Source organism: Petromyzon marinus, unplaced genomic scaffold (assembly GCF_048934315.1).
Source record: "Petromyzon marinus isolate PM22_M1 ecotype Great Lakes invasive population unplaced genomic scaffold, UKy_Petmar_22M1.pri1.0 PM_G_Scaffold_17, whole genome shotgun sequence".
In the NCBI taxonomy this organism is placed as follows: Eukaryota; Metazoa; Chordata; class Hyperoartia; order Petromyzontiformes; family Petromyzontidae; genus Petromyzon; species Petromyzon marinus.
Window position 1 is genome coordinate 3,248,765 of NW_027422728.1, and position 122,231 is coordinate 3,370,995.

General features: G+C 48.4%; 5 protein-coding genes, 1 long non-coding RNA gene and 1 pseudogene across 8 annotated transcripts; 1 reads left to right on the forward strand and 6 right to left on the reverse strand.

The window, feature by feature from the left end:
• Positions 1 to 19,104: 19,104 nt before the first annotated feature.
• On the reverse strand, positions 19,105 to 38,387 carry LOC142911145 (uncharacterized). The gene is made up of 13 exons (XM_076060234.1): positions 38,342 to 38,387; positions 37,973 to 38,038; positions 35,961 to 36,098; positions 35,154 to 35,352; positions 34,546 to 34,724; positions 30,473 to 30,849; positions 30,108 to 30,273; positions 28,929 to 29,288; positions 21,630 to 21,713; positions 20,625 to 20,967; positions 20,432 to 20,492; positions 19,593 to 19,694; positions 19,105 to 19,374 (listed from the first exon to the last, which is right to left on the reverse strand). The coding sequence occupies exons 3-13, from the start codon at positions 36,052 to 36,054 to the stop codon at positions 19,327 to 19,329; spliced, it is 2,013 nt and encodes a 670-aa protein (XP_075916349.1). The 5' UTR covers positions 36,055 to 36,098; positions 37,973 to 38,038; positions 38,342 to 38,387; the 3' UTR covers positions 19,105 to 19,326.
• Positions 38,388 to 39,183: 796 nt separating this feature from the next.
• On the reverse strand, positions 39,184 to 57,429 carry LOC142911146 (uncharacterized; annotated as a pseudogene).
• A 2-nt stretch (positions 57,430 to 57,431) lies between these two features.
• Positions 57,432 to 68,275, reverse strand: LOC142911181 (uncharacterized). Its single transcript, XM_076060283.1, has 3 exons — positions 68,225 to 68,275; positions 66,057 to 66,803; positions 57,432 to 57,467 (listed from the first exon to the last, which is right to left on the reverse strand). The coding sequence occupies exons 1-3, from the start codon at positions 68,273 to 68,275 to the stop codon at positions 57,432 to 57,434; spliced, it is 834 nt and encodes a 277-aa protein (XP_075916398.1).
• Positions 68,276 to 76,323: 8,048 nt separating this feature from the next.
• On the forward strand, positions 76,324 to 77,727 carry LOC142911147 (uncharacterized). Its single transcript, XM_076060235.1, has one exon. It carries the CDS (start codon positions 76,348 to 76,350, stop codon positions 77,389 to 77,391), a length of 1,044 nt encoding a protein of 347 aa, XP_075916350.1. The 5' UTR covers positions 76,324 to 76,347; the 3' UTR covers positions 77,392 to 77,727.
• Positions 77,728 to 82,655: 4,928 nt separating this feature from the next.
• LOC142911148 (uncharacterized) lies at positions 82,656 to 84,958 on the reverse strand. Its single transcript, XR_012933327.1, has 2 exons — positions 84,891 to 84,958; positions 82,656 to 83,787 (listed from the first exon to the last, which is right to left on the reverse strand). It is a non-coding gene; the product is annotated as an uncharacterized LOC142911148 (long non-coding RNA).
• An 8,875-nt stretch (positions 84,959 to 93,833) lies between these two features.
• On the reverse strand, positions 93,834 to 97,385 carry LOC142911149 (beta-1,4-galactosyltransferase galt-1-like). Its single transcript, XM_076060236.1, has 2 exons — positions 96,942 to 97,385; positions 93,834 to 95,682 (listed from the first exon to the last, which is right to left on the reverse strand). Exon 2 carries the CDS (start codon positions 95,596 to 95,598, stop codon positions 94,711 to 94,713), a length of 888 nt encoding a protein of 295 aa, XP_075916351.1. The 5' UTR covers positions 95,599 to 95,682; positions 96,942 to 97,385; the 3' UTR covers positions 93,834 to 94,710.
• A 5,466-nt stretch (positions 97,386 to 102,851) lies between these two features.
• Positions 102,852 to 120,640, reverse strand: LOC142911150 (protein LSM14 homolog B-like). 3 transcript variants are annotated; one of them, XM_076060239.1, is made up of 9 exons: positions 120,564 to 120,640; positions 119,585 to 119,767; positions 115,634 to 115,791; positions 113,882 to 114,089; positions 110,874 to 111,026; positions 110,007 to 110,159; positions 108,453 to 108,555; positions 107,006 to 107,255; positions 102,852 to 103,506 (listed from the first exon to the last, which is right to left on the reverse strand). In XM_076060239.1, exons 2-8 carry the CDS (start codon positions 119,718 to 119,720, stop codon positions 107,048 to 107,050), a joined length of 1,119 nt encoding a protein of 372 aa, XP_075916354.1. In that variant the 5' UTR covers positions 119,721 to 119,767; positions 120,564 to 120,640; the 3' UTR covers positions 102,852 to 103,506; positions 107,006 to 107,047. The 3 variants fall into 3 exon arrangements, with proteins under 3 accessions (XP_075916354.1, XP_075916353.1, XP_075916355.1); XM_076060238.1 differs by lacking the exon at positions 120,564 to 120,640 and having other exon boundaries at positions 119,585 to 120,555; XM_076060240.1 differs by lacking the exon at positions 120,564 to 120,640 and having other exon boundaries at positions 119,600 to 120,552.
• Between the last annotated feature and the right edge of the window lie 1,591 nt (positions 120,641 to 122,231).

Genomic DNA, 122,231 nt, shown 5'->3' on the forward strand with positions numbered 1-122,231 from the left:
GAGAGGCTAGGAGAGTGAGAGAGAACAGGCTAGCAGTTGAGAGGCTAGGAGCGTGAGAGAACAGGCTAGCATTAGAGAGGCTAGGAGCGTGAGAGAGAACAGGCTAGCAGTGGAGAGGCTAGGAGGGTGAGAGAACAGGCTAGCAGTGGAGAGGCTAGGAGGGTGAGAGAACAGGCTAGCAGTGGAGAGGCTAGGAGAGTGAGAGAACAGGCTAGCAGTGGAGAGGCTAGGAGGGTGAGAGAACAGGCTAGCAGTGGAGAGGCTAGGAGCGTGAGAGAACAGGCTAGCAGTGGAGAGGCCAGGAGGGTGAGAGAACAGGCTAGCAGTGGAGAGGCTAGGAGCGTGAGAGAGAACAGGCTAGCAGTGGAGAGGCTAGGAGAGAGAGAGAACAGGCGAGCAGTGGAGAGGCTAGGAGAGGGAGAGAGAACAGGCTAGCAGTGGAGAGGCTAGGAGCGTGAGAGAACAGGCTAGCAGTGGAGAGGCTAGGAGCATGAGAGAACAGGCTAGCAGTGGAGAGGCTAAGGAGAGTGAGAGAACAGGCTAGCAGTGGAGAGGCTTGGAGAGAGAGAACAGGGCAGCAGTGGAGAGGCTAGGAGCGTGAGAGAGAACAGGCTAGCAGTGGAGAGGCTAGGAGCATGAGAGAACAGGCTAGCAGTGGAGAGGCTAAGGAGAGTGAGAGAACAGGCTAGCAGTAGAGAGGCTAGGAGCGTGAGAGAGAACAGGCTAGCAGTGGAGAGGCTAGGAGAGTGAGAGAGAGAACAGGCTAGCAGTGGAGAGGCTAAGGAGTGTGAGAGAACAGGCTAGCAGTGGAGAGGCTAGGAGAGTGAGAGAGAACAGGCTAGCAGTGGAGAGGCTAAGGAGGGTGAGAGAACAGGCTAGCAGTGGAGTGGCTAGGAGCGTGAGAGAACAGGCTAGCAGTAGAGAGGCTAGGAGAGAGAGAATAGGCTAGCAGTGGAGAGGCTAGGAGCGTGAGAGAACAGGCTAGCAGTGGAGAGGACAGGAGGGTGAGAGAACAGGCTAGCAGTGGAGAGGCTAGGAGCGTGAGAGAGAACAGGCTAGCAGTGGAGAGGCTAGGAGAGAGAGAGAGAACAGGCGAGCAGTGGAGAGGCTAGAAGAGTGAGAGAGAACAGGCTAGCAGTGGAGAGGCTAGGAGAGGGTGAGAGAACAGGCTAGCAGTGGAGAGGCTAGGAGAGGGTGAGAGAACAGGCTAGCAGTGGAGAGGCTTGTAGAGAGAGAACAGGGCAGCAGTGGAGAGGCTAGGAGCGTGAGAGAGAACAGGGCAGCAGTGGAGAGGCTAGGAGCGTGAGAGAGAACAGGCTAGCAGTGGAGAGGCTAGGAGAGGGTGAGAGAACAGGCCAGCAGTGGAGAGGCTTGGAGAGAGAGAACAGGGCAGCAGCGGAGAGGCTAGGAGCGTGAGAGAGAACAGGCTAGCAGTGGAGAGGCTAGGAGAGAGAGAACAGGCTAGCAGTGGAGAGGCTAGGAGAGTGAGAGAGAACAGGCTAGCAGTGGAGAGGCTAGGAGAGAGAGAACAGGCTAGCAGTGGAGAGGCTAGGAGAGTGAGAGAACAGGCTAGCAGTGGAGAGGCTAGGAGAGTGAGAGAACAGGCTAGCAGTGGAGAGGCTAGGAGCGTGAGAGAACAGGCTAGCAGTAGAGAGGCTAGGAGCGTGATAGAGAACAGGCTAGCAGTGGAGAGGCTAGGAGAGTGAGAGAGAACAGGCTAGCAGTGGAGAGGCTAGGAGAGTGAGAGAACAGGCTAGCAGTGGAGAGGCTAGGAGAGAGAGAACAGGCTAGCAGTGGAGAGGCTAGGAGAGTGAGAGAACAGGCTAGCAGTGGAGAGGCTAGGAGAGTGAGAGAACAGGCTAGCAGTGGAGAGGCTAGGAGCGTGAGAGAATAGGCTAGCAGTAGAGAGGCTAGGAGCGTGAGAGAGAACAGGCTAGCAGTGGAGAGGCTAGGAGGGTGAGAGAACAGGCTAGCAGTGGAGAGGCTAGGAGCGTGAGAGAACAGGCTAGCAGTGGAGAGGCTAGGAGAGTGAGAGAGAACAGGCAGGCAGTGGAGAGGCTAGGAGAGTGAGAGAGAACAGGCTAGCAGTGGAGAGGCTAGGAGGGTGAGAGAACAGGCTAGCAGTGGAGAGGCTAGGAGAGTGAGAGAGAACAGGCTAGCAGTGGAGAGGCTAAGGAGGGTGAGAGAACAGGCTAGCAGTGGAGTGGCTAGGAGCGTGAGAGAACAGGCTAGCAGTAGAGAGGCTAGGAGAGAGAGAATAGGCTAGCAGTGGAGAGGCTAGGAGCGTGAGAGAACAGGCTAGCAGTGGAGAGGCCAGGAGGGTGAGAGAACAGGCTAGCAGTGGAGAGGCTAGGAGCGTGAGAGAGAACAGGCTAGCAGTGGAGAGGCTAGGAGAGAGAGAGAGAACAGGCGAGCAGTGGAGAGGCTAGGAGAGTGAGAGAGAACAGGCTAGCAGTGGAGAGGCTAGGAGAGGGTGAGAGAACAGGCTAGCAGTGGAGAGGCTTGGAGAGAGAGAACAGGGCAGCAGTGGAGAGGCTAGGAGCGTGAGAGAGAACAGGCTAGCAGTGGAGAGGCTAGGAGAGAGAGAACAGGCTAGCAGTGGAGAGGCTAGGAGAGTGAGAGAGAACAGGCTAGCAGTGGAGAGGCTAGGAGAGAGAGAACAGGCTAGCAGTGGAGAGGCTAGGAGAGTGAGAGAACAGGCTAGCAGTGGAGAGGCTAGGAGAGTGAGAGAACAGGCTAGCAGTGGAGAGGCTAGGAGCGTGAGAGAACAGGCTAGCAGTAGAGAGGCTAGGAGCGTGAGAGAGAACAGGCTAGCAGTGGAGAGGCTAGGAGAGTGAGAGAGAACAGGCTAGCAGTGGAGAGGCTAGGAGAGTGAGAGAACAGGCTAGCAGTGGAGAGGCTAGGAGAGAGAGAACAGGCTAGCAGTGGAGAGGCTAGGAGAGTGAGAGAACAGGCTAGCAGTGGAGAGGCTAGGAGAGTGAGAGAACAGGCTAGCAGTGGAGAGGCTAGGAGCGTGAGAGAATAGGCTAGCAGTAGAGAGGCTAGGAGCGTGAGAGAGAACAGGCTAGCAGTGGAGAGGCTAGGAGGGTGAGAGAACAGGCTAGCAGTGGAGAGGCTAGGAGGGTGAGAGAACAGGCTAGCAGTGGAGAGGCTAGGAGAGTGAGAGAGAACAGGCTAGCAGTTGAGAGGCTAGGAGCGTGAGAGAACAGGCTAGCATTAGAGAGGCTAGGAGCGTGAGAGAGAACAGGCTAGCAGTGGAGAGGCTAGGAGGGTGAGAGAACAGGCTAGCAGTGGAGAGGCTAGGAGGGTGAGAGAACAGGCTAGCAGTGGAGAGGCTAGGAGAGTGAGAGAACAGGCTAGCAGTGGAGAGGCTAGGAGGGTGAGAGAACAGGCTAGCAGTGGAGAGGCTAGGAGCGTGAGAGAACAGGCTAGCAGTGGAGAGGCCAGGAGGGTGAGAGAACAGGCTAGCAGTGGAGAGGCTAGGAGCGTGAGAGAGAACAGGCTAGCAGTGGAGAGGCTAGGAGAGAGAGAGAACAGGCGAGCAGTGGAGAGGCTAGGAGAGGGAGAGAGAACAGGCTAGCAGTGGAGAGGCTAGGAGCGTGAGAGAACAGGCTAGCAGTGGAGAGGCCAGGAGGGTGAGAGAACAGGCTAGCAGTGGAGAGGCTTGGAGAGAGAGAACAGGGCAGCAGTGGAGAGGCTAGGAGCGTGAGAGAACAGGCTAGCAGTGGAGAGGCTAGGAGCGTGAGAGAACAGGCTAGCAGTGGAGAGGCTAAGGAGAGTGAGAGAACAGGCTAGCAGTAGAGAGGCTAGGAGCATGAGAGAGAACAGGCTAGCAGTGGAGAGGCTAGGAGAGTGAGAGAGAGAACAGCCTAGCAGTGGAGAGGCTAAGGAGCGTGAGAGAACAGGCTAGCAGTGGAGAGGCTAGGAGCGTGAGAGAACAGGCTAGCAGTAGAGAGGCTAGGAGGGTGAGAGAGAACAGGCGAGCCGTGGAGAGGCTATGAGAGTGAGAGAACAGGCTAGCAGTAGAGAGGCTAGGAGCGTGAGAGAGAACAGGCTAGCAGTGGAGAGGCTAGGAGAGTGAGAGAGAACAGGCTAGCAGTGGAGAGGCTAGGAGAGTGAGAGAACAGGCTAGCAGTGGAGAGGCTAGGAGAGAGAGAACAGGCTAGCAGTGGAGAGGCTAGGAGAGTGAGAGAACAGGCTAGCAGTGGAGAGGCTAGGAGAGTGAGAGAACAGGCTAGCAGTGGAGAGGCTAGGAGCGTGAGAGAATAGGCTAGCAGTAGAGAGGCTAGGAGCGTGAGAGAGAACAGGCTAGCAGTGGAGAGGCTAGGAGGGTGAGAGAACAGGCTAGCAGTGGAGAGGCTAGGAGCGTGAGAGAACAGGCTAGCAGTGGAGAGGCTAGGAGAGTGAGAGAGAACAGGCAGGCAGTGGAGAGGCTAGGAGAGTGAGAGAGAACAGGCTAGCAGTGGAGAGGCTAGGAGGGTGAGAGAACAGGCTAGCAGTGGAGAGGCTAGGAGAGTGAGAGAGAACAGGCTAGCAGTTGAGAGGCTAGGAGCGTGAGAGAACAGGCTAGCATTAGAGAGGCTAGGAGCGTGAGAGAGAACAGGCTAGCAGTGGAGAGGCTAGGAGGGTGAGAAAACAGGCTAGCAGTGGAGAGGCTAGGAGGGTGAGAGAACAGGCTAGCAGTGGAGAGGCTAGGAGAGTGAGAGAACAGGCTAGCAGTGGAGAGGCTAGGAGGGTGAGAGAACAGGCTAGCAGTGGAGAGGCTAGGAGCGTGAGAGAACAGGCTAGCAGTGGAGAGGCCAGGAGGGTGAGAGAACAGGCTAGCAGTGGAGAGGCTAGGAGCGTGAGAGAGAACAGGCTAGCAGTGGAGAGGCTAGGAGGGAGAGAGAACAGGCGAGCAGTGGAGAGGCTAGGAGAGGGAGAGAGAACAGGCTAGCAGTGGAGAGGCTAGGAGAGGGTGAGAGAACAGGCTAGCAGTGGAGAGGCTAGGAGAGGGTGAGAGAACAGGCTAGCAGTGGAGAGGCTAGGAGAGTGAGAGAACAGGCTAGCAGTGGAGAGGCTTGGAGAGAGAGAACAGGGCAGCAGTGGAGAGGCTAGGAGCGTGAGAGAGAACAGGCTAGCAGTGGAGAGGCTACGAGCATGAGAGAACAGGCTAGCAGTGGAGAGGCCAGGAGGGTGAGAGAACAGGCTAGCAGTGGAGAGGCTAGGAGCGTGAGAGAGAACAGGCTAGCAGTGGAGAGGCTAGGAGAGAGAGAGAGAACAGGCGAGCAGTGGAGAGGCTAGGAGAGTGAGAGAGAACAGGCTAGCAGTGGAGAGGCTAGGAGAGGGTGAGAGAACAGGCTAGCAGTGGAGAGGCTTGGAGAGAGAGAACAGGCAGCAGTGGAGAGGCTAGGAGCGTGAGAGAGAACAGGCTAGCAGTGGAGAGGCTAGGAGAGAGAGAACAGGCTAGCAGTGGAGAGGCTAGGAGAGTGAGAGAGAACAGGCTAGCAGTGGAGAGGCTAGGAGAGAGAGAACAGGCTAGCAGTGGAGAGGCTAGGAGAGTGAGAGAACAGGCTAGCAGTGGAGAGGCTAGGAGAGTGAGAGAACAGGCTAGCAGTGGAGAGGCTAGGAGCGTGAGAGAACAGGCTAGCAGTAGAGAGGCTAGGAGCGTGAGAAAGAACAGGCTAGCAGTGGAGAGGCTAGGAGAGTGAGAGAGAACAGGCTAGCAGTGGAGAGGCTAGGAGAGTGAGAGAACAGGCTAGCAGTGGAGAGGCTAGGAGAGAGAAAACAGGCTAGCAGTGGAGAGGCTAGGAGAGTGAGAGAACAGGCTAGCAGTGGAGAGGCTAGGAGAGTGAGAGAACAGGCTAGCAGTGGAGAGGCTAGGAGCGTGAGAGAATAGGCTAGCAGTAGAGAGGCTAGGAGCGTGAGAGAGAACAGGCTAGCAGTGGAGAGGCTAGGAGGGTGAGAGAACAGGCTAGCAGTGGAGAGGCTAGGAGGGTGAGAGAACAGGCTAGCAGTGGAGAGGCTAGGAGAGTGAGAGAGAACAGGCTAGCAGTTGAGAGGCTAGGAGCGTGAGAGAACAGGCTAGCATTAGAGAGGCTAGGAGCGTGAGAGAGAACAGGCTAGCAGTGGAGAGGCTAGGAGGGTGAGAGAACAGGCTAGCAGTGGAGAGGCTAGGAGGGTGAGAGAACAGGCTAGCAGTGGAGAGGCTAGGAGAGTGAGAGAACAGGCTAGCAGTGGAGAGGCTAGGAGGGTGAGAGAACAGGCTAGCAGTGGAGAGGCTAGGAGCGTGAGAGAACAGGCTAGCAGTGGAGAGGCCAGGAGGGTGAGAGAACAGGCTAGCAGTGGAGAGGCTAGGAGCGTGAGAGAGAACAGGCTAGCAGTGGAGAGGCTAGGAGAGAGAGAGAACAGGCGAGCAGTGGAGAGGCTAGGAGAGGGAGAGAGAACAGGCTAGCAGTGGAGAGGCTAGGAGCGTGAGAGAACAGGCTAGCAGTGGAGAGGCCAGGAGGGTGAGAGAACAGGCTAGCAGTGGAGAGGCTTGGAGAGAGAGAACAGGGCAGCAGTGGAGAGGCTAGGAGCGTGAGAGAACAGGCTAGCAGTGGAGAGGCTAGGAGCGTGAGAGAACAGGCTAGCAGTGGAGAGGCTAAGGAGAGTGAGAGAACAGGCTAGCAGTAGAGAGGCTAGGAGCATGAGAGAGAACAGGCTAGCAGTGGAGAGGCTAGGAGAGTGAGAGAGAGAACAGCCTAGCAGTGGAGAGGCTAAGGAGCGTGAGAGAACAGGCTAGCAGTGGAGAGGCTAGGAGCGTGAGAGAACAGGCTAGCAGTAGAGAGGCTAGGAGGGTGAGAGAGAACAGGCGAGCCGTGGAGAGGCTATGAGAGTGAGAGGACAGGCTAGCAGTAGAGAGGCTAGGAGCGTGAGAGAGAACAGGCTAGCAGTGGAGAGGCTAGGAGAGTGAGAGAGAACAGGCTAGCAGTGGAGAGGCTAGGAGAGTGAGAGAACAGGCTAGCAGTGGAGAGGCTAGGAGAGAGAGAACAGGCTAGCAGTGGAGAGGCTAGGAGAGTGAGAGAACAGGCTAGCAGTGGAGATGCTAGGAGAGTGAGAGAACAGGCTAGCAGTGGAGAGGCTAGGAGCGTGAGAGAATAGGCTAGCAGTAGAGAGGCTAGGAGCGTGAGAGAGAACAGGCTAGCAGTGGAGAGGCTAGGAGGGTGAGAGAACAGGCTAGCAGTGGAGAGGCTAGGAGCGTGAGAGAACAGGCTAGCAGTGGAGAGGCTAGGAGAGTGAGAGAGAACAGGCAGGCAGTGGAGAGGCTAGGAGAGTGAGAGAGAACAGGCTAGCAGTGGAGAGGCTAGGAGGGTGAGAGAACAGGCTAGCAGTGGAGAGGCTAGGAGAGTGAGAGAGAACAGGCTAGCAGTTGAGAGGCTAGGAGCGTGAGAGAACAGGCTAGCATTAGAGAGGCTAGGAGCGTGAGAGAGAACAGGCTAGCAGTGGAGAGGCTAGGAGGGTGAGAGAACAGGCTAGCAGTGGAGAGGCTAGGAGCGTGAGAGAGAACAGGCTAGCAGTGGAGAGGCTAGGAGGGTGAGAGAACAGGCTAGCAGTGGAGAGGCTAGGAGAGTGAGAGAACAGGCTAGCAGTGGAGAGGCTAGGAGGGTGAGAGAACAGGCTAGCAGTGGAGAGGCTAGGAGCGTGAGAGAACAGGCTAGCAGTGGAGAGGCCAGGAGGGTGAGAGAACAGGCTAGCAGTGGAGAGGCTAGGAGCGTGAGAGAGAACAGGCTAGCAGTGGAGAGGCTAGGAGGGAGAGAGAACAGGCGAGCAGTGGAGAGGCTAGGAGGGAGAGAGAACAGGCGAGCAGTGGAGAGGCTAGGAGAGGGAGAGAGAACAGGCTAGCAGTGGAGAGGCTAGGAGAGGGTGAGAGAACAGGCTAGCAGTGGAGAGGCTAGGAGAGGGTGAGAGAACAGGCTAGCAGTGGAGAGGCTAGGAGAGTGAGAGAACAGGCTAGCAGTGGAGAGGCTTGGAGAGAGAGAACAGGGCAGCAGTGGAGAGGCTAGGAGCGTAAGAGAGAACAGGCTAGCAGTGGAGAGGCTAGGAGCATGAGAGAACAGGCTAGCAGTGGAGAGGCTAAGGAGAGTGAGAGAACAGGCTAGCAGTAGAGAGGCTAGGAGCGTGAGAGAGAACAGGCTAGCAGTGGAGAGGCTAGGAGAGTGAGAGAGAGAACAGGCTAGCAGTGGAGAGGCTAAGGAGTGTGAGAGAACAGGCTAGCAGTGGAGAGGCTAGGAGAGTGAGAGAGAACAGGCTAGCAGTGGAGAGGCTAAGGAGGGTGAGAGAACAGGCTAGCAGTGGAGTGGCTAGGAGCGTGAGAGAACAGGCTAGCAGTAGAGAGGCTAGGAGAGAGAGAATAGGCTAGCAGTGGAGAGGCTAGGAGCGTGAGAGAACAGGTTAGCAGTGGAGAGGACAGGAGGGTGAGAGAACAGGCTAGCAGTGGAGAGGCTAGGAGCGTGAGAGAGAACAGGCTAGCAGTGGAGAGGCTAGGAGAGAGAGAGAGAACAGGCGAGCAGTGGAGAGGCTAGGAGAGTGAGAGAGAACAGGCTAGCAGTGGAGAGGCTAGGAGAGGGTGAGAGAACAGGCTAGCAGTGGAGAGGCTAGGAGAGGGTGAGAGAACAGGCTAGCAGTGGAGAGGCTTGGAGAGAGAGAACAGGGCAGCAGTGGAGAGGCTAGGAGCGTGAGAGAGAACAGGGCAGCAGTGGAGAGGCTAGGAGCGTGAGAGAGAACAGGCTAGCAGTGGAGAGGCTAGGAGAGTGAGAGAGAGAACAGGCTAGCAGTGGAGAGGCTAAGGAGCGTGAGAGAACAGGCTAGCAGTGGAGAGGCTAGGAGAATGAGAGAGAACAGGCTAGCAGTGGAGAGGCTAGGAGAGTGAGAGAGAACAGGCTAGCAGTGGAGAGGCTAGGAGAGAGAGAACAGGCTAGCAGTGGAGAGGCTAGGAGAGTGAGAGAACAGGCTAGCAGTGGAGAGGCTAGGAGAGTGAGAGAACAGGCTAGCAGTGGAGAGGCTAGGAGCGTGAGAGAACAGGCTAGCAGTAGAGAGGCTAGGAGCGTGAGAGAGAACAGGCTAGCAGTGGAGAGGCTAGGAGGGTGAGAGAACAGGCTAGCAGTGGAGAGGCTAGGAGCGTGAGAGAGAACAGGCTAGCAGTGGAGAGGCTAGGAGAGTGAGAGAGAACAGGCAGGCAGTGGAGAGGCTAGGAGAGTGAGAGAGAACAGGCTAGCAGTGGAGAGGCTAGGAGGGTGAGAGAACAGGCTAGCAGTGGAGAGGCTAGGAGAGTGAGAGAGAACAGGCTAGCAGTGGAGAGGCTAGGAGGGTGAGAGAACAGGCTAGCAGTGGAGAGGCTAGGAGCGTGAGAGAACAGGCTAGCAGTGGAGAGGCTAGGAGAGAGAGAACAGGCTAGCAGTGGAGAGGCTAGGAGCGTGAGAGAACAGGCTAGCAGTGGAGAGGCTAGGAGCGTGAGAGAACAGGCTAGCAGTAGAGAGGCTAGGAGGGTGAGAGAGAACAGGCTAGCCGTGGAGAGGCTATGAGAGTGAGAGAACAGGCTAGCAGTAGAGAGGCTAGGAGCGTGAGAGAGAACAGGCTAGCAGTGGAGAGGCTAGGAGAGTGAGAGATAACAGGCTAGCAGTGGAGAGGCTAGGAGAGTGAGAGAGAACAGGCTAGCAGTGGAGAGTCTAGGAGAGAGAGAACAGGCTAGCAGTGGAGAGGCTAGGAGAGTGAGAGAATAGGCTAGCAGTGGAGAGGCTAGGAGAGTGAGAGAACAGGCTAGCAGTGGAGAGGCTAGGAGGGTGAGAGAACAGGCTAGCAGTGGAGAGGCTAGGAGCATGAGAGAGAACAGGCTAGCAGTGGAGAGGCTAGTAGAGTGAGAGAACAGGCTAGCAGTGGAGAGACTAGGAGAGTGAGAGATCAGGCTAGCAGTGGAGAGGCTAGGAGCGTGAGAGAACAGGCTAGCAGTAGAGAGGCTAGGAGCGTGAGAGAGAACAGGCAGGCAGTGGAGAGGCTAGGAGAGTGAGAGAACAGGCTAGCAGTGGAGAGGCTAGGAGGGTGAGAGAACAGGCTAGCAGTGGAGAGGCTAGGAGCGTGAGAGAACAGGCTAGCAGTGGAGAGGCTAGGAGAGTGAGAGAGAGAACAGGCTAGCAGTGGAGAGGCTAAGGAGTGTGAGAGAACAGGCTAGCAGTGGAGAGGCTAGGAGAGTGAGAGAGAACAGGCTAGCAGTGGAGAGGCTAAGGAGGGTGAGAGAACAGGCTAGCAGTGGAGTGGCTAGGAGCGTGAGAGAACAGGCTAGCAGTAGAGAGGCTAGGAGAGAGAGAATAGGCTAGCAGTGGAGAGGCTAGGAGCGTGAGAGAACAGGTTAGCAGTGGAGAGGACAGGAGGGTGAGAGAACAGGCTAGCAGTGGAGAGGCTAGGAGCGTGAGAGAGAACAGGCTAGCAGTGGAGAGGCTAGGAGAGAGAGAGAGAACAGGCGAGCAGTGGAGAGGCTAGGAGAGTGAGAGAGAACAGGCTAGCAGTGGAGAGGCTAGGAGAGGGTGAGAGAACAGGCTAGCAGTGGAGAGGCTAGGAGAGGGTGAGAGAACAGGCTAGCAGTGGAGAGGCTTGGAGAGAGAGAACAGGGCAGCAGTGGAGAGGCTAGGAGCGTGAGAGAGAACAGGGCAGCAGTGGAGAGGCTAGGAGCGTGAGAGAGAACAGGCTAGCAGTGGAGAGGCTAGGAGAGTGAGAGAGAGAACAGGCTAGCAGTGGAGAGGCTAAGGAGCGTGAGAGAACAGGCTAGCAGTGGAGAGGCTAGGAGAATGAGAGAGAACAGGCTAGCAGTGGAGAGGCTAGGAGAGTGAGAGAGAACAGGCTAGCAGTGGAGAGGCTAGGAGAGAGAGAACAGGCTAGCAGTGGAGAGGCTAGGAGAGTGAGAGAACAGGCTAGCAGTGGAGAGGCTAGGAGAGTGAGAGAACAGGCTAGCAGTGGAGAGGCTAGGAGCGTGAGAGAACAGGCTAGCAGTAGAGAGGCTAGGAGCGTGAGAGAGACCAGGCTAGCAGTGGAGAGGCTAGGAGGGTGAGAGAACAGGCTAGCAGTGGAGAGGCTAGGAGCGTGAGAGAGAACAGGCTAGCAGTGGAGAGGCTAGGAGAGTGAGAGAGAACAGGCAGGCAGTGGAGAGGCTAGGAGAGTGAGAGAGAACAGGCTAGCAGTGGAGAGGCTAGGAGGGTGAGAGAACAGGCTAGCAGTGGAGAGGCTAGGAGAGTGAGAGAGAACAGGCTAGCAGTGGAGAGGCTAGGAGGGTGAGAGAACAGGCTAGCAGTGGAGAGGCTAGGAGCGTGAGAGAACAGGCTAGCAGTGGAGAGGCTAGGAGAGAGAGAACAGGCTAGCAGTGGAGAGGCTAGGAGCGTGAGAGAACAGGCTAGCAGTGGAGAGGCTAGGAGCGTGAGAGAACAGGCTAGCAGTAGAGAGGCTAGGAGGGTGAGAGAGAACAGGCTAGCCGTGGAGAGGCTATGAGAGTGAGAGAACAGGCTAGCAGTAGAGAGGCTAGGAGCGTGAGAGAGAACAGGCTAGCAGTGGAGAGGCTAGGAGAGTGAGAGATAACAGGCTAGCAGTGGAGAGGCTAGGAGAGTGAGAGAGAACAGGCTAGCAGTGGAGAGTCTAGGAGAGAGAGAACAGGCTAGCAGTGGAGAGGCTAGGAGAGTGAGAGAATAGGCTAGCAGTGGAGAGGCTAGGAGAGTGAGAGAACAGGCTAGCAGTGGAGAGGCTAGGAGGGTGAGAGAACAGGCTAGCAGTGGAGAGGCTAGTAGAGTGAGAGAACAGGCTAGCAGTGGAGAGACTAGGAGAGTGAGAGATCAGGCTAGCAGTGGAGAGGCTAGGAGCGTGAGAGAACAGGCTAGCAGTAGAGAGGCTAGGAGCGTGAGAGAGAACAGGCAGGCAGTGGAGAGGCTAGGAGAGTGAGAGAACAGGCTAGCAGTGGAGAGGCTAGGAGGGTGAGAGAACAGGCTAGCAGTGGAGAGGCTAGGAGCGTGAGAGAACAGGCTAGCAGTGGAGAGGCTAGGAGAGAGAGAACAGGCTAGCAGTGGAGAGGCTAGGAGCGTGAGAGAACAGGCTAGCAGTGGAGAGGCCAGGAGGGTGAGAGAACAGGCTAGCAGTGGAGAGGCTTGGAGAGAGAGAACAGGGCAGCAGTGGAGAGGCTAGGAGCGTGAGAGAACAGGCTAGCAGTGGAGAGGCCAGGAGGGTGAGAGAACAGGCTAGCAGTGGAGAGGCTAGGAGCGTGAGAGAGAACAGGATAGCAGTGGAGAGGCTAGGAGAGAGAGAGAGAACAGGCGAGCAGTGGAGAGGCTAGGAGAGTGAGAGAGAACAGGCTAGCAGTGGAGAGGCTAGGAGAGGGTGAGAGATCAGGCTAGCAGTGGAGAGGCTAGGAGAGGGTGAGAGAACAGGCTAGCAGTGGAGAGGCTTGGAGAGAGAGAACAGGGCAGCAGTGGAGAGGCTAGGAGCGTGAGAGAGAACAGGGCAGCAGTGGAGAGGCTAGGAGCGTTAGAGAGAACAGGCTAGCAGTGGAGAGGCTAGAAGAGTGAGAGAGAGAACAGGCTAGCAGTGGAGAGGCTAAGGAGCGTGAGAGAACAGGCTAGCAGTGGAGAGGCTAGGAGAATGAGAGAGAACAGGCTAGCAGTGGAGAGGCTAGGAGAGTGAGAGAGAACAGGCTAGCAGTGGAGAGGCTAGGAGAGAGAGAACAGGCTAGCAGTGGAGAGGCTAGGAGAGTGAGAGTACAGGCTAGCAGTGGAGAGGCTAGGAGAGTGAGAGAACAGGCTAGCAGTGGAGAGGCTAGGAGCGTGAGAGAACAGGCTAGCAGTAGAGAGGCTAGGAGGGTGAGAGAACAGGCTAGCAGTGGAGAGGCTAGGAGCGTGAGAGAGAACAGGCTAGCAGTGGAGAGGCTAGGAGAGTGAGAGAGAACAGGCAGGCAGTGGAGAGGCTAGGAGAGTGAGAGAGAACAGGCTAGCAGTGGAGAGGCTAGGAGGGTGAGAGAACAGGCTAGCAGTGGAGAGGCTAGGAGGGTGAGAGAACAGGCTAGCAGTGGAGAGGCTAGGAGCGTGAGAGAACAGGCTAGCAGTGGAGAGGCTAGGAGAGAGAGAACAGGCTAGCAGTGGAGAGGCTAGGAGCGTGAGAGAACAGGCTAGCAGTGGAGAGGCCAGGAGGGTGAGAGAACAGGCTAGCAGTGGAGAGTCTAGGAGCGTGAGAGAACAGGCTAGCAGTGGAGAGGCTAGGAGAGAGAGAACAGGCTAGCAGTGGAGAGGCTAGGAGCGTGAGAGAACAGGCTAGCAGTGGAGAGGCCAGGAGGGTGAGAGAACAGGCTAGCAGTGGAGAGGCTTGGAGAGAGAGAACAGGGCAGCAGTGGAGAGGCTAGGAGCGTGAGAGAACAGGCTAGCAGTGGAGAGGCCAGGAGGGTGAGAGAACAGGCTAGCAGTGGAGAGGCTAGGAGCGTGAGAGAGAACAGGATAGCAGTGGAGAGGCTAGGAGAGAGAGAGAGAACAGGCTAGCAGTGGAGAGGCTAGGAGAGGGTGAGAGATCAGGCTAGCAGTGGAGAGGCTAGGAGAGGGTGAGAGAACAGGCTAGCAGTGGAGAGGCTTGGAGAGAGAGAACAGGGCAGCAGTGGAGAGGCTAGGAGCGTGAGAGAGAACAGGGCAGCAGTGGAGAGGCTAGGAGCGTGAGAGAGAACAGGCTAGCAGTGGAGAGGCTAGAAGAGTGAGAGAGAGAACAGGCTAGCAGTGGAGAGGCTAAGGAGCGTGAGAGAACAGGCTAGCAGTGGAGAGGCTAGGAGAATGAGAGAGAACAGGCTAGCAGTGGAGAGGCTAGGAGAGTGAGAGAGAACAGGCTAGCAGTGGAGAGGCTAGGAGAGAGAGAACAGGCTAGCAGTGGAGAGGCTAGGAGAGTGAGAGTACAGGCTAGCAGTGGAGAGGCTAGGAGAGTGAGAGAACAGGCTAGCAGTGGAGAGGCTAGGAGCGTGAGAGAACAGGCTAGCAGTAGAGAGGCTAGGAGGGTGAGAGAACAGGCTAGCAGTGGAGAGGCTAGGAGCGTGAGAGAGAACAGGCTAGCAGTGGAGAGGCTAGGAGAGTGAGAGAGAACAGGCAGGCAGTGGAGAGGCTAGGAGAGTGAGAGAGAACAGGCTAGCAGTGGAGAGGCTAGGAGGGTGAGAGAACAGGCTAGCAGTGGAGAGGCTAGGAGAGTGAGAGAGAACAGGCTAGCAGTGGAGAGGCTAGGAGGGTGAGAGAACAGGCTAGCAGTGGAGAGGCTAGGAGCGTGAGAGAACAGGCTAGCAGTGGAGAGGCTAGGAGAGAGAGAACAGGCTAGCAGTGGAGAGGCTAGGAGCGTGAGAGAACAGGCTAGCAGTGGAGAGGCTAGGAGCGTGAGAGAACAGGCTAGCAGTAGAGAGGCTAGGAGGGTGAGAGAGAACAGGCTAGCCGTGGAGAGGCTATGAGAGTGAGAGAACAGGCTAGCAGTAGAGAGGCTAGGAGCGTGAGAGAGAACAGGCTAGCAGTGGAGAGGCTAGGAGAGTGAGAGAGAACAGGCTAGCAGTGGAGAGTCTAGGAGAGAGAGAACAGGCTAGCAGTGGAGAGGCTAGGAGAGTGAGAGAATAGGCTAGCAGTGGAGAGGCTAGGAGAGTGAGAGAACAGGCTAGCAGTGGAGAGGGTAGGAGAGTGAGAGAATAGGCTAGCAGTGGAGAGGCTAGTAGAGTGAGAGAACAGGCTAGCAGTGGAGAGACTAGGAGAGTGAGAGAACAGGCTAGCAGTGGAGAGGCTAGGAGCGTGAGAGAACAGGCTAGCAGTAGAGAGGCTAGGAGCGTGAGAGAGAACAGGCAGGCAGTGGAGAGGCTAGGAGAGTGAGAGAACAGGCTAGCAGTGGAGAGGCTAGGAGGGTGAGAGAACAGGCTAGCAGTGGAGAGGCTAGGAGCGTGAGAGAACAGGCTAGCAGTGGAGAGGCTTGGAGAGAGAGAACAGGGCAGCAGTGGAGAGGCTAGGAGCGTGAGAGAACAGGCTAGCAGTGGAGAGGCTAGGAGCGTGAGAGAACAGGCTAGCAGTGGAGAGGCTAAGGAGAGTGAGAGAACAGGCTAGCAGTAGAGAGGCTAGGAGCGTGAGAGAGAACAGGCTAGCAGTGGAGAGGCTAGGAGAGTGAGAGAGAGAACAGCCTAGCAGTGGAGAGGCTAAGGAGCGTGAGAGAACAGGCTAACAGTGGAGAGGCTAGGAGCGTGAGAGAACAGGCTAGCAGTAGAGAGGCTAGGAGAGTGAGAGAATAGGCTAGCAGTGGAGAGGCTAGGAGAGTGAGAGAACAGGCTAGCAGTGGAGAGGCTAGGAGCGTGAGAGAACAGGCTAGCAGTAGAGAGGCTAGGAGCGTGAGAGAGAACAGGCTAGCAGTGGAGAGGCTAGGAGGGTGAGAGAACAGGCTAGCAGTGGAGAGGCTAGGAGCATGAGAGAGAACAGGCTAGCAGTGGAGAGGCTAGTAGAGTGAGAGAACAGGCTAGCAGTGGAGAGACTAGGAGAGTGAGAGAACAGGCTAGCAGTGGAGAGGCTAGGAGAGTGAGAGAACAGGCTAGCAGTGGAGAGGCTAGGAGCGTGAGAGAATAGGCTAGCAGTAGAGAGGCTAGGAGCGTGAGAGAGAACAGGCTAGCAGTGGAGAGGCTAGGAGGGTGAGAGAACAGGCTAGCAGTGGAGAGGCTAGGAGCGTGAGAGAACAGGCTAGCAGTGGAGAGGCTAGGAGAGTGAGAGAGAACAGGCTAGCAGTGGAGAGGCTAGGAGAGTGAGAGAGAACAGGCTAGCAGTGGAGAGGCTAGGAGAGAGAGAACAGGCTAGCAGTGGAGAGGCTAGGAGAGTGAGAGAACAGGCTAGCAGTGTAGAGGCTAGGAGAGTGAGAGAACAGGCTAGCAGTGGAGAGGCTAGGAGAGTGAGAGAACAGGCTAGCAGTGAAGAGGCTAGGAGCGTGAGAGAACAGGCTAGCAGTAGAGAGGCTAGGAGCGTGAGAGAGAACAGGCTAGCAGTGGAGAGGCTAGGAAGGTGAGAGAACAGGCTAGCAGTGGAGAGGCTAGGAGCGTGAGAGAGAACAGGCTAGCAGTGGAGAGGCTAGGAGAGTGAGAGAGAACAGGCAGGCAGTGGAGAGGCTAGGAGAGTGAGAGAGAACAGGCTAGCAGTGGAGAGGCTAGGAGGGTGAGAGAACAGGCTAGCAGTGGAGAGGCTAGGAGAGTGAGAACAGGCTAGCAGTGGAGAGGCTAGGAGCGTGAGAGAACAGGCTAGCAGTGGAGAGGCTAGGAGCGTGAGAGAACAGGCTAGCAGTAGAGAGGCTAGGAGGGTGAGAGAGAACAGGCTAGCCGTGGAGAGGCTATGAGAGTGAGAGAACAGGCTAGCAGTAGAGAGGCTAGGAGCGTGAGAGAGAACAGGCTAGCAGTGGAGAGGCTAGGAGAGTGAGAGAACAGGCTAGCAGTGGAGAGGCTAGGAGAGTGAGAGAATAGGCTAGCAGTGGAGAGGCTAGTAGAGTGAGAGAACAGGCTAGCAGTGGAGAGACTAGGAGAGTGAGAGAACAGGCTAGCAGTGGAGAGGCTAGGAGCGTGAGAGAACAGGCTAGCAGTAGAGAGGCTAGGAGCGTGAGAGAGAACAGGCAGGCAGTGGAGAGGCTAGGAGAGTGAGAGAACAGGCTAGCAGTGGAGAGGCTAGGAGGGTGAGAGAACAGGCTAGCAGTGGAGAGGCTAGGAGCGTGAGAGAACAGGCTAGCAGTGGAGAGGCTTGGAGAGAGAGAACAGGGCAGCAGTGGAGAGGCTAGGAGCGTGAGAGAACAGGCTAGCAGTGGAGAGGCTAGGAGCGTGAGAGAACAGGCTAGCAGTGGAGAGGCTAAGGAGAGTGAGAGAACAGGCTAGCAGTAGAGAGGCTAGGAGCGTGAGAGAGAACAGGCTAGCAGTGGAGAGGCTAGGAGAGTGAGAGAGAGAACAGCCTAGCAGTGGAGAGGCTAAGGAGCGTGAGAGAACAGGCTAACAGTGGAGAGGCTAGGAGCGTGAGAGAACAGGCTAGCAGTAGAGAGGCTAGGAGAGTGAGAGAATAGGCTAGCAGTGGAGAGGCTAGGAGAGTGAGAGAACAGGCTAGCAGTGGAGAGGCTAGGAGCGTGAGAGAACAGGCTAGCAGTAGAGAGGCTAGGAGCGTGAGAGAGAACAGGCTAGCAGTGGAGAGGCTAGGAGGGTGAGAGAACAGGCTAGCAGTGGAGAGGCTAGGAGAGTGAGAGAACAGGCTAGCAGTGGAGAGGCTAGGAGGGTGAGAGAACAGGCTAGCAGTGGAGAGGCTAGGAGCGTGAGAGAACAGGCTAGCAGTGGAGAGGCCAGGAGGGTGAGAGAACAGGCTAGCAGTGGAGAGGCTAGGAGCGTGAGAGAGAACAGGCTAGCAGTGGAGAGGCTAGGAGAGAGAGAGAGAACAGGCGAGCAGTGGAGAGGCTAGGAGAGGGAGAGAGAACAGGCTAGCAGTGGAGAGGCTAGGAGAGGGTGAGAGAACAGGCTAGCAGTGGAGAGGCTAGGAGAGGGTGAGAGAACAGGCTAGCAGTGGAGAGGCTAGGAGAGTGAGAGAACAGGCGAGCAGTGGAGAGGCTTGGAGAGAGAGAACAGGGCAGCAGTGGTTGAATCGGACCTGGATCTTGTGTTTATTCAGGATTTTGAGATCTTTTTAGTGACCCCTGCAATGTAGGGTAAGGTGATGGTTCAACACAGTACATAAAATCCGTGATTTAGTTCCATCTGTAAAAGATGCTGTTCCAGACATACAGTACCCGGGCGTTTACAAACTAAAGTGCCTCTGTGGTAGTAGCTACATTGGAGAAACCAAAAGACATATCTCGGACCGCATCCGCGAACATAAAGCAGACTTGAAACACGGTAGGACGAACTCCTCTGCCGTGGCAGATCACTGTTATAATTCAGTGGGCTCACATGACATTGACTTCTCCAAGACGGAGGTTCTTTGCAAACCAACCGGCTACCATGAGAGATTCGTTCATGAGGCCATTCACATATACAAGCACAGAGACAATTTCAACCGAGAAGATGGATTCAGGCTTAGTAACCACTGGAAAGATGTTTTAAATCATTTCTGTTCTTAATTAATTGTATTTTTACGATGACCTTCAGACCGCAGCTCTTTCGCCAGCATTGCCTCTTAATTCCTCTCACACCACGGTTAATGGTATAGTTTTACAACATGGAGTATACTAGGGCCTCGCAGCTGTCTCTCTCCCCCTCCTCTGTTCCGACCATGGACGAACTCGTCCGTCTGAACGGGGCCCGTAGCTATCCGTGGTGCTGAAATTTGAGGGTAAGAATCCACCCATTTTTTCGCCATATAGCATTGTGATATATAACGACTTATTGTTGGTAGCTTAGCTGATTGGAGAATATAGAGTTTATTGATAACATGAAGGTAATTTATATTTTAGTTTTTATTGGTTCACTATATAGTACTGTGAATAGCTCAGATGTGTAGTCATTTCTGTGACCAGTCACTAGCTAATCACTCAGTTATTTCAATGCTAAATTCGCCTAGTTATTTCAATGCTAAATTCTCCTGTTTGATTTGTACTAAGTGCCTCGGTGAATGTGTATGCTCTGACTTTAACGTAGCTATTTCTGTAGCAGCTACAAGCTAATCACTCAGCTATTTCAATGCTAAATTCTATGCTAATTCCATTGTCAAGGGGTGCCTCTGCGGATGTGTATGCCTTAACTTAGCTATTTCAATGCTAAATTCTATGCTAATTCCTTTAACAATGGGTGCCTCTGCGGATGTGTATGCTTTAACTTTTAACATAGCTATTTCTGTGACCAGCCACAAGCTAATCATTCAGCCATTTCAATGCTAAATTATATGCTAATTCCTTTGTCAAGGCGCTTTGTTCCTCTCACACAGCTTAAAGGCCGTGATCTGAACGTGGCTCTTTCACTCCAGCGCTGTCCTACCAGACAGTCTCGCCCCTTCACCTGATGAAGGCCGCTTGTGTTGTGGCCGAAACGTCGTGAGAATATTATTGTGTTATTTTATTTTATCAATTTATTATTTTATTCTCATTCTACGTGACTTTACCGAAAGAACCAAACAAGATGAATCATTGCAGTCACGAAAGCTTTAAATCGAAATTCAGTTGGGATCAAACAACAACAAATCTTCTTGGTTCTTTCTGGGGGGGTTCACCCGCTCGCGAAGCGACAAGCCCCGGCGTTGCCCCGGCAACCACGGCAAGATGGGGCGCGGCAAGGTGGAGCACGGCAAGGTGGAGCACGGCAAGGTGGAGCACTCTCGCTCCTCCCCCCCCCCCACCCCGAGCCGCTTCTCAAAAATCTTCCTCCCTCGCCTCGTCGTCATCTTCGTCTTTGAAAACCTGCGGGGGTCGGAATAAATTAGAGAGACGGTGACCGACCCCACCCACCCCCCCCCCCCTGGGATGGCCAGAAGCGGATCGCTCACTCAGCCTAAGCAGGAGCATCGGTGATGTGGGCGGACACTCGCTCACCGCTCGCTCACCGCTCACCGCTCGCTCGCTCACCGCTCACTGCTCACCGCTCGCTCACCGCTCACTCACCACCCACCCCTCCTCACCGCGTAGTCGTAGCTTCCAGCTCCGCTGTCTTGGTGCTGAGGCTGCGGTGGCAACTCGTGCAGCCCTTCATCCGCCTTGTTGCCACTCTCTAGCGTTAGCAACTACACACGGAGCATCCCCACAACACGCACAGTGTGTGGTGAATCTGTGGGTCTCTGTGTGTGGTGAGTCTGTGGGTCTCTGTATGGTGAGTCTGTGGGTCTCTGTGTGGTGAGTCTATGGGTCTCTGTGTGGTGAGTCTGTGGGTCTCTGTGTGGTGAGTCTGTGGGTCTCTGTATGGTGAGTCTGTGGGTCTCTGTGTGGTGAGTCTATGCGTCTCTGTGTGGTGAGTCTGTGGGTCGCTGTGTGGTGAGTCTGTGGGTCTCTGTGTGGTGAGTCTATGGGTCTCTGTGCGGTGAGTCTGTGGGTCTCTGTGTGGTGAGTCTATGGGTCTCTGTGTGGTGAGTCTGTGGGTCTCTGTGTGGTGAGTCTATGGGTCTCTGTGTGGTGAGTCTGTGGGTATTATTTTGGCAATCGTCATCAGGAGGAGAAAAGAGGGGGATGAAAGCCGCTGAAGCAGCAGGCTGTTTTAAAGTTTTAAAGTTGGGTGTAGCCCAAGGGTCATATACAAAGTGGGCACAACTTTACCTAAAGACCCAAAGAAAATGAATTCCTGCAGTCACGAAAGCTTTAGGTCGAGTCTAACTGTGTCTCTGTATATACACTACACTACTATATACTACACTATACACTACACTACTATACACTACACTACTATACACTACACTACACACTACACAGAATACGGAGAGAGACACGGATGGACTGGGCCTCTGTGTCCTGGCGGTGTGCCACTCACGGAGCCACGGTCGCCCGCCGCGTTTCTCCGCGGTGCCTTGGGGAGCGTGGGGGGATCCTCCCTGCACGCATGTGGGTAGTGGGGGGGTGGTGGGGTAGTGGTGGGGGGGGGGCACAGCGGCAGGTCGTCACACAGACGACCCCGCGGGCACCGCCGACGTCCGCCCGACGTCCGAGAGAAGCGAGCGACTCACGAGGGGCCCCAGGGCTCGTGACGACGCTGACGCTGACGGCGGTGGCGGTAGAGCAGCAGCAGCGTGGCCACCAGGGCGAGGGACACGGCGAGGATCGCGGCCGGAGCGGCCCAGCTGGCCCGGCCCGCCGCCGCTGCCGCCGCAGAATTCTCTGCGTGGCCAAACGGTCCCCCGCGTGGCGTCAGCGTGCCGCCGTAGTACGACGACAACCGCCGCGATGACCACACGCGCCAGGCTAGGTGCGCTTTGAGGCTCGCGGCGCTCGCACCCGGGCGTTGCGGGTCGAGGGAGCGAGACGGAGGGACGGACGGAGACAAAGTTCCCCCGTGAAGGCCCCGGCGGACTGTCGGGGCGGGTGCTGTTAGCGAGTATCAGCAGCTGTGAAGGCCGTGATTGTGACAAACGAGGGGATGGGTGGCCAGAACAGGGACACACACACACGCACACGCAATACACACACATGCACATGGACACACACACACACACGCACACGAACACACACACGGACACACACACACGAACACACACGCACACACACACACAGACACACGCACACACACACACACACATGCATGCACACGCACACGGACAGACACGCACACACACACGAACAGACATGCATGCACACACACACACACACGGACACGCACACACGCACCAACACACACACACGTACACACACGCACCAACACACACACACGAACACACACACACGCAAACACACGCACACGGACACACACGCACACACACATGCATGCACACGCACACGGACAGACACGCACACGCACACACACACACACACACGAACAGACATGCATGCACACACACACGGACACACACACGGACACGCACACACGCACCAACACACACACACACACAAACCAACACACACGTGCACGGACACACACACACCCACACACACACACCCACACGTACACGGACACGCACACACACACACACGTACACGGACACACACACATGCAACATTCAGAGATGCGAACAAACCTGTTCGTGTGTCCAGTTGCCTGTTCGGACCGAAAGTCGTGAGTTCAACCGGCGTGCAACAGACGGCGGTGGTGGCATCTACATCTGTAGAACGTGAAGAACCAGTGGCATTTACATCTGTAGAACGTGAAGAACCAGTGGCATCTACATCTGCAGAGCGTGAAGAACCAGTGGCATCTACATCTGTAGAACGTGAAGAACCAGTGGCATCTACATCTCCAGAAGGTGAAGAACCAGTGGCATCTACATCTCCAAAAGGTGAAGAACCAGTGGCATCTACATCTGCAAAACGAGAAGAACCAGTGACATTAATATCAACAGAATACGAAAAAAACAGTGACATGTACATCTGTAGCACGTAAAGAACCAGTGGCATCTACATCTGCTGAACGTGAAGAACCAGTGGCATCTACATCTGCAGAGCGTGAAGAACCAGTGGCATCTACATCTGCAGAGCGTGAAGAACCAGTGGCATCTACATCTGCAGAACGTGAAGAGAACGTCAATAACCAGTGGCATCTCCATCTGCAGAACGTGAAGAACCAGTGGCATCTACATCTGCAGAACGTGAAGAACCAGTGGCATCTACATCTGCAGAGCGTGAAGAACCAGTGGGATCTACATCTGCAGAACGTGAAGAACCAGTGGCATCTACATCTGCAGAACGTGAAGAACCAGTGGCATCTACATCTGTAGCACGTAAAGAACCAGTGGCATCTACATCTGCTGAACGTGAAGAACCAGTGGCATCTACATCTGCAGAGCGTGAAGAACCAGTGGCATCTACATCTGCAGAGCGTGAAGAACCAGTGGCATCTACATCTGCAGAACGTGAAGAGAACGTCAATAACCAGTGGCATCTCCATCTGCAGAACGTGAAGAACCAGTGGCATCTACATCTGCAGAACGTGAAGAACCAGTGGCATCTACATCTGCAGAGCGTGAAGAACCAGTGGGATCTACATCTGCAGAACGTGAAGAACCAGTGGCATCTACATCTGCAGAACATGAAGAACCAGTGGCATCTACATCTGCAGAGCGTGAAGAACCAGTGGCATCTACATCTGCAGAACGTGAAGAATCAGCGGCATCTACATCTGCAGAGCGTGAAGAACCAGCGGCATCTACATCTGTAGAACGTGAAGAACCAGTGGCATCTACATCTGCAGAGCGTGAAGAACCAGTGGCATCTACATCTGCAGAACGTGAAGAACCAGTGGCATCTACATCTGCAGAGCGTGAAGAACCAGTGGCATCTACATCTGCAGAAGATAATGAGCTTTGGGTCTCCATGTGAGTCTATGGGTCTCTGTGTGAGTAGTCTATGGGTCTCGGTGTGATGAGTCTATAGGTCTCTGTGTGAGTCTATGGGTCTCTCTGTGAGTAGTCTATGGGTCTCTGTGTGAGTAGTCTATGGGTGTCTGTGTGAGTAGTCTATGGGTGTCTGTGTGAGTAGTCTATGGGTGTCTGTGTGATGAGTCTATGGGTCTCTGTGTGAGTCTATGGGTCTCTGTGTGAGTAGTCTATGGGTCTCTGTGTGAGTCTATGGGTGTCTGTGTGAGGAGTCTATGGGTCTCTGTGTGAGTAGTCTATGGGTCTCTGTGTCAGTCTATGGGTGTCTGTGTGATGAGTCTATGGGTCTCTGTGTGAGTAGTCTATGGGTGTCTGTGTGAGTAGTCTATGGGTGTCTGTGTGGTGAGTCTATGGGTCTCTGTGTGAGTAGTCTATGGGTCTCGGTGTGATGAGTCTATGGGTCTCTGTGTGAGTCTATGGCTCTCTGTGTGAGTAGTCTATGGGTGTCTGTGTGATGAGTCTATGGGTCTCTGTGTGAGTAGTCTATGGGTGTCTGTGTGATGAGTCTATGGGTGTCTGTGTGATGAGTCTATGGGTCTCTGTGTGAGTAGTCTATGGGTGTCTGTGTGATGAGTCTATGGGTGTCTGTGTGAGTAGTCTATGGGTCTCTGTGTAAGTAGTCTATGGGTCTCTGTGTGAGTAGTCTATGGGTGTCTGTGTGAGTAGTCTATGGGTGTCTGTGTGAGTAGTCTATGGGTGTCTGTGTGAGTAGTCTATGGGTCTCTGTGTAAGTAATCTATGGGTCTCTGTGTGATGAGTCTATGGGTCTCTGTGTGAGTAGTCTATGGGTCTCTGTGTGATGAGTCTATGGGTCTCTGTGTGAGTAGTCTATGGGTGTCTGTGTGATGAGTCTATGGGTCTCTGTGTGAGTAGTCTATGGGTGTCTGTGTGATGAGTCTATGGGTCTCTGTGTGAGTAGTCTATGGGTCTCTGAGTGAGTAGTCTATGGTGTCCGTGTGATGAGTCCATGGGTCTCTGTGTGAGTAGTCTATGGGTGTCTGTGTGAGTCTATGGGTCTCTGTGTGAGTAGACTATGGGTCTCTGTGTGAGTCTATGGGTCTCTGTGTGATGAGTCTATGGGTCTCTGTGTGAGTAGTCTATGGGTGTCTGTGTGAGTAGTCTATGGGTTTCTGTGTGAGTAGTCTATGGGTCTCTGTGTGAGTAGTCTATGGGTGTCTGTGTGAGTAGTCTATGGGTGTCTGTGTGATGAGTCTATGGGTCTCTGTGTGAGTCTATGGGTCTCTGTGTGAGTAGTCTATGGGTCTCTGTGTGAGTCTATAGGTGTCTGTGTGAGTCTATGGGTCTCTGTGTGAGTAGTCTATGGGTCTCTGTGTCAGTCTATGGGTGTCTGTGTGATGAGTCTATGGGTCTCTGTGAGTAGTCTATGGGTCTCTATGTGAGTAGTCTATGGGTCTCGGTGTGATGAGTCTATGGGTCTCTGTGTGAGTCTATGGCTCTCTGTGTGAGTAGTCTATGGGTGTCTGTGTGATGAGTCTATGGGTCTCTGTGTGAGTAGTCTATGGGTGTCTGTGTGATGAGTCTATGGCTCTCTGTGTGAGTAGTCTATGGGTCTCTGTGTGAGTAGTCTATGGGTGTCTGTGTGAGTAGTCTATGGGTGTCTGTGTGAGTAGTCTATGGGTCTCTGTGTGAGTAGTCTATGGGTCTCTGTGTGAGTAGTCTATGGGTGTCTGTGTGAGTAGTCTATGGGTGTCTGTGTGAGTAGTCTATGGGTGTCTGTGTGAGTAGTCTATGGGTCTCTGTGTGATGAGTCTATGGGTCTCTGTGTGAGTAGTCTATGGGTCTCTGTGTGATGAGTCTATGGGTCTCTGTGTGAGTAGTCTATGGGTGTCTGTGTGATGAGTCTATGGGTCTCTGTGTGAGTAGTCTATGGGTGTCTGTGTGATGAGTCTATGTGTCTCTGTGTGAGTAGTCTATGGGTCTCTGAGTGAGTAGTCTATGGTGTCTGTGTGATGAGTCCATGGGTCTCTGTGTGAGTAGTCTATGGGTGTCTGTGTGAGTCTATGGGTCTCTGTGTGAGTAGACTATGGGTCTCTGTGTGAGTCTATGGGTCTCTGTGTGAGTCTATGGGTCTCTGTGTGATGAGTCTATGGGTCTCTGTGTGAGTAGTCTATGGGTGTCTGTGTGATGAGTCTATGGGTCTCTGTGTGAGTAGTCTATGGGTGTCTGTGTGAGTAGTCTATGGGTGTCTGTGTGAGTAGTCTATGGGTCTCAGTGTGAGTCTATGGGTCTCTGTGTGAGTAGTCTATGGGTGTCTGTGTGATGAGTCTATGGGTCTCAGTGTGAGTCTATGGGTCTCTGTGTGAGTAGTCTATGGGTGTCTGTGTGATGAGTCTATGGGTCTCTGTGTGAGTAGTCTATGGGTGACTGTGTGAGTAGTCTATGGGTCTCAGTGTGAGTCTATGGGTCTCTGTGTGATGAGTCTATGGGTCTCTGTGTGAGTAGTCTATGGGTGTCTGTGTGATGAGTCTATGGGTCTCTGTGTGAGTAATCTATGGGTCTCTGTGTGAGTAGTCTATGAGTGTCTGTGTGAGTAGTCTATGGGTCTCTGTGTGAGTAGTCTATGGGTGTCTGTGTGATGAGTCTATGGGTCTCTGTGTGAGTAGTCTATGGGTGTCTGTGTGATGAGTCTATGGGTCTCTGTGTGAGTAGTCTATGGGTCTCTGTGTGAGTAGTCTATGGGTGTCTGTGTGAGTAGTCTATGGGTGTCTGTGTGAGTAGTCTATGGGTCTCTGTGTAAGTAGTCTATGGGTCTCTGTGTGAGTAGTCTATGGGTGTCTGTGTGAGTAGTCTATGGGTGTCTGTGTGAGTAGTCTATGGGTGTCTGTGTGAGTAGTCTATGGGTCTCTGTGTAAGTAATCTATGGGTCTCTGTGTGATGAGTCTATGGGTCTCTGTGTGAGTAGTCTATGGGTCTCTGTGTGATGAGTCTATGGGTCTCTGTGTGAGTAGTCTATGGGTGTCTGTGTGATGAGTCTATGGGTCTCTGTGTGAGTAGTCTATGGGTGTCTGTGTGATGAGTCTATGGGTCTCTGTGTGAGTAGTCTATGGGTCTCTGAGTGAGTAGTCTATGGTGTCTGTGTGATGAGTCCATGGGTCTCTGTGTGAGTAGTCTATGGGTGTCTGTGTGAGTCTATGGGTCTCTGTGTGAGTAGACTATGGGTCTCTGTGTGAGTCTATGGGTCTCTGTGTGAGTCTATGGGTCTCTGTGTGATGAGTCTATGGGTCTCTGTGTGAGTAGTCTATGGGTGTCTGTGTGAGTAGTCTATGGGTTTCTGTGTGAGTAGTCTATGGGTCTCTGTGTGAGTAGTCTATGGGTGTCTGTGTGAGTAGTCTATGGGTGTCTGTGTGATGAGTCTATGGGTCTCTGTGTGAGTCTATGGGTCTCTGTGTGAGTAGTCTATGGGTCTCTGTGTGAGTCTATGGGTGTCTGTGTGAGTCTATGGGTCTCTGTGTGAGTAGTCTATGGGTCTCTGTGTCAGTCTATGGGTGTCTGTGTGATGAGTCTATGGGTCTCTGTGTGAGTAGTCTATGGGTCTCTGTGTGAGTAGTCTATGGGTGTCTGTGTGGTGAGTCTATGGGTCTCTGTGTGAGTAGTCTATGGGTCTCTATGTGAGTAGTCTATGGGTCTCGGTGTGATGAGTCTATGGGTCTCTGTGTGAGTCTATGGCTCTCTGTGTGAGTAGTCTATGGGTGTCTGTGTGAGTAGTCTATGGGTGTCTGTGTGATGAGTCTATGGGTCTCTGTGTGAGTCTATGGGTCTCTGTGTGAGTAGTCTATGGGTCTCTGTGTGAGTCTATGGGTGTCTGTGTGAGTCTATGGGTCTCTGTGTGAGTAGTCTATGGGTCTCTGTGTCAGTCTATGGGTGTCTGTGTGATGAGTCTATGGGTCTCTGTGTGAGTAGTCTATGGGTCTCTGTGTGAGTAGTCTATGGGTGTCTGTGTGGTGAGTCTATGGGTCTCTGTGTGAGTAGTCTATGGGTCTCTATGTGAGTAGTCTATGGGTCTCGGTGTGATGAGTCTATGGGTCTCTGTGTGAGTCTATGGCTCTCTGTGTGAGTAGTCTATGGGTGTCTGTGTGATGAGTCTATGGGTCTCTGTGTGAGTAGTCTATGGGTGTCTGTGTGATGAGTCTATGGGTCTCTGTGTGAGTAGTCTATGGGTCTCTGTGTGAGTAGTCTATGGGTCTCTGTGTGAGTAGTCTATGGGTGTCTGTGTGAGTAGTCTATGGGTCTCTGTGTGAGTAGTCTATGGGTGTCTGTGTGATGAGTCTATGGGTCTCTGTGTGAGTAGTCTATGGGTGTCTGTGTGATGAGTCTATGGGTCTCTGTGTGAGTAGTCTATGGGTCTCTGAGTGAGTAGTCTATGGTGTCTGTGTGATGAGTCCATGGGTCTCTGTGTGAGTAGTCTATGGGTGTCTGTGTGAGTCTATGGGTCTCTGTGTGAGTAGACTATGGGTCTCTGTGTGAGTCTATGGGTCTCTGTGTGAGTCTATGGGTCTCTGTGTGATGAGTCTATGGGTCTCTGTGTGAGTAGTCTATGGGTGTCTGTGTGATGAGTCTATGGGTCTCTGTGTGAGTAGTCTATGGGTGTCTGTGTGAGTAGTCTATGGGTGTCTGTGTGAGTAGTCTATGGGTCTCAGTGTGAGTCTATGGGTCTCAGTGTGAGTCTATGGGTCTCTGTGTGAGTAGTCTATGGGTGTCTGTGTGATGAGTCTATGGGTCTCAGTGTGAGTCTATGGGTCTCTGTGTGAGTAGTCTATGGGTGTCTGTGTGATGAGTCTATGGGTCTCTGTGTGAGTAGTCTATGGGTGACTGTGTGAGTAGTCTATGGGTGTCTGTGTGAGTAGTCTATGGGTCTCAGTGTGAGTCTATGGGTCTCTGTGTGATGAGTCTATGGGTCTCTGTGTGAGTAGTCTATGGGTGTCTGTGTGATGAGTCTATGGGTCTCTGTGTGAGTAATCTATGGGTCTCTGTGTGAGTAGTCTATGAGTGTCTGTGTGAGTAGTCTATGGGTCTCTGTGTAAGTAGTCTATGGGTCTCTTTGTGAGTAGTCTATGGGTGTCTGTGTGAGTAGTCTATGGGTGTCTGTGTGAGTAGTCTATGGGTCTCTGTGTAAATATTCTATGGGTGTCTGTGTGAGTAGTCCATGGGTCTCTGTGTGAGTAGTCTATGGGTCTCTGTGTGATGAGTCTATGGGTCTCTGTGTGAGTATTCTATGGGTCTGTGTGAGTAGTCTATGGGTCTCTGTGTGAGTCTATGGGTCTCTGAGTGAGTAGTCTATGGGTGTCTGTGTGAGTAGTCTATGGGTCTCTGTGTGAGTCTATGGGTCTCTGTGTGAGTAGTCTATGGGTCTCTGTGTGAGTAGTCTATGGGTGTCTGTGTGAGTCTATGGGTCTCTGTGTGAGTAGTCTATGGGTGTCTGTGTGAGTAGTCTATGGGTGTCTGTGTGAGTAGTCTATGGGTCTCTGTGTGAGTAGTCTATGGGTGTCTGTGTGAGTAGTCTATGGGTCTCTGTGTGAGTAGTCTATGGGTGTCTGTGTGAGTAGTCTATGGGTGTCTGTGTGAGTAGTCTATGGGTGTCTGTGTGAGTAGTCTATGGGTCTCTGTGTGAGTAGTCTATGGGTGTCTGTGTGAGTAGTCTATGGATCTCTGTGTGAGTAGTCTATGGGTGTCCGTGTGAGTAGTCTATGGGTGTCCGTGTGAGTAGTCTATGGGTGTCTGTGTGAGTAGTCTATGGGTGTCTGTGTGAGTAGTCTATGGGTGTCTGTGTGAGTAGTCTATGGGTGTCTGTGTGAGTAGTCTATGGGTTTCTGTGTGAGTAGGCTATGGGTCTCTGTGTGAGTAGTCTATGGGTGTCTGCGTGAGTAGTCTATGGGTCTCTGCATGATGAGTCTATGGGTCTCTGCGTGGGGCAGTGTCAATCCTCACCGATGACAGAGAGGTTGACCCTCCCCTCGAAGTTGTCGTGGGGGAAGGTGGCCACGTGGCAGAGGAAGAGGCCCCCGTCGCCAGCCCGCACGTCCAGCAGCTCCAGCGAGACGTCGCCGGGAGGCCCCCCAACGCGGAACCGCAGTCGGCCCGCGAGGGACGAGTTGGAGTACGCCGTGCCGTGCAGCGGGCTGAGTGCGGCCAAATTGGCCCCCGCCCAGACGTTGCCACGGGAGGCCTTCAGCCAGTTGGCCTGCACCACCACCACGGCCGCACCCCACAGAACGCAGCGCAGCAGCGCCACCTTCTGGCCGACCACCGCCGTGACCTGGCCGTCCGTGTCGACACCCACACGAGGGGCTGGGTGGGAAGACAACACAGAGACCCATAGACTACTCATAGAGACCCATAGACTACTCAGAGACCCATAGACTACTCATAGAGACCCATAAACTACTCACACAGACACCCATAGACTACTCACAGAGACCCATAGACTACTCATAGAGACCCATAGACTACTCACGCAGAGTCCCATAGACGACTTAGAGACCGACAAGACTACTCACGCAGAGATCCATAGAGTACTCATAGAGACCCATAGACTATCCTCTTTGGTAATTTCGATAAAGTCACGTAGAATGAGAATAAAATAATAAATTGATAAAATAACACAATAATATTCTTACGACGTATCGGCCACAACACAAGCGGCCATCATCAGGTGAAGGAACGAGACTGTCTGGAGGACAGCGCTGGTCTGAGCGTGGCTGTGTTCGCTCCAGCGCTGTCCTCGTGTTCGCTCCAGCGCTGTCCTCCAGACAGTCTCGTCCCTTCACCTGATGAAGGCCGCTTGTGTTGTGGCCGAAACGTCGTGAGAATATTATTGTGTTATTTTATTTTATCAATTTATTTTATTCTCATTCTACGTGGTGACTTTACCGAAAGAACCAAAGATGAATCCTTGCAGTCACGAAAGCTTTAAATCGAAATCCATAGACTACTCATAGAAACTCATAGACTACTCACGCAGAGTCCCATAGACCACTCAGAGACCCACAAGACTACTCACACAGAGACCCATAGACCACTCATAGAGATCCACAAGACTACTCACACAGAGACCCACTTCACACGCACAAAAATACCTCTCACTCATTCACCCAGCCACCCACTCACCCACGGTGCTGTGTGGTGGAGGGACGGAGACACACGACAGTGGAGACCACTCCCCTGCCTTCCACCGTGGCAAGTCGGCTACCATTCTCACGCGGACGCAGTACTCATCCTCGCGTCCCGGCAGAAGCATCATTCGGTGTTGGTACCGGCATCCGATGAAGCGCTCCTGGCAGTAAGCATCATCATCAGTAGTAGCAGCAGTAGTAGTAGCAGCAACAGCATCATCATCAGTAGTAGCATCATCAGTAGTAGTGTCATTGGTAGTATCATCATCATCAGTAGCAGCATCGCCACCCACCCACTCAACCACGCACATCTCCCGCCACAACCTCCCGACCCCCGTCACAACTCCCGCAATCTCTCACCGTGAGTTGAACGCCGCCTCTTGTCGAAATGTCAACCTGATGGTGGAACTTCACGTCGTGCGACACCAGCGCCCTCCACCCCCGCCCGACGGAGACCAACAACGACAGCTTCCGCACCTCCGGCTCTCCGTCGACCACCGCCTCCAACTCCCCAGCCACCCCAGAACCACCGTCATCACGGCGGTCATCGTCACCGCCGTCACGGTCATCGTCATCGCCGTCGTCGTTGTCGCTGTAGCCATCATCGTCGTTGTCTTCATCGTCACCCACAACACCGCACTCCTCATCCTCATCCTCACCACCATCGCCCTCCTCCTCCTCCTCCCCCCGCGTCAGTTTGTCGAGTCTCAGGGTGAACGACGGAGCGCTGAGCACAGCTGAGACACGGGAGAGGGGGGGTCATGGCGAGGGATGTTTGTGTGATCTCTCCCTGTTCTACAGAGTGAGTGAGTGAGTGGAGTTTGTGTGATCTCCCCCTGTCCTACAGAGCGTGTGAGTGGAGTTTGTGTGATCTCCCCCTGTCCTACAGAGTGTGTGGAGTTTGTGTGATCTCCCCCTGTTCTACAGAGTGTGTGAGTGGAGTTTCTGTGATCTCCCCCTGTCCTACAGAGTGTGTGGAGTTTGTGTGATCTCCCCCTGTCCTACAGAGCGAGTGGAGTTTGTGTGATCTCCCCCTGTCCTACAGAGTGAGTGAGTGGCGTTTGTGTGATCTCCCCCTGTTCTACAGAGTGAGTGTGAGTGGAGTTTGTATGATCTCCCCGTTCTACAGAGTGAGTGGAGTTTGTGTGATCTCCCCCTGTCCTACAGAGTGAGTGGAGTTTGTGTGATCTCCCGCTGTCCTACAGAGTGAGTGGAGTTTGTGTGATCTCCCCCTGTTCTACAGTGTGAGTGGAGTTTGTGTGATCTCCCCCTGTTCTACAGAGTGAGCGAATGGAGTTTGTGTGATCTCTCCCTGCCCTACAGTGTGTGTGGAGTTTGTGTGATCTCCCCCTGTCCTACAAAGCGAGTGGAGTTGGTGTGATCTCCTCCTGTCCTACAGAGTGAGTGGAGTTTGTGTGATCTCCCCCTGTCCTACAGAGTGAGTGGAGTTTGTATGATCTCCCCCTGTTCTACAGAGTGAGTGGAGTTTGTGTGATCTCCCCCTGTTCTACAGAGTGAGTGAGTGGAGTTTGTGTGATCTCCCCCTGTCCTACAGAGTGAGTGAGTGGAGTTTGTGTGATCTCCCCCTGTTCTACAGAGTGTGTGAGTGGAGTTTGTGTGATCTCTCCCTTTCTTACAGAGTGAGTGAGTGGACTTTGTGTGATCTCCCCCTGTCCTACAGAGTGAGTGGAGTTTGTGTGATCTCCCCTTGTTCTACAGAGTGAGTGGAGTTTGTATGATCACCCCCTGTTCTACAGAGTAAGTGGAGTTTGTGTGATCTCCCCCTGTTCTACAGAGTGTGTGAGTGGAGTTTGTGTGATCTCCCCCTGTCCTACAGAGTGAGTGAGTGGAGTTTGTATGATCACCCCCTGTCCTACAGAGTGAGTGAATGGACTTCGTGTGATCTCCCCCTGTTTTATAGAGTGAGTGGAGTTTGTGTGATCTCCCCCTGTCCTACAGAGTGAGTGGAGTTTATGTGATCTCCCCCTGTCCTACAGAGTGAGTGAGTGGAGTTTGTGTGATCTCTCCCTGTTCTACAGTGTGTGAGTGGAGTTTGTGTGATCTCCCCCTGTCCTACAGAGTGTGTGGAGTTTGTGTGATCTCCCCCTGTTCTACAGTGTGAGTGGAGTTTGTGTGATCTCCCCCTGTCCTACAGAGTGTGTGGAGTTTGTGTGATCTCCCCCTGTCCTACAGAGTGAGTGGAGTTTGTGCGATCTCCCCCTGTTCTACAGAGTGTGTGAGTGGAGTTTGTGTGATCTCCCCCTGTCCTACAGAGTGTGTGAGTGGAGTTTGTGTGATCTCCCCCTGTCCTACAGAGCGAGTGGAGTTTGTGTGATCTCCCCCTGTCCTACAGAGTGAGTGGAGTTTGTGTGATCTCCCCCTGTCCTACAGAGTGAGTGAGTGGAGTTTGTGTGATCTCCCCCTGTCCTACAGAGTGAGTGAGTGGAGTTTGTGTGATCTCCCCCTGTCCTACAGAGTGTGTGAGTGGAGTTTGTGTGATCTCCCCCTGTCCAACAGAGTGATTGAGTGGAGTTTGTGTGATCTTCCCCTGTCCTACAGAGTGAGTGGAGTTTGTATGATCTCCCCCTGTTCTACAGAGTGAGTGGAGTTTGTGTGATCTCCCCCTGTCCTACAGAGTGAGTGGAGTTTGTGTGATCTCCCCCTGTTCTATAGAGTGAGTGAGTGGAGTTCGTGTGATCTCCCCCTGTCCTACAGAGTGAGTGAGTGGAGTTTGTGTGATCTCCCCCTGTTCTACAGTGTGAGTGGAGTTTGTGTGATCTCCCCCTGTCCTACAGAGTGTGTGGAGTTTGTGTGATCTCCCCCTGTCCTACAGAGTGAGTGGAGTTTGTGCGATCTCCCCCTGTTCTACAGAGTGTGTGAGTGGAGTTTGTGTGATCTCCCCCTGTCCTACAGAGTGTGTGAGTGGAGTTTGTGTGATCTCCCCCTGTCCTACAGAGCGAGTGGAGTTTGTGTGATCTCCCCCTGTCCTACAGAGTGAGTGTGTGGAGTTTGTGTGATCTCCCCCTGTTCTACAGAGTGAGTGGAGTTTGTGTGATCTCCCCCTGTCCTACAGAGTGAGTGGAGTTTGTGTGATCTCCCCCTGTCCTACAGAGTGAGTGAGTGGAGTTTGTGTGATCTCCCCCTGTCCTACAGAGTGAGTGAGTGGAGTTTGTGTGATCTCCCCCTGTCCTACAGAGTGTGTGAGTGGAGTTTGTGTGATCTCCCCCTGTCCAACAGAGTGATTGAGTGGAGTTTGTGTGATCTTCCCCTGTCCTACAGAGTGAGTGGAGTTTGTATGATCTCCCCCTGTTCTACAGAGTGAGTGGAGTTTGTGTGATCTCCCCCTGTCCTACAGAGTGAGTGGAGTTTGTGTGATCTCCCCCTGTTCTATAGAGTGAGTGAGTGGAGTTCGTGTGATCTCCCCCTGTCCTACAGAGTGAGTGAGTGGAGTTTGTGTGATCTCCCCCTGTCCTACAGAGTGAGTGGAGTTTGCGTGATCTCCCCCTGTCCTACAGAGTGAGTGGAGTTTGTGTGATCTCCCCCTGTCCTACAGAGTGAGTGAGTGGAGTTTGTGTGATCTCTCCCTGTCCTACAGAGTGAGTGAGTGGAGTTTGTGTGATCTCCCCCTGTCCTACAGAGTGAGTGGAGTTTGTGTGATCTCCCCCTGTCCTACAGAGTGAGTGGAGTTTGTGTGATCTCCCCCTCTCCTACAGAGTGAGTGGAGTTTGTGTGATCTCTCCCTGTCCTACAGTGAGTGAATGAGTGAGTGGAGTTTGTATGATCTCCCCCTGTCCTACAGAGTGAGTGAGTGGAGTTTGTGTGATCTCCCCCTGTGCTACAGAGTGAGTGAGTGGAGTTTGTGTGATCTCTCCCTGTCCTACAGAGTGAGTGGAGTTTGTGTGATCTCCCCCTGTCCTACAGAGTGAGTGAGTGGAGTTTGTGTGATCTCCCCCTGTGCTACAGAGTGAGTGAGTGGAGTTTGTGTGATCTCCCCCTGTCCTACAGAGTGAGTGAGTGGAGTTTGTGTGATCTCCCCCTGTGCTACAGAGTGAGTGAGTGGAGTTTGTGTGATCTCCCCCTGTCCTACAGAGTGAGTGGAGTTTGTGTGATCTCCCCTTGTGAGCCGAAGACACACACACAGGCAGAAAGAGTCACAGACATACACAGCGACACACACAGACAAAGATGACAAAGATCCTCCGTGTAGCCTGAAAAATACCGTTGGGGCAAGTGCTGTTAGTGAGCACCAGACAGACACGGACAAAGAGAGACACAGAGAGAGAGACACAGAGAGACACACACACACAGAGACACAGAGAGAGAGACACACAGAGAGACACACACACAGAGACACAGAGACACACACACAGAGACACAGAGAGAGAGACACACACACAGAGACACAGGCATATGTACAATCTCGTGCCACTCACTTTCCATCAAGGGCAGGACCACAACCGCGACCCAGGGTGAGGATCGTGACGGCGAGGATGAGAAGGAGAATCTCACACGGAGGGGGTAGCGGTCACCGGGATCGTCCAGCGCCGAGGAGACGTCGCACCGTGTCTCCGTTGTTGCAGCGCAGACGGTCTGCCAGCGGGCTCGTCTGAAGCTGCGCAGACAGAGACACAGGGAGGAGTGGTGAGGGTGGTGAGGAGCCAGTGGGTGAGAGAGACGTGTGTGTGTGTGTGAGTGAGTGGGTTGGTGGATGAGTGGGTTGGTGAGTGAGTGGGTGAGTGGGTTGGTGAGTGGGTGAATGGGTTGGTGAGTGAGTGGGTGAATGGGTGAGTGGGTGATTGAGTGGGTGAGTGAGTGGGTTGGTGAGTGAGTGGGTTGGTGAGTGGGTTGGTGAGTGAGTGGGTGAGTGGGTAAGTTGGTTGGTGAGTGAGTGGGTGAGTGGGTTGGTGAGTGAGTGGCTGAGTGAGTGAGTTGGTGAGTGAGTGAGTGGGTGAGTGGGTTGGTGAGTGAGTGGGTAAGTGAGTGGGTTAGTGAGTGGGTGAGTGGGTTGGTGAGTGAGTGGCTGAGTGAGTGAGCATCTCACAGTTTGCTCTGAACTCTGTATGTAACATTCAGAAACGTTGAGTTGGTCGTGGTCGTGGTGGTCGAGTTGATGGTTAAAGGATCAACAAGTGGGGGTCTATCCCCTCCATCCCCACTGGGAGCCGCTTCAACGGGGTCCCAGCAAAGGGTCGCCAGGAGGTCTCGAGACTCCAAACGAACATTCAGTGGGAACAGCGGAGCTGGGCAGATGGGGAAAAAACACTCAAGAGTGCGCTAACCACTGCACCACCACTCCTCACTCACACACAGTGCGTTAACCACTGCACCACCACTCCCCACACACTTACACACACAGTGTGCTAACCACTGCACCACCACTCCACACACACAGTGCGTTAACCACTGCACCACCACTCCCCACTCACACCCACACAGTGCGCTAACCACTGCACCACCACTCCCCACTCACACACACACAGTGCGCTAACCACTGCACCACCACTCCCCACTCACATACACACAGTGCGTTAACCACTGCACCACCACTCCCCACACACATACAGTGCGTTAACCACTGCACCACCACTCCCCACACACAGTGCGCTAACCACTGCACCACCACTCCCCACACACTCACACACAGTGCGCTAACCACTGCACCACCACTCCCCACTCACACACACACAGTGCGCTATCCACTGCACCACCACTCCCCACACACACACAGTGCGCTAACCACTGCACCACCACTCCCCACACTCACACAGTGCGCTAACCACTGCACCACCACTCTCCACACAATCACAACCTGGCACCCGATTTATCGACCACCTCGGGCTCTGCTCACCGTGGCTGCTGCACGTGACGAGGTGGTGGAGGAGGAGGAGAGGCAGGATGAAGGGGAAGAGTAGGCCAAGTTTGTAGAGTTTCGACATCGCCATTAACCCCACACGCAGCCAAGCGCCCGCCTCACCCAAGTCACGTGCTGAGGAAATCGATTAAAGGTTAAATAAAAAAATCGGATCGATTCCTATGGGGATAACAAATGCGAATCGATAGTGGTCAAAAATGTAGCCGATGGCATCGATCCCTATCGGGACTGCATTGGAATTGACGTTGGTCGTGAGTGTAAAATGGAATCGAATACATTTTCGATAACATGGGAATTGATTATGGCGATTTGTTCTAATAACATAGGAATCGATCTAGCTAGTGATTTAAAGCGCATAGAATCGAATCCCATTGGGATACCTACCATGAGAATCGATTGTGTTAGAAAAGGAGAGCGTTTAGAATCGATTCCTATTGAGATAACATTGTAGTCTATGAATCAGAATCAGAAAGGGTTTTATTCGCCATGAAAGTTCACACCAACACGGAATTTACTTTGGCAGGATGGTGCATACATTCAACATATAGGAATCTAAAATCTTAAATAAGTTTTAAACAAGTCTTACTATAATAAGGGTTAAAAGTCTAACTAACACCAAGGGGCTGAAGTATATACAATTGAATAAATATCGAATATAAAATAGCTTTAAGTAATTTAAAAATAAAAAATACAAATAGGTTAACATAGTTAATATCGGCAAGGTTTCATCATGTAGATAAAATGTTAAAAACAGTGTTAGCCCTTGGCCTTGTTTAACAGGCCAGCAGCAGATGGGAAGAAGCTGTTTTTATGGCGTGAGGTTTTGGTCCTGATGGACCGAAGCCTTCTGCCGGAGGGGAGTAGCTGAAACAGAGAGTGTCCAGGGTGGGAGGAATCGGCCTCAATCTTCCTCGCTCGCCTCATGGTCCTTGTCGTGTGCAGGTCCTCGAGGGTTGGTAGATTGCAGGCAATTACCTTCTCAGCAGTGTGGATGATACGCTGCAGTCTGCTCTTGCCCTTGGCAGTGGCAGCAGCATACCAGACGGTTATGGAGGATGTGAGGATGGATTCAATGATCGCTTTATAGAATTGCACCATCATTGTCTTTGGCAGGTTGAATTTCTTCAGCTGCCGTAGAAAGTACATCCTCTGTGCAGTCTGCTTAACAGCGGATGTCAAACCACTGTGTCACTCACAACGCACATTGCACGTTGGTGTCAAAATTGTGGCAATTCCAGTAACACTATCCAGAAACTCCACAAGGGAGATGACGCGTCAATGATCGCCCCCTACCGACAGACTCATGTCCACGTGCAGGCCGGTGCAGGGCCACCTTGTGCCACACAGGGGCAGCTGCCACTAGGGGGCGCCCTTCCATTGTTTGAGATGAGGTTCGATACGAAACACCGAGTTGCTGAGGCAATTAGGCAAGCGACTTAAGAGTGCAAATGTTTTATATATTCTTGGTTCTTTCGGTAAAGTCACGTTGAAGGGAAACAATAAAATAATAAAAAATATATAAAACAATTAAATTCTCACGACGTTTCGACTGTAACACAAGCAGTCATCATCAGGTGTGAAAACCAACGGCAAGAACATTTGAAAAAAGTGGCGGTTTGTATTTATCTTAAACATTAGCACCACGGAGAGCGATTTGACAGTTTGTTTAGAAGGACGAGTCCATCTATGTTCGGAAAAGAGGAGGGGGGAGACGAAAAATTAATGTATGTTGCCTGAAAGCCACCGTAAGCGTGAACAATCAATTAAGACCCGAAATGGTTTATCAAATCCTTCCAATGATTGCTAAGCCAGAATCCATCTTCTCGGTTGAAATTGTCTCCGTCGTGAGAATTATATTGTTTTATATATATTTTTATTATTTGATTGTTTCCCTTCAACGTGACTTTACCGAAAGAACCAAGAATATTAATTCCTGCAGTCACCAAAGTTTTAAGTCAAAACATTCACACACGTTGACAAAGCCTCACCATGTGTTGTTGTGGGCAGGTCGCTTCTGATAACAAGAGCGGTATAGCAGCCCAAGCGGGTTTGGCCTGGTGAAAAAAATAAAAAATGCGTGAACATTTACAATAAAACAAAGTTACAAAGTGGCGAGCCGGGTGAAGACAAATTAAACTTAAGCGACATCATTAAAGTGAATGCAATCAGGCGAGGGCAGGAGGCAAGGCCCCGCGTGGCGAGGCCCCGCGTTGTAAAGTTCCAACCTGGACATCGATTCCATGCTCGCTGCTACTCAATTGACATCCCTGAGAGAGAGAGAGGCTCTACCTTGGTAAACAACAACAACAACCACCACCACAACGACCACCACCACCACAACAATGAGAATTTCTCACCTCGAATTTCAGTGCAAGCGCGCACACGGCAGCTTCCTGTTGCCTCGCTGCAGCAGGAAGTAGCATGACGTCACTTCCCTCCCACGAGCGGCTCTCTAACTGAATAAATTACGTTAATGAGGCCGGGACATATGTCGAGGGATGGGGGCGTAGGTGCTGAACCCGTCCCAATAAAATCGCGACGGCTTTCACGAACACATTATGTTAATGAGCCACCAGTCACTGGGCGTAGCTTTGCCCAAATAAGGATTGTACCGGAACAGATATCGGCAGTGACCAAGCAGAGGTAACGTCACGCTCAAGGGCGCGGTGGACGGGGGTGGGGTGAATACCTTGGTGACATGACGTCACTAGCGAGGCACACCTCCCCCTGGCGTTTCACACCGATGAGGTCATGCTAAGTGGTGACGTCACAGAGTGGGGATGGAGTTTAAGTTGATTTACATTCATTTTCCATTGCTCCATCTCTTGAACAGAGACCCCTTGGGTGCGAGAGCTCAGCAACTACAACGTGGACATTACTGTGTGTACACACTGTTGTGTGTACACACTGTTTCTGTGTGTACACAGTGTGTGTGTACAGACTGTGTGTGTGTGTACACTGTGTATGTACACAGTGTGTGTGTACACAGTTTCTGTGTGTACACACTATTTCTGTGTACAGACTGTGTGTGTGTACACTGTGTGTGTGTACAGTGTGTGTGTACAGTGTGTACACACTGTGTGTACCTGTATCTCTGTGTGTGCCTGTCTCTGTGTGTGTGCCTGTGTGTGACACCTGATGATGATTGCTTCTGTTGCAGTTGAAACGTCGTGAGAATTTAATTGTTTTACATTTTTATTATTTTATTGTTTCCCTTCTACGTGACTTTCCCGAAAGAACCAAGAATAAATATCAGCTCTATGTTTTCAAGTAAATACATTTTGGGTAGTGAATAAATTATTGTCTAAAGCTACACATGACGAATTGTAGGCAATTATAGTTATAATCAAAGACATTTTTAAACAATCACGTGGTCCCTGTAGTCGCCGTTAGAGACAAAATCTGCTTGAAACAGTTTATCAACATATATGAATACATTGATTCGAATAAGCAGAGTTAATTTCCTATTTATGGCATGCCGGTTATGTGTCAGTTTTCAATATCAACATCACCTTATAAAAGAATAACATTTAAAATAAAAGCGCACAACTTTATCCGTGATGAACGCTGCCCTTTCCGTCGTTTTCACGTAGGGGGCGCTGTAAACCTACACGCACCCCATGCATGCGAACGACGGACAGGCACACCTGGCTACCCCAGTAACATTCACCACAATATGCGCAGTCTGGTAAACGGCAGATGTAAAACATAACGTTGTGTCATTCACAACGCACATTGCATGTTGGTGTCACGGTCAAAATTGGGGTAATTCCAAACATTATACAGCACCCCCTGTACCGACGGAGGCGCAGGGACAGACGTTCAATTACGTTGGAATCGATCTGCAGACGGCCAGCAGCTCCGTGTCGCTTCATCTCGATCCCGCAATCCCAAACAGGTGAAAGTCCGCATCGAACCGATGCCCCGGCAAGGCCGTCTACTTAACGAGGAGAGAAAATTCACGCGAAATGTCCTTTTCAACGATGCCTTACGGATGTAAAATGAAATAAGCTTTTAATGAAGAAATAACAATCATCTAATTCAAAACACAACACGATTCAAAGATGTTTCATTTAAAATCTTCAAAACGGAGCACGGGGCGCTTGCGTGAATGCGTCCTTTGTGTGCCGTAAATGTTGTGACTTTACTGGCCGAAGGCCCTGAAATGCTTGGACCCTCATTGGTGCACAGCGACTCAACTGCAACAGTGGGGCTTGCTTCAACCGATAGGTAGGAACATCCAGACGTGAATCAGCAAAGGGCATTTATAGCCCTAGTTAGACAAAATCTACGTCAACACGTAACACAAAATGACAATTCGTGTTGTAGAGAATGCATCTCCGTTACGTGTAACTTTAAAGTGGTATGCCATGTAACTGATGAATGATCCGAGCGTGCTCCCTATTTCAAAGACGATGAGTTGCTGCAGAGGCAAACGCTTCGTGAAACAGAAAAGTAGCTTTGACCTGTATCACAAGAACAACGGATCTCACCCGAGTTATCTGTACAGGTTACTTCCAAACACACACACTTTGTCCAAACATCACTTATTCAATGTGTGACCCTCACAGACAAAATGTTACATGTACGCGCACAGTCAGACAAGTATTCATTCTAAATTATTGACAGGCATATTAACAACATTGAATTACTGCAGCGAAATATACTGCATCACGTTACATCGCATTAACAAGAAGTTATTTTAAAAAATATGCACCATCTGCTTAACAGTGTATGTACAACGTACTATTGTGTCATTCCAAACGAGTAGGCCATTGCATGCTGGCGTCTGGGTCAAAATGTAGCAAATTCTAAACATTACCTACAAACTACACAACTGAGATGACACATCAATCATCGCCCCCTACTGACAGGCTCTTGTCCACATGTAGGCCGGTGCAGGGCCACCACCCTGTGCCACACAGGGGCAGCTGCTACTTGGGGATGCTCTTCGAGTGTTTCAGACGAGATACGATACAAAACTCAGAATTGCTGAGGCAATTAAGCAAGCACCGTATAAATGCAAATATTATAAAAAATATAGTGAATGCTTGGGAGCTTATTGACTCTCGCTCCGGGTTAGAGATCTACCCAACCCACAGGTCCACAAATACTGGCCGCTCTTACTCTGCAAGTTGACAAAGGTGAATCTAATGGAGCTTCATTGTCTCAAGCTTACACATCGACTAACTGGTCTCCATTTGACTTCGTATTGTCTAGGATGTCCACCCACACCTCCACTTCCAGAAACTGCTGGGAGTTTCCTCGCTCTGCCTCACAGTCAGAATTCTCCTCCTGCTTCACGTTGCCTCCATCGATGTGAAGGTCCCATTTTGGCGGTGAATCTTCACATTTTACCGTCACTTTTTCGCTCTTCCCCATCACTTCACCACATTTCACCTTCACTTCTTCGTTCTTCATCACTTCTTCACATTTCACCTCCGCCTCTTCATATTTCACCTCGATACCTTTAAAAGTGTCCAAGCTGGAATTTTATTCTGGTTTTTGATTCATGAGGGATGGGCTGATTACAGCACTTTGACTTTCACAAGATGATTTCAGACTCCGACTCCGCTCCTTGTGGATTTTCTGATGCCTGTGTGACTTCTCTGGTGTGTTTTAAGAGCAAATGACTGTGAAAATGCCTTCCCACACACACTGCACTTGAAGGGTTTCTCTCCCGTGTGTGTTCTCTGGTGTCTTTGAAGAACTGCTGACTGTGCAAATGCCTTCTCACACAGAGTGCACTTGAAGGGATTCTCTCCTGTGTGTGTTCTCCAGTGTGTTTTAAGAGTAGATGAATCTGGAAATGCCTTCCCACACACACTGCACTTGAAGGGCTTCTCTCCTGTGTGTGTTCGCTGGTGTTTTATAAGAGCAGATGAATCTGAAAATGCCTTCCCACACACAGTGCACTTGAAGGGTTTCTCTCCCGTGTGTGTTCTCTGGTGTGTTTTAAGAGCAGATGACCGTGAAAATGCCTTCCCACACACAGTGCACTTGAAGGGTTTCTCTCCCATGTGTGTTCTTTGGTGTGCTTGAAGATTTTGTGACTGTGCAAATGCCTTCACACACATACTGCACTTGAAGGGTTTCTCTCCCGTGTGTGTTCTCTGGTGGTTCTGAAGAACTGATGGCCATGCAAATGCCTTCCCACACACAGTGCACTTGAAGGGTTTCTCTCCTGTGCGAGTTATCTGGTGCTGTGTAAAATTTCCAGTCCGATCCGTGCTGTATGCACGCTGGTCGCATTGTTGACTTGTCGTACCGAGCTGCTGTGCTGACTGCCTTTGCTCCATCAGACCAGCATCAGCTGCAGACAGAAAAAAAGAATATCCACACCATCTACACGTCAGTATCGAGGCACAGAGGAATGCATATATACACAGTCACATATGACTTACACGTCTTTACTATTCATATATTCATGAAATAGTGAAAAAGCTTCAAAAATTCATCACACGGGCTGTTATGGCACACAATGAGAGGGCAAATGGTCATGAATATGCTTGGAAGCCCTCGGATCTTCAAAATGAATGTTCACCCAAAACTCCGAGCACACAATTTCGGCTGTCTGGCTACAAAAGGAATATTTATAAAAAAGTAAATTCAGCTGACATAGCAAAGGGTGTTGATGAAGCATACACAACACGGGGGGGGGGGGGGTGGGACCTCAAGGCCAGCACCCAGCGGCAGGGTAAACAGTGGGATGGGAGGGAAAAGCCCCTAGGCAGATAAGAGTTGACTTAAGTTGGAGGGAGCGAGAGGATTATCGATGAGTCAACGGCGAGGAACGCAGGCACAGAAACAATGGGAAGGGGGGGGGATGACGCGACCCCCCCACCCCCCCAACGGCCAGAGCGCTCAAAACTTCCTCAAAGAGGATTCGATTGGATGCGCAGGATGACGTCATGTGACCCGGGGGTTAAGGGGGGCTTTGGAGACATAAGGGGGCCGGAGGGGCGGAATGAATCAGAGTCCTTCTGGAGCGGCGGAGGAGACCAGCCGTCCTCAACGTCCGTGGGACGCATGCAGGGTGGAGCTGGAAACGATCGGCCAGAAAAAGTCCCCGAGGCGAGCATCTTCCCCAGCCCCCATGGGGCAGCTGAAGAGGTGAGTGGGTACGGGGAGGGGGGCCAATTCAGTCAGCTCGAGCTTGGAGGATAGACGCACTCTGCGATGGCTAGGTGACAGGAGGTTAGGCGCTGTCCGAAGGGTACTGGCTGGAGGGGGCCATAAACGGGGGTCCCTATTCGGAAATAAATCTTAGCACAGACTGACGTTGTGACGCGTGGTGCATGTGTGCGTGTGAAGAGCGGTGGGGCAGCGATCGGCGTACGACGGTGTGTGGGTGACTATAAATCAGTGCGGGTGTGTCGCACGCGCATATTAAAATACCAATGGTTGCCCGCGCCGGCGCGTGTCTGTGCGAGCCCCACGGTGTTAACGGTGAGACACACGCGAGTGTCACTAGTGTCTGTGCGTGCACCGCAGTGTTAACGGTGAGACACACACGAGTGTCACTAGTGTCTGTGTGTGCACCGCGGTGTTAACGGTAAGACACACGCGAGTGTCACTAGTGTCTGTGCGTGCACCGTGGTGTTAACGGTGAGACACACGTGAGTGTCACTAGTGTCTGTGTGTGCACCGCAGTGTTAACGGTGAGACACACGCGAGTGTCACTAGTGTCTGTGCGTGCACCGCAGTGTTAACGGTGAGACACGCACGAGTGTCACTAGTGTCTGTGTGTGCACCGCAGTGTTAACGGTGAGACACGTGAGAGTGTCACTAGTGTCTGTGCGTGCACCACAGTGTTAACGGTGAGACACGTGAGAGTGTCACTAGTGTCTGTGTGTGCACCACAGTGTTAATGGTGAGACACGCACGAGTGTCACTAGTGTCTGTGCGTGCACCACAGTGTTAACGGTGAGACACACGCGAGTGTCACTAGTGTCTGTGTGTGCACCGCAGTGTTAATGGTGAGACACGCGCGAGTGGGTGGGTGGGGGCATCAGCCCCCACCCATTAGACGTGGCGCCCACCCCCCCGCTCGTGGTGAGAGGGAGATCAGCCCCCACGTAATGGGGAGTGGGGGGGGGGCATGAGCCCCCACAAACGCTGGGGATGAACAGATCCGACTTCAGCTGCATGTGTGTGCTGTGTTAAGTTCCTGTTTCCATTCGAATAAAGTTCCAGAGGAAAACTAAAATAAACTATTGTTTTGATATAACCTCCGTGTTCAACAGAGTTAATAGACTTTACTGCAAACACAAAGTTGACACTGTCACACACTGCCATGAGTAAACAGGTGGTGGTGTGACCAGAATCATGCCTGGCCACCTTCATCTGCTCAGCATTAATTCTTCCTCACTCCTCCAAGTAATGAATCGAGGATCAATCAACATAGCCAAGGCTATCCGTGTCTCTGTCTCTCTCTCCCCGTGGTGAAGGTGTTCCCCTCCACACATTCAGAGTCAACAGCGGCACGCGCTTAGCATCTTTGACCGATAGACATTGACGCACGTATTGTTGGTTCTTTCAGTAAAGTCACGTAGATAGAAAATAAAAATAACAGATTAAATTTAATAAGATAAAGACCACTTGTGTTGCGATCGAAACGTCGTGGGTGTTTTGCTTTATTTTAAAAATTTTATTTTTCATTTAATTTATAATCTGTTATTTTAATTTTATTTTCTATCTACGTGACTTTACCGAAAGAACCAAGAATATGAATTCCTGCAGTCACCAAAGTTTTAAGTCAAAACATTCACACACGTTGACAAAGCCTCACCTTGTGTTGTTGTGGGCAGGTCGCTTCTGATAACAAGAGCGGTATAGCAGCTCAAGCGGGCTTGGCCTGGTGAAAAAAAGAACGAAAATAAAAACTGCGTGAATATTGACAATAAAACAAAGTTACAAAGTGGCGAGCCGGGTGAAGACAAATTAAACTTAAGCGAGATAATTAAAGCGAACGCAATCAGGCGAGGGCAGGAGGCAAGGCCCCGCGTGGCTAGGCCCCGCGTTGTAAAGTTCCAACCTGGACATCGATTCCCATGCTCGCTGCTACTCAACTGACATCCCTACGAGAGAGAGCGAGGCTCTACCTTGGTAAACAACAACAACCACCACCACCACCATGAGAATTTCTCACCTCGGATTTCAGTGCAAGCGCGGATCGGAAGTCTCCTGTTACCTCGCGACGTCACGCGGGTAAGCAGGTAACATGACGTCACTTCCGGGTCAAGAGACACGTCCCTCCCACAATGAGCAGCTCTGTAACTGAATAAATTATGTTAATGAGCCCGGCCCATATGTCGAGGGATGGGGCGTGGCTGCTGAACCCGTCGCAATAAACTCTCGACCGCTTCAACGAATACATTATGTTAATGAACCGCCAGTCACTGGGCGTAGCTTTGCCCAAATAAGGATTTCCGCTGGAACGATATCGGCAGTGACCCAAGCGGAGGTGACGTCACGCTCAAGAGCGCCGTGGACGGGGTTGGGGGAGTGTGAATACCTTGGTGACCTGACGTCACTAGCGAGGTACACCTCCCGCTGGCACTTCATGCCGATGAGGTCATGGGGATGGAGTTTAAGTTGATTTAGATTCATTTTCCATTGCCCCCTCCCTTGAGTGCGTGAACTCAGCAACAACAACGTGGACATTATTGTGTATACGTACACACTGTGTACACTTTGAGGCCACGTGAAGCGTCAAAGGCTCGCTGGAAGGAGGAAGTCGCGTGACAGACTCAGCAGTTGCGATGGGTTAACCGACGGATGGCTATCGATTAGAAATCACATATCCCCGAGTCTCACCTGTGAGTGGCACCGCCTCACGCTGTTGTGGATCCCCACGTGGCTCGGAGCCTCAAAAGCTCCTTGACTCCTGGGTGGTGATACAAAGACAAAGATCCCCCGTGTTGCCTGTGACAGACTGTAGGGGCAAGTGCTGTTAGCGAGTAGCAGCACCACCTATGAAGGCCGGAATGGTACACGAAGGGAGTGGGTGGCGAGCACCGTGCCCGACCGCCTTTGTCTCCCCAGTAATGATGTTTGCACACCACACCGGGTACTCACTTGAGGCTGAGTCGACCTAGGGGAGGCCCAGAACCAGTTCAAATAATCGTCACTGGGTGTTGGCTGTCGTTATGTTCGTAGAGCAGCGTACTAACCGCTGGACTACCGCCGAACACGTTACACACACACACACGCACAGCACACACACACACACAGTACACACACGGTGCACACACACACACGGTACACACACACACGGTACACACACACGGTACACACACACGGTACACACACACGGTGCACACACACACACAGTACACACACACACACGCACAGTACACACACGCACAGTACACACACACACAAACACACGGTACACACACACACAGTACACACACACACGCACGATACACACGCACGGTACACACACACACACAGTACACACACACACGCACGATACACACGCACGGTACACACACACACACAGTACACACACACGCACGGCACACACACACACGCACAGTACACACACACAGTACACACACACACAGTACACACACACACTCACAGTACACACACAGTACACACACACACACGCACGGCACGCCCACACTCCTTCAGGCACGTGACGAAGGTTGACGCGCCGCCCCGTCTCCCGAGGTGACCTCTTGGCTCTCTCGTCTCTCCTCGACACGTAGATTCATTTCTTACTCTTACCTAGAAACGTCATTGTCTGTCTGTCTCTGTGGACGCAACTTGCGAGGAATTGTACTCACACACTGTAGGGTTTACGTTTCAAATAAAGTGCCCAGATACCACGCGATAAGCCCTGTGGTGAGCCAGTGCTATTCCTATTTCCAATCCGTCAACGTGAAAGTAGTTAAATTAACAATTTATTACCAATCTAAACATATATCAAAGGCAAAGTTGTGAATTTGTGTCTGTTCAAAATGTTTAGCATACTTCCCGACACGCACCAAGCTTGAAATTTGCCATGTGGGTAATTTCCAGACTGTACACCGTGCAAACATTATACAAATACACTTTTGTATATATTTTTGGGGGGGGGGGCGCAATAATGGATAAGCATGAAAACACCACGATACATAGGACTTACTTTGATAAGACTCTTGGAATTGATTGTGTACATGTTGCAATTGGTAAATTTGCATTTTGAGCACACTGCTGTTTTAATAAATGTTCATGATTCTGAGAATAACTAATTCTGAGCATCATAATGACCATATTGGAATTGTCATCATGAATGGGGGTGCAATGATTTTTATAATAGGAATGCGGTTTTGAGCATGACTATTGATTGATATTTCGGACTCATTTATGACAATAGATTCACGATTAAATTGCGATTTTGTTTTGCTCATCAATCAGGATACTGTTAATGATGCGCATGCCCATAAATTGTTGAAATGACTAGAACTGCAAGTTGTGTATACTCTCCAACCCCATTCCTCTACCTACCCATTCCCTTGACGGGCTCCGTGCCCACTTAAACCCATGACGATGGCGGTGACGATTCCACCTCTCGCTGTATCAAAGCACCTCCAACTTCTGAATGCAAAGGTGCTGGTTGGTGCAACGCCAAAACACATCGTCAACGCAGCTCCCAAGCCCGCCCTACGTTAGTTAAGGCGTTATAATCAACAAAATAAAAAGTTCCACAGAGAAAACTAAAATGACATTACGCAGCAATCCCCAAAGTCGCACGCGGTCGGCTACACGACTCGGAGAACAACGTCAGACTTCAAGACTTGCATCGCCATCATCATCATTCTTCCTCTCCACAAGTCATCGCACGTCAATATTCAACAAGCTGCACACACGTGCAAGTCACCTCTCGACCCGCTACCTGCACAGTTAACGCGATCAGACCCGGGGGTCAAATTAAAATTGTGTCTTAGGTGACGTATTACAATCGGTGTAATTTTAATGATGTACGTGCAGCAATTGCTGTACGTACATCATCAAATTATATCATTGACAACGGGGTCCGCTTTTGCGATATCTGCGTACGGTCTTTTAATTATATAGATACGTAGTCAGTTAATTAGTATGGGATTCCTCTATGAGGAATTGTAATTGTAAAATGTATTACTTAATAATACGCTTCCAGGCCGCACTTAGCTTGTAGCAGTCAGAGCAGTTAAAATGACTGTACATGTGTAGGTATGAAATAAATTTAATTTAAATAAATTTAATTTAACGTAGGTATAAAATAAAATTAATTTAAATAAATGTAATTAATTAAAAAAAAAAATTTAAAAATTTAATTGAACATAGGCATTAAATACAATAAATGTAATTTAAATAAAATACATTTATTAAAAAATTCAATTTAATTTAACGTAGGTATGAAATAAAATAAATTTTAATTAAATTTTAAGTAGGTATACAATAAAATAACTTTAATTTAAATTATAAAAAAATACTCATTCATTTAGAAAAAAAATACGTAAGTATAAAATACATTTTAATTAAATTAATTAAAAATGTTAATTAAATGTAGGTATAAAATTAAATAAAATCATAAATTAAATTAATTTTATTTTCTACCGAAAGAAGCAAAGAGTGTGGACCCACGTGACATCAAGGCTGTCCTAGTCTAGGCAAGGCCTCAGGGTGTACCGGGCCATTCACAACAACAGCAGCAGCAGCAACAACGGTTCTCTTGAGAAAATGCTTTAAAAAATAAAGTCAACGTAGCTTACCTTGACACTCGCGAACTTTAATGATTAAAATAATTAAAACAAAACTAAACACTCACACGCACATGGGCGCGCAGTGTTCAGCGTGTAGGGCATTAAAAATGGTAGCGTCCTCCCGCGATCTGATTGGTCGCCGCGTGCCAAAGTGGGGGGGGGGGGGGAGTGCCAGCCATCCGATTGGTCGAGAGGCAAACCTGGGCGCGTCTACGGCGATGGTGCATAGCGATTGGTCAACGGTTGCCCTATGCTTATGTTGGTATGCTAATTAATTTTAATGTGTATGCTAATGTAGTTTATTTATCCATACTCATTAAGTTTAATGTTTATCCTAAATTAGTTTAAAATGTATGCTCGTTTAGTTAACATTCTATGATAGTATCGTTATATTTTTGTATGCTATGATTTCAGCAGTGCATACTGATCGTAATGGTACCTGCTATGATTACAGAAGGCATACTGTGGTGGTACCTGCTATGATTACAGCAGTACATACTGACTGTGGTGGTACCTGATATGATTACAGCAGTGCATACTGTGGTGGTACCTGCTATGATTACAGCAGTACATACTGACTGTGGTGGTACCTGATATGATTACAGCAGTGCATACTGTGGTGGTACCTGCTATGATTACAGCAGTACATACTGACTGTGGTGGTACCTGATATGATTACAGCAGTGCATACTGTGGTGGTACCTGCTATGATTACAGCAGTGCATACTGACCATAGTGGTACCTGCTATGATTACAGCAGTGCAGACTGCTGTGGTGGTACCTGCTATGATTACAGCAGGCATACTGACTAGTGGTAGCTGATATGATTACAGTAGTACATACTGACCGTAGTGGTACCTGCTATAATTACAGCAGGTATACTGACTAGTGGTACCTGCTATAATTACATCAGTGCATACTGTGGTGGTACCTGCTTTCACTACAGCAGTGCATACTGACTGTGGTGGGACCTGCTAAGGTTACAGCAGTGCATACTGCTTATATGCTTTATCACGTGTCGTGAATGTGATAGTTTCATCCCAGAAATGGTGTCCTTGACCGGCCCAGAGCAGACATTTCACTTTGCCTTAGAACCTGAGGTGGCACAGCATTAGCAATTCCAAGTTCGTTATGTGACCAATAGCAACGAATTATGTGGCAAGCATTTGAAATGAGTAGGTTATGACGTACTGTACTTCACTCTTATCGACCATTAACATAAGTCTGTGTTACTGGCGTTGTGCTGCCTTGGCCGGTACCAACTTCTTCTTTGACCACGTGGCCCACGCGGATGAATGGTCTACGGGAGTCGAGCGACCGATGGAGAAGACCTATGGGGGCACGCGGCGGGAGACTCTCAGGCGAAATAGTGGAAGTCGCGTGACAGAAGCCACGAGTGGAGGATAGATGCATGCTGGCAAGACGTCGTCTTCAGTTTAATTTAAGTTTCATGTGTCAGGTGTAGAGCCCTGTGAACCGTGCGGCCCTTGACTCGGGTGCAACCGCAACAAAACAAAAACGTGAACAAGAAACATCTTAAAGTGACTACGCGCAAAGAGAAAAATCCAGGAAAAAAACAGCAGAGTCTTCCAGATAAAAACAACCGTGTTTCAACGCTGCGTGCAAAAATCCCAGTGGGATGCAAGTCAAACAATAACAACCATAAGACAATTTAGATTAAAGTTATCAGGCTAACTCTGTACTACAACAAACGTTTTCAAAATCACCAAAACAAAGCTACAAAAAACAATGTAACAGTGATCGACATAGGCGAGGCCATAACCGATTCAGACAATCGTCACTGGTTTTTGCCATGAACGGGGAAGCAAGAGAACTGTTTGGTCTGATCAATTAATGCTGTTGAATCAGAGATGATTTTGTTCGTTTTGGTAACCAGGCTGTTGGTGGGATCTCTTTTAATTTTTGTATAGCTGCCATCGTTGAGTAGTTCTTGAATTTTGTTATATTTTTTGTCCATGATGACAGTGGCATTGCCCTTGTCGGCTGAGAGGACGACAATATCTCCCTTTTTTAATTGAGATAATTCAAATCACCTCTCCAACAAAATATCGGATCCACACACCGAAAAGATAGACGTCAACAAAGTCGTAATTAATCGCAGTAACAGTTCCATTTCTGATGGTCTGAAATTCGTTTTAGCTAAAGGTCTAAACTTTGCTGTCACACCGAGACACATACCGGTTAATAATATCATTGCCCATGTCGACATTGCACTCAAGGGCTTGAGTCACATCTCTGCAGACGTAGAAAGATCTGAAATCGCTGCAACCCTCAAAAACGCTAAGTTGCCACCTAACATCAGCAAAGATGAACGCTTGGAATTAGTAGTGTATAATAGTGTATATTGTAGTGTATAGTAGTGTATATTGTAGTGTATAAATGTATAGTGTAGTGTATAATAGTGTAGTGTATAATAGTGTAGTGTATAGTAGTGTATATTGTAGTGTATAAGTGTATAGTGTAGTGTATAATAGTGTATTGTATAGTAGTGTATAGTATAGTGTATAGAAGTGTAGTGTATAGTAGTGTATAGTGTAGTGTATAGTGTAGTGTATATTGTAGTGCAGGGGTCGGGAACCTATGGCTCGCGAGCCAGATGTGGCTCTTTTGATGATTGCATATGGCTCGCAGATAAAACAAAATATTCTCACTTGTTTTAATCCATCCATCGATTTTTCACTGCGCATGTCCTGTTCAGGGCTGCAGGAGCAATTGTCCATTATTTTAATTGGATGATACTGGCCTACATTTGCCGTTGCTGGGTAAAACAGGTAAACGCCCCCTTTTGAATCAGTCTGAGACTGCGTCTGCTCGGTCATTAGCTCAAAGCTAACCCTTCGACGAAGAAGATGGCGAAAAGAAAAAAAGACGACGAGTATCGTACATTTCAGGACGAATGGACCGAAGAATTCGCCTTTGTGGAGAGAGCGGGTTCTGCGGTGTGTCTAATTTGCAATGACAAAATTACATCGTTGAAACGGTCGAATGTAAAGCGGCACTTCGACACGCGCCACGCTACCTTTGCATCAAAATACCCTGCGGGAGACAGCAGAAAGAAAGCGTGCCAAGAGCTTCTGAGCAGGGTGCAAGCTAGCCAGCAGCAACTCCGCGTATGGACCCGGCAAGGTGACTATAATTCGGCTAGCTTTGCTGGTTCTTTAGCAATAGTGAGGAACGGAAAACCATTCACAGATGGCGAGCATGCTAAAACGTTCATGCTGGATGTAGCCAATGAACTTTTTGATGATCTTCCGAACAAAGACAAGATAATCAAACGGATACAAGACATGCCTCTGTCGGCAAGAACTGTTCATGATCGTACCATCGTGATGGCAAACAAAGTGGAGGAAACGCAAGTGAAGGACATAAATGCAGCGCCGTTCTTTTCTCTGGCTTTGGATGAGTCAACAGACGTGAGCCATTTGTCGCAGTTCAGCGTGATTGCAAGATATGCTGTTGGTGACACACTGCGCGAAGAAAGTCTTGCTGTTCTGCCATTAAAATGGTCCACAAGAGGTGAGGATTTCTTCAAGTCTTTCATGGAGTTTGCTCAAGAAAAAAGTCTACCTATGGATAAACTTCTCTCAGTGTGTACTGATGGTGCTGCGTGTATGGTGGGGAAAAACAAAGGATTTGTGGCACTTCTCCGTGAACATGAAAATAGACCCATCCTAAGTTTCCATTGCATTATACACCAGGAGGCACTTTGTGCTCAGATGTGTGACAGGCAGTTTGGCGAAGTGATGTCGCTGGTCATTCGTGTGATCAACTTTATTGTTGCCCGAGCCTTAAATGATCGCCAGTTTAAAACACTGCTGGATGAAGTTGTAAATAACTATCCTGGTCTGCTTTTGCACAGCAATGTGCGTTGGTTGTCAAGAGGGAAGGTGCTTAGCCGTTTTGCGGCTTGCCTGAACGAAATCCGGACTTTCCTTGAAATGAAAGGCGTCGGGCATAGCTAGCCGACACCGAGTGGCTCCTCAAGTTTTACTATCTCGTAGATCTGACTGAACATCTGAACCAGCTCAACGTGAAAATGCAAGGCATTGGAAATACAGTGTTATCCCTTCAACAAGCTGTATTTGCTTTTGAAAACAAGCTGGAGCTTTTCATCACGGATCTTGAAACAGGTCGTTTACTACATTTTGAAAAACTGAGCCAATTTAAAGATGCATGCACAGCAAGTGAGCCCATTCAAAACCTTGATCTCCACCAGCTAGCTGGCTGCACATCCAGTCTCCTACAGTCCTTCAAAGCACGCTTTGGAGAATTTCGTGAGCACACTCGTCTTTTTAAGTTCATCACCCATCCAAACGAGTGTTCACTGAACACAGCCGACCTGAATTACATCCCTGGTGTCTCCGTCAGAGATTTTGAAGCAGAAGTGGCTGACCTGAAGGCCTCAGACATGTGGGTGAATAAGTTCAAGTCACTGAATGAAGATTTGGAAAGAATCACACGACAGAAAGCGGAGTTGGCGAGCAAGCACATGTGGACAGAAATGAAAAAACTCCAACCCGAAGACCAGCTGATTCTCAAAACTTGGAACGCGCTTCCTGTCACATACCACACACTGCAGCGTGTGAGTATTGCTGTATTGACCATGTTTGGATCTACGTATGCATGTGAGCAGTCATTCTCACATCTTAAAAACATCAAGTCCAACCTACGATCACGTTTAACGGATGAAAGCCTCAACGCTTGCATGAAGCTTAACCTCACCAAGTACCAACCCGACTACAAAGACATCAGCAAATCCATGCAGCACCAGAAGTCGCATTAATGGTGAGTGTTATAACAACATTATTTAAAAGAATAAATTTAGAGGCTTATTATACTGACATTTAGTTGAATTCACTTTTAAAATATATTATATGGCTCTCACTGAAATAAATTTCCAAATTTTTTGCTTTCATGGCTCTCTTAGTCAAAAAGGTTCCCGACCCCTGTTGTAGTGTATAGTGTATAATAGTGTGTATTGTAGTGTATAGTAGTATATATTGTAGTGTATGTGTATAGTGTAGTGTATAATAGTGTAGTGTATAATAGTGTATTGTAGTGTATAGTAGTGTATAGTGTAGTGTATAGTAGTGTATAGTGTATGTGTTTAGTGAAGTGTATAGTGTAGTGTATAGTGGTGTATATTGTAGTGTATAAGTGTATAGTGTGGTGTATAGTGTATAGTAGTGTATAGTGTATTGTATAGTGTATAATAGTGTTTACTGTAGTGTAAGGTGTAGTGTATAGTAGCGTAGTGTATAGTAGTGTAGTGTATAGTGTATAGTAGTGCAGTGTATAGTAGTGTAGTGTATAGTGTAGTGTATAGTTTAGTATACTAGTTATCACATGACTAGTGTAGCTAGCCAGGTGGTGACCACACTCGTGCGTGCATCTCCACTTGTCCGTGTTTGCAAGTAAGCGCTCGTGTGTGTATGTGCACCCGCGTGTTTGTTTGTGTCTGTATGTACGCACACTGTTGCACATGGTTCGCTCGTGTGGGTGTGTAGTGGAACGCACTGCTCATGAAAACATTGCCTCGTTACGCGGTAAATGATGCGGCACGACAGGAGGGAACTGCAGGGATGAGGCTCTCCGCTCTTGGTGCTGTGAATTAAAACAGCGGCAGAGTGGAGAATCCTGTCCCTACAGCTCGTAGCTGTGACGGAGCGAGAGTGATCAGCGGACAGCCACCATGGTTGCCAGGTAAGGGGAGACTTCACCCGGAACTCTCCTCCACACGTGTTCCCCGTGAACATTGTTGCAATAAACGTACGATCAGGAATCTTTAAAATATCCGACCTTTGTTGTTCCGCAATAATATTAACGCTCAAACTCGTATCGAACTCTTCATGAATTCACTTGGTCAAACAGTTCAGGTACTCGGCAAAGCATTTCACCACCCGGTATGCAACAAACAATCTACTCCAAATCAACACCGAAATATCAAATTATCATCCACCATTGACTTCCACATTGATGGAAGCCATTTGCCACGACGTCCAAGCCATTAAACACCGGAACAACGAACGTGCCATTCAAGTACATCTTGAAACCCATTATCTGAAGTAGTTTGTATTAAACAATAACTAAATAATAGAAACACGTTTACAATATTGAGCGAAGTTATAGTCACGGACTTTTTCCAACTTTAGCTCAACAGGACCACAAAAGCTTAGATATGTGGTTCATAATAAATTAATCAATCTAATTGAAATCATGACCTGGCCAAACACTTTTCGATTTCAACATCACCTTATAAAAGAATAACATTTTAAATATAAGCGCACAACTTTATCTATCTGTGATGAGCGCTGCATTTTCCGTTGTTTTCATGCAGGGGGCGCTGCAAACCTAGGCACCCCCTGCATGGACGACGGAGGCGCAGGGACAGACGTTCGATTACGTTGGAATCGATCTGCAGACGGCGGTCTTCTCGCACAACCAGCTCCATGTCGCCTTATCTCGATCCCGCAATCCCAAACAGGTGAAAGTCCGCATCGAACCAAACCCCCGACAAGGCCATCTACTTAACGACGAGTGAACATTCACACGAAATGTCCTTTTCAATGAAGTCTTCCACATGTAAATTGATACAAGCTTTTAATGAGGAAGTAAAATCATCTAATTCAAAACACAACACAATCCAAATACGTTTCATTTTAAAACTTCAAAACGGAGCATGGGGTACTTGCGTGAATGCGTCCTTCGTGTGCAAATGTTGTGACTTTCCTGGCCTGAAGGCCGTCAATGTGTTGGACCCTTATTGGTGCACAGCGTCTCAACAACAGCAGTGGGGTTTGCTTCAACCGATAGGTAACGAACATCCAGACGTGAATCAGCAAGGTCCATTTGTAGTCCCAGTTAGACAAAATCTACGTCAACACGTAAGACAAAACTACAATTTGTGTTGTAGAGAATGTACCTCCTCCTATACGTGTAACCTTTAAGTGGTATGCCTTGCAAACTGATGAATGATCCGAGTGTGCTACCTATTTCAAAGACAATGAGTTGCTCCAGATGCTTCGTGGAACACAACAACACCGTTTGACCTGTATCACAAGAACAACGGGTCTCACCTGAGTTCTCTGTACAGGTTACTTTCAAACACACACACACTTTGTCCTAACATCACTTATTCAATGTTTGACCCTTACAGATCAAATGTTACAAGTATGCACAAAACCAGACAAGTATACATTCTAAATTATTGACAGGCATATAAACAAAATTGGATTACTGCAGTGAAATATACTGCATCACGTTACATCGTATTAACAAGAAGCTTTTACGAAAAAAGTTGCACAGTCTGCTTCACAGTGTATGTAAAACATACTATTGTGTCATTCAAAACGAGTAGGCCATTGCATGCTGGAGTCTGAGTGAAAATGTAGCATATTCTAAACATTACCTACAAACTACACAACTGAGATGACACATCAATCATTGCCCCGTAAGGACAGGCTCTTGTCCACATGCAGGCCGGTGCAGGGCCACCACCTTGTGCCACACAGGGGCAGCTGCTACTTGGGGATGCTCTTCGAGTGTTTCAGACGAGGTACGACACAAAACTCCAAATTGCTGAGGTGGTTAACCAAGCACCATGTAAAATAAATTATTATAACATAGTGAATGCTTGGGAGCTTATTGTCTCTTGCTCCTGGTTAGAGATCTACCCAACCCACAGGCCCACAAAGTGTTCAACTTCACATTCTTGTCATTAAAGGCCTGTCTACAAAGGTGCATCTATTGTAGTGACATCGTCTCTGGCTTACACATCTACCGGGTCTCCACTTGACTTTGTATTGTCTAGGAGCAAGTCCACCCACACCTCCACTTCCAAAAACTGCTGGGAGTTGCCTCGCTCTGACTCACACGTCAGAATTCTCCTCCTGCTTCACGTTGTGAAGGTCCCATTTTGGAGTTGAATCTTCATCTTCACATTTTACCTTCACTTCTTCGCTCTTCACCATCACCTCTTCACATTTCACTGTCACCTCTTCATATTTCACCTCGAAACCTTTAAGTGTCCAAGCTGGGATTTTCTTCCGGTTCGTGTTTAATGAGGGATGGGCTCATTGCAGCACTTTGACTTTCACAAGCTGATTTCAGACTCCACTACTTGTGGATCTTCTGATGCTTCTGTGTTCTCTGGTGTACTTGAAGATTTGATGAATCTGAAAATGCCTTCCCACACACACTGCACCTGAAGGGTTTCTCTCCCGTGTGTACTCTGGTGTTTTTTAAGAGCAGATGACTGTGAAAATGCCTTCCCACACACACTGCACTTGAAGGGTTTCTCTCCCGTGTGTGTTCTCTGGTGTGATTTAAGACCAGATGACCGTGAAAATGCCTTCCCACACACACTGCACTTGAAGGGTTTCTCTCCCGTGTGTGTTCTCTGGTGTGTTACAAGATTACATGACTGTGTAAACGCCATCCCGCACATCGTGCACCTGAAGGGTTTCTCTCCTGTGTGTGTTCTCTGGTGGTTCTGAAAAACTGATGGCCATGCAAATGCCTTGTTACAAACAGTACATTTGAAGGGTTTCTCTCCTGTGTGACTTCTCTGGTGCCGTGTCAGATTTCCAGTCCGGTCAGTGCTGTATGCACGCTGGTCGCATTGTTGACTTGTCGTACCGAGCTGCGCTGAGTGCCTTTGCTCCATCAGACCAATTCTGCAGAGGAAGCGTCAGCTGCAGACATAAAAAAAGAATATCCACACCATCTACACGTCAGGCACAGAGGAATGCACACGTGACTTACACGTCTATACTTATTAATATATTCATGACGTAGTGAAAAAAATTCCCAAATTCATCAGATTGGATGAATCTGCAAACGCCTTCACGTACAGAGTGCACCTGAAGGGTTTCTCTCCACGGGCTGTTATGGCACACAATGAGAGGGAAAATGTCATTAATATGCCTGGAAGCCTTCATATCATCAAGATGAATGTTAACTCAAAACTCTAAGCACACAATTTCGGCTGTTTGACTACAAAAGGAATATTTATGAAAGCTAAATTCAGCTGACATAGAAAAGGGTGTTGAAAACAATACTATTTGTGTTATGCAGAAATGCAGAAATGAATGTTCAATCGCAACTTAGAGGTGTGAATCCAGGCTCAGATGTCCTTGAATGCTGGGATGAACAGTTCCGACTTCAGCTGAATGTGTGTGCTGTGTTCACCTCCTGTTTCCATTCTTATAAAGAGTTCCAGAGGAAAACAAAAATAAATTATTGTTTTGATATAACCTCCGTGTGCAATAGAGTTAATAGACCATACTACAAACACAAACTTGACACTGTCACACACTGCCATGAGTAAACAGGTGGTGGTGTGACCAGAACCATGCCTGGCCACCTTCAGCTGCTCAGCATTAATTCTTCCTCACTCCACCAAGTAATGAATCGAGGATCAATGAACATAGCCGAGGCTATCCGTGTCTCTGTCTCTCTCTCCCCGTGGTGAAGGTGTTCCCCTCCACACATTCAGAGTCAACAGCGGCACGCGCTTAGCGTCTTTGACTGATAGACATTGACGCACGTATTGTTGGTTCTTTCAGTAAAGTCACGTAGATAGAAAATAAAAATTACAGATTAAATTTAATAAGATAAAGACCACTTGTGTTGCGATCGAAACGTCGTGGTTTTTTTGCTTTATTTTCCATTTTTTATTTTTCATTTAATTTATAATCTGTTATTTTATTTTCTATCTACGTGACTTTACCGAAAGAACCAAGAATATTAATTCCTGCAGTCACCAAAGTTTTAAGTCAAAACATTCACACACGTTGACAAAGCCTCACCTTGTGTTGTTGTGGGCAGGTCGCTTCTGATAACAAGAGCGGTATAGCAGCTCAAGCGGGCTTGGCCTGGTAACAAAAGAAAATAAAAACTGCGTGAATATTGACAATAAAACAAAGTTACAAAGTGGCGAGCCGGGTGAAGACAAATTAAACTTAAGCGAGATTATTAAAGTGAATGCAATCAGGTGAGGGCAGGAGGCAAGGCCCCGCGTGGCTAGGCCCCGCGTTGTAAAGTTCCAACCTGGACGTCGATTCCCATGCTCGCTGCTACTCAACTGACATCCCTACGAGAGAGAGGCTCTACCTTGGTAAACAACAACAACAACAACCACCACCACCACCATGAGAATTTCTCACCTCGGATTTCAGTGCAAGCACGGATCGGCAGCCTCCTGTTACCTCGCGACGTCACGCGGGGTAAGCAGGTAACATGACATCACTTCCGGGGTAAGAGACACGCCCCTCCCATAATGAGCGGCTCTGTAACTGAATAAATTATGTTAATGAACCCGGCCCATATGTCGAGGGATGGGGCGTAGCTGCTGAACCCGACGGCTTCAACAAACAAATTATGTTAATGAAACGCAGTCACTGGGCGTAGCTTTGCCCAAATAAGGGTCGGCACTGGATTGATATCGGCAGTGACCCAAGCGGAGGTGACGTCACGCTCAAGAGCGCTGTGGACGAGGTTGGGGGGGGAGTGTGAATACCTTGGTGACATGACGTCACTAGCGAGGTACACCTCCCACTGGCACTTCATGCCGACGAGGTCATGCTGAGTGGTGACGTCACAGAGCGGAGATGGAGTTTAAGTTGATTAAGATTAATTTTCCATTGCCCCCTCCCTTGGGTGCGTGAACTCAGCAACAACGTGGACATTATTGTGTGTACAGTGTGTGTGTGTACACACACACAGTGTGTGTGTGCGGCGTGTAGTGGAGGGTAAAGGCGGTGCATTGCCCAGACATCTCAGTCAGTCGACCCATGGCATCTTCTCATCAATTAATTTTTTAAAATGTATTATTTTTATTTGTATTACATTTTTTCATTTTTTTATATTTTATTTTGTTTATTTTTTGTTTTCTATCCCCAGTAATGATGTTTACACACCGCACCGGGTACTCACTTGAGGCTGAGTGGACCTAGGGGAGGCCCAGAACCGGTTCAAATAATCGTCACTGGGTGTTGGCTGTCGTTATGTTCGTAGAGCAGCGTACTAACCGCTGGACTACCGCCGAACACGTTACACACACGCACAGTACACACACACACTACACACACACGCAGTACACACACACGGTGCACACACACGCACAGTACACACACACACAGTACACACACACAGTACACACACAGTACACACACACGGTGCACACACACGCACAGTACACACACACACGCACAGTACACACGCACGGCACGCACACACACACGCACGGTACACACACACGTACAGTACACACACACACAGTACACACACACACGCACAGACTCACAGTACACACACATGCACGGTACACACACGCACGGTACACAGACACACAGTATACACACACGGTGCACACACACGCACGACACACACGCACAGTACACACACACACACGCACAGTACACACGCACGGCACGCACACACACACGCACAGAACACACACGCACGGAACACACACACACACACGCACAGTACACACACGCACAGTACACACACATGCACAGTACACACACACACACAGTACACACACACACGCACAGACTCACAGTACACACACACGCACAGTACACACACACGCACGGTACACACGTACGCACGGTACACACACAAGGTACACACACACACGGTCCACACACACACGCACGGTACACACACACACGGTACACACACACGCACAGTACACACACACGCAAAGTACACACACACGGTACACACACACACAACACACGCACAGTACACACACATGCACAGTACACACACACGGTACACACACACACAGTACACACACACGCACAGTACACACACAGGGTACACACACACGCACAGTACACACGCACAGTACACACACACGCATAGTACACACACACGCACAGTACACACACACACAGTACACACATACGGTACACACACACGCACGGTACACACACACACACACGATACACACACACACAGTACACACACACACACGGTACACACACACACGCACAGTACACACACACGGTACACACACGACACACGCACAGTACACACGCATGCACAGTACACACACAGTACACACACACACGCACAGTACACACACCCACAGTACACACACACGGTACACACACAGTACACACACACTACACACACGTACGCACGGCACGCCCACACTCCTTCAGTCACGTGACTAAGGTTGACGCGCCGCCCCGTCTCCCGAGGTGACCTCTTGGCTCTCTCGTCTCTCCTCGACACGTAGATTTATTTCTTACTCTTACCTAGAAACGTCATTGTCTGTCTGTCTCTGTGGACGCAACTTGCGAGGAATTGTACTCACACACTGTGGGGTTTACGTTTCAAATAAAGTGCCCAGATACCACGCGATAAGCCCCGTGGTGAGCCAGTGCTATTCGTAGTTACAATCCGTCAACATGAAAGTAGTTAAATTAACAATTTATTACTAATCTCCATATATACCAAAGGCAAAGTTGTGAATGTGTGCGTCTGTTCAAAATGTTTAGCGTACTTCCCGACACGCACCAAGCTTGAAATTTGCCATGTGGGTAATTTCCAGACTGTACACCGTGCAAACATTATAAAAATAGACTTTTGTATATTTTTTTGGGGGGGGGCGCGCAATAATGTATAAGCATGAAAACACCACGATACATAGGACTTACTTTGATTAGAATCTTGGAATTGATTGTGTACATGTTGAAATTGTTAAATTAGCATTTTGAGCACACTGCTGTTTTAATAAATGTTCATGATTCTGAGAATATAAGTGTAATTCTGAGCATCATAATGACCATATTGGAAGTGTCATCATGAATGGGGGTACAATGATTTTTTATAACAATAGGAATGCAGTTTTGAGCATGACTATTCATATTTCAGACTCATTCATGACAATAGATTCACGATTAAATTGCGATTTTGTTTTGCTCATCAATCAGGATACTGTTAATGATGCGCATGCCCATAAATTGTTGAAATGACTAGAAATGCAAGTTGTGTATACTCTCCAACCCCATTCCTCTACCTACCCATTCCCTTGACGGGCTCCGTGCCCACTTAAACCCATGACGATGATGATTCCACCTCTCCCTGTAACAATCAAAGCACCTCCAACTTCTGAATGCAAAGGTGCTGGTTGGTGCAACGCCAAAACACATCGTCAACGCCGCTCCCAAGCCCGCCCTACGTCAGTTACATCGTTAGGATCAACAAAATAAAAAGTTCCACAGAGGAAACTAAAACGACATTACGCAATCCCCAAAGTCGCACGCGGTCGGCTACACGACTCGGAGAACAACGTCAGACTTCAAGACTTGCATCGCCATCATCATCATCATTCTTCCTCTCCACAAGTCATCGCACGTCAATATTCAACAAGCTGCACACACGTGCAAGTCACCTCTCGACCCGCCACCTGCACAGTTAACGCGATCAGACCCGGGGGTCAAATTAAAATTGTGTCGTCTTTGGTGACGTATTGCAATCGGTGTAATTTTAATGATGTACGTACAGCAACTGCTGTACGTACATCATAACAATAGGAATGCAGTACAGCAACTGCTGTACGTACATCGAATTATATCATTGACAACGGGGTCCGCTTTTGCGACATCTGCGTGCGGTCTTTTAATTATATAGATACGTAGTCAGTTCATTAGTATGGGGTTCCTCTATAAGAAATTGTAAAATGTATTACTTAATAATACGCTTCCAGGCCGCACTTAGCTTGTAGCAGTCAGAGCAGTTAAAATGACTGCACATGTGTAGGTATGAAATAAAATACATTTAATTTAAATAAAATACATTTTATTTATTAAAACATTTCATTTAATTTAACGTAGGTATAAAATAAATGCAAATTAAATAAAATAAATTTAATTAAATGACAAAAAAAATTCATTTATTAAAAAATTAATGTAACGTAGGTATAAAATAAAATTAATTAAAATAAAGTAATGTAATATATTTTAAAAATTCAATTAAACGTAGGTATTAAATAAAATAAATGTAATTTAAATAAAATATATTTAATTTATTAAAAATTTCAATTTAATTTTACGTAGGTATGAAATAAAATAAATTGAAATGAAATTGAATTTATTACAAAATTAAATTGAATTTAACGTAGGTATAACATAAAATTAATTTAATTTAAATTATAAAAAATATTCATTTATAAAAAAAATACGTAGGTATAAAATAAGTTTCAATTAACTTAATTAAAATTTTAAATTAAATTTAACGTAGGTATAAAATAAAAATTAATTCAATTAAATAATAAAAAAATTATATTTTCTACCTCCGTGACTTTACCGAAAGAAACAAACAGTGTGGACCCACGTGACATCAAGGCTGTCCTAGTCTAGGCAAGGCCTCAGGGTGTACTGGGCCTTTCACAACAACAACAGCAGCAGCAACAACAACGGTTCTCTTGAGAAAATGCTTTAAAAAAGTCAACGTAGCTTACCTTGACACTCGCGAACTTTAATGATTAAAATAATTAAAACAAAACTAAACACTCACACGCACATGGGCGCGCGGCGTTCAGCGTGTAGGGCATTAAAAATGGTAGCGTCCTCCCGCGATCTGATTGGTCGCCACGTGCCAAAGTGGGGAGGGGGGTAGGGCCAGCGATCCGATTGGTCGAGAGGCAAACCTGGGAGCGTCTCCGGCGATGGTGCGCAGCGATTGGTCAACGGTTGTCCTATGCTAATTTTGGTATGCTAATTAATTTTAATCTGTATGCTAATGTAGTTTATTTATCCATACTAATTAAGTTTAATGTTTATCCAAAGTTAGTTAAAAATGTATGCTCGTTTAGTTAACCTTCTATGATAGTATCGTTATATTTTTTTATGCTATGATAACAGCAGTGCATATTGCTGTGGTGGTACCTGCTATGATTACAGCAGTACATACTGACTAGTGGTACCTGACACCTCTCCTTCTTTCCACAGAGCTACAAGACAATCAGAGTCTAGTCATCCTACACATCGTCAGCAAGATGGATGAGGTGAGCTACGTCTGGCTGTGTGTGGCGCCGAGCGTGAAGATTTTCTTCTCTTCTGCAGCGTGCGTCCACGTCAACTTTCACCATCAAGCGTGCCCAGACTCCTCCACGGCTCCGCTGTCTCTCCTGCCCTCGTCCTCCTGCTTCCGCTCCGTCCGATCGCCCCCCTCTTCTCCCGCCCCTTGCCGTCTCTCTTCACACGCGCACTCCGACCTCCCTCGCCTTCCACGTCAGGAGGTACGCCCGAGATCATTCGTCCTGCCCGCACCAACAGCTCACCCATCGTCTGACCGCGTCTCCGTTCAGGCAGGTAAGGGCACCATCACGGCGTAGCGGTTAGCGGCGCTGCGCCATTCTCGCTCACGGCCAATGCCAGTGACAATTAGGGGCCGTTCGTGAATGACGTCACACACCTAGAGGGGGGGGGGTTGAGAAATGTGACGTCACATCAAATTGCGCAACTTTAAATAAATATAAACACGTTCTACTTAATTAATTAGACTTTGTAATGTTTTCTACCTACAACATCAGAGTGCAGCGCCACATTAACTACGCACTACAATGACAATAGTTTAAAGGGATTTGAAGCATGTTTTATTTTTTTGGGGGGGGGGCAGAGCTTTGTGATGTCATATTTGAGGGGGAGGGGTCTGACTTTTCGTGACGTCGTATGACGATGGGGGAGGGGTCAAAAATCCTCTAAAATCGCGTGACGTCATTTAAGGTCGGCCCCTTACCTGAAGCAGTCCCGAGCGTCACTTAGGTGGACTCAGCCATAATTAAGGAGGTGGTAAGGTGGGTGGGGGTGCTAACATCAGAATTTGAGAGCGGCCAGCCATGGTTCTGTCCACACCAGCCCCTGGTGTTGTTCCATCAATGTTTGTTCCTCATACAAAATGTTACACGTACGCACACAATCAGACAAGTATTCATTCTAAATCATTGACGGGCATATTAACATTGGATTACTGCAGCGAAATTGACTGTATCACGTTACATCGTATTAACAAGAAGTTATTTAACAAATACGCACCGTCTGCTTAACAGTGTATGTACAACGTACTATTGTTGCGTCATTCAAAACGAGTAGGCCGTTGCATGCTGGCGTCTGGGTCAAAATGTAGCAAATTTAAAACATTACGCTACAAATAATAGATGACGGCGTTTCGATGGCAACACAAGCAATCGTCATCAAGTGGGACAAGCACAGCAGCAATAAGAGGAAACTACTGGAGTAGGCGCCTACTACTTCAGCAGTTTCTCTTGCTGTGGTTGTCCCACCTGATGACGATTGCTTGTGTTGTGATCTAAACGCCGTGATCTGTTATGTTTCTACCCACGTGGTGACTTTACCGAAATAACTCAAGAGTGTGGATTCCTGCAGTCACGAAAGCTTCGAATCAAGATTACCTACAAACTACACAACTGAGATGACGCATCAATCATCGCCCCCTACTGACAGGCTCTTGTCCACATGCAGGCTGGTGCAGGGCCACCACCTTGTGCCACACAGGGGCAGCTGCTACTTGGGGATGCTCTTCGAATGTTTCAGACGAGGTACGACACAAAACTCTGAGTTGCTGATGCGATTAAGCAAGCACCGTGTAAATGCAATTATTATTATAACATAGTGAATGCTTGGGGGCTTATTGTCTTTCGCTTCTGGTTAAAGATCTACCCAACCCACAGGTCCACAAAGATTGGCCGCCCTTACTCTGCAGGTTGCACCTAGGAACTGAGTGTCCAACTTCACGTTCTTGTCATTAAAGGCCTGTGACAAAGGTGCTTCTATTGGAGCGACATCGTCTCTGGCTTACACATCTACCGGGTCACCACTTGACTTTGTATTGTCTAGGAGGAAGTCCACCCACACCTCCACTTCCACAAACTGCTGGGAGTTGCCTCGCTCTGCCTCACAGTCAGAATTCTCCTCCTGCTTTACGTTGCCTCCATCGATGTGAAGGTCCCATTTTGGAGTTGAATCTTCATCTTCACATTTTACCTTCACTTCTTCGCTCTTCACCATCACTTCTTCCCTCTTCACCATCACCTCTTCCCTCTTCACCATCACTTCTTCCCTCTTCACCATCACCTCTTCACCATCACCTCTTCACATTTCACCATCACCTCTTCACATTTCACCTCGATAACTTTAAAAGTGTCCAAGCTGGGATTTTCTTCCGGTTCGTGTTTCATGACGGGTGGGCTAATTGCGGCACTTTGACTTTCACAAGCTGATTTCAGACTGCACTCCTTGTGGATCTTCTGATGCTTCTGTGTTCTCTGGTGTACTTGAAGATTTGATGAATGTGCAAATGCCTTCCCGCACACACTGCACTTGAAGGGTTTCTCTCCCGTGTGTGTACTCTGGTGTGTTTTAAGAGCAGATGAATCTGAAAATGTCTTCCCACACACACTGCACTCGAAGGGTTTCTCTCCCGTGTGTGTTCTCTGGTGTGTTTTAAGAGCAGATGACTGTGAAAATGCCTTCCCACACACACTGCACCTGAAGGGTCTCTCTCCCGTGTGTGTTCTCTGGTGTTTTTTAATAGTAGATGAATCTGAAAATGTCTTCCCACACACACTGCACCTGAAGGGTTTCTCTCCCGTGTGTGTTCTCTGGTGTGTTTTAAGAGCAGATGAATCTGAAAATGTCTTCCCACACACAGTGCACTTGAAGGGTTTCTCTCCCGTGTGTGTTCTCTGGTGTCTTTGAAGATTAGATGAATCTGGAAATGCCTTCCCACACACAGTGCACTTGAATGGTTTCTCTCTCGTGTGTGTTCTCTGGTGTTTTTTAAGAGTAGATAAATCTGAAAATGTCTTCCCACACACACTGCACCTGAAGGGTTTCTCTCCCGTGTGTGTTCTCTGGTGTGTTTTAAGAGCAGATGAATCTGAAAATGTCTTCCCACACACAGTGCACTTGAAGGGTTTCTCTCCCGTGTGTGTTCTCTGGTGTCTTTGAAGATTAGATGAATCTGGAAATGCCTTCCCACACACAGTGCACTTGAATGGTTTCTCTCTCGTGTGTGTTCTCTGGTGTTTTTGTGATTAATGACGAGTGATCAATGTGATTAATGACGAGTGATCAATGTGATTAATGACGAGTGATCAATGTGATTAATGACGAGTGATCAATGTGATTACGGACGAGTGATTAATGTGATTACTGACGAGTGATCAATGTGAAAACTGACGCGTGATTAACGTGATGTTTCGTACGTAACGAACGTGATGATTCAATGGCATCGCCTTCTAAGTTTGACAATGAGATGATGTCACACGACGTCATGCTTTCTGACATCATCACCTTGGCCAGAAAACGTTTTGGGAAACCCTTTGGTCAAATTGTCTCGTTTTCTTTTTGGGCAAGTCTCTAGTAACGCAAGTTAAAACTAAAGTTGTACGCGTATTGGATCATTTTGACGAGAGCAATTGTGAGCCCAAGTTACAGACAGACAGAGCTAAAGTATTAACACCCCCAACCTTAGCCGCAACAAATATTTGTTTAAATGTCTACTTGACCTCCGCCCTTCCTCTCTTGCCGATGTTTGGTTCTTCTAATCCGATTTGCAGGTGTATGGAACCAGAACGCTTTTGGAACTCACAGGAATACCTCTGACGTATGAACAAATCAGCTCCAGAGCAGATTTGTGCTCCCAAAAGGAAATAATGAAAATGAGATGTGTGTGTGTGCTTGTCCAATCAAATTCCCCAGGAGTTTAAAAACGAGAACTTTAAGTCATAGATCGATAGTCATTACAAGTGCAGTAGTAAATACAAGTTTAGAACACGGTGGCAGCCAATCATCCCACTGCTAATGTACCAAGGATAGGTTATATCACACACATATATATGAGCATGCCAACCTTGGATGGTACATTACAACTAAACTATTACAACTATTTATTACTTTACCAGGTAAGGCTCAGTGAGCTATATAGCTCTATTTCAGAAGCGACCTTGCTATCTCAAATTAAAGCTCAACGAGCTTTAAATTTGTAGCAGCCAAAAACTAAACATTAATCTTGCCTTTTTAAAGCTTTCGTGACTGCAGGAATTCATCTTCTTGGTGCTTTTGGTAAAGTCACCACGTAGAATGGAAATAATAAAATAATGAAAAAATAAAAATAAAACATAATAAAATAAAATTCTCACGACGTTTCGGCCACAACACAAGTAGCCTTCCTCAGGTGAAGAAACAGAACTGTCGGGAAGACAGCGCTTTAGTTAATGTTTTATTTTTATTATTTTATTATTTCATTCCCATTCTACGTGACTTTACCGACAGAACCAAGAAGATTAATCTCGCCATCCCAATTGCTTGGGTTGCCGATTGAAAGCGTCCCAAACATTACGAATAACGCCTGGCCTACGTAACATCAGCGCCAACGTCACGTGGCAATATGCCTGCAGGAGCTCATCGTTCAAACAGGCGTCTGGCTTTAATGAAAGACTCCTTGAAAACAAAGCTCCATGCGCGTCCCGGTCTCATTGACGGTTCCCATTGCGCACACGGACAGCTGCTCTTCCGCTCCGCTGCTGGACGAAGGTCTGCTGGACGAAGGTCTCCCCTCACGACGTTTCGACTGCAACACAAGAAGCAATCATCATCAGGTATGAAAACCACAGAAATAATTTTTTTCAAATTTTCTTGTGTTAAAACCACAGCAATAATTTTTTTGAAATGTTCTTGCTGTGGTTTTCACACCTGATGATTGCTTCTTGTGTTGCAGTCAAAACGTCGTGATAATTTTATCGTTTTATATTTTTATTATTTTATTGTTTTCCTTCTACGAGGTGACTTTACCAAAAAAACCAAGAATACTCATCTGTTCCAGTTATCGACGTCACTGATGATTTGAGATTAGAATGTATATGCTCTGAACCCTCAGCCCTGTTCACAAAAATGTAATGCTGCTTTGGTTAATTCATGAGAACCAGACAGTAGTTAATTAAGGGTAGACACTCGGATAGTAATACAAGAATGGTTATGACAAGAATGTTTATTAATTCAATTATAATTGCCCAAGCGTCGTAGCATTGAAATGGTTGTGGTGGCTTTTGAATAGTGAAAAACTCCTTTTAAAAACGGTTTTATTTTAAAGTGCACTAAAAAGTAAAGAAATCGATTGGACAACGGGAAGTGGACGGCATCTTGAGTACAAGATTTGACCACGACATCAAACACAGGAATGAAGTTTAATAACTTTTTTGTCACAACTTCGTTCAACTGACCATCGAGAAGTACGTCAATGATGCAGCGCCATCTCCCACATCAACGCTTACTTGAATTAATTGGTTATTTTATAAATCAATCTTCAATGTACAACTTTTGTTTGTGTGGAGTGAGGGTGCCCGTAGCTCGTTCACACGGAGCAGGCGAGGCGATTCCACAGTTTAGGGACCGCGGCGTTTTTGACCTACACACATTGCTCTATTACTATAGTACTATACCGCTTTCAACTTTTATGAACGACAACTGAGTGTTTAAGGTTAGCGATTTGTCGTATTATCTTGCTGTATAGCGAATGAAAAAATACAATTACTTTACTATGCAAGTAAAAAAATGTTTGAAAAAATGTTTAAGGCCCCTTTATAAACATATGCTACAGGCCCCGCACTAGCTTAATCCGGCACTGACACCACCAGTCGCCTCACTGGAGTTGCTAATCGGCGGTGTGGGGGGCACACAAGCCCAACGCGAGCGGGCCCCCCCCCCCCCCCCCCCACATCATCAACACTGTTCCTGGACATGTGAAGTGTGACAAAACTAAAACTGTGAACCGTTTTTGCATACGTGGGACTCATCTGGCTGGGTTTTTTTTTTATCAAGAAGCCAACTGCAATAGTATTACACTTCGGATCTCCGAGGGGAAAAGAAAACTCACCGTGTATATTTATTTTAAAGATGTCTAAAATATTTTCGTGAAAAAATTACGTCCTGTGATTATTGTGGTTTCAGAGTTCACGTCTGCCACATGCATCCATGATGTCAACGGACGCACTTCAACCGTAACCGTGACAGCGTGATGCTGGATCTTCTGTTTGCTTTAGATTATCTGTGCCATAATAGCAGCAGCAGCAACAGCAGTCTAAACAACTTAAATGAATGCCATAACAACAAGTAACAAGGAATAGTTTTACACTTTTCAGCTGTTCAACGGCTCACCAACACATGGCGCAAAGAGACTGCGAAGCCAAGTCACCCCATGCATGAGTAAACTTGCAGCGACAACAAAGACGTGCAAATGTGATTGTCAAAGACAAAGATGGTTTATCAGTAGTAGAATTGGGTGTAAGAGAAAACTGTTAATGATTAACCACGCTTGTAAACCCGCCACATGGTTAATGGTGACTCGGAAGAAATGCTGTGTGTGACATACGTGTTGGTGCATTTTACAGAGTGATGGTGCTGTTCTTCACAAGATTACAGATTAACCACAATAAATGTGCTTCTCCTCGATTTGGAGCACTTGCCCATGTCCTTCATTTCGAGTGTGCAACATACCATTACGATCAGTATGTACTGCTGTAATCATAGCAGGTACCACCACAGCCACTATGCACTGCTGTTATCATAGCATAACAAAAATATAACGATACTATCATAGAATGTTAACTAAACGAGCATACATTTTTAACTAATTTAGGATAAACATTAAACTTAATGAGTATGGATAAATATTCTGCATTAGCATACAGATTAAAATTAATTAGCATACCAAAATTAGCATAGGACAACCGTTGACCAATCGCTGCGCACCATCGTCGGAGACGCGCCCAGGTTTGCCTCTCGACCAATCGGATCGCTGACCCTCCCCCCCTCCCCACTTTGGCACGCGGCGACCAATCAGATCGCGGGGAGGACGCTACCATTTTTAATGCCCTGCACGCTGAATGCCGCGCGCCCATGTGCGTGTGAGTGTTTAGTTTTGTTTTAATTATTTTAATCATTACAGTTCGCGAGTGTCAAGGTAAGCTACGTTGACTTTATTTTTTAAAGCATTTTCTCAAGAGAACCGTTGTTGCTGCTGCGGCTGTTGTTGTGAAAGGCCCGGTACACCCTGAGGCCTTGCCTAGACTAGGACAGCCTTGATGTCACGTGGGTCCACACTCTTTGCGTCTTTCGGTAAAGTCACGGAGGTAGAAAATAGAATGTATTTATGATTTAATTTAATTACATTTTATTTTATACCTACGTTAAATTTAATTTACATTTTTAATTAAGTTAATTGAAACTTATTTTATACCTACGTATTTTTTTATAAATGAATTTTTTTATAATTTAAATTAAATGTATTTTACGTTATACCTACATTGAATTTAATTTAATTTTGTAATAAATTAAATTTTATTTCATACATACGTTAAATTGAATTTTTTTATAAATTTAATTTATTTAAATTCATTTTATACCTACGTTTAATTTAAATTTTTAATAAATTACATTTCAATTGATTTTGTTTTATACCTACGTTAAATTGAATTTTTAATAAATTACATTTATTTAAATGACATTTATTTTATACCTACGTTAAATTAAATTTTTAATAAATTTCATTTATTTACATTTATTTTATACCTATGTTAAATTTTTTAGTAAATTTATTTATTTTAAATTTATTTTATACCTACATTAAATTAAATGTTATTTTAATTAAATTTATTTTATTTTATACCTACACATGTACAGTCATTTTAACTGCTCTGACTGCTACAAGCTAAGTGCGGCCTGGAATCGTATAATTAAGTAATACATTTTACAATTCCTTATAGAGGAACCCCATACTAATGAACTGACTACCTATCTATATAATTAAAAGACCGCACGCAGATACCGCAAAAGCGGACCGCGTTGTCAATGATATAATTCGATGTACATACAGCAGTTGCTGTATGTACATTAAAATTACACCGATTGTAATACGTCACCAAAGACGACACAATTTTAATTTGACCCCCGGGTCTGATCGCGTTAACTGTGCAGGTGGCGGGTCGAGAGGTTACTTGCACGTGTGTGCAGCTTGTTGAATATTGACGTGCGATGACTTGTGGAGAGGAAGAATGATGATGATGGCGATGCAAGTCTTGAAGTCTGACGCTGTTCTCCGAGTCGTGTAGCCTACCGCGTGCGACTTTGGGGATTGCGTAATGTCATTTTAGTTTCCTCTGTGGAACTTTTTATTTTGTTGATCCTAACGATGTAACTTAACGTAGGGCGGGCTTGGGAGCGGCGTTGACGATGTGTTTTGGCGTTACACCAACCAGCACCTTTGCATTCAGAAGTTGGAGGTGCTTTGATTGTTACAGCGAGAGGTGGAATCGTCACCGCCATGGGTTTAAGTGGGCACGGAGCCTGTCAAGGGAATGGGTAGGTAGAGGAATGGGGTTGGAGAGTATACACAACTTGCATTTCTAGTCATTTCAACAATTTATGGGCATGCGCATCATTAACAGTGTCCTGATTGATGAGCAAAACAAAACCGCAATTTAATCGTGAATCTATTGTCATAAATGAGTCCGAAATATCAATAGTCATGCTCAAAACCGCATTCCTATTGTTATTAAAAATCATTGTACCCCCCATTCATGACAATTCCAATGTGGTCATTATGATGCTCAGAATTACACTTATATTCTCAGAATCATGAACATTTATTAAAACAGCAGTGTGCTCAAAATGCTCATTTACCAATTGCAACATGTACACAATCAATTCCTAGATTCTAATCAAAGCAAGTCCTATGTATCGTGGTGTTTTCATGCTTATCCATTATTGCGCGCCCCCCAAAAAAAATATACAAAAGTGTATTTTTATAATGTTTGCACGGTGTACAGTCTGGAAATTACCCACATGGCAAATTTCAAGCTTGGTGCATGTCAGGAAGTACGCTAAACATTTTGAACAGACGCACACATTCACAACTTTGCCTTTGATACATATGGAGATTAGTAATAAATTGTTAATTTAACTACTTTCATGTTGACGGATTGGAACTACGAATAGCACTGTCTCACCACGGGGCTTATCGCGTGGTATCTGGGCACTTTATTTGAAACGTAAACTCCACAGTTTGTGAGTACAATTCCTCGCAAGTTGCGTCCACAGAGACAGACAGACAATGACGTTTCTAGGTAAGAGTAAGAAATGAATCTACGTGTCGAGGAGAGACGAGAGAGCCAAGAGGTCACCTCGGGAGACGGGGCAGCGCGTCAACCTTAGTCACGTGACTGAAGGAGTGTGGGCGTGCCGTGCGTACGTGTGTGTGCTGTGTGTGTGTGTGTACTGTGTGTGTGTACTGTGTGTGTAACGTGTGTGTGTACTCTGTGTGTGTACTGTGCGTGTGTGTGTGTGTACCGTGCGTGTCGTGTGTGTGTGTGTGTACCGTGTGTGTGTGTACTGTGTGTGTACTGTGTGTGTGTGTGTGTGCCGTGTGTGTGTACCGTGTGTGTGTACTGTGCGTGTGTGTACTGTGCGTGTGTGTGTGTGTACCGTGCGTGTGTGTGTGTACCGTGCGTACGTGTGTACCGTGCGTGTGTACCGTGCGCGTGTGTGTACCGTGCGTGTGTGTGTGTACTGTGCGTGTGTGTGCGTGTGTGTACTGTGCGTGTGTGTGTACTGTGCTTGTGTGTGTACCGTGCGTGTGTGTGTACTGTGAGTGTGTGCGTGTGTGTGTGTACTGTGCGTGTGTGTGTACTGTGCGTGTGTGTGTACTGTGCGTGTGTGTGTGTATCGTGCGTGTGTGTGTGTGTACTGTGCGTGTGTGTGTGTACTGTGCGTGAGTGTGTACTGTGCTTGTGTGTGTACCGTGCGTGTGTGTGTACTGTGAGTGTGTGCGTGTGTGTGTGTACTGTGCGTGTGTGTGTACTGTGCGTGTGTGTGTACTGTGCGTGTGTGTGTGTATCGTGCGTGTGTGTGTGTGTGTACTGTGCGTGTGTGTGTGTACTGTGCGTGAGTGTGTGCGTGCCGTGCGTGTGTACTGTGCGTGTGTGTGCTGTGCGTGTATGTCGTGCGTGTGTGTGTACCGTGTGTGTGTGTACTGTGTGTGTGTACCGTGTGTGTGTGTGTGTACTGTGTGTGTGTAACGTCTGTGTGTGTGCTGTGCGTGTGTGTACCGTGCGTGTGTGTGTGTACCGTGCGTGTGTGTGCGTGCCGTGCGTGTGTGTACCGTGTGTGTGCGTGTGTACCGTGCGTGTGTGTACCGTGCGTGTGTGTGTGTATCGTGCGTGTGTGTGTGTAACGTGTGTGTGTGTTTCGTGCGTGTGTACTGTGCGTGTGTGTGTGTATCGTGCGTGCCGTGTGTGTGTACTGTGTGTGTGTGTGTACCGTGTGTGTGTACTGTGCGTGTGTGTGTGTACCGTGCGTGTCTGTGTGTGTCGTGCGTGTGTGTGTGTACTGTGCGTGTGTGTGTACTGTGCGTGTGTGTCGTGCGTGTGTGTGCACCGTGTGTGTGTACTGTGTGTGTGTGTACTGTGTGTGCTGTGTGTGTGCTGTGCGTGTGTGCGGTAGTCCAGCGGTTAGTACGCTGCTCTACGAACATAACGACCCGAGTTTGATTCCCGCTCACAGCCAACACCCAGTGACGATTATTTAAACCAGTTCAGGGCCTCGCCTAGGTCGACTCAGCCTCAAGTGAGTACCCGGTGTGGTGTATAAACATCATTACTGGGGAGACAAAGGCGGTCGGGCGCGGTGCTGGCCACCCACTCCCTTCGCGTGTCGCGCCGGCCTTCATAGGTGGTGCTGCTACTTGCTAACAGCACGTGCCCCAACAGTCTGTTAAGGCTACACGGGGGATCTTTGTCTTTGTGTCACCACCCAGGAGTCACGGAGCTTTTGAGGCTCCGAGCCACGTGGGGATCCACAACAGGTGAGACTCAGGGATCTGTGATTTCTAATCGATAGCCATCCGTCAGTTAACCCATCGCAACTCCTGAGTCTGTCACGCGACTTCCTCCTTCCAGCGAGCCTTTGACGCTTCACGTGGCCTCAAAGTGTACACAGTGTGTACGTATACACAATAATGTCCACGTTGTTGTTGCTGAGTTCACGCACTCAAGGGAGGGGGCAATGGAAAATGAATCTAAATCGACTTAAACTCCATCCCCATGACCTCATCGGCATGAAGTGCCAGCGGGAGGTGTACCTCGCTAGTGACGTCATGTCACCAAGGTATTCACACTCCCCCAACCCCGTCCACAGCGCTCTTGAGCGTGATGTCACCTCCGCTTGGGTCACTGCCTTGCCTCCTGCCCTCGCCTGATTGCATTCACTTTAATAATCTCGCTTAAGTTTAATTTGTCTTCACCCGGCTCGCCACTTTGTAACTTTGTTTTATTGTCAATATTCACGCAGTTTTTATTTATTTTCACCAGGCCAAGCCCGCTTGAGCTGCTATACCGCTCTTGTTATCAGAAGCGACCTGCCCACAACAACACAAGGTGAGGCTTTGTCAACGTGTGTGAATGTTTTGACTTAAAACTTTGGTGACTGCAGGAATTAATATTATTGGTTCTTTCGGTAGAGTCACGTAGATAGAAAATAAAATAAAATAATGCAATTAAATGAAAAATAAAAAAATTGAAAATGAATAAAAAAACCCACGACGTTTCGATCGCAACACAAGTGCTCTTTATCTTATTGAATTTTATCTGTTATTTTTATTTTCTATCTACGTGACTTTACTGAAAGAACCAACAATACGTGTGTCAATGTCTATCGGTCAAAGACGCTAAGCGTGTGCCGCTGTTGACTCTGAATGTGTGGAGGGGAACACCTTCACCACGGGGAGAGAGAGACAGAGACACGGATAGCCTCGGCTATGTTGATTGATCCTCGATTCATTACTTGGTGGAGTGAGGAAGAATTAATGCTGAGCAGATGAAGGTGGCCAAGCATGGTTCTGGTCACACCACCACCTGTTTACTCATGGCAGTGTGTGACAGTGTCAAGTTTGTATTTGCAGTAAAGTCTATTAACTCTGTTGAACACAGAAGTTATATCAAGACAATAGTTTATTTTTGTTTTCCTCTGGAACGCTTTGTAAGAATGGAAACAGGAGGTGAACACAGCACACACATGCAGCTGAATTCGGAACTGTTCATCCCAGCATTCAAGGACATCTGAGCCTGGATTCACACCTCTAAGTTGTGATTGAACATTAATTTCTGCATAACACAAATAGCATTGTTTTCAACACCCTTTGCTATGTCAGCTGAATTCAGCTATCATAAATATTCCTTTTGTAGTCAGACAGCCGAAATTGTGTGCTTAGAGTTTTGAGTTACCATTCATCTTGGAAGATATGAAGGCTTCCAGGCATATTAATGACATTTGCCCTCTCATTGTGTGCCGTAACAGCCTGTGGAGAGAAACCCTTCAGGTGCACTCTGTGCGTGAAGGCGTTTGCACGTTCATCAAATCTGATGAATTTGAGAAACTTTTCATTACATCATGAATATATTAATAAGTATAGACGTGTAAGTCACGTGTGAATTCCTCTGTGCCTGACGTCTAGATGGTGTGGATATTCTTTTTTCTGTCTGCAGCTGACTCTTCCTCTGCAGAATTGGTCTGATGGAGCAAAGGCACTCAGCGCAGCTCGGTACGACAAGTCAACAATGCGACCAGCGTGCATACAACACGAATCGGACTGGAAATTTGACACGGCACCAGAGAAGTCACACAGGAGAGAAACCCTTCAAATGTACTGTGTGTAACAAGGCATTTGCATGGCCATCAGTTCTTCAGACCCACCAGAGAACACACACAGGAGAGAAACCCTTCAGGTGCACGATGTGCGGGATGGCGTTTACACAGTCATATAATCTCGTATTACACCAGAGAACACACACGGGAGAGAAACCATTCAAGTGCAGTGTTTGTGGGAAGGCATTTTCATGGTCATCTAGTCTTATAAAACACCAGAGAACTCACACAGGAGAGAAACCCTTCAAGTGTACTTTGTGCGGCAAGGCGTTTTCAGATTCATGGCATCTTGTAACACACCAGAGAACACACACGGGAGAGAAACCTTTCAGGTGCACTCTGTGCGGGAAGGCATTTGCACGTTCATCAAATCTTGAAGTACACCAGAGAACACACACGAGAGAGAAACCCTTCAAGTGCAGTGTGTGCGTGCAGGCGTTTGCACAGTCATCTGCTCTTAAAACACACCAGAGAACACACACTGGAGAGAAACCTTTCAAGTGCAGTGTGTGCGTGAAGGCATTTGCACAGTCATCTGATCTTGTAAAACACCAGAGAACACCCACAGGAGAGAAACCCTTCAAGTGTACTCTGTGCGGGAAGCCGTTTGCAGGTTCATCAAATCTTCGAAGACACCAGAGAACACAAAAGTATCACAAGGAGCGGAGTCGGAGTCTGAAATCAGCTTGTGAAAGTCAAAGTGCCGCAATGAGCCCATCCCTCATGAAACAAGAACCAGACGAAAATCCCAGCTTGGACACTTTTAAAGGTATAAAGGTGGAATATGAAGAGGTGATGGTGAAATGTGAAGAGGTGATAAGCGAAGAAGTGAAGGTAAAATGCGAAGATGAAGATTCAACTCCAAAATGGGACCTTCACATCGTGAAGCAGGAGGAGAATTTTGACTCTTGAGTCAGAGTGAGGCAACTCCCAGCAGTTTGTGGAAGTGGAGGTGTGGGTGGACTTGCTCCTAGACAATACAAAGTCAAGTGGAGACCCGGTAGATGTGTAAGCCAGATACGATGTTGCTACAATACATGCACCTTTGTCACAGGCCTTTAATGACTAGAATGTGAAGTTGAACTCTCATTTCTTAAGTTCATCCTGCAGAGTAAGGGCGGCCAGTGGGTTGGGTAGATCTCTAACCAGGAGCAAGAGCCAATAAGCTCCCAAGCATTCACTATGTTATCATAATAATTGCATTTACACCGTGCTTGCTTAACCGCCTCAGCAACTCGGAGTTTTGTGTCGTACCTCGTCTGAAACACTCGAAGAGCATCCCCAAGTAGCAGCTGCCCCTGTGTGGCACAAGGTGGTGGCCCTGCACCGGCCTGCATGTGGACAAGAGCCTGTCAGTAGGGGGCGATGATTGATGTGTCATCTCAGTTGTGTAGTTTGTAGGTAATGTTTAGAATTTGCTACATTTTCACTCAGACGCCAGCATGCAATGGCCTACTCGTTTTGAATGATACAATAGTATGTTTTACATTCACTGTGAAGCAGACTGTGCAACTTTTTTTAAAAGCTTCTTGTTAATACGATGTAACGTGATGCATTATATTTCACTGCAGTAATCCAATTTTGTTAATATGCCTGTCAATAATTTAGAATGTATACTTGTCAGGTTTTGTGCATACTTGTAACATTTGATCTATAATGGTCAAATATTGAATAAGTTATGTTAGGACAAAGTGTGTGTCTGTTTGGAAGTAACCTGTACAGAGAACTCAGGTGAGACCCGTTGTTCTTGTGATACAGGTCAAACGGTGTTTTTGTGATCCACGAACTTTCTGGAGCAACTCATTGTCTTTGAAATAGGTAGCACACTCGGATCATTCATCAGTTACAAGGCATACCACTTAAAAGTTACACGTATAGGAGGAGGTACATTCTCTGCAACACGAATTTTAGTTTTGTCTTACGTGTTGACGTAGATTTTGTCTAACTGGGACTAAAAATGCTCCTTGCTGATTCACGTCTGGATGTTCGTAACCATCGGTTGAAGCAAACCCCACTGCTGTTGTTGAGATGAATTGTGTTGTGTTTTGAATAAGATAATTTTATTTCTTCATTAAAAGCTTGTATCAATTTACATCGGGAAGACTTCGTTGAGAAGGACATTTCGTGTGAATTTTCTCTCAACGTTAAGTAGACGGCCTTGCCGGGGGTTCGGTTCGATGCGGACTTTCACCTGGTTGGGATTGCGGGATCGAGATAAGGCGACAGGGAGCTGCTGGCCGTGCGAGAAGACCGCCGTCTGCAGATCGATTCCAACGTAATTGAACGTCTGTCCCTGCGCCTCCATCGTCCATGCAGGGGGTGCGTAGGTTTGCAGCGCCCCCTGCATGAAATCAACGGAAAGTGCAGCGCTCATCACAGATAGATAAAGTTGTGCGCTTATATTTGAAATATTATTTTATAAGGTGATGTTCAAATCGAAAAGTGTTTGGCCAGTTGATGATTTCAATCAGATTGATTCATTTATTATGCACCGCATATCTGAGCTTTTGTGGTCCTGTTGAGCTAAAGTTGGAAAAAGTCCGTGATTATAACTTCGCTCAATATTGTAAACGTGTTTCTATTATTTAGTTATTGTTTAATACAAATTACTTCAGATAATGGGTTTCAAGATGTACTTGAATGGCACGTTCGTTGTTCCGGTGTTTAATGGCTTGGACGTCGTGGTAAATGGCTTCCATCGATGTGGAAGTCAATGGTGGATGATAATTTGACATTTCGGTGTTGATTTGGAGTAGATTGTTTAACTGTTGCATACCGGGTGGTGAAATGCTTTGCCGAGTACCTGAACTGTTTGACCAAGTGAATTCATGAAGAGTTCGATACGAGTTTGAGCGTTAATATTCTTGCGGAACAACAAAGGTCGGATATTTTAAAGATTCCTGATCGTACGTTTATTGCGACAATGTTCAAGGGGAACACGTGTGGAGGAGAGTTCCGGGTGAAGTCTCCCCTTACCTGGCAACCATGGTGGCTGTCCGCTGATCACTCTCACTCCGTCACAGCTACGAGCTGTAGGGACAGGATTCTCCACCCTGGCGCTGTTTTAATTCACAGCACCAAGACTGGAGATCCTCATCCCTGCAGTTCCCTCCTGTTGTGCCGCAGCATTTACCGCGTAACGAGGCAACGTTTTCATGAGCAGTGCGTTCCACTACACCCACACGAGCGAACCATGTGCAACAGTGTGCGTACATACAGACACGAACAAACACGCGGGTGCACATACACACACGAGCGCTTACTTGCAGACACGGACGAGTGGAGATGCACGCACGAGTGTGGTCACCACCTGGCTAGCTACACTAGTCACGTGATAACTAGTATACTAAACTATCCACTACACTATACACTACACTATACACTCCACTATACACTACACTACTATACACTACACCAGGGGTGTCCAAAGTTTTTTTAGTGAGGGCCAAATACAGAAAAAGAAACAAAAGGCCAGGCCACACACTTGAGGTGACATTGACACATGAATACTGTGTGTATTTCTAACTCACCTATAATGTGAAGAAAATTGCACTCAGTGGGAGCAGTGATGCTGTCCTTTGGATTGAAGGATGGCTGACATGTCAGGAGAAAGTTTGGTGGTTGAGACACGAAGGACTTCACAGAGATGGCTGTCAGTCATTCTGGTTCTCAGTCTGCTTTTGTTCTGATTTAACAGAGAAAATGTTTGTTCACATATGTATGTTGAGCCGAACAGGCTCATCATTCTTTTTGCGTGGCGTCTCATCAGAGGAAACTTGGCATTATCCAAACTGATAGAAGTCAGGGAGGGAGAGAAGCTGATGTTGACTCTTCAGAGAATCATCACATTGCATTTCAATCAGTTCTAACTGCAGACTCTCTTCCACTTCTGCATCCACCAGGAAGGGGGTCAAGAACAGCTTGATTTGTTTTTCAATGACAGAAAAATCTTGGAAACGCTGGTTGAATTCTGTCACGAGAGATACAATCACAGACACATATTTCTCCTGTTTAGCAGAAAGGTCGGCCTTTGGAAAAGCATACTTGATTTCAGACAGCGCAGGGAAGTGTGCAGCATTAAAGCTCCGTAGTGTCTCAAATAGGCGGAGCTTTGCACAGAAGGCTTTCATGTGCACATACAGGTGTGGCACCAGCTGTTCTTTGCCTTGTAGGTTCTTGTTCAGTGTATTCAGATGATGAGTAAGATCAACTAAAAATGCCAGGTCTGCCAGCCACAGAGGGTCACTCAGTTCATGAAGAGGTCGGCCCTTCTCTTTCAAAAACTGGTCGATTTCTGATCTCAGCGAATAAAACCGCTGCAGCACAGAGCCGCGGCTGAGCCAGCGCACATCAGAGTGGTAGAGTACATCCCCGTATTCAGCATCCACATCAGATAGGAAAGCTTGAAATTCTCTGTGGTACAGTCCTCTAGCTCGAATTATGTTGACAGTTTTTACAACAGTGTTCATCACATCGCCCAGCTGGACAGTCTTGGCAGACAGTGCTTCTTGGTGGATTATACAGTGCATCCTAAGAGCCTCACCTCCGCTCTCTTTTACCTTGGCGCACACCATCGATGCCATTCCTTTGCGCTCGCCCGTCATGGCCGGAGCTCCATCCGTTGTTACTCCACAGAGCTTGTCCCATTTAAGCCCCATCTTTTCAACTGCCTCTGACACAGCTTAAAAAATATCTCTACCCGTCGTTGTGCCTTTTAGGCTCATCATATCAAGCAGTTCCTCCGTACAGCAAAAATTATCATCTACTCCCCGCAAAAAAATTAACAGCTGCGCGGTGTCTGTGGCATCTGTGCTCTCATCGCATGCTATCGAGTAAAAATCAAAAGCACAAGCTTTGTCTCTCAGCTGAAGTTTCAAGTTAGCTGACAAGTCCTCGATTCTCTGCACCACTGTATTTCTGCATAAGCTCACGCTGTTGAAATCCTGCACTTTTTCCGGGCACATTATTTCTGTGACTTTGATGAGGCACTGCTTTATGAAATCACGGGGGGGGGGGGTGGGGGGGGGAGCTTGATCATATATTTGATTAATACAAATAGGGTGTACATTTAGATGCATGTCTGGATTAGAGATTAAATATAATTAAGTCTGGCGATTATGTTTAATGCAATGGGCAGTTGGAATAAACATGTTGGTGCTGGTGGATGAATGAGTGATGGACACACGCATGAGTGGGCAAACAAGCGAGTGAGTGGGCTTGAAGGCAACTGGCAGGGAAGTGATTGGATTGGTACAGTGAGTGGTCAAATATGTAATAATTGAGAGGATCAGTGATTCAAATTGTTGCTAAATCCGAGCGTTGTTCCAACCTCCCCAGACCATCCAACTTCAAACAGAATCTACTCCTTTGTAACAACATGGACGGACAAATCAAGTGGGCTGAGATCTTGGATGACTATGAGGGTAAGTTCCCTGATACCTGCATCACGTGGCATATATGCAGAGGAGGGTCCTTGATCAATTAATTTTAGTAGACATGGCTTGGTGGTGATGGGAAGACGTAATGATCGAGTGTGGCAGAGACGATGGGTTTAGATCTGAGTTTCAGCCATCCTTGTTTAAACAGATGTCTCAAGCTTATGCATTTAATAGTCTCAGCATGCCCACAAAAAAATGACTTGTAAAGTTTTACTGCTACGTGATGAATATTTCTCAATAGCAGGTCCTGTTGTGTGCTAAGAGGTAATTACAGGGATCTTAAAATTAGTTCTGTGAAACTCCATGTCCTTCGTTCTCTAATTCATTACTCGTCCTTTGAATGAATTTTCTGTTCTTCGTAGGCCGGGAGTCGTCTTGCCAGTCGACCTCATGGGGGGACATTATGGATAATGTGGACCCTTTCCCAGGCCAAGGTTACAAGCATCGCTCCCCAAAGGTGTGTATGGGATCTGTGGGGTCAAACACAACATTCTCTCCAAAACTAGCACAGTGTCATCACACCATCACACCAAAATATCACTAAACCATCTCTCCACATCACCTTTCTCATCACACCACACCACCATCATTTAAATACTCCATCATAGAGCCTCATCATGTCTCTATACCATCACAAGACACCATCTCTCTAGAACATTCCACTACTTCACTTCTTCATAAAACAACACCATCTCCCAACACCATCACCCAATCTCTCGACCATCCCACTCATGCAAGCACTTGAAGTGGTCATTTATTAACAATGAAGACAGAATGATATAAATCAGTCACATTAATTATTTATGTTAGTTGATTGGAAGTTGCCATTCCAGTTGCCCATTATGGGCACTGCAGTGAAATTTGTCATCATTATGGGCTTCCAGATCGTTAAAGTGGAACATGTGGAAACTATTGCCAGTGATGATTGTTGCCAACATATATCAAATCTTCACAGTCGATCACAGCCTTAAGTGCATGTATGGAGTTTGTGAGGATATTTGAGGATGTAACATGGATTTTGATTCTGTAGGGGTTTGGGATATTTAGACGTTATGGCTACACGTACAATGTGATCAAAGTATTGATGGATAAGGCCTTATGTTAACATCAGGTGATTGTGTATATTCATGTGTGTGCTAACCAAGTTTGAATGAGTGAACGTGGATGTCTGCATCTGTACACAGATGTGTGAGTATGTATTTGCATGTGCATGTCTGAATATTCCTGTGGTTATCTTTGCTTGAACAGAAGATAATTGGGGAGTTGAAAGACTTCCGCAGGGTGAAGCATCTCCAGGAGGAGAAGGACCTTGCAACGGAGAAACGCCTCATGGTAGAGGAGCGCCTATTTGAGGTGCAGTGGCTTGCCAGGGTGAAGTGCCGCAAAGAGGAGAAGTGCTTCCGAGACTATCTCCTCAAGAGGCGCCTCGTTAAAGGGAAGTGCTTCACGGATGCGAAGCGTCTTTGCGAAATGAAGTGTCTTGAAGAGAACCGTCTGGAGGAGGATGAGGAGAAGAAGTGTCTCACCAACATGAAGAGCGTCAAGGAGGAGAAGCGCCTCTTGGAGGAGAAGCACCTTGATGAGGAACAGTGCCACGTCAGGACTGCTACCACCACCGCCGCCTTTCCGCACACCGTGCACCTGAAGGGTTTCACTCCCTTGTGTGTTCTATGGTGGGTCTGAAGAACTGATGGCCAAGCAAATGTCTTCCCACACACAGTGCACTTGAAGGGTTTCTCTCCTGTGTGAGTTCTCTGGTGCTGTGTCAAATTTCCAGTCCGATCCGTGCTGTATGCACGCTAGTCGCATTGTTGACTTGTAGTACCGAGCTGCTGTGCTGACTGCCTTTCCTCCATCAGACCAGCGCCAGCTGCAGACACAAAAAAATAATATCCACACCATCTACACGACAGTATCGAGGCACAGAGGAATGCATATATAGTCACATGTGACTTACACGTCTATATTAATATATTTATGATGTAGTAAAAACGTTTCCCAAATTCATCACAGGGCTGTGATGGCACACAATGAGAGGGCAAATGGTTATAAACATGCCTGGAAGTCCTCGTATCTTCAAAATGAATGTTCACCCAAAACTCCGAGTACACAATTTCGGCTGTCTGGCTACAAATGGAATATTTATGAGAGCTAAATTCAGCTGACATAGCAAAAGATTTTGAAAACAATACTATTTGTGTTAGGCAGAAATGCATAAATTAATGTTCAATCGCAACTTAGAGGTGTGAATCCAGGCTCAGATGTCCTTAAATGCTGGGATGAACAGTTCCGACTTCAGCTGCATGTGTGTGCTGTGTTAACTTCCTGTTTCCATTCTTAAAAAGAGTTCCAGAGGAAAACAAAAGTAAACTATTGTTATGATATAACCTCCGTGTTCAACAGATTTAATAGACGTTACTGCAAACACAAACTGTACACTGTCACTGGGTAAACAGGCGGTGGTGTGTCTAGAATCACGCCTGGCCACCTTCATCTACTTGGCATGAATGCTTCCTCACTGCACCAAGTAATTGAGGATCAACGAACATATCCGAGGCTAACTGGAGTTTGCGTGTCTCTCTCCGTGGTGAGATGTTATCTACCTCACCTGGTGTACAGGAAGTCGTGGGTTCGATCCCGACCCTGACGCCTGCTGTATATTTGGAGTTTGCGCGTCACTCCGTTTAGCGTCTTTGACCGATAGACATTGACACACGTATTCTTGGTTCTTTCTGTAAAGTTACGTAGATAGAAAATAACAATAACAGATAATACAATTACATTAAATAAAGACTACTTGTGCTGCGATCAAAACGTGGGTTTTTTTGCTTTATTTACTATTTTTTACGTTTGTTATGTTATTTTTATTTTATTTTCTATCTACGTGACTTTACCGAAATAACCAAGAATATTAATTCCTGCAGTCACCAAAGTTTTAAGTCAAAACATTCACACACGTTGACAAAGCCTCACCTTGTGTTGTTGTGGGTAGGTCGCTTCTGATAACAAGAGCGGTATAGCAGCTCAAGCGGGCTTGGCCTGGTGAAAAAGAAAATAAAAACTGCATGAATATTTACAATAAAACAAAGTTACAAAGTGGCGAGCCGGGTGAAGACAAATTAAACTTAAGCGAGATAAAGTAAACGCAATCAGGCGAGGGCAGGAGGCAAGGCCCCGCGTGGCTAGGCCCCGCGTTGTAAAGTTCCAACCTGGACATCGATTCCCATGCTCGCTGCTACTCAACTGACATCCCTACGAGAGAGAGCGAGGCTCTACCTTGGTAAACAACAACAGCAACCACCACCACCACAACGACCACCACCACAACGATGAGAATTTCTCACCTCGGATTTCAGTGCAAGCGCGCACAGGGCAGCTTCCTGTTGCCTAGCGACAGCAGGAAGTAGTATGACGTCACTTCCCTCCCAAGAGCGGCTCTGTACCTGAATAAATTATGTTAATGAGGCCGGCCCATATGTGGAGGGATGGGGGCGTGGGCGCTGAACCCGTCGCAATAAAATCGAGACGGCTTTAACGGTCACATTATGTTAATGAGCCGCCAGTCACTGGGCGTAGCTTTGCCCAAATAAGGATTGCCACTGGAAAGATATCGGCAGTGACACTGGCGGAGGTGACGTCACGTTCAAGAGCACGGTGGAATACCTTGGTGACATGACGTCACTAGCGAGGTACACCTCACCCTGGCGTTTCACGCCGATGACGTATGCAGAGTGGTGACGTCACAGAGTTGGAGTTTAAGCTGATTTAGATTAATTTTCCATTGCTCCCTCCCTTTGGTGTGTGAGCTCAGCAACAACGTGGACATTATTGTGTATACACTGTGTGTGTGTACATATATACACTGTGTGGACATACACTGTGTATACACTGTGTGCGTGTACACTGTGTGTGTGTACACTATGTGTATACACTGTGTGTCACTGTGTGTCGCTCTGTGTCACTGTGTCACTGTGCCTGGCACAAGCGTCGTGGTGACGTCACCGCCACTTAGTGGCGAATTGCGGTTGTTGTTGTGTCACTGTGTCACTGTGTGTACACTGCGTGTGTACACTGTGTACACATACAGTGTGTGTACACTGCGTGTGCACACTATGTGTCACTGTGTGTATATACACTGTGTGTGTACCGTGTGTGTACACTGTGTATACACTGTATGTGTGTACACTGTGTGTGTACAGTGTATACCCTGTGTATGTGTACAGTGTATACACTGTGTGCGTGTACAATGTGTGTGTACACTGTGTGTGTGTACACTGTGTATACACTGTGTGTGTGTACGCTATGTGTGTATACACTGTGTGTGTGTACACTGTGTGCATGTGTACACTGTGTGTACACTGTGTGTGTACACTGTGTGTCCGAACCCCCGGCAAAGGCCATCTACTTAATGACGAGAGAAAATTCACACGAAATGTCCTTTTCAATGAAGTCTTCCAGATGTAAATTGATACAAGCTTTTAATGAAAAAATAAAATCATCTAATTCATAACACAACACAATTCAAAGATGTTTCATTTTAAAACTTCAAAACGGAGCATGGGGTACTTGTGTGAATGTGTCCTTCGTGTGCAAATGTTGTGACTTTCCTGGTCTGAAGGCCGTCAATGTGTTGGACCATTATTGGTGCACAGCCTCTCAACAACAGCAGTGGGGTTTGCTTCAACCGATAGGTAACGAACATCCAGACGTCAATTAGCAAGGAGCATTTCTAGTCCTAGTTAGACAAAATCTACGTTAACACGTAAGACAAAACTACAATTCGTGTTTTAGAGAATGTACCTCCTCCTATACGTGTAACTTTCAAGTGGTATGCCTTGTAACTGATGAATGATCCGAGCGTGCTCCCTATTTCAAAGACGATGAGTTGCTCCAGAGGCAGACGCTTCGTGAAACACAAAAGTACCCTTTGACCTGTATCACAAGAACAACTGGTCTCACCTGAGTTCTCTGTACAGGTTACTTCCAAACACACACACACACACACTTTGTCCTAACATCACTTGTTCAATGTGTGACCCTCAGATAATGTTACATGCACAATCAGACAAGTATTCATTATAAATCATTGACGGGCATATCAGCAACATTGAATTACTGCAGCGAAATCGACTGCATCACGTTACATCGTATTAACAAGAAGTTATTTTACAAATACGCACCGTCTGCTTAACAGTGTATGTACAACGTACTATTGTTGCGTCATTCAAAACGAGTAGGCCGTTGCATGCTGGCGTCTGGGTCAAAATGTAGCAAATTTAAAACATCACACTACAAATAACAGATCACGGCGTTTCGATGGCAACACAAGCAATCGTCATCAGGTGGGACAAGCACAGCAGCAATAAGAAGAAACTGCTGGAGTAGGCGCCTACTACTTCAGCAGTTTCTCTTGCTGTGGTTGTCCCACCTGATGACGATTGCTTGTGTTGTGATCTAAACGCCGTGATCTGTTATGTTTCTACCCACGTGGTGACTTTACCGAAATAACTCAAGAGTGTGCATTCCTGCAGTCACGAAAGCTTCGAATGAAGATTGCCTACAAACTACACAACTGAGATGACGCATCAATCATCGCCCCCTACTGACAGGCTCTTGTCCACATGCAGGCTGGTGCAGGGCCACCACCTTGTGCACAGTCATCCGATCTTGTAAAACACCAGAGAACACACACAGGAGAGAAACCCTGCTACTTGGGGATGCTCTTCGAGTGTTTCAGACGAGGTACGACACAAAACTCCGAGTTGCTGAGGGAATTAACCAAGCACCATGTAAAATCAATTATTATGATAACATAGTGAATGCTTGGGAGCTTATTGGCTCTTGTTCCTGGTTAGAGATCTACCCAACCCACGGGCCCACAAAGTGTTCAACTTCACGTTCCTGTCATTAAAGGCCTGTGACAAAGGTGCATCTATTGTAGCGACATCGTCTCAAGCTTACACATCTACCGGGTCTCCACTTGACTTTGTATTGTCTAGAAGCAAGTCCACCCACACCTCCACTTCCACAAACTGCTGGGAGTTGCCTCGCTCTGCCTCAGTCAGAATTCTCCTCCTGCTTCACGTTGCCTTCATCAATGTGAAGGTCCCATTCTGGAAATGAATCTTCATCTTCACATTTCACCATCACCTCTTCATATTTCACCTTTATACCTTTAAAAGTGTCCAAGCTGGGATTTTCTTCCGGTTCGTGTTTCATGAGGGATGGGCTCATTGCGGCACTTTGACTTTCACAAGCTGATTTCAGACTCCGACTTTGCTCCTTGTGATTCTTTTGTGTTCTCTGGTGTCTTCGAAGATTTGATGAATCTGCAAACGGCTTCCCGCACAGAGCACACTTGAAGGGTTTCTCTCCTGTGTGTGTTCTCTGGTGTTTTACAAGATCGGATGACTGTGCAAATGCCTTCACGCACACACTGCACTTGAAGGGTTTCTCTCCCGTGTGTGTCCTTTGGTGTACTTTAAGCTTTGGTGAAACTGTAAACGCCTTCCCGCACAGAGTGCACCTGAAGGGTTTCTCTCCCGTGTGTGTTCTCTGGTGTTACAAGAATATATGAATCTGAAAACGCCTTGCCGCACAGAGTTTTCCCGGTGCCAGGAGATTGGCCGACCCCCCACAGGACAGGTTACACTGCGGTGCCCCTAAATTGGCTGAAGATTTTATGGGCGCAGAAGGGAAAGGTTCACTGGACCAACCGCGATGAGTTACTCACGACCTTGGGATAGGCGGAGTGTGGAGTAATTGGCCAGAAGAGCAGACCAGTGGGTTAGAATTAATGAGCACGGGAGGACAATGGGTGAGCGGCAGCAGACCCCGTGGCCCTCCATTTAGACGGCGCAGGTTAAGCGCGCGATTGGCCGCGCGGTACAATTCCACCCTGGGCCTTTTAAGTTTAGAGAATGAAGGTGGGAGCCCCGGGACGATTGGGGCAGTTGTCTTCAACCTCCGGGCAATCCAGACCCACTGCCTGCCGTCCTGCCTCCTCGAGCCGCTCGCAGCGTCCATGTGATGCCAGCGAGTGCTGCTATGAGGCAGCGATAGGCAAGGGTTTCGCTTGTCCGTCTCCCTCTGACTCTCATAGCGTCCGTGCGATGCCGTGAGAACAGCTACGAGGTACATGGTAGGACGTTTGTGTAACTGGGGTCATAGGCAGAGTTAGGCTAGGCTCTCCTCACAAAATATTCCCCCTCCAGGTAGCGGGTTTTTGTGCCGTTAATAAACTTTAGTTCATTTCTGTGTGTGTGGGTAGAGCCTCGGCGTGGAGTCTGTGATTTTTGTGGGGAGACGGTGTGCATGAGAGGGTGTGTGCGGGGCTGCAGGGTTTCGGTGTGGGGCCCACTTGCTGGCACTCGCGCGCACCTACACAGCGTGTGCATAGTAAAAACAGCCTTAGCGGCGAGGCGTGCACCCAGAGTCCTGCCGCAGCCATCCCTTTTTCGTTATCATTAGCATTGGTACACAGCGGATTAGGGCCTCGCCACGGTACATTCCAAATCCACTCACTCACATGCTCACTCACCCTCATGCAGAACAAGGGGAGTACATTCCAACTCCACTCACATGCTCACTCACCCTCATGCAGAACAAGGAGAGTACATTCCAACTCCACTCACTCACACGCTCACTCACCCTCATGCAGAACAAGGGGAGTACATTCCAACTCCACTCACTCACACGCTCACTCACCCTCATGCAGAACAAGGGGAGTACATTCCAACTCCACTCACTCACACGCTCACTCACCCTCATGCAGAACAAGGGGAGTACATTCTAACTCCACTCACATGCTTACTCACCCTCATGCAGAACAAGGGGAGTACATTCCTACTCCACTCACTCACTCACCCTCATGCAGAACAAGGGGAGTACATTCCAACTCCACTCACTCACACGCTCACTCACCCTCATGCAGAACAAGGGGAGTACATTCCAACTCCACTCACTCACACGCTCACTCACCCTCATGCAGAACAAGGGGAGTACATTCCAACTCCACTCACTCACACGCTCACTCACCCTCATGCAGAACAAGGGGAGTACATTCCTACTCCACTCACTCACATGCTCACTCACCCTCATGCAGAACAAGGGGAGTACATTCCAACTCCACTCACTCACACGCTCACTCACCCTCATGCAGAACAAGGGGAGTACATTCCAACTCCACTCACATGCTCACTCACCCTGATGCAGAACAAGGGGAGTACATTCTAACTCCACTCACATGCTTACTCACCCTCATGCAGAACAAGGGGAGTACATTCCTACTCCACTCACTCACTCACCCTCATGCAGAACAAGGGGAGTACATTCCAACTCCACTCACTCACACGCTCACTCACCCTCATGCAGAACAAGGGGAGTACATGCCAACCCCACCCAAAAAAGCACACGAGTCTGGAATCGATCCCAGACACATTCTGGTGCACCACTCTGCCCCCCAATAGAGCGTGATTCAATTATTTCTGTCAATATGTAGCGTTGACTTCGGATGCACCTCATGTAACTCCTGAACCCCGTTAAATTGGTTGTGTTGGATTGTTGCAGCCAACTCTCTGGGAACCAGTTCCTTCAACAAAGTGCGGGCTTGCGTGTGGCGGTCTGAGTGTCTGGAGGCAACTGGAATTGGACTCTGCGATGCCTGTAATGTGAAGGTTTCTGGTCTTTTTCACAAATGTCCAGCAGGGGCGGATCAAGTTACAACAAGCAATACAATTTTGTTAGGAGTACAAAATAGAAAAAAGTAATGCAAGTCACTAAAAATGTACGACTATAAATATAGTATCTAAGTACAAATTAAATGAGTACATACATGCCTGCCGATGTATCAATACCGAACGCAAGCTAGGGCAAGGCAGTAAAACACCAACAAAACAGTCCCAGACCACACCAAGACAACACGCAGTCATTTAATTAAATGTTCTGATCTGTGTTCTGACTTTAATGCTTCCTAACTTGTATTCTCCTGCAAGAGATGATGACATTCTAACTTGCAACGTTCATCAGCTAGCTGAGACCAGGCCAATGTGGCTTTGAATGGTGTCCTAGATGGACACCCACCACCGGAGTGGAAAATCTTACAGATGTCAAGCATATGGTCAACGGGCAGATCACCTCAACGGTAGGTCCTGGTGTCAAGGACATGGGCTTGCATTCGGTGTTCTGTTACTATATAGTCCAGCAGATGTCCCTGCTTGGACCCAGTGTGCATCCATGATGCTGTGTGGATGCGCCGATGCCGGAACAGCGTGTTGGTAAGCCCAGAGTGCCGCATAGAAGTCTAGCAGCCTCCTACCGTTGTTATTGAGCTGTTCTGGCCGATGCCTTCCAATCACTTTGGCCCAGATGCCAGTGTCATGACCCACTCAGGCATTAAAGTCACCCGACAGGATGACTCCATCCCAAGGGGCGACTTTAGCTAGTACTTGTGACAGGTCATAGAAGGCATCTGACTCACCGGCCTTGCCTCCATCCCTCCACTGGAGTTAATAGTCGGTGGAGGCGTAAGCAACCACCCTTACCATTCCTCGTGTTTTGTTTATGGGAAGGCCAGACCATAGAAGCCTGGGACTTACAGTTTCCTAAACCTCAGCGCCATGCTCCCACACCTGTTGTATATATGCCTCTTCCAAAAAAATGTTAGTGTAATATTGTCTATTTTTATATCATGGCTCCTTGGAGACAAATATGCGTTCCCTGCATGCTGAAGCTTGGGAAAACCAGATGACGAAGCCAAAACAGCACTATAATGAGAAACGGGTAAACATAATACAAGAGACATTGATCAGATGGGCATGATGAGAATAACCAGAGCTGAGGAAGGCCTTAAAGCCGTCGAATATTTCGCTTCTCAGGAATAAACCTAACTCATGTAGCAAAAGGTGAAACGTTAATGAAAGGCCATAAAGGAATAACTCTTCCATGGGCAAGAAGTGACTCAGGGAATTTCTGAGAGAGCAAGGGAGGACCCATGGCAAAACACCATAAACTCACTGCACCCGAAGGCAAACAGAGGACAAAGAGACGAGAATGTCCCTTGCTGTTTCACTCTCTGAATTAACAAACCCGAGTGCCTGGAAAGTTGAAACGTAAAATTGCCAACCGCTGCATGTGAATATTGTTAAACGTCACGATTTTAAATGTTAACTTTTGTGAACGGATACATTGTTACATGACAATACAGAAGGTTTTGACTACGACTAGTTGCATGTTTTATTAACATCCACTTATCAATATGTAATCAGCGTCTCCGACATGGGTTAAACTTCAGTTGTATTTATTCTCAAGTTGCAGTACAGCACGTGTCTCCCTGCGCAGCTGGCTTCTCTCTTGCTCCCGGGACGGCGGCGCACGCTTTGCCTCCCGCCGCCGTGGCACTCACTCTTTCTCCGCCTCGCCGCTGGCTGACGGCGTGTCGGAGAGAGGGGAGGCTCAGCTGGTGGAGCCCGCCACGTGGCCGATGGGTGGTAGCGCAGGTGGTGACGACGTTCGGACCCAGGCTCTTCACACCGACGACCCAGAGTCCTCTGCTGCTTCTGCTTATATCCCTCTCGGCGGTGCTAAGCTCCGCCTCTAGCCACGCCCCTCTCGGAACATTTTAGAGGGCTCTCGAGGCTTCCCGCTAGCTCTACCCATTTACCTTTCACCCAGATGGGATCCCCCTTACTGATTGGATGTGAGACAACATAGCACGTGTCTGCAATAACCCCCCGGTCGTCCTGTAGGTGGCGCACTCTCATTACAAATACATAAGTGCCATGATATCTGGGTTAAGCATATAAACTTGTTAACGACTTATGGAAGTTTTGTATTGAAGTATTCTACCAAAGGATCATCCCTAAGATAAACACGTACAAATTACATATATTCTCCACTCTCACTCACTCTTCTCCTCACCATCCTCCTGTCACTCACCCTTCTCCTCACGCTCACTCACCCTTCTCCTGTCACTCTTCTCCTGTCACTCACCCTTCTCCTCACTCTCACCATTCTCACTGTCACCCTTCTCACTCTCACTCACCCTTCTCCTCACTCTCACTCACCCTTCTCCTCACTCTCACCATTCTCAATCACCTTTCTCCTCACTCACTCTCACCCTTCTCCTCACTCTCACTCACCCTTCTCCTGTCACCTGTCTCCTCACCCATCTCCCTCAGGGCAGTAGCGGCCCGAGCACGGCTCTGCCTCAGGGCAGCATCGGGGGGCGTACATGTTTGGGAGGGGCTCATCTCTGCTTGGATGGTTGCTCGCGGTCACGTGACACACTTAAACCAATCCGGGGGCGTACATGTTTGGGGGGGCGCACCCCTGGTTGGCTGCTTGCTCGGGGTCACGTGACGCACTTAAACCAATCCGGGGGCGTTAATCACAGTCACAGAATGACAGGACAGATCTGTGATATTATATATGTAGATAAAGAATAGTAATAGCATTTTGCTGTATATGTTTAAAACTGGTTTGCAAGATTGATAATACGTGATAATGATGATTTCTGCTGAATAATCCATCGTGACCTATCTAATGCAACAATTCAGCAATGTAAACTCCATGTATTGTTTAGGAATACATTAACATGGCTTTATAATTTAAAATGAGTTGTATGTATCAACAGCTGGTGTTGTTACATATTCAAATACACAACTATATACATTTGGATGTATAAATATATTCCTACTGAATCTATTATAATGTTTAATGTGAGTCTTTACTAGCTCATTTGGCCCAAAACACACCTGTCATTCAAATTATCACTCAAATTAAAAGTTTAATATCGTATGTACATTTTTTTTTATCACCACAGGATTTACTTTTTAAAATCCTGCCACCATCCTCTGGGATTTGACTATCCTCCGTGGACACGAGTCATGAAAACAATAAGCTCATTAGAGACTGGTAGAACATGCACACTGAACATTTATTTAAATAAATTTGTGCCACATTTTAAATGTTTTAACCTGAAAACATTTCGAGTGGTACTCCCAAAAGCAATAGAAATAATTAGGATTGGTTTAAAATAAACCAATGTTAACTTCCCTAGCTTCCATAAGACATACCAATACAAACCCTATTGTGCCCTGGTGGATTAAAATGCAGAAAAAAATGAAGATAACAAATTTTAACTGTAAGCGCAATCATAAGATTAGCAAATAAATATGTCCCATACATTGACCACATTCGCAAACGGAAAACTCACAAACACCGGTGTTTAACTTAAATTGCAAGACCGCAAAAAACGCAAGACGACAATCAACGCCGCCGCCGCCACCGCCGCCCGTTGTGCCTACTCATTCCAGAAGACCCTGTTGAGGACCTTGTTGACATTTCTGATCAGAGTGGCATTGTATCTCCACAGCGTGAGGTCCACGACCAGCGAGTCGAGCGCCAGGTCGGGCTGCTCGGGCGATCGGTAGTGGTGCGTGATCGCGATGTCTCCGGGCACCATCTGCGAGATGCCCAGCGCGTTGAGCGTACTGTGCACCGACGTCTGCAGCACCGCGCGTGGGTTCAGGATCATCTTGGTCGGGTTGAAGACCTCCGGCAGGTTTGGCTCCCGTCTAATGTGGCGCATGATGTTGACGCCCGGGATGGCGTTCCACGCCTGGAACTTCGACCCAAACTCTTCCGATACCGTGTAGGGAAACACGTGGTTTTCGAATGTGTAAATGTCGGCGCCGTACTTGTCGTTCAAGTACCGCATGAGGTCCTTCCAGTTTGTGTGCTTCAAAGGGATGATCACTTCGTCGATGTCCGTGAGGACCAGGTAGCGCGTGCTCTACATGTGCCGAGACACGCAGTCGTTCAGCGCCGCTATCTGGCCATAGTAGTGCAGCTCGCCTGGGTGCTCGGGGTAGTGCCACCCTCTGGACACCCACACGTAGTCCGTGATGGGCCACTGAACGACCTCGACGAGGCCGGTCTTGATGTAGTAGAGGAGCACTTTGTTCAGCTCAGAGCTGCAGCTTGTGTTGTATACCGTCACGCGGCCCGCACCCAAGATGCGGTACATTTCGATCGCCTGCACGAACTGCAGGACGTTGCCGTAGTTCCCGAAGAGCGTGGAGATGCAGACGCTGAATTCCTGTGTGAAGGTGGGGGGCATGTAGAGCCGATTTCGCACGGGCATGAAGACCCACTCGGCCTCCTCCTCGTCCGGTATTGTGCGCATGCGCTGGACGGACACGTGTCCCGGCTCGCAGTCCAGCGGCTCCGTGCACAGGAAGTCGGCCGTGCCGTACGGGAAGTCAAAGTGATCCGAGTGGACGTAGGCGCTGGCGGTGACCGTCAGGATCTCCGAGTGCCCTCGGCAGCAGAAGTGGCAGGAGAGCACGTCCGGCTCATACCGGTTGGCGATGCCGATGATGCGTGTGCTCTGACTGGCCTCGCGCTGGTCGTGGTACGCCGACACCAAGAATATCTTGGTGTCGCGCACGCGCATCATTGACGTGTTCTGCAGCGCTCCCCGTTGCCCGCACAGCGTCACGTGGTTGATCTTATCGGAAGCAGACCCCGGCTTTGGCCTGAAGACGGACGAGTTGCCGAGTGCGTCGAGGTCGCGAACGAGGAAACCCTTCCAGCTGTACATGTACCAGACGCTCAGCAGCAATGAGACGCTGAGCAGCAGCAGCGAGAGGAACAGGACCGGGAGGCGTAGCTTCATCATCCTTCGAGGCGTGCAAGGAGACAAGACGTCTGGATCAAATCTCTAGACCGCCGTCTCGGGACGAAAAGTCTGATATCGCTCGGCCTGTGATTACATTTACGTAAAAACACACACACACAGAGCTTCGCGTTAAAAATGCACAACACTTTACACAATTCCATTTCAGGTAAACCTCACAGAAAAACAAAAGCTCTCCAAAATCAAAAGACTGTATTGGCTTCAGGGCGGATATGTACAGGTACAACTCTCTGCAAGTGAATGCAATATTTGACGCTTGTGTTGCGCCCGAAACGTCATGATTTAATTTAGTTGTTTTTATTTTTGTTTTATTTTATTTTTACATACGTGACTTTACCGAAAGAACCAAAGAGTAACCATACGATAACCTGGATATAAGCATGCGTTAAATGTATTACTAAACAATACGCTCCCAGCAGCACTGAGCCTGCAGCTGTCAGAACGGTGAAATTGTTTTTTATTTCTCTCAATTTCAACAGATGATCTAAATAGTCGTGGCCAATAATAATTCGTTTTACGCAAACGTCAACATATTTCTTTGGTGTTATTTTAGTCTTAATACTGGCCAATACTAATTATAAAATCTATTGAAATTGAGAGAAATACAAAATATTGTCAACCAATTACACAGCCACCACCACAACCAGAGCCGCAATCACCACCACCACAGCCACCACCACCACAACCACCACAACCAGAGCCACCACCACCACAGCCACCACCACAGCCACCACAACCACCACCACCACAGCCACCACCACCACAACCACAGCCACCACCACCACCACAGCCACCACAACTACCACAGCCACCACCACAGCCACCACCACAGCCACCACCACAACCACCACCACCACAGCCACCAACACAGCCACCACAACCAACACCACAGCTACCACCACCACAACCAGAGCCACAACCACCACCACCACCACCACCACAGCCACCACAACCACCACCACAACCAGAGCCACAACCACCACCACAGCCACCACCACCGCAACCACCACCATAGCCTCCACAACCACCACCACTACAACCACCACCACAACCACCACCACAGCCACCACCACAGCCACCACAACCACCACCATAGCCACCACAACCACTACAACCACCACTACCACAACCACCACCATAGCCACCACAACCACCACCACAACCACTACAACCACCACCACAACCACCACCATAGCCACCACAACCACTACAACCACCACAACCACCACCATAGCCACCACAACCAGCACCACAACCACTACAACCACCACCACAACCACCACCATAGCCACCACTAACACGACCCCAGGCCGCCACCACCGCACCTGCCAGTCGAGGGCGCTGTGCTCCTGCTGCTGTTCCTCTCCGTAGAAGCGCCGCTTCGCGTCGCCCTTCGGCTCGCACGCGAAGCTCAATGCAGCCCGCGGGCACCGGCGGCAGCAGCAGCAGAGGGCAGCAGCAGTAGCAGAGGGCAGCAGTAGCAGAGGGCAGCAGTAGCAACAGAGGGCAGCAGTACAGAGGGCAGCAGCAGCAGAGGGCAGCAGCAGTAGCAGCAGCAGAGGGCAGCAGCAGTAGCAGCAGCAGAGGGCAGCAGCAGCAGAGGGCAGCAGCAACAGAGGGCAGCAGCAGTAGCAGAGGGCAGCAGCAGCAGAGGGAAGGGCCGCACCCGATTCAAGAGCTGAATGGCTCACAGGGTTATACCAAATACATGGAACTGGACTGAGGCCGCGTTGCCGCCAGCACCACGTGCTTCCTGCTGACCTCTGACCTTGCCGCGTGCTTCCTGCCGACCTCTGACCCCGCGCTTGAACCACGACCCCGCCGATCTATGGCTGATTGTGTTACGTTATATAAAACATAAATATACCATATACACTTCGTATTCACAATGTACAGCTAAAGTTGACAGTGTAAATGTATTACAATATTCTTAGTTCTTTGCGGTAAAGTCAGGAAGATAGAAAATAAAAATAATAAAATAACATTTTCGAATAAAAATAATAAATTGAACATTAAAAAAAATCATAGAAGCGATGGTTTCTGCCTGTACATTTTGCGTGCAAACAGTTGCTGAGTAGAGGCCCAACGTGCGAGGCGGCCAGGCACAAACAGCACTCTGATGGGAGCTGTGGTTGATGGGAGTGGAACGCGGTCCTTGATCTGAGCCAGAGTTGTGATTTGTTGCACGTGTGACATTCAAGGCAGGGGTAAGCCTGTGGTCACAATCCTGCCTTGTGCTCAATATGTCAATGAGCCAGCAACAAACAGTGCACTAGAAGATGCAAAAGAGAAGCGTCAACACACTTCCTGCAATAAGCAAGGTAATAAGAACTTAAGAAAAGTGACGAGGGGTATTTTATGTTTATATTTGGTGTTTGCAGTTTCTCCCCGTGGTCCGGATTTCCCTCCGCATTTTTGAAACATGCATTTGGAATATTTGGCTGCTATAAATGTCCACCACACACAACATAAGCACACTTCGCTGAGCTATAATGTGTGGCCAGATTGCTCACTTCTGACAAAAATACCTGCCTGTGTGTAGCTCAGTGGGGCCTTTCCTGGTGAAATGAAAGATAGTTCAGAGTTTAGTTTTAGTTTATTTCAAAGTCGAGCAGTGGGAGGAAAGAAGGAGAGAAAGACTGCAAAAATGGGCTGACTGTGTGAATTGTGGGGCTCAACATAAAAAAAATCGTGTTCATGGTGACAGAACGTCTCGAGAGCGTGTGACCAATTTTCTCAGAATGCACCAGGTCATCAAAACACTCAGAAGCTAAGCAGGTTTGAGCCCGGCTAGTGCATGGATGAGTAACCACCGTGTACAAGAGGACTGGGGCAATGCGGTGTGGTAGGAGAAGGCAGTACAGGAAAGTTCATTGTTGTAGCGTTCTTCTACGCTCCCACTTCATACGCACCCCCATTCTCACCAACCCGCACTGACCGGCGCGATGAAATGTGTTCAAATAACGCACGCGGACCGCTCGGCATGGGGAGGCATTCATCCCGCAGTTGATCGACGTAAAAGAACAGCGGATTAACATGATGGGGGCAGAGAGAGAGAGAGAAGTTGGTGTTGGAAAAAATGTTTCAGAGTAAAGCCAGAAGTGAGCACCACAGTGTGTTGAGGAGCACACTACCTGCCACTGCTGACGTAAACATTCCATTTCTAACCACAGCGGGACCGCCAAGTCCATTAGAGAGATTGCTGAGATTTGCTTTCATAGACGTTCTTCAGCTCCTCAAACGTGACTAAAACAACGGTCTCTTAGAGATGATGCACTGATTCATGTTGAATTATTAACCTCACGATGCATCATCGTGTGTGCGTGCACATGTAAAAATAATATTTGTTTTGGTGAAATCATATACGTATGTTGCATGTCATGGGATCGTGTAACCCTCGAAGCAGCCACTAGTGGCCGATACATTCACCGCAATTTTATATATAAAAGAAGAATGGATTATTTAATCAATTCGCGACCCTGAATTGTGACAATTCATTGAAATTGCCTGGTGAGTTGGGATGGGGGCAGAGGGGGGGGGGGGTTACACCACGGAACAAATGTTTGCTTTATAACCTTAGGCCTTCACCCAGCAGTGGCTCGATCATAGCTGCTGATGACGGTGTAGTAAATGTGGCTTTGGGAAGTACGACAAGGACTCAACAGTACTGTGGAACTTGTGCTGTGTAAGACGTTACATTCATAATCATTGTAAACATCCTGCATGTGTGTTCCGTGTATACATGGTACTGTGTTTGCGCGCACACATCGTGTACGTGGCGACATGGATACTGTGGAATATTGAGGAGAGTTGTAAATAAAGCGGTGTTCGAAGAAAGACAAAAGTTGTCCGAGTGAAATCGAACACTACATATCTACCTGATACAAATTCACATTGGTCCGGTGGATCTTTGCACCGCTTACCATATATATGCGTAAACATATACAAAGCATTTACAAAAAAATATTGAAGGTACAATTCACGCACGCGTAAATATGCACATGGAAATAAAATGGTCCGCACCTAGAGAATAAAATGTTTCTTGCCAAAATAATCCTGCGGACCCACCCGAAGTGAGACCTGGGCTGGAGGGCCCACCGTGGGCTCCCTGGATGCGCTGAATGGAGCTCTCCTGCGCGTCTCACTTCATTTTGATAAATTCTCGCTCCAAAGGTTTCATTGACTTGCGACGGACGCCTTTTAAGAGACGTACGAAAGGCGTGCCCGTTGTGTAGATCAGGAAGCCGATTCACTGGAGGAGCGGCGCTTGACGTCACCTTGCGGGTGCCCCTTTCTCTGACGCGGGGCCACGCGCCACGCGTTGCCGTGACGTCGATAACACAAACGGCGTGAAATAAGGGAAAACAACAGCAAAGGTGGCAAACAAAATAAACGTTCTGATATTATTTTAATGTGACCATCACTAAGGGATTCGTGTACGACGGTGTTTCACCTTATTAGTTGGCTGTGTCGGGTGGTAGCGGGTTTAACGGTGATAGCAGTGAATAGAGATGAAGCAGTTAGCAGTGGAGAGAGCATAGTGACGGTGATAGCGGAGAGCAGAGGCAAAGAAGTTATCAGTGGAGAGAGCATCGTGACGGTGATAGCGGAGAGCGGAGACGAAGAAGTTAGCGGTGGAGTAAGCGCAGTAATCGTGGGGAGTGGAGAGACAAAGGTGGCGAGCGAGCCGTGGCGACATGGATACTGTGAAGTATTGAGGACACGTGGAGAGTTGTAAATAAAGCGGTGTTCGAAGAAAGACAAAAGTTGTCCGAGTGAAATCGAACACTACAAATATGCACACCCCCCCCCCCCCCACCGTGGATAAGCCTTAATCCGCTGTGCACAGGTGCTAATGCAAGCGGGAAAGGAATGGCTGGGACCAGGCTATGGGGCACGCCTCACCGTTAACGCGAGCACGGCCGCTCCGTGTGCTGCAGTACACGGAGTGCCTCACGCGCTCAAATCACTCGCACGGCGCTGCAGACGCGCGTCTCACACACCACGCGAAACCCTCGCGTAAACCGTAGCGGGTCGTAGAGATGGCGATCTACGCGCACGGCGGTGGAGTGGATTTAGCGCACCCCGAACCCCACCTTAATCACTCACGCTGCGCTGCAGACGCGCGTCTTCTACACACACACACACCGCGCGGTACCCCGTGTAACCAGTGGCGGTCGTATAGACGGTAATAGATCTGTAGTGATGGTAGCATCACTACTGCGTACACACGCACACGTGTGACGTCACTATGCGGGGGAGCGTCCCTACCACGCCGGTCTACACACACACATGACGTCATCCCGGCTGGAGGCGGGAATGACGTTAGGGCCGGTTCTGGACTCGGGAGGCCACGAGGGTGGTGTGAGGTCGTGGCCCTCTCTGTGACCCCAGCTGGACACGTGACTGGACCCCAGTGGGGGCCGGGGGCCTAGAGGGCACCTCGGGGGGCATGTGGACAGCAAGTGGGGGGGGGGGGGGCTTCGAGAGGGTTCTCGAAGGGAGGCGTGGCCGGGGCGGAGCCCGGGCACGCCGAGGCCCATATAAGCAGCCTCCTCACGAGGTTCGAGGCTGCCCGTATCAAGAATGAAGATGCATCGTGAAGACGCCAAGAAGAGATCCGTGTGTAGGTCCCAGCCGGCGGACTCTAGGATAGCGGTAGACGTGTAAGTCCCGCCAAGACAGGAGGCTGTACCTCCCTAGGGTATCTGAGAAGTGTGTGTTAGCTAGAGTAAGTCGGTGGTCACCACCCTATGCGTAATGTAAGAGCTAACTGTTGTGTTCATTAATAAATAAGTGTTGCCTCCCAGGAAGTTGTGTGTGCACCTAATTCGAATCCACTACAGATGCGCACCTCACACACCAACCCCGGGCCGACACACTGCAGCCCCGCGCTCGCTCTCTCACGGACCCCGGCCCCGCACGCAGTCGCTCCACTAAAATTCACAGACACCACGCCGAAGTTCGCCCACACGCGCACACAGAAATCGCACCGCACCGATCTTCTGAACTGAAGTTTATTAATGACGCGTCTAAAGAAAACCCTGTGCGGCCCAGTAGTAAATATTCCACGAGCAGCGTGTAGCCTATCCCTATTCAATCCCTGGGTGTACCCCCAAAACTCTACTTCTCAACTCGCAGATGCACTCACGGTGTCGCACGGAAGCTGCGGGAGTCGGAGGGACGATGATCCAAGAGGTCTCCGCCTGGGGTCGAGTCATAGCGGCGCTCGCCAGCGTCCCTCGGACGCCGCGAGCGGCCGGGAATCAGACTGGGGTGGCTGGATGGCTGGAGGAGAACCACCTGAACGTTTTTTCACCTCCCTCCCTTTGACGCCCTGGGAATCCGAAGATCCAGGGTCACGTGGTGTTATCCTGCGCAGACCAATCGAGCGCCTACATTTCGATTTTAAACCGATGTTCCCGCCCTTACCTGGAGCGTGACTTTCCGTTGCGCCTTGACCCATTGTCTACGCACCCCTCCTCCCCACCCGGTCCTCCCCACCCGGTCCTCCCCACCCCGCGGCGTGGCTAGGAACTTCCCTCCCACCTCCACGTCTGCGCTGCCAGCGGAGTGTTCTGCCCTCGAGGCCCCATCTCCCGTGTTGCGTGCGCTTCATTGCGGCCAGCCTGTAAAGCACTATGCGCCCCTGCGACTTTTTAAAGCTGATTTTAGGGGGGGCCGCCGTGTAATCCGGCCTGGGGGGGGGGGGGTCAGCCAATCTCCTGGCAACGGGAAACCGGGGGACATCCCTGCTAGGGGCCCTTCGGATGAAAGCCCGTGGGCCAGGCACCCCCCTTCGAGACCCTACGTGAGTGTGTGTGTGTTTAGTGGGAGTGTGCGTACGTTCGTGTGGAGGGGTGCGAGGGGATGGTGGCGCCGGCGGAGTTGCTCCGTTGCTGTGGCACCACAGTATCTATGGAATCGATAGTCATATCTATTGACTATAGTATTATCAGCTGACTATAGCAGTGTCTGCTTACTCTATAACAGTATTTAATTACTCTAAAGTAGCATCTACTCTGCAGCAGTATCTACCGACTCAACAGTAGTATATACCGACTCTATTGCAGTTAACTTCTTACTCAGAGTACCGTGGTGAGGCCTAGTCTCGTGCAGAGCCCCCGGCCTCGCCTAGATTGCCCAGCCGGCCGAGGTGGCACCTTGGCAGGCTGGGGCTGGGCTGCCACACCACGCTGCATAACATACCAAGCACAGATTCAATTTTCAAAATCGGCCCTCAAGCTGGAACAGATGCCTCAATTTATTGAAATGCACTTTACTTTTTTCAAATACAGCAACCCCCCCCCTCCCACCATCCCTGATCCTGTTAAAGCCATGCATTGTACTACATTACGGACAAAGTTTACAGGAATATAAAGCAATGCAGTAAAAATTCAACGAAGCAATGTTGTAAAGCTAACAGTTGGCCAACTTAATTATTTGCCGGCCATTTCACCACAGCGAATGCACCGATATAAATTCAGCAACATTTAATGCTGCCTTGTGAAATACAAACACAACTCAATTAAATTGTCATGTCCATGCTCATTACAGCTTAAGACCGGTCGCACAAAATAACCAATTTTAGGAGACAATTAAAGCTTTAAAGTTAAGTCCGACTTTACAGAAATGTTTTACCACACCCATTAGACTAAAGTTTAAAACTATACTTACAATTATAAATGTGTAAAGTGTTCAACTAAACGAGGTGTGTATCTTATTTACACACCATAGACATTAAAAGAATCGCATATCAATTAACACAACCCACATACAGTCCTTGCACTACCCCTCTACGTAACGTTTCTTCAGACCCAACAAATTTTAACTTTTTAAATCAAGCAAACCCCCAATATTTGTACACTCTGGGAGGAAGTTCTCTGCAACCTGCAACAACAAAAGCAAGCATTGCCGACATCAAGAAGCAAAACCAACAGATCATCGTCGACCCCACAAAGGGCTCCATTCTCATTTGGAGAATTTGGTTTGCGTGGTCCCGATTTAGGCCAAGATTTGGTGACAAGGTGCCTCTCCAAACCATCCAATTCCCTTCGTCAATCTCTAAAATTGGGCACGAGAGCGTTGCCAACCAACTCCATTTGAAAGAAACTACTCTACATTTGTATTTTACCAGGTAAGGCCCACGGAGCTATGCAGCGCTCTTTCCGGAGAGACATGGCCACTGTTCTGCCCCACGGCAGATATGGGGCTGTGTTTACACAGGAACTTCCTGATATGATGGTGTCGAGTTTGGTCATGTGACCTGGAAGTGACGCGTTAAGGGTCTCGAAGCGACGAGGCAAGGCAGGGGTGTCAGTCATTACAAAGAGTACAAAATGGAGGCACAATTAGCATCTCAGCGAATACGGGAGCATCTGCTCATTGTGGGAATTTAAGAATCATTGTCTGCAAGTTCGTTTATCTCCATATATATAAAAGGCAAAGTTGTGAATTTGTGCCTGTTCAAAATGTTTAGCGTACTTCCCGACTTGCAACCAACTGGAAATGGGCCATGTGGGTACTTACCAGACTGTACACCACGCAAAAATGATAAAAAATACACTTTTTTTTTTTAGGGGGGAGGGGAGCTCAATAATGCATATATTTTTTGCACGGCAAGTGAGCTGTGGCGTCAAATCTGTCACGTGACCCTCGCATGTGGAAGCGTAACGCATTGTAGTGTAGTGGTTAGCGCTACGCTGCGCTACGAACCCGGCGACCCGAGTTCGATTCCCGCTCACGGCCACCAAACGAGTAACTGCTTGGGTGTCAACATCGCCACTGGGGAGATAAAGGCGGCAGGGCGTGCTGCTGGCCACCAAACCCCCTCGTGTTCTTATAATTACTGGGACTCCTGTTATGTTAGGATTGCCGTTATAATGCTGTAAATGCCTTTATAATGCTGTTAAATTGTTACGATAAATATGGAGGCCTGGTTAACAACGAAGCCTGCCACTTGCATTATTGTGAATAGTTGTTTGTAATTAGATAAGTCGAGCCAGACTTGTGCCCATGTAACTTTAATGCATTCTTGAGAGCAAGGATGAAGATGTATCTCGTCTACAGTTCAGTGTTATGTGCAGCAGCGCTGTACATTTGGGCTGCAGTATGGTGATTACACAAAGTGACCTTATTGAACATAGTAGCGTATTCTCTTGTTGTAGAGCTATTCAGTGCTAATGTAGGTACCTGGTCCATCCAGGACCTATGATTGAGATTCATGTTGTCCAAGACAATGTTATGATGCTGCAGTGTTAATTAATTATATTGATATTGCAAGTATTAACAGATGCTCTATTTTGTGCTGTGTTTTCCCATGAGTTTTATGTCGTTCTATTCGTTAAATACGTTGGAGTCGGATGGTCACCCTGGCTCTGAAGGTTTACTACTCGGACAGTGATGCAACGCAGCGTAGTGAGGCCGAGACAGCCACCACAAATGGATAGCTCAACGAAGTGGCTTATCGTGTAGACATTTATAGCAGCAAAATACTCTAAAACGCATGCTTTTAAAAACGTGGGAGGGAAAAAAAAACAGAGGACCCGGAGAAAAATCCACATGACCACGGGGAGAACTTGCAAACTCCAAATATGCAGCAGGCGTCGGGGTTGGGATGGAACCCCAGACCTCCTGCTGCATACCAGGCAAAGTGAGTTAACATCTCCTAGCCACCGTGGCATCCAAATAGAATCGTCAAGAGGACATTCTGACACTTGAAGAAAACCTGTACCAATCTTGGCCATAACCATTCTTGTACCTCTTGATCTTCCAAACACGTGTAGAGGTGTTACGGGAGGGTGACACGCGGTTGTATAACGGTGGCCACAAACACGTCCGCTACGGTCACCACCCTGGGGGGCTGTGGGGGATGCTGTGATCACTCCCAGCCCCGCCCCTCAGTGAGAGACAGTATAAAAGGTGGGACCCGGGGAGCTGAGAGGCAGTTCAACTCAAGCAAGATGAAGAGCCAGTGAAGAACGAAGATTGACTAGCCAGACCCTGGAACTCCTTTGATTCGCTGACCTTCTGAGGGCCGGGCAAAGCAAGCCAGGGTGCGACACCGGAGCCGCGACGGCCGATGTCCCTCTGAGGGCCGGACTCGTATGGCTGGTGATCGGGACCTGCGCCGAAGCTGGGCCAGGTCAGATAGCCTCCCGGGAGAGGAACAGGATAGAGGGAACCAGGGAGCTAGCGTGGGCTAAAGCTCGGGGAACGTTTCCCTCTATAAAGTACGGGTGAAGAGGCCGTTACCTCTTCAAGTATAAGACTCGCAACTGTAACAGAAGTGTCTGTAATAAATATGTGTTGCCTCAAGTAAACAGTCTCCGACATCAATAAGGCCACTACACATGTAGCCCTCCAGCAGGTCAGATCGTACAAAAGCATTAAATTTGGCATGCGATTGATCGATAAAAAAATCTAGTCATGTTTAAGATTTTATATAAATGATGATTGAGAAGTTGTTCACGATATAATACGCAAATTATATTATGTGAGCAAATGCGGTAGTGTACCCATACTCTTTGGTTCTATTCGGTAAAGTCACTCCAGCGCTGTCCTCGAGACAGCCTGATCCCTTCACCGAGAAGATGGTTTCAAATTAAGCAACCATTGGAAAGATGTTCGAAATCGAACTAAACATTAAACTAATTTTCAATGGTACAGTATATTTTTCAAGTAGTGGTACCCCAAACTTTCGCAGCTCTTAAAAATTCCCCTTTCACACCATCAATAGGTAAACTCCCCCCCCCCCCCCCCCCCGCCAAACGGCATGTTCACCCGCACGTACACCACCTCTATGCTAAGTCGGCCAATCAAATGCTAATTTTTATGCTAATTCCTTTGTCAAGGCACCTTGTTTCCTCGCACACAGCTTAAAGGTCGCGGTCTGAGCGTGGCTGTGTTTCACCCCAGCGCTGTCCTCGAGACAGCCTGATCCCTTCACCCGATGAAAGCCGCTTGTGTTGTGGCCGAAACGTCGTGATTTTTGTTGTTTTATTTTTTACCTACGTGACTTTACCGAATAGAACCAAAGAGTATGGATCCTTGCAGTCACGAAAGCTTTAAATCTAGAAGAGTACCCATGGCTACAACCACGAGAAGGCGAGTAGAGTCAAGGACGTAATGAATGGGAAGAGGAATAGAAAGGGGTAGAGGAGACAAATGGAAAAATGGGATCAGAGACAATACCTTAAAAGGGTCTCTCTATCATCCTCCACGGAGCAGGGTATTTTCACAGGGGGGGGGGGGGTTTGGGGGCAGAGGGTAAGGGATTCAGCAGGGATGGCCACACAAGTCACGTGACTTCCTCAGGGAGGCACGAGCAGATTCTCGATATTTTTGTTTTGCAGCTTAACGGGAGTGCAGGAGCGGGAGCTGCCCTTACCTGCACGTGCTCCTCCTCCTCATCCTCATCATCATCATCTGTCTAGGCCTGCACCTTGGCCAGCAGAGGAGACCGCACCCCTGCTTTGGACATGCCCGGCCGCCCGTCCCCACCCCACAGGGTCCGGCGGTTGAGCCAGGACGCGTGGCCCCAACTCTGCCAGAAGCGGCGATTGCGCGCGGCCGGGAGGTTCTCCCCGAACGTCTGCATGTTCAAGCGCTGCTCCTCCGCCAACGTCACGCGGCAGTTCCTTACAAGATGGAAGGAAGGGGGTGGCGGGGGTTGTGAGCACAGCTGGTGCATCTTGCCAGTCATCTCAGTCTATCCATGGCCACCTGGGGTCTGTCCCATGACCTCCCGTCAGCGAGCCTTCGACATTCCACGTGTACCTTCACCGAGCAGTGAATGGCGCGTGTTGGTATTGGAGGTGGAGGGAGGAGATAAAGATGCAGTGCCACAACTTCTTGCTCGTGCCACTACTACTGGCAGAAGGGCCACAGTAAGTCACTCATTTTCATTTTGGCAAATATCGCAGTTTTTACACCGGCACACGAAAAATGGCTGCCACTTGTAAAACACGTCACGGGATTCTTTGAATGTTCCCTGCCAAGCAGCAGGCGTACATCCCTACGGTTAATGCGCCCGCAGTATTATAAATCAGAGCAGCCACTAGATTTGCACCGCGAATAGTTTTGTTGTTACGCGACAACGACTCTGTCTGACGCTCCGAGCAGTGGCTCACCCCACACCATGTTGAAGAGTGGCCTGTGGATGACGATAGATCACGGTACTACAGAATTGCTCGAGTGAACGCTAAACCCTACATTAGAGGTTCCCTGCACGGTTCCACACCATCCTGCGTTTTAGAGAAATGTTCGCCTCGTGCCCAGTCAAATAATTACACGGTTCTTCCTCTTATTTTCGAGCTAGGATTTTTTCCCGAATCAAGCGCAACACCGCAATTCACGCAGCGTGCATTTTCTGCACAGAGTAATTAAAGTTAACGTCACACATTTGCAACGCCCCAAAGTTTCCAGATATTCAGGAGGCGTAGTCAACCGCATACGAGTGAGAAGGCAGCCAGCAACGGCACCAACAATTGCCCGAGATCTGTCATCCTATATTAGGATGGTTAGGCCAACTCCATTTGTGAGTTTTTATTACACGAGGGACGAAACCAAAGAAAACCCACACGTGCAAAGGTGGGAGAGTGAATGGGGGGGAACAGCAACCCCATCTCCGTACAGATGGAGATGAATCAACATGCTGTACTGCTACCTCCTGGCAAGTCGGTGCACATGGCAGAAGATTGTGAACCACCAACCCGTTGCCTCCTCCAGGCGCTGTATATAAAGGTGTGCCGCCACCACTGCCCGTCCGAGACCATCAACCCCGCGATGAGCAAGGAGACCCAATTAAAAATCACAAGTGGCAGAAATGCCATTACCTGCCGCCATCTTTGGAAATGTTGTCAAAGAAGCATCTTGTTTTGTCATAGAAGCATTTGTCAGGAAACACGGCAGAGCTCCTGCTGGGACCCCTCTGCATGTCTGCAGCACAAAGGGAGACGTCAATGTCAGAAACTAATTAAGGGATGGCCTGGACAATTAAAGACAAAGATCCCCACCCCGTTTCGCTTCAGACTATCGGGGCAAGTGCTCTTAGTGAGTGGCACCCCGAGGCCGGCACGGCACACGAAGGCATGGGTGGGCCTAGCACCATGCCCGGCCACCTTCGTCTCCCTCATGGCGATGGCTGAGGTGAGCCACTAGAGGGGGGCGACGGTACAGATTTGTTGAACCAAACTTTTCAACAGAAGACGCCGTGGCAGCAGTGGCAACAGGCCACCGTGATGGACGCTCGTGAAGATTGCTCCTCGTGAACAAAAATTGTCAAAAGTGCATCATGGTCCTAAAGGGACCAACATTTAGTACAGGGGATTCTCCAAAATTTTTTACCATTTGTTAAAATACAACCATTCACCAATGCGAGTCAGGGCTAAAACAATACGACCATAAACTTTGCATTATATTTCAGGCCCATCAAGCTATATGGCTCTTTTTCAGAAGAGACCTGGCCACAAATGATAGCTCAACGAAGTGGCTTATTACATGAAAATTTCTGGCAGGTAAACTCCAATAAGTGCACGTTGATTCTAAAATGTGGAGGGAAAAACCGGATGACTCAGAGAAAACAGGTTTTTTTGGGTTAGATCGTGATCCAACCCAAAAAAAATCTATCATGGATGAAATTGGTCGCAAAAGCCTACATGTTCAACCGACCCAGAGAAAAATCCACACTACCACGGGGAGAGAGACGCATGCAAACTCCAAATATACAATGGTCAGGGTTTTGGTGAAACCCACGAGGCAAGGTAGCCCCCCCCCCCCCCACAGCCGCCTAATAATTTGTTGGCACAAGAGAGGCGGTGTAAGACAAATCCACTGTTGCACTGCACATCCATGCTTTACATTATCCAAGCTCCACTCTTTCTGCAACCCACACCTGACCAGAGTGATGCGAGGCCCTCACCCACAAGTGCAGTGACAGCCAAGCTTACTAAAGGCTGTCACATGCGGAGAGTTTCTCAAGTTATCATTCCTCACGATTACTCTAACTCGTATGAAAAAAAGGGCCTAATATAAATGTCCACATAAGCTACTTCATTGAGCTATCATTTGTGCCCAGGTCGCTTCTGAAAAAGCGAATAGCTCAGTGATCTTTACCTGGTAAGACAAGATTAGTTGATTTTTATTTTTTCAAGCGATTTGTTCACTTGACCTATAGACTGTGCACTCCCATCGTGTTTTTGTATTGTATGTTGTTACATTCTGACCCGCCCCTACTGAACATCTGTGGACAAAAAAACCTTTGTAGCGCATCGAAATCCCCCAGTGGACAAATAAATATTCTGATTCTAAAAGGAGACATCCCACAGGAGTGGTGGTGGTGTGAAACCGGGTCCCTCAAAGTGCTCCTTTAAAAAAAAAAGGTCCACCACCTTCTCCTTGCTTGGCCTTGTTGTTCTGGAACTCCTTGTCCAGCTCCTCGCGGTCCAGCTGCGCGTTGCTGCTCTCAAAGTCAAACTCCGCCTGAAACTCATCGCCCAGGTTCAGGGCCTGTGCCTTCTGGGGGCGCCCATGGCGGCTCGAGCCTGCGGGGAGAGAAAAATAAACGGCAGCTCGGTTTGTGATCCACCAACGCCGCGGTGGTGGCGGTGGTGAGATGTTAACTACCTAGCCTGGTACGCAAGAGCTCGTGGGTTCTATCCCGACCCCCTGCTGTATACTTGGAAGTTTGCATGTTCTCCCCAAATGTGAAACATTTCCTGCAAACTTTCTCCATTGGAATAATGCATCAATGAGTACACCCTGCTGCAAAGAAAAACACTTTTGCTGGACCCTCATGGACAAATGTGAGTCTCTTACTTTCGACCCAGGTTTCCTGGGTAAATATTCACGACCATAAAAAAATAGCGCACCGGCTGCCCGGTATTCAGGTCGGCACCAGCGGCCAAGAATCTGTTATTCTCTCCGCCCTCTGCACATGTTCAAAAGGCCATTGCCAAAGTCCAGGCTAATGCACCGCGTCGCCTTTGAGGCAACGTCAGTGATAAAAGCGGCAAGGGGTTTTTGCCTTCCCACCGCGATTTACAAAGCCCCACGACGAATGCGCCCACAGAAGCTGTGCACGGCGAGCCTTCAATACGCAAACGCATTAATTAGTCTCCGTCGGTACGAGACGCCGACTGTAAAATTGGACACGTTGCTTCAAAACGAACTTACAAATTTGATGAAAAGATGAATGACGGCATGGGGGGGTGGCGGGTGGGGAGGGCGAACACCACCCACACCACCCGTAGCCGTACCTGCAATCTGCTTCACGGGGGCCCTCCGCCACCGCCGCCTCCGCCGGGGCGCCGTCTGCACCCCCCGCTCCACTGTGCCGCTCTTCCTCGCCGGCTGCTGCGGCGTGGCGTTGACGCGCGCAGCGGCCGCGCCGGCCGTGGGCGCTGCCGCACCTGTGGGCGATGGGCACAGCCGGCGCGCACCCACCGGTCGTCTCGGTTCATCAGCCCGTCGGGGGGGGGCCACGTGGGACCCTCCCGGTGCCTCCCGGCAACGACCGGCGACACTTCATCTGGCACGGGCGCCGTGGTGACGTCACCGTCACTTAGTGGCGAAAGGCGGCTGTTGGTATTATGGGGCGGGGGGGGGCGTTCTACAACAGCTGTGTGGGCAAGACACAAGTGCCATAGCCCTCCATCACCCATCGTGGTGTCAGTGTCATCATCATTACCACCACAACCCCTCCCCCCCTATCGTTCCTCACGACTGCAGGTCACACGTTTGTGTTGTCACCAGGCAGAGGGGCTCACCGCACACAAATCCTAGTGTAGCCGAGCGTGCCATTATTACGTCGCTTCGAGCGAGGCCGTCAAAACCGCACAGATCACTCGGCGGCCAAGCGCAGCGTTTGCCGACCACCCCGTTTGCGTCTCTGACATTTTCGAAACGGAAACTCCGCTTTCATTTGCTCTTGATGAAACCAATTGCCATAGCCACGTAGGTAAAAAATAAAATAACAAAAATCATGTTTCGGCCACAACACAAGCGGCCTTCATCAGGTGAAGGGACGAGACTGTCTGGAGGACACTCCAGCGCTGTCCTCCAGACAGTCTCGTCCCTTCACCTGATGAAGGCCGCTTGTGTTGTGGCCGAAACGTCGTGATTTTTGTTATTTTATTTTTTATCTACGTGGTGACTTTACCTAATAGAACCAAAGAGTATGGATCCTAGCAGTCACGAAAGCTTTAAATCTAGAATTGCCATAGCACCACCATTCATATATTTTGTCAAAAATGCTTATTTCGCACGGGTTTAAAATATAAAAATATTAGCACACATTTGTCGTTAGGGGCGTTTGCGCGCAACGTTTATGGGTCGGGCGGCATTACATGGGGGGGGGAGGGGGGGTTAACATTAATAAACGAGACGGTGGAACGAGGGTCACCGGGGCTATTGTCCACAAGCCACGGCAGACTTCACGACTCGTCCTCCCGCCTGCAGAGGGAGGCCTCGGCTACACCAACACGGGCGGCACGAGGATCCACGACGTTTCCGTTAAAACCGGTGGCTGTTGTAACCTTTGCCGCAGCCTTGCAACCCCTTTGGTTCTCAATCGTTCACAAACAACGTGCAACGTCAACAGACATAGGGGTTTGATGAAACAAAGCGGTTGCACTCGGCCCGCGCGCAATCTGTATTTCGATGATATACCTTTGAAAGAAATCCCCAGAAAGGGGATCTTGCAACCCCCAAGGGGTGCGTGCACCCCTGGGTTAAGAACCACTGGGCGAGACGATCGTGGGGTAACACAGTAATATCAATTTACAACTTACACCCCTTTCACGTCGTCGCTTTATTATGAACACCGCTAACCCAATTTACGTCAGTGACAGCATCGATCCTTTCTCGTATCCCCATCGCCTCTTGCTTCACCTACCCTGTAAACTACCCTGTGGTGTCGCGCGCATGACGACATGTACTGTGCTTTCGATGACAAAATATATTATTGATGTACGGTATGTTTCAATTTACGTCGCACATTTCAGGAACGCATCACCAATGTAAATTGGGGTACTGCTCTACAATGCCCAATGTTCTGCTACACCATCTGCCACCCAACAAATCAAATTTGTCACCTGGAGCACCACACCAATTTACGTGGTTTCGGCAAACCAGAATGTTGAAAAAAACCCAAAAAAACAATCAGATTTCCGTACGACGTCTCATTGGACATTACAAAATCGGGCATCAGGTGTTTGGTAAGAGATGCAGGTGGCGATCCGATCAGAAATCCCCTCATCTCTCAATACCCAGCCAGTGAACAGGGTGGCCACAACCTCAGCACCACGACAGCACCTCATTGAGATCAATATAGCAAGTTGCCTCTGGCAACCTCGTTTCTCACAAAACCACAGATTTTAAAAAAGAAAGTCTTCGTTCATCATCGCCATGGAGAAATGCATCGTGCAGGACCTTGAAGCCGCAATTAAATTTTGTTGGTGCAAATCTTAATTGGGTTAAGTTGTGGAAGAGGGGTAATTTTAAAACGTTTTTATTTTTTATCAGGCAAGACACCGAGCTATATTTGCACTTTTTCAGAAGCCACTTTGCCACAAATGATCGTTGAATAAAGCAGCTTTCTTGATAAACGCCATTATTGCAAACAACAAAACCCATTTAGCACCACATTTGTATTATCTCGTGGTAGAAGAGTGGCTCTCGCACAACTACGAACCCAACGACGCAAAAAATAACTCGATTCTCAGCCACATCACGAGCAAATTATATCCAAATCGGTGGTTGGCTCCCCACCCACCCATTCACCACAACCGCACAAGTGAAGCGTGGCAGGTCAAATAACCACCCCACCACGCATGACAAGACAGCGTGGCCTTCGCAGAGCAGTCCATTGACAGAGGGCACCAAATAATAATGCTTTAAATGACGGGTTATTCTGAAAAGGCGACAATTTAAAATACAATCACTGGGTATCACCGTCAAGCGCAAAGTAAAAACAAAAATGCTCGTCCGCATGCACTATGCATTATCATCATCATCGAGCTGTTATACACAGAGCCTTTTATTTTCCTGCATGCGCTTACGGAAATAATTCTATGAAGATAGCTGCACTCAACTGTGTTCAATTAAGATCGCATTGAAATCACGCAGTTGCCTCTAAACGAGCAAAAGGCGAAAACGACCCAAGGCAAGGCCACTGGGCAACGGAAACCACGTGGCATTAAGAGGGCAAAGGTGCAGCCCTGCAGTGCCGATGTTTACCGCACACCGCACCCCCCCCCTCCCGTACCCGCAGCTCCTCCGTACGCAGGCTGCACGGAGGGACGGTGCCCGACCGCTGTGGCCCAGGCGTCGTGCCGCGCGTGGCCCGGGTGGCCGCCCGTGGCACCGCGGGGGGGTCCGGTCGGCGTGCCCGGCGCGGAGTGGCAGCTCGCCGCCGCTCCGATACCGCACGTGTGGCAGCGAGCGGCGGCCCCCCCCGGGGTGCCCGGCGAGGACTGGACGGGGGGTGAGGGTGGGTTAGGCAGCGATTAGAACAAATCACGACGGACGACGTACGCATGTCAAACTTCTTATGCACCTTCTTGGTTCTTTCGGTAAAGTCACCACCACGTAGAAGGGAAACAATAAAATAATAAAAATATAAAACTTTAAAATTCTCACGACGTTTCGACTGCAAGACAAGCAATCATCATCAGGTGTAAAAACCACCGCAAGACATTTTTTTTTAAAAAGTGGCGGGTTTTTTTTTTACGTTAGCACCACGGAGAGCGATTTGGCAGTTATTCAGATGTTCGGAAAAGAGGAGGGGGGAGACGAAAATGATGGATGCGGTCTGAAAGCCACCGTAAGCGTGAACAATCAATTAAGACCCGGAATGGTTTATCAAATCCTTCCAATGATTGCTAAGCCAGAATTCCTTCCTCTCGGTTGAAATTGTCTCTGTGTTTGTATATGTGGATAGCCTCATGAACGAATCTCTCATGGTAGCCAGATGGCTTACAGAGAACCTCTGTAAGCCATCAGGCTACCATGAGAGATTCTCCCGTTTCGGTCTTAGGAGGAGGGATAATTGCGATGTCATCACCCGAGAGCCAATCAGGTGCCAAGGGTTGCGCAATTCAGCCACTGGCACGCTGGCACCCGGGCTCGGATCTTGGTAGCCTCTTCCATCTCCTCCTCCTCAACCTGTAAAAACCCTCCACAGCTACCACTGTTAGCTAACTATTGTAACTCTCAAATGCAACTTTCATCAAGCCCCCCGAGTGTGAAGTGCAGTCTCCAACCTCGTATTCTCCACCATCTCTGGCTTCCTCGATTCCAGTGCCGTGAAGGGAAAATTTGCCCGAAATGCGGCCGATCAGCGTTGACTTTTTTTCCACATTTTGTCAACATGTTGCCAAAGATGTCCCTTAAAGGCTTAACGGACGTTCGGGGCAAGTGCAGTGCGAGCAACTACGAGGCCGGCAAAGCACACGGAGGAGGTGGGGAAGCCAGACCCACGCCCGACCGCCTTCTCCCCAGTGGCGATGTTTATACATCGCACCAGGTGCTCATTGGATAGACCTCAGGAAAAGCCCGGGACCGTTTCAGATAATCGTCACCTGGCGTTGGCCGTAAGTGGGAATCAAACCCCGGTGGGTCGTAGGCGGGTTTGTGGTGGAGCGCATCAACCACTGTGCCACCGCTCCCCTAAACCATGGCACTGCTGCAGTGGCAAGATGTTAACTACCTCGCCTGGAGTACAATAGGTCGTGGGGTTTGATCCAGACCCCCGACGCCTGCATATTTTTGGAGTTTTCAACGTCCTCCCCCGTGGTCACGTGGATTTCTCTGGGTCATCCAGTTTCTACCTCCACGTTTTAGAACCGACGAGCATTTGGAGTATTTGGCTGCTCGAAATGTCCACGCGATAAGCCGCTTCGTTGAGCAAATCATTTGTGGCCGGGTCGCTTCTGAAAAGAGAGTTAAGTAGCTCGGTGGGCCTCACATGGTACAATAAATAAATAGTTTAATGGTAAAGAGCGGCTGCACCTCTCACCTGCACCATGGCCACGTCGTGGTGCAGAGCGGACAGCATGTACTCGCACGGGGTCAAGTCCTTGATCTCGCTGATGCGAAAGACGATGTGTTCGAAGACCTCCTCGCGAGGGGCAATGGGACGGTCGGCGGGGCGCCCCTCCGTCCCGCGCAAGCACACTGCGCGCACACAAAGACGCCCGCCGCCGGTACAGACCTCCACGTACCCGTTTGGTCAAGCGTTGTTACGGTCGAGAGCACCTATGCAGGTCGGAGCAGGTGCGTGGTTGTGGGTTTTGGGCGCCACTGTGGTGAGAAGTTAACTACCTCGCCTGGTATATATCGAAGGTCATGCGTTTCATCCCAACCCTGACAACACCTGCTGTATATTTGGAGTCAGCGAGGTTTTCTCTTCCCATGGGTCGAGCGGATCCCCCCCCCCCCTCCAGGTCCTTCGATAAGCCACTTCGTTGCGTTACCTACCATTTGTGGGCAGGTCGCTTCTGAAAGAGCGATATAGTAAGTGGGCCTTACCCGCAACTTAAACAATTCTTTAAAATAGTTTCTAGCTGGTTCAGCTACCTTCATCCTCCCCAGTGCTGATTTAATCATCTTTTTTACTTACACACCACACCAGGTAACTTCACTTGAAGGCAGTCTACCTACGCGAAAACCAGAATGTGTTGGGATACAAGGCCACCACCGACGACGTTGTCTGTAGCCAGGAATCAAATCTAGCTCGCGGGGTTCCGAGCTGCACACATTTCTCAACTCTGCAAGCCATGCAAGCCGAAAATTGAGATTCATTTATTTCCTGTAACAAGCTATATTAAATATTCTTGTTTCTTTCAGTAAAGTCACGTAAAAGGGAAATAATAAAAATAAAACATAATAAAATAAAAATGAAATTTATTTTATTTTTGTTTAAATAAAATTAAAATGAAATTTATTTTATATGTATTTTATTTTATTATGTCTTAGCTGTATTAAAACCAATAGCCCATCATCCATAAGCCATATGCCTGCAGGTATTGAATGTTTATGGGTATCAACATCACAAATCCCTATCATCACTGTCGCAAAGAAGAAGTTCTCCATTGTGCCAATTTAATCCCGACAGGTGCCGTTGGCCCAAATCTGTGAATCCGTTTAGAGTATTTGGCGGCTAAACGTTCCCACGCGCTAAGCCACTTCGTTGCGTTACCTACCATTTGTGGGCAGGTCGCTTCTGAAAGAGCGATATAGTAAGTGGGCCTTACCCGCAACCTAAACAATTCTTTAAAATAGTTTCTAGCTGGTTCAGCTACCTTCATCCTCCCCAGTGCTGATTTAATCATCTTTTTCACTTACACACCGCACCAGGTAACTTCACTTGAAGGCAGTCTACCTACGCGAAGCCCAGAATGTGTTGGGATACAAAGCCACCACCGACGACGTTGTCTGTAGCCAGGAATCAAATCTAGCTCGCGGGGTTTCGAGCTGCACACATTTCTCAACTCTGCAAGCCAAAAATTGAGATTCATTTATTTCCTGCAACAAGCTGTATTAAATATTCTGGTTTCTTTCGGTAAAGTCACATAGAAGGGAAATAATAAAATAATAAAAATAAAACATAAACTCAAAATGAAATTTATTTTATTTTTATTTAAATAAAATATAAATGAAATTTATTTTATATGTATTTTATTTTATTACGTCTTAGCTGTATTAAAACCAATAGCCTGTCATCCATTAGCCATATGCCTGCAGGTATTGAATGTTTATGGGTATCAACATCACAAATCGCTATCATCACCGTCGCAAAGAAGAAGTTCTCCATTGTGCCAATTTAATCCCGACAGGTGCCGTTGGCCCAAATCTGTGAATGAAGGCAAAAATGAATCTGGAACATTTCCAAATTAACTGTTTTGGGGCCGTCCAGAAATGACGTCACGCACCTGGGGGGGGGGGGGGGGTCAGACATTTGTGACGATGTGTGACGACTGGGGGGGGGGGGGGGAGTTTGATAAATGTGACGTCACATCAAAATGCGCAACTTTAAATATAGACAACACGTTCCACTTAATTAGACTTTTTAATGTTTTCTCCTACAAGATCAGAGTGCAGCGGCACATTAAATACGCACTACAATGACAACAATAGTTTAAAGCGATTTGAAGCGTGTTTTATTTTGGCGGGGGGGGGGGGTGAGGGGTGAGGGGGCAGAGCTTTGTGACGTCATATTTGAGGGCGGGGGGGGGTCAAAAAAATCGTTCAGAATCACGTGACGTCATTTATGGACGGCCCCTTATGTGGCACCGCCGGGCTCTTTGGCCGGGTCACGCGCCGTCTATGACCAGCCGCGTCTCATTGCCCTGTGACTACCGACCCGGCTTCAACACTTGATTTTTGCACACAGCGTTTTAATAATTTTTTTTTGTGTGGAATATTTGCTGGTTTATTCCAGAATGTTTCTGTTACGCGTCGTCGCTTTAAGATGTTCTGTGTTCAAATGTTGTTTGTTGCGGTTGCACCCGACTTAAGAGCCGCATGGCTCACAGGGGTATACCTAATAAATGAAACTTGAAACTTGAACACGCGCACGCACCGAAACCACGAACTTTTTCAGGTCAACGGGGTTAATCGCGCGTTCGTGTTGGCATAGCTGTCAACCCCTTATCAGTGCCCCTAGATTGTTACAGATCGATTCAAACCCTTATTGGTCACCCCCTGCCCTTATAAACATCAACGTTTAGCCAACGAGGTCCCGTTGCCAAGGGAGAAACGCAAACAGATGGACGAAACAATGTGTGCCCGTATTGAAACGGCTGTGCACCCAATAACCTTCGTTGAAAAATACTTGAAACCACTGCGACCCAGAACCAGCAAGAACAACCTCAGAACATTCGTGATTAAGCGGGTGACGAGTTGAAGAACTTTGCCCCAGTACAGCTAGAGGCACCGGCCATAAATGACGTCGCGCGATTTTGGACGATTTTTGCCACCCCCCCCCAAAAAAAATATATAAAACATGCTTCAAATCTCTTTAAACTATTATCATTGTAGCGCGTATTTAATGTGGCGCTGCACTCTGATGTTGTAGGTGAAAACATTTATTAAAAAGTCTATTTAATTAAGTAGAACGTTTTGATTTAAAGCTTTCGTGACTGCAGGGATCCATCTTATTGGTTCTTTCGGTAAAGTCACGTAGAATGGAAATAAAATAAAACATAATAAAATAACATTTTATTAAAAAATCAAATAAAGTAAATAATAAAACATAATAAAATTTTATTGAAAATGAAATGTTATTGCTTTATTTTTATTATTTTATTTCCATTCTACGTGACTTTACCGAAATAACCAAGAAGATAAGTAGGACGTGTTGTCTATATTTAAAGTTGCGAATTTTGATGTGACGTCACATTTCTCAACTCCCCACCGCCCCTCGTCACACATCGTCACAAATGTCTGACCCCCACGTGACGCATCAATGGCTGTCATTTTAAACATTTCTGGGCAATTCCCACTGAGATTAAGGACTCTCTTACAAATCCAGGTTAATTGAAAACGCAAAAGTACATACAGCAATCCAATACAATCATGATTTCATTTATTTCTTTTCATTTATTTTATTGATTTTTTTCACCTATGTGACTTTACCGAAAAAAACCAAAGACTATCTTATTTGTCGTTTGAGCATCTTAACACCTCCTGTTTGATTACCCTGAAAAGGGTCAAACCCCTCTTTAATACCCCCCCCACACATTGACCCCACGACACCCACACCAATCTGTCCAGAAGGCGACAACGTCGCCGACACGTTCACCTCCTCCTGGCAAACTTTCCCCAGTCCCAAGGCCTCCTCCTCCTCCTCCTGCTGCTGCTGCTGCCCGAGCGAGTCGCCTGTTAGGACGACTCAAGCAGCTTCATTAAACCCCTAACCCGCAGCTTCGCGGTGTCCACAGTCATCCCGTGAACCACCCACCCCCACCCCCCAGTGCGTAACCTTTCGCCAAGACGACGGTGGAGTCGTCCGTGTTGATGTCACAGAGGATGCCCTCGTAGCGGATGCCCGCCATGGAGAGCAAGCTCATCCTGACGCCCATGCAGGCCGCCCAAGTGGCCATGGTCGCCGGCTCTGGCTACGGGCGACGAGAGGGGCTGGTGGGGCCGCCTTGGTGGGGCCGGGCAGGAGGAGGGGGGAACTTGGCCCGGATCGTGAGACGACGACGATGATGATGATGGTATTGGTGGTGGTGTTGATGATGGTGATGATGGTGGTGTTGTTGATGGTGGTGTTGATGGTGGTGGTGTTGTTGATGGTGTTGATGATGTTGGTGGTGTTGTTGATGGTGTTGATGATGTTGGTGGTGTTGATGATGATGGTCTTGTTGATGGTGGTGGTGTTGATGGTGGTGGTGGTGTTGATGGTGGTGGTGTTGATGGTGGTGTTGATGATGGTGGTGTTGATGATGATGGTGGTGTTTATGATGATGGTGTTGTTGTTGATGGTGATGTTGATGGTGTTGATGATGATGGTGGTGTTGTTGATGATGGTGATGATGGTGTTAATGATGGTGGTGTTTATGATGATGGTGTTGTTGTTGATGGTGATGTTGATGATGGTGGTGTTGATGATGATGGTGTTGATGATGATGGTGTTGATGATGATGGTGATGTTGATGATGATGGTGGTGTTGATGATGTTGATGATGATGGTGTTGATGATGATGGTGTTGATGATGGTGATGTTGATGATGGTGTTGATGATGATGGTGGTGGTGTTGTTGATGATGGTGTTAATGATGGTGGTGTTTATGATGATGATGGTGTTGTTGTTGATGATGGTGGTGTTGATGATGTTGATGATGATGGTGTTGATGAGGATGGTGTTGATGATGATGGTGATGTTGATGATGATGGTGGTGTTGTTGATGATGATGATGGTGTTGATGATGGCAACAACTCACGGCGTATCCCCCACGTGTTCACGGACACGCCACTGGCACTGCAATGCACTCTGGGTAGCGCCAAGTGGGCGGGATTGTGGGGGGAGGGGGATTTGTTTCTCTTCCGCTCAACGTCGTGGGTTTTTTGCTTTGTGTTTCATTTTAGTCATTTTTTATTTAATTTTTATTTTCTATCTACGTGACTTTACCGAAAGAACCAGGAATGTGAACTGCATGAAATATAAAGCGGGTCACGTGCATGCCTCTCGACCAATAGAAATACGCGGCGTTTTTTTAAACCGAGGGGCATTTCCCCACCCCGCCCACCCTGCCCCCCGTCCACCCCGCCCCTTACACTCCCACCCCGCCCCCTTACACCCCGCCCCCTTGCACCGCCCCGCCCTCTTCCACCCCGCCCCGCCTCCTTCCACCACGCCCCCTTCAAACCCCGCCCCTCCTCCACCCACGTCTCTCCGTGACGGTTTGAAGGCCCAGTTCAGTTTTCAGTTTATTTTAGCCCTGTGAGCGATTCGGCTCTTGAATCGGGTGCAACCACAACAAACAAAAAAAACAAAAACACGAACAAGAAAAACATCTTAAAGTGACTATGTGACTGTGCAAACAGAAAATCCATGAAAAAAACAGCAAAATATTCCTGAAAAAAGTAGCCGTACACCAACGCTGTGTGCAAAAAATCCCAGTGGGATGCAAGTCAAACAACAACCACAAAAACTTAGATTAAGGCCATCAGTTTAACTCCGTACTACAACAAAACAAACATGTCCAAACCTAAAAACGTTTTCCAAATCACCAAAAAATAAAGCCATAATTGCAGCGTAACAGTGATCACAGGGACTGTGACCGATTTTTTACAATTAACTACATAAATAACATGTAACACCAAATCCTAGAGCCAGAGTTGGCTGCATGAGTTACTCCACAACAACAGATGCATCGGTCTGAGTATCAAATTACTCAATGTACCTTTAAGATCAGCACGCTAAATCAAAATACAGATAATACTTTGCAGCGTCATCCGGAGCGAAACATTTTATTTTATGTTACGCCAATGAATAGCAGTGGCAGCTAGGGGTGTACAACTCCTCGAGAGCAGTTTTGAGAGAAGATCTCATTGGTAGCGATTCAAGTTGCAGTTTATTGGCAATAGCATTCCAGACTCTGGGGGCATCAATAGCAAAGGCCCTTCCTACGGCAATAGGGAATGTGAAGCTGGTAAATGAGCGAAGACCTGAGGTCAAATTTGTTATTTGAAATAGAGTGGAGATCCAGCAAGTAGTCTGTGGATTTTTTTGTAAGTACATCGTGAATAAATAAGATCTGGTGCACAAGCCGTCGAACATTAAGAGACGTTAAGTTTGACCCAATGTAGAGATCACAGTGGTGAGTCCTATATGTGAAGTTCAATGTAAATTTTAAAGCCGAGTGATAGATGGAATCAAGCTTCTTCAGTACAGTACTTGGGGCTGATTTATACACGATGTCACAGTAGTCAAGTAGAGGCAGTATGGTAGCTTTTATCAATTCCAAACGGAACATTGGGGAGAAGCAGTGCTTGTGTCGATACAGAAAACCAATTTTTATTTTTGTCTTTTTACCAATATAATCAATGTGATCTTCAAAATTCAGTTTTGAATCCAGGATGACCCCAAGATACTTATAGATCTTGAC

Bases quoted from the DNA above. Each gene is read 5' to 3' on its own strand.
- LOC142911145 (XM_076060234.1), bottom strand. From the start codon at position 36,054: ATGGCGATGTCGAAACTCTACAAACTTGGCCTACTCTTCCCCTTCATC. The intron at 20,493-20,624 runs GTGAGTCGCTCG...ACATGCGTGCAG, and splicing joins CACGAGCCCTGGGGCCCCTC to GGAGGATCCCCCCACGCTCC. The intron at 19,375-19,592 runs GTGAGGAGGGGT...CGACCCCCGCAG, and splicing joins CTGGAAGCTACGACTACGCG to GTTTTCAAAGACGAAGATGA.
- LOC142911181 (XM_076060283.1), bottom strand. From the start codon at position 68,275: ATGGGAACCGTCAATGAGACCGGGACGCGCATGGAGCTTTGTTTTCAA. The intron at 66,804-68,224 runs GTCTTTCATTAA...CAAAAACACCAG, and splicing joins TGGAGCTTTGTTTTCAAGGA to AGAACACACACGAGAGAGAA. The intron at 57,468-66,056 runs GTACACCAGAGA...CCTGACGTGTAG, and splicing joins CACATTCATCAAATCTTCAA to ATGGTGTGGATATTCTTTTT.
- LOC142911147 (XM_076060235.1), top strand. From the start codon at position 76,348: ATGGAGCAAAGGCACTCAGCGCAGCTCGGTACGACAAGTCAACAATGC.
- LOC142911149 (XM_076060236.1), bottom strand. From the start codon at position 95,598: ATGATGAAGCTACGCCTCCCGGTCCTGTTCCTCTCGCTGCTGCTGCTC.
- LOC142911150 (XM_076060239.1), bottom strand. From the start codon at position 119,720: ATGGCCACTTGGGCGGCCTGCATGGGCGTCAGGATGAGCTTGCTCTCC. The intron at 115,792-119,584 runs GTGGGGGTGGGT...GTGTGCGCGCAG, and splicing joins GAAAGGTTACGCACTGGGGG to TGTGCTTGCGCGGGACGGAG. The intron at 111,027-113,881 runs GTACGGGAGGGG...CATCGCCCACAG, and splicing joins TGCGTACGGAGGAGCTGCGG to GTGCGGCAGCGCCCACGGCC.